The sequence below is a fragment of the Phocoena sinus genome, chromosome 8, assembly GCF_008692025.1.
Source record: "Phocoena sinus isolate mPhoSin1 chromosome 8, mPhoSin1.pri, whole genome shotgun sequence".
Lineage (NCBI taxonomy): Eukaryota > Metazoa > Chordata > Mammalia > Artiodactyla > Phocoenidae > Phocoena > Phocoena sinus.
The window spans coordinates 105,201,074-105,327,229 of NC_045770.1; the positions used below are offsets into that span (position 1 = coordinate 105,201,074).

The 126,156-nt window shown below is 53.6% G+C and overlaps 4 protein-coding genes and 1 long non-coding RNA gene across 21 annotated transcripts; 4 read left to right on the forward strand and 1 right to left on the reverse strand.

Annotated features, from left to right (window-relative positions):
• Nucleotides 1-2,290: 2,290 nt before the first annotated feature.
• Nucleotides 2,291-19,006, forward strand: ALDH3B1 (aldehyde dehydrogenase 3 family member B1). 2 transcript variants are annotated; one of them, XM_032640666.1, is made up of 11 exons: nt 2,291-2,363; nt 4,282-4,368; nt 6,257-6,419; nt 9,933-10,043; nt 10,156-10,276; nt 10,602-10,687; nt 11,179-11,260; nt 13,442-13,828; nt 14,531-14,697; nt 16,224-16,323; nt 18,307-19,006. In XM_032640666.1, exons 3-11 carry the CDS (start codon nt 6,258-6,260, stop codon nt 18,495-18,497), a joined length of 1,407 nt encoding a protein of 468 aa, XP_032496557.1. In that variant the 5' UTR covers nt 2,291-2,363; nt 4,282-4,368; nt 6,257; the 3' UTR covers nt 18,498-19,006. The 2 variants fall into 2 exon arrangements, with proteins under 2 accessions (XP_032496557.1, XP_032496558.1); XM_032640667.1 differs by having other exon boundaries at nt 14,531-14,672; nt 18,307-18,445.
• Nucleotides 19,007-20,334: 1,328 nt separating this feature from the next.
• Nucleotides 20,335-24,511, forward strand: NDUFS8 (NADH:ubiquinone oxidoreductase core subunit S8). 3 transcript variants are annotated; one of them, XM_032640669.1, is made up of 7 exons: nt 20,361-20,469; nt 21,403-21,460; nt 21,550-21,600; nt 22,175-22,264; nt 22,359-22,531; nt 24,106-24,234; nt 24,320-24,511. In XM_032640669.1, exons 2-7 carry the CDS (start codon nt 21,403-21,405, stop codon nt 24,449-24,451), a joined length of 633 nt encoding a protein of 210 aa, XP_032496560.1. In that variant the 5' UTR covers nt 20,361-20,469; the 3' UTR covers nt 24,452-24,511. The 3 variants fall into 3 exon arrangements, with proteins under 3 accessions (XP_032496559.1, XP_032496560.1, XP_032496561.1); XM_032640670.1 differs by having other exon boundaries at nt 20,459-20,870; XM_032640668.1 differs by having other exon boundaries at nt 20,335-20,469; nt 24,106-24,511.
• Nucleotides 24,512-27,121: 2,610 nt separating this feature from the next.
• Nucleotides 27,122-38,961, forward strand: TCIRG1 (T cell immune regulator 1, ATPase H+ transporting V0 subunit a3). 11 transcript variants are annotated; one of them, XM_032640705.1, is made up of 21 exons: nt 27,122-27,213; nt 28,223-28,286; nt 29,510-29,630; nt 30,017-30,095; nt 30,945-31,165; nt 31,255-31,340; nt 31,588-31,714; nt 31,796-31,878; nt 32,055-32,148; nt 32,270-32,482; nt 33,148-33,292; nt 35,825-35,964; nt 36,044-36,201; nt 36,277-36,367; nt 36,908-37,026; nt 37,105-37,318; nt 37,654-37,776; nt 37,869-37,973; nt 38,048-38,165; nt 38,566-38,743; nt 38,824-38,961. In XM_032640705.1, exons 3-21 carry the CDS (start codon nt 29,514-29,516, stop codon nt 38,900-38,902), a joined length of 2,490 nt encoding a protein of 829 aa, XP_032496596.1. In that variant the 5' UTR covers nt 27,122-27,213; nt 28,223-28,286; nt 29,510-29,513; the 3' UTR covers nt 38,903-38,961. The 11 variants fall into 11 exon arrangements, with proteins under 11 accessions (XP_032496596.1, XP_032496590.1, XP_032496598.1 ...); XM_032640708.1 differs by having other exon boundaries at nt 27,164-27,213; nt 28,223-28,327; XM_032640699.1 differs by having other exon boundaries at nt 38,048-38,743.
• Nucleotides 38,962-41,302: 2,341 nt separating this feature from the next.
• On the reverse strand, nt 41,303-102,670 carry CHKA (choline kinase alpha). Of its 4 annotated transcripts, XM_032640211.1 has the most exons (12): nt 101,842-102,659; nt 78,347-78,458; nt 67,330-67,383; nt 61,126-61,239; nt 56,627-56,760; nt 56,129-56,233; nt 55,086-55,144; nt 53,410-53,497; nt 52,906-53,014; nt 50,003-50,109; nt 48,556-48,637; nt 41,303-42,536 (listed from the first exon to the last, which is right to left on the reverse strand). In XM_032640211.1, exons 1-12 carry the CDS (start codon nt 102,564-102,566, stop codon nt 42,477-42,479), a joined length of 1,749 nt encoding a protein of 582 aa, XP_032496102.1. In that variant the 5' UTR covers nt 102,567-102,659; the 3' UTR covers nt 41,303-42,476. The 4 variants fall into 4 exon arrangements, with proteins under 4 accessions (XP_032496102.1, XP_032496103.1, XP_032496100.1 ...); XM_032640212.1 differs by lacking the exon at nt 67,330-67,383; XM_032640209.1 differs by lacking the exons at nt 41,303-42,536; nt 48,556-48,637; nt 50,003-50,109 and adding an exon at nt 50,183-52,551 and having other exon boundaries at nt 101,842-102,670.
• Nucleotides 102,671-102,726: 56 nt separating this feature from the next.
• LOC116757846 lies at nt 102,727-104,045 on the forward strand. The gene is made up of 2 exons (XR_004351100.1): nt 102,727-103,196; nt 103,420-104,045. It is a non-coding gene; the product is annotated as an uncharacterized LOC116757846 (long non-coding RNA).
• Nucleotides 104,046-126,156: the final 22,111 nt, after the last annotated feature.

A 126,156-nucleotide genomic window follows, 5' to 3' on the forward strand; every position in this document is an offset into this window, starting at 1 on the left:
GTCAGCAGGTGACGTGGTGAGGTGCTCTTGGACAGGTCTGAGGCTCTGTGAGCCAGGCTCACCAGGTGAGGGAGGGAATGAGGAATGAAGGAATGAAGGAACGATGCCTTAGCCCACGACCAGCTCGTCCTCCCCCACCTCTGCCCAGAGAGGGAGGCCAACAGCGACACTCATGAGGGTCTTTTCATCCCGTTCTCCAAACTAAAACCCAGAGGAGTTGCAGAAGGGCAGCGCCTGGCTGGGCAGATGTGTCCCCTCCAACCTCGGTGCTCCCCCCAACACCCGCCCCATCGGCTGACCCGGGACCTCGGCAGGGCCTGCCACCCGCCGCAGCTGGTTCTAAGAGTGGCTCTTAGTGGTACCCCACGCAACGTCCCCCATTTATCCCGAGCTCCCTGCGACAAGGATGTCACCCCTAGGTACCATGGAGCCCTTGGAGCTGCTTTTTTTTTTTTTTTAATTAATTAATTTGGCTGCGTCGGTTCTTGGTTGCAGCACACGGGCTCTTCTTTGTGGTGCACGGGCTTCTCTCTAGTTGTGGCGCGTGGGCTTAGTTGCCCCACAGCGTGTGGGATCTTAGTTCCCCGACTGGGGATCGAACCCTCATCCCCTGCATTGGAAGGCAGATTCTTAACCACTGGACCAGCAGGGAAGTCCTGCTCCTGGAGCTCTGAGGACCAACAAGAGGCATCCAAACCAGAAAGGGGAGAGGGCCGGTCCCTGCTCCTCCCCAAGGGGCAGTGCCCCCTTCACACTGGCAAGCTTCACTCCCAGGCCAGGTTAGGACCCCTGTGTCAGGAGGACAGGCCTCTTTGGGGACCTCCCAGGCTGAATTCATGACAAGTTTGGGGTAACCCCTGCAGGAGGTATCCCCGGTCAGGGAGGGGTCCCTCAGGATCCTGCAATACCCCTCCCACCCACCATACCTCCCCAGGTGGGTCCCTGATTTGCTGTGTGGCCTTAGATCAGTGGCTGTCCCTCTCTGGACCTGGTTCCTGGCTGACCGCTGCCAGGCTCAGCTTCAGCCCAGCCCCGCCTGACACTGGCTCTGCCTCTGCCTGGCTCAGCTCCAGACAGCAGGGCAGGGCTGTCACATGCTGAGCCACGTGACAGGCAGCGGCTGGGGGTTCCATCCCACGCAGAGGACGGGGCCCCTGCAGCCCCTTACCCCAGTCCCAAACGGCTGAAGCCTCCAGGGGCTACCAGAGCAGGTGTGGGCTGGGAGACCTCTCCTGCCCTCGCAGGTAGGCAGGGGCAGCGGGGAGGGCGGGGGCAGTGAGGAGCATCTCCCAGGTGCCCAGTCGGCCTAGAGGCCCTGGGCCAGCATCCCAGGCAAGACCTAGGGCACCAAGGTGGAAGGGCAGCAGCGGGCCCAGGGTGACAGGCATGGGGCGATAGCACAAAGGATGTTCCTGTCCCCCTACCCGTAACCTAATCGCCTGCCTGTCTGACACCAGCACCTGCCAGGGGATCATCCCCCTTTGTGCTGGCTCTGACAGGTGTGCCCGGGGTGGGGGTGGGGTGAGGCTGAGGGGCAGGGACACAGGAACCTCATGGCGACACTTATATCATGACAGCTCACTTAGAGGGCAGAGGGTGGCGCTCTTTCCAGGGAGGCAGGAGGGGACAGCAGGGGGTGGACCCAGCCCCGCTCTGGAGCAACAACTTTCTCATGTGGGTCCCAGCCTGCCACTCATGCCCTGTGCCCTCTCTCTGGACTTCCATTTCCTCATTGTAAAATGTCAGGTTGCAGGGTGACAGGTGCTGTGAGCGGGGTGCTGGATGACGTGGTGATGTTGGACACAGATGCGCCGAGGGCGGGGAAGAAGCCTGCAGCAGGCCGGCCTGGGCCCTGGGATTGGATTTCTGGACTCCAGCTGTCTTTGGATCAGACCTCTTCATTTTGCAGATGGGAAACTGAGGCTCAGAGGGGCTGGCGGTGGGGGGGCTGCGTGTGGGGAGCAGGGCTTTCCCCCCTGCTACTCCAGGCCACAGCCCGCACCCTACACCGTAATTCCTGGGTCCACTACTCTGGACTCATCCTCCATCCTTCCCATCAGGGGTCGAGATGGACCCCTCAGCTCAGAGCTCCCTGGAGACCTGCTGTGTGGCCCTGGCCTGGTGCTGGCCCTCTCTGCGCCCTGGCTCCTTCTCTGTGGTCCAGGAAAGGATCTAGAGGCCCCTGAGGGAAGTGATGGGGAAATCTCAGCCTGCAGCCTCCAGCCAGCCCAGAGTCAAAGTCAGGCACAAGGCCAGGACAGCCCCACCCCAGGGGCTGGCCCAGCCTTGGACATTTCATAACGGAAGGGCAGCTGGGTAGAGCAGGGCCAACCAGGAGGAAGGGCAGCTTCGCAGGGCCTCAGGTACGGTGTTCTGCAGAGGCAGGGGATATAGCAGCGAGCAGTCAGGGCCAGGGACCCGCTGGCAGGTTGGCTTGGGCACTCTGGGTTGCCGTCAGTCCTGGAAAGCCTGGCCTCTCACAGCCACGCACAGGGACTAGCTTTGTCTTCTCGGAGCTTCTCTGCTCGCCTGAGGAGAAAGGGGAAGGGGGAAGGGAGTTCCGTTTGCCCCAGCCTAAGAGAGCAAAGAGAGAGGCCAAGAGTCCCTGCTCTGGACCGGCTGCCCCAGGAAGTCTGGACCGGCCGCCCCAGGAAGGAATGCACCCCTGTCCCTGGGGGGGTGGTCAAGCATCCATTTGGCAACACATTTCCTGGGCAACTGCCACGCATGCCTGCTGCTGGGGTGGGCTATGCAGCGAGCGGTTCTGAGCGATCGTGTTCTTGGGAATGGACTCTGCCAGGGTCCAGGAAGGAGAGGCTTTGCCAGCGTCAGGCAGCCGGTGGCACAGCCTCTCCGTGCGGTGGGGCGGGGGTTGGCTTGGCCCACGGCCAAGGGTTGGTCCCCAGCTCCCCACACCCGCCATGGAAGGGAGGGGGCTGCTCCCCAGAGTTTGGGAGACCTTGTAAAAATCCAGGTTAAGGCTACACGGGGCAGGGAGGGGAGATCAGATTGGAGACCCTAGGGTACTGGGACCCGCAGAGCCTTTGAGGCAGCCCCGTGCCGTCCACCTTCTGACAGCCTGATGGAGGTCCCCTGGGCCCTCAGACCACCAGTTCACCTCTGTCACTCTTCCCATCCCCGCATCCCTGCCCCCACCTGGGTCTCAAGTTGATTGCCTTGCCTCCCTGGTGCCCACACTGGGCCAAGGTCTCCTCGGGTTCCCACCCCAGGGTCTCCTCCCCGAGACCCCCCAGCACAGCTGTCCTTTGCAGTCTGAATAACCATCGTTCAGAGCCGTCCTCACTGAGCACTCACGGGGCTCGGCCCTGCACCAAGCACTTCACAGCACTGTGGGGTACCTACAAGACACCATCCCCATTGCACAGATGGGAAGAGTGAGCCCCAGAGAGGCCAAGCCACCTGCCCAAGGTCTCCTAGCTAATAAACAGAGTTGCTGGGATTTGGACCCAGGTCCTCAGGCCCCCGACACGTCATACAGAGGGTGCTCTTAGAAGGCCTGTGGAATAGACAAGGAAACCGAGGCAGAAAGGATGAGAGGGTGGGCAGAGGTGGGGGCTGGGAGGTGGCTCATCCGCAGGACCAGCCAGGGCCCAGGGACGGGGCTCGGGCAGCAGCTGTTTCTTGATGATGATTTGGAGGCAGTAGACCTGAGTGCCTGCCCCTTTCGTCTCCCTCCTTGATGCCACATGACCTGGGCCTCAGCTTCCTACGGGGGTGCCATCCAAAAGCTATGCTGCACTCACATCAGGCACCCACACTGGCACAGTGCCTGGCACAGTCAGTGCTTAGTCACTATTATTATTATAGAATCCCCAGGCTCATGGCCTTGAGGGAAGGTGGCTGGCCCTGGGGCCCGGGGAACCAGGCCCATCCCTTGTCACATCAAGTGACTTAGCAACTCCCAGGGAGGTGGGCTTAGGGCCCCCAGACCACCCGATGAAGGAACCCCCTCATTTGTGTGTCCACAGTGGCTGCTCAGCTCCCTTGTGAGGTCACAGGCCCGGGGTCCCCCCAGGCCCAAGGCAGCCTTGCACATCTGCTTACCTGGGTTGAGTCCAGTTCCCTGCCCTGCAGCAGTCACCCCTTAGGGCCTCGGTCCTGACCAAACTGCAATATGGTGTGAGCTGGCCTCAGTGTTGCCAGGAGAGGCTGCTGGAATGTTCCAAGCAGACCTCCACCCCCCGCAGAGCTCCCCACCCCACACTGTGCTCTGAGATGCCCTATTCAAGCGACGTGCCTTACATTTTTGTGGGTTCGCAGGCTCTTAGGAAAGTGCAAAGAACCTTGCGGAGGTGGGAGAGGAGCGGGTGTGGTTTGCCCTCAGCATCCATCAGCAGAAGTCTGAAGGTGAGAGAGGATGGGGGGAAGGAAGAGGGATAAATATTTGTTGAGTACTTGGTAACAATAACCACAGCTGACCATTACTAAGCTCTTACCATGCACACAATGGCCGGTGCTTCATGTGGTGGAACGGTAGCATCCCCTTTTTACAGGCATGGAAACTGAGGCAGGGAAAAGATGAGTGACTTGCCCAAGGTCACACTGCTACAGAGGCAGGGTCAGGGTTTGAGCTCAGGTGAGCGCAGGTGGCGGCTTTAGGGGTCAGCAAGTCTCTTAGCTCTTGGGTCTCTGGCCAGTACGCCTTCCTCTCTGGAGGAGGGTTGGAGCTAGGGACAAGCCTGGAGTGACAGGGGCTCTGATGATGTCCCTGTTCTGCTACAGTCACCCTCTCTGGGGGATGTGGTGCCCGCCCTGTGCCCAAGACAACTGCCCCGTTTCTCCTGATCAGAGTAGGAGGCCTGTGGGGTCAGTTTGGCCCCCATCATGCCTATGGGGACAGCGTAGGGCTCCAGCAGGCTCTCAGCACAGAGTGCCCATCAGGGCAGGCCATGCTGTTGGCTGGAACAGCTCATGGAGTCCTCCAGAAAACTTAGGGCCGTGGTGGCAGTAGTCACTTAACAATAGCTGGCAACCCTGAGGGCACTGACGCCCTGTCCTGGGCTTAGAACTGGCCAGCATGGTCTCATCCTTGATAAACACCCATCAGGTGGTAGGTGGAAGGGTGACCTTAACAGATGAGGAGATTGGGGCACAAAGCCCCAAATGATAAGTTAAGTAGGCAAAGAGGGGTCCTGCTGCCCAGTCCAGTGGGAGAGGAAAGAGAGGGATGGGGAGGCGGGGCAGGGAGGTGGACAGAAGGAAACCAGGTATTTATCACAAGGTATGACACAGTGCGGTGGGGAGCAGAGGCAAGGGCCCACTGTGAGAATGTGTAAGGGAGTAATCATGGTGGGCTGCCTGAAGGAGGCATCAGCCAAGCAGAGACCAGAAGAGAAGTGAGTCAGAGAGAGAAGGAGGAAAGGGTCCCCACTCGTCCTTGGCACCAGGCCAAGGACTAAGTGCATCAGAGAGCTCCTCTGATGAACTTCAAGTAAGCAGACAGGTGCCCGGGGGAATGTCAGAGCCCCTACCCTGCCTGCCAGCCCTGGCTGATGACAGCATGGAGGCCTGACTGCCCCCTCACCCCTCACCCCTCAGCATTCCCTGCTTCTCCAACACTGTGGCCGATGGGGCTGGGATGGGCAGCAGGGCCTCTGGGAGGTGGGGTTCTTGTTTCCCAGTCTTGTTGCGGAGCTGGGGCACAGGGAGAGGAGTCCTGTCACCCAGCCCTCTGAGCCACCACCAGCCAGCCTGGCCACCCTGGGCAGGACCCCCAGGCTGGGGACAGTGGGAACAGAGCATTCGTATTGGGAATGTCCCAAAGTGGTGGTTGGTGGACTCCGCCTCTAGTTACCAAACTTCCCCTGGTTACTCCACTCAGACCTGCTGGGGTAAGGGCTACCCATCTCCAGGAGGGGCACCGGAGTAGGGTGGGGGCCATGGCTTAGGGCTAATTTCCGGGTGGCAGGAAGAAGCGTGACCCCCTGGCTCCCTGCTCACTCTTAGGGGCCATGGAGTAGCTGTCCCCAAGCCCACACCCAGTCCCGCGACTGCCTTGGGGTCCAGAATCCTCCTGCCCACTGGTTAAGAGGTGTGGTCTGTAGCTCTGTCAGTGGGTGTCCAAGTGTGCCCCTTGTGTGTGTGTTTGTGTGTATGTGTAGGTGGGGCAGCCCTGGTCCCTGGGCTTACGTGTGAGTCCCCATGGGGGTGCCCGTGGGCCCACGCGGGTGCAGGCAGGGGTGGTGGAGGGCGCCTGGAGGTGGGGCGCCCCGACCCACGCTGCCCCGCCCGGCAGGATGGACCCCTTCGCGGACACGCTGCAGCGGCTGCGGGAGGCCTTCGACTCGGGGTGCACGCGGCCAGCCGAGTTCCGGGCTGCCCAGCTGAAGGGCCTGAGCCGCTTCCTGCAAGAGAACAAGCAGCTTCTGCAGGAGGCGCTGGCGCAGGACCTGCACAAGGTGGGTTGTGGGGAGACAGGCAGGTGTGGGAGGAGGAGGGCAGGGGTGGGGAGGTTGAGACGGGGGGGTGGGGACAGCTGCATCCTCCATGAAGGGGGAACTAAAAGCCGTCAAACCCCACCTCCTTTCCTGTGCCGTAACCCGCTCTTCTGCGTTCACCCATTCATTCATTTCTTCATTCACTCCACTAATTTTTTCTTTTTTTTGGCCGTGCGGTGCAGCTTGCGGGATGTTAGTTCCCCGACCAGGGATTGAACCCGCGCCTTTGGCAGTGAGAGCGCGGAGTCCTAACCACTGGACCGCCAGGGAATTCCCCCACTCCACTACTACTTATTGAACATTTACTATGGGCCAGGTACTGTTGTAGGCTCTGGGGATACAACAAATAAAACAAAGTTCCTGGGTCCAGGGAGCTGGCCTCCTGGGGAGAGACACAACTAGACAGTAAATAAATACACAGCATGTTGGATGGTAATGAATGCCATGGAGAGACACTCCCAGTGTGAAGGGGGTGAGAGAGGGCCAGGGTCAGGGTGCGGTTTTGTATGTGGGGGTCAGGGAAGGTTTCTCTGAGACAGTGGCGTTTGAAGGAGGAGGGGGAAGGATCCACGTGGACAAGGGGGGAAACAGCAGAGGGCACAGCATGTGCAAAGGCCCTGAGGCAGGAGGTGCTTGGTGTATTTGTGCTTGAGGAGCAGCAAGGAGGCCAGAGTGGCTGAAGGGGAGTGGAAGAGGCAGAGGTATGCAAGGGATGAGGTCCAGGGAGCTGGGTCACACCGCTAGGGCCGCATGTGGAGGACTTCTGCTTCACTAGGTACCGTGGGCATCATGGCCTCTGTCCAAACCCTGGAGGCCTGGGGGCCCAGCCCCTCCCATCTCCAGCAGCAGCCACAGCAGGACCTCAAGAAATACACTTCCTTGTAGGCAGCCTTCCACCATCTCAGCCAGCAGGGCCCACCCGTGTGGCTGCCACTGCCCTAGGACAACTGTCCAGGGGCTTCTTCTCTGGACAAAATGTCCCTTGAGCTTGCCACAAAGGCCACGGTGCCCAAGCTCACCCGTGATGCCCCACTGGCCCCTCACCACCTGTAACTCTCCAAGGCTGTGACTCTTTACCAGCTGGTGAGGTGCTGTTTTGATACTTAACACCTAGGACAGGCCCATGGTGCATATTGGCTGCCGGCCAGCCCCTGTGGTCACCACTTGTCCCCAGGGGGCTGCAGCAGTCCCACACTGGCTCATGCTGAGCGCTGAGCTCATCTTCTCCCCAAACCTCCTGAGCCCATGAGCAGGACCCTGGGGTCATCCCTTTCTGCCCTCCTGCCTCCCCTGCCCTTCCGGTGGGCCTGCTGGCTCCACCCAGCTCATGAAAGAGATGCTGGCACTGGCAGGCCTGGGAGGCCCTCTGCAGCCTCCTTGGGCCCCACCTGATTTGCAGGCACCCAGCCAGGTGTCCAGAGCAGTCACAGACTTCGAGACTAGTATCTCGTGGCACCTGGGGTCATGGATCAGGGCACCTCCATTCACGGGCGCAGCAAAAGCTGGCCACAAGGACTTGTTCTGAGGACGTGGCCTCCTAGTGACGCCAACTCCCTTTCTCAGGGTCCTCAAACCTTCTATTTATCACCACGCTCCAGGACTGTAGGCAGGTGAGACCCGGGCTCCCTCGTCAGCCATTTCTGGAATCGTCTGCTACCCCATTTATGAAACCAGGGCACCGGGTCGTACTCTCCTTGGCTCTCTGACACCCAAGGGGCCTGGCTTTGCCTCCCTGTGGGGAGTGTCCATTCACTGGACCTGGTCCAGGACAGAGGGGGCTCACACCCCCTACCCTGGCATGTCGGGCTCCCTGGGGACTGACACCCCACTGAGCCTCTGCCCTGCCCACCAGCTGGCCTGGCCTGGCCGCCTCCATGAGACCTGACCCGATGGTCTGTCTGGTCCCTGTTCTCCCTATGGCTCAAATTTCACCTCCTGCCTGCAACCCTCAAGACTCCAGGAGCCCGCACCCCACAAAGGAAGCAGCAGCCCAGAAAATCCAATCTGGTCCCGGCCTCTGACCTGGTCCCTCCCTCTGGGCTCGGCCAGCCCTGTCCCCCACCCTCCCAGCAGGCAGCATCTGCCCTGCGCAAATCCTCCCATTTAACCCCCAACAGCCCTTCCAGGTAGAGGTGGTCACACCCAGTCACCCCCAGAGGAGACTCAGAGAGGGCATGTTCTTGCCTAAGGGCACAGAACCCGGGCTCAAAACAGCCTCTACTCTTCCAAACTCCTGGCATTCAGCAGGGTTCAGATTATCCCTCAAACAGGCCCAAACCTCAGTCAGGTCACAGGAGACCTCTCTGGGCAGGAGTGTGGGCTGTGGACACAGACATAGTAGAAGGCATGCCTGAAGCAGGCTCAGCCCCTGGAAGCGCTGGTGGGCGTGGCTTCTCCCCCCAAGGTCCCTGCGCCCTCCCCCTCCCCCCAAGGCTCAGCTCTGGCACTCCTGGGCCCATCGCCCTCTCCTCTGACAGGAAGCAACTTGCACCATAATGGCTGAGTCTCAGGCATCAGGACAGCCTGGCTCTTGTGTCCTAGGCCATGGGCCTCCAGCTGCCTGCAGCCCACAGGCTGGGTCCCTCCTCCCTCGTGGGGGTGGGGCAGGCATGCCAGACGGCATAGATCAGGACAAAAGCCCTATTGATTGTCTCCTTTTTCCGACTCCTGCCCTTGAAATCTGCCCTGGCCCCTGGGCTGTGGGAACTGATGGCAGAGACTCCTGTCCCCAGTGACCAGTCCCCAGTGACCCAGAGACACCTGTCCCCAGTGTCCCCTGCAGACTGACATCCACACAGCAGGCCACAGAGGGCCACACAGACAGTCCTGTTCAAACTTAAGTTAGAGCCTGTCCCTGCGCTGCTCCACAGTCCTCACCCCAGCTGCCTGGCCTCATCACCTCACCCACTCTTCTCCCTGCTAATCAGGAACATAGCAAGCCTGAACCCACCCCAGGGCCTTTGCACAGGACATACCGTCTGCCTGGAATATTCTGCCTCCAGGTATCCATGGGCTCCTTCCCTCCCTTTCCTCACTGCTCAAATGTCACCCCATCCCAGAGGCTGGCACCGACCATCTTATATAATAAAATAGAGCAAAGACACACACACACTCACACACACGCACACACACTCCAGCAGTCTCTATCCCTCTTACCCTGTTTCATCCTCCCATTGCGCTTGTCACGTCCTAATGGAGTAGTCAGCATTCTCATCACCACGTCGACCGTCCCCCTACAATGTCAGCTCCGTGGGGCAGGTTTTCTGTCTGTTTCAGTCACGGCTGCATCCCCAGCACGGAAACGGCACCCGGGCACTCTAACCATTCAGTGAACATGGAGTGAATGAATGAATGAATGAGTGAATAAGACAGACCTTGCCTGGGGAGGCTTTGCCCACCCCAGGGCTCCGGCCACCTGCGGATCCTGGGTACCCTGGCCCAAGCCCTGCCCTTGTCCCTCCCCCTCCCCTGCAGTCAGCCTTCGAGTCAGAGGTGTCTGAAATCAGCATCAGCCAGAACGAGATTAACTTGGCCCTTAGGAACCTGCGGGCCTGGATGAAGGATGAGAAAGTGCCCACGAACCTGGTGAGTGACCCTGGGCGTCAGGGCCACAGGCAGCCTCTCTGGGTGGCAGGTGGTGCTGAGGGGCTGGGGTCATGGCACCCCACCGTTCACCATCACCCTGGCCCTGACCCAGGCCACACAGCTGGACTCGGCCTTCATCCGGAAGGAGCCCTTCGGCCTGGTGCTCGTCATCGCCCCCTGGAACTACCCTCTGAACCTGAGCCTAGAGCCCCTGGTGGGCGCCCTCGCAGCAGGTGAGAGGGAACCACCACCTTCTCCCTCCAGCCCCCGCCCATCCCCCCAGCCTCACAGCCGCCCACAGAGCCAGGGAGGAGGGGGGAGCTGGCACCAGGTGGCTAAGAAGGCCTGGTTCCCATCTGGCCCACCATCCCCAGGCTGTGTGGCCTTGGGGCCGGCAGGGCACCTCTCTGAGCCATATTCTTCACCTGAAGATGGAGTGAGGCCGGCACCTGCCCTGCAGGTGTGAGGACTGAATGGAGACGGGGAGTGGCTACAACTGGCCCCCTCCTCTCCCCGCCCCGCCCCGCCCCACCCCCCTCTCCCCGCCCTGCCCCTCAGGCAACTGCGTGGTGCTGAAGCCCTCAGAGATCAGCAAGGGCACTGAGAAGGTCCTGGCCGAGGTGCTGCCCCGATACCTGGACCAGGTGAGCAGGGCCAGGTACAGACCAAGCAGCTACACTGGGGCTGAGCAGGGCTAAGCAGGCCCCGCTGGGCCGGGCAGCTCTTGGCGTGGCTCCTCAGACAGGACCTGAATTCCAGCCTCACTCCTGCCTCCTCTGGGTTGTGTGACCTTGGCCAGGTCACCGCCCCTCTCAGCCTGTTTCCCTCTGAGTGAAACAGAGGGGTGGGGCCTGTCCCCTGGGGGCCCCTGTCTGTCTCTGGTCGGCCCTGCTGGCCCAGCCCCAGCCTCAGTCCCAACCCCAAACCCGCCAGGCCCCAACCTTACACCTGGTAGGCTGGGACTGCCTGTGCCCAGTGCCCCTGGGGAGCTCCCCGCTCCCCACTGCCCCTGACCCAGCCCACCTGGAGCCCAGGCACCAGGCAAGGGGGGAGCCATCCCAGGCAGGCAGGCAGGTGCCCTCTGGGCTCTCAGGCTGGGGTCCCAGAGGGAGCCCTCCGCCCATCTGGCTTGCAGAGCTGCTTTGCCGTGGTGCTGGGCGGGCCCCAGGAGACCGGGCAGCTGCTGGAGCACAAGTTCGACTACATCTTCTTCACAGGTGAGGAGCCAGTCTGGGGGTTGTGCAGGATGGGAGAGGTGAGAAGCTTGCCCAGCCCCACCCTTAGGGGTCTTATCCCCAACTCTGAGAGAGGGACAGAAGCAGCCAGCCAGCCAGGGAGGATGCAGACTGGGGCAAGTGCTGGGTGGTGCTCTCGGCCCCAGGACGAGCTTGCTTCACTCCCCCTGAGCAGGCTGGGGAGCAGCCCCAGACCCCTGGGGACCCTTGGGAGGGATGGGCCCTATCCCGGAAACAGGCCTCTCCACCACTCACAATCTCACACGTCACAGCATCTGTCCTTGCTGGGCTCCTGCTGTGCCAGGCGCTCATTCCTGCGCCCGCGGCCCTTCTGGAGGGCTGGACAGATGAGGGTTTGGGGGCTTGGGTGACAAAAAGATGCAGTGCCCACTGCACTAGCCAGGATTGGGGCAGGCTGTATTTTGCTCCCAGAGGTCACCTGCCATCACCCTGACATGTGCCCATGTGGTCCAGACACCACCTAGCTTCAAGTGACCAGGACGGAGTTTCCAGAAGAGACGAAAGGGAGGAGGATACAGACAAGGCGAGGCCCTGGGGGAGGGAGGGGTGGACCCGCCTCCTGTGTTGCACACTCTGTCCCCATCAGAGCAGGGGACGTGCCATCTCTGCCTTTCTCCTCCCCAGACCCTGCCACGAGCCCAGGACAAGGCCTGCCAGCTGCCACCTTAACAGACAGGGAGGGCGACTGTGGGAGCAGAGGGGCCAGGGTCCTCAGCTGTTCCTACAGATTCCCCGGGGCCGGAAACACCAGGAGAAGGAAGCCGGGGTGGGGGGTGGGGGGGCGCCTGAAGCTCAGTGGACTCTGGGCCCTGGCCCCCCAGGACCGAGGGTGCAGAGGCAAGGCAGGCAGACCCCCGGAGGCCAGCTTGTACGCCAGGTCCCCGAGGCAGTCTGTGCAGAGGCTGATGGACCTCCCGAAGCTACTCCACCGTAATCTCCTGACTTCTCCAGGCCTCAGTTTCCTTATTGGTATGATAGGGGCCATCCCCAAGTCACAGGCCTATCTTAAGGACAAATGAATGAATGGAAGCCTTTGTCACAGCACGTGGCCTGGGCAGCAGCCACTCACTCACTCACTCACTCGGTGAATGTTTACTGAGAGCGCAGACGGGGCACCGCGAGGCCTTGGGATAAAGCAGGGCTAAAGCCTCCTACATTGTCACAGAGCCCGTGCAAAGGTGACCAGGGTGGAGGTGGGGAATTCAGTTGTGGGCGTAGTCAGGAAGGCGGGACAGACTAGGAGGTGTTTGAACAAAGATAGGAGGACCTAAGGGAGGAGCCGTGGTAGGGGGAGGCCCCTGGGGCCGGCTCAGCCGAAAAGGGGGCCTGGATAGGAGGGAACGAGGGCAGGGAAGCAGGAGGAAGTGAGACCAGAGAGGTGACTGGGCTCTGGGCTCCCTCGGGCCGCGGTGGCTGGCGAGAAAGGCCAGGGTTATCACATCACGACAGGAATGGCAGCGTGGGGCCCTGGGCCAGGCGTGGGCAAGAGTGTGTCGAGGCCTGGGGGCGCTGTCAGGAGTGTTTTGGGGTGGCTGAGTGGAAGAGGGGACTGTGAGACCCAGGACACCAGCCCAGAGGAGAGGTGGGGACCTAGGGGAAGGGGGGGCAGACGGGGGTTGTGGAGGGCGCCACAGCTGCCAGATTAGGTCAGGGAGGCGAGACCCAAATGAGGACCAGCTAGAGCTGGAGCCGGGCCATAGGAGTTACTTTCAGAGGAGAGTGGAGAGTGGGGAGGGACTTAGGGCGGCAGGTTAGAAAGAGTCGCCTGCAGGCCCAGCTGGGATCAGAAGCAGGGAGACGGGGGCTCCTGGCTGTCTACCTGGGCAGGTCAGGACAGGGAGCTGGGCCTGGCTTGCAGCTGTGGGCAGAGCTCCTCGGGGGGCTGGTGGGGGAGTGGGGGAGGAAGGGGAGGGGGGACGACCTGAAAAAGGTCCCAGTGCAGCAGCAACTGACAAGGAAAAGCCAGGTGAGGGTGACTCTCCCCCGCCACCCCCACCCACCCCCACCCCGCCCTCCCCTCTACTGCCTCTCCAGGGAGCCGCAGGACAGGGAGTGAGCCCCCTTGAGGGGTCCCAGCCCTGGGCTGAGGCCATCCCACCTGGCCCAAGTGACCGAGAGCCACTCTGGTTCCTTCCACCCCAGGGAGCCCCCGAGTCGGCAAGGTTGTCATGGCTGCAGCCGCCGAGCACCTGACGCCCGTCACGCTGGAGCTGGGGGGCAAGAACCCCTGCTACGTGGACGACAACTGCGACCCCCAGACCGTGGCCAACCGCGTGGCCTTCTTCCGCTATTTCAACGCCGGCCAGACCTGCGTGGCCCCCGACTATATCCTGTGCAGCCCCGAAATGCAGGCTCGACTGCTGCCCGCCCTGCAGAGTGCCATCACCCGCTTCTACGGCGAAGACCCCCAGAGCTCCCCAGACCTGGGCCGCATCATCAGTGAGAAGAATTTCCAGCGGCTCCGGTGCCTGCTGAGCTGTGGCCGCGTGGCCATCGGGGGCCAGAGTGATGAAAGCGATCGCTACATCGGTGAGTCCCGCCCTCCCTGCCACTGTGCCCGACTCCCAGCCCCCCCCAGCTAAGGCCCCCCACGCTGGGGGCCACAGCTGGGCCCCGAGTCTGGGCCCAGCCTGTAACCTCGGGCCCTGAGGCTCCCCGACCCCACTGCTAGAGCCCAGCCTGGTCCACGGCTCTGGTGCCACGATTCTGTGACACCAGTGTTCTGCGTTGCTGTGTCTGAGCCTGTGACCCCACGACTCAGCCCTCTGGCCCAGGCTCTGGATTCTCCAAGCTCAGACCCCAGAGTTCTAGGGCTCAGGTTCCAAACTTCAGCCCCAAGAGCTGCTGCTCCACGGGGCCATGACCCCAGGTCCTATGAGCCCACGATTCCTGGTTCTGAATTTCAACAGCCCGTCCCGAGCACCCGCTACGCTGTGAACAAAGCAGCCCCAGTCTCCCGGGCCGAACGGCTCAGAGGGTGACGCTGCTCCCCAGCAGGCTGGGACCCGGGACCTCAGGTCCGGTCACCCTCTGACTGTAAGACCAAGGCTGAGGGGCTCTCTGGGCCCCACGGGCCCCGGTCAGGCTGGGGAGCCCCTCAAGGTCACTTCCCGGGGGCTGTGGGGAGATCACCTTCCCCAGAACGTCCCTGAGCCTGGAGCCCTGGGTCCCTGGGCCCTGCCTGCCCGAGGCCCCACCCGTGGGGCTGAGCCATGCCCTGTGCCCGGGCAGCTCCCACGGTGCTGGTGGGCGTGCAGGAGACGGAGCCGGTGATGCAGGAGGAGATCTTCGGGCCCATCCTGCCCATCATGAACGTGAGGAGCCTGGACGAGGCCATCGAGTTCATCCGCCGTCGGGAGAAGCCCCTGGCCCTGTACGCCTTCTCCAACAGCAGCCAGGTGGGGCTGGACAGAGGTGGGAGCAGGTGGCAGCAGTGGAGGGTGGAGTGAGGTCAGCAGAGGGTGAGGTGGCACCAGGACCAGAGTGGACCAAGGGGCCTGGCAGGAGGGGCGGGCGTCCTGGTCCCTCGGGGACAGTCATAGGAGCTCTGGGACGGTGGCACTGTCTTGGCTCTGTCCCTCTCCTTTCTCCTCGGGGCAGCAGGGCCTCCCCCTGCCCTCCAATCTAGGCCACATTCTTCTGGGCCTTTAGTGGGCGGCTCCCCAGGGTCTTCTCTAGGGTCCAGTGTCCCCTCTAAGTCAGCCCCACCTCCATTCTTCTGCATCATCATGGCCTTGTGGCGGCAGTGTCCCCTTTCTCTGCCTGGCTCGTGGAAGGCACACACGACGTGGGATGGCACGACTAGGGGAGGATGAATGACCAGGACGTGCAGGCTCAAGCATGAGCCCTGGTCCCCTGCCCTTCCCTTGGATTTCTCTCAGTGGGATTTCTGAGTTGGCGGATGGGGGTCCACCCACCAGCAGGCAAGCACCAACCTAGCTGTTACCTGAGGGTCACACGTTGCAACTAACTATAGCCAAGTTTTCGTGCAACTACTGTTTAGTGTCTACTAACCATTCCCCCCCCCTTTCTTCTTCTTTTTTATAAATTTATTTATTTATTTTTGGCTGCACTGCGTCTTCGTTCCTGCGCATGGGCTTTTCTCTAGTTGAGGCGAACGGGGGCTACTCTTCGTTGCAGTGCACAGGCTTCTCATTGCCGTGGCTTCTCTTGTTGCGGAGCACGGGCTCTAGGCGCACGGGCTTCAGTAGTTGTGGCAGTGGGCTCAGTAGTTGTGGCTCGCGGGCTCTAGAGCGCAGGCTCAGTAGTTGTGGGCTTAGTTGCTCCGCAGCATGTGGGATCTTCCCAGATCAGGGCTTGAACCCGTGTCCCCTGCATTGGCAGGCAGATTCTTAACCACTGCGCCACGAGGGAAGTCCCCCACGCCCTCATTCTTCAAATACACCTACAGGCTGAAGAGGAAGGGCCTTCATTAAGTCAAGCAAGGATCAAGTTCATGTTTCCAAAACCCAAATCTCAATGTCCTCCCTGTGCTGCACACAGGCCCCCCGCTGCGTCCCTGGCCTCCCCACCTGCCCTTCACTCTGCCTGGGGGGCCCTCCTACTCATCTCTGCCCCGCCTTGAGACTCAGCAGGCACCTCACATCCCTCCCGGGAACGCCTCCCTGACTGCCCGCCCCTCACCCTGCACCCTCCACATCCCCAGGAGGATGCTGGGTTTCCCACCTCCCCATCAGGCCTGAATCTGTGTCCACAGTCACCTGTATGGGCCACAAGCAAGGGATGCTCAGGAAACACGTCTCCAGTTGGGGATGGGTGGCAGGCTGCTCCACAGCCACCCCCACCCCCAGCTCTCACGGTGGCCTCAGACCCTGCAGTGGGTCCCAGGGCCCTGAGGGGTCTGGACAGAGCCCTCGCGGCCCCGGTAGCTCTGCCACCAGCCTCATAGCTGCTTCTCTCCCAGGTGGTCAAGCAGGTACTGGCCCAAACCAGCAGCGGGGGCTTCTGTGGGAACGACGGCTTCATGCACATGACTGTCGCCAGCCTGCCCTTCGGAGGAGTGGGTACGTGCCGGCAGAGCCATGCCCTCTTACCGTCATCTCTCACCCTGCTCCCCTCTGCAGAGTCTGAGGCGGAACCTTCCATACCTGTCTCTGCATTTACATTTGTGGGTGGACCCACAGATACACAGTTTAGGGTTTTTTTAAACATCACTGTGATTGCTAGGGCTTAGCACACGCAGGGCGGCCTTGGGCCTTCTCTTTACTCCACAGTGAGGCTACATGCTGCTCCTTTAACCCCTCCTGTGTCCCCTCTGTCCCATGCTTGGCATGTCACACAGGAGACAGGGGTTCCTGCTGGTTCCCCCCTCCACCAAGCCCCAGCAGCCCCCAGTACCGCTGTGAAGTCCTGGCCTCTGAGGCTGGTCCCAGCAAGCCCGACGGCTGTGTGATGCGAGGCCACCACTTCCCCTCTCTGAGCCCACCTCCTCCTCAGGGGACGAGAGGGCCAGAGGCTTGCGGTCCCGCCACCTGCCCGCACCTGGCACTAGAGTAAATGACCAGCAGGTCCTGGCGGGCTGCCCTGGTGGGCCTGGACCCTCCCTGGGGAGCGGCTGGTGTCGCAGGAGCACGGCAGGCTGAGATCGATGCTCCTGGTGGTGGAGGTCCAGGGCTGTGCATCGCTGCCGTCCCCAGTTCTGGAACCCTCTTCCCCAGCACCCCCTCCTCAGGGAAGCGTGGGGCTCTGTCTGCGGGTGAATCTGACCCTGCTGCTCCCCTGGCAAAGCCTTCCACGGCTCCCAGGCCCTCAGACGGAGCCAGGGCTCTGACTCAGCTTCCTGAGGCCGCCCTTCCTGGTCTGGCCACGGAGTCCTGCTCCCGCCCCTGCCCCGCTTCCCTGGTTGCTGCCCCAGACACACAGAGCTCTGCCCAAGTCCTGACACACCACGGTCACCCACCTCCAAGGCTCCCTGAGTTGTCCCCGAGCCTGGGCCCCTCTTGCCCCACACATCCACTTTATCTGGTCAACTCCACATCCCTCAGGCCCCACTCACTCAAGGAAGCCCTCCCGGATTACCCCTGATCCCACCAGGCTGGGTGCCCTGGACTTCCCACTGCCGGGTCCTTGACTGCCTCCCTACCTGGACATTGCGACTCATAACAACACAGCACTTACTGTATCTATGGGTCTGAACACTTGCTCAATGCCCGCAACTCTAGGAGGTGGGTGCCACTGTCACCCCATGTCACAGAGGAGACCAAGGCGAAATGACTTGCTTACGGTGACATGGCTACTTCAGAGCTGGGATTCAACCCTGGGCAGCTGCCCCGGAATCCACTTTTTTTTTTTTTTTTTTTTTACTTTCCATCTTTCCTCTCTCTTTTTTTTCTAACTGAAAATGTTGTGGTTGAGAGTCCGCCTGCCGATGCAGGGGACACGGGTTCGTGACCCGGTCCGGGAAGATCCCACATGCCGTGGAGCGGCTGGGCCCATGAGCCATGGCCGCTGAGCCTGCGCGTCCGCAGCAGGAGAGGCCACAACAGTGAGAGGCCCGCGTACTGCAAAAAAAGAAAATGTTGTGTTAGTTTCAGGTGTACAGCAGTGATTCAGTTATATATATATACACGCTCTTCTTTTCAGATTCTTTTCCATTATAGGTTATTACAAGATATTGAATATAGTTCCCTGGGCTATATAGTAGGTCCTTGTTTATTTTATATAGAGTAGTGTGTGTCTGTTAATCCCAAATTCCCAATACATCCCCCACCCCCCCAGAATCCACTCTTGACCACTGTCTACCCATCGTGCCCCAGCACTGGGTGTCCCCAATATTTATTTGAGTGGGTGCTGGGGCCAGGCTCAGGGCTAAGCCCTTTACCCACAGCATCTCATGACTAGCCCACTTTACAGCTGGGGAAACCAAGGCTCAGGGGGTGAAGTAGCCCACTCAGGTCATACTGTGTGACTGGCAGAGCCCAGGTCTGTCTGCCGCTCCTTGGCTGGCCACTGGGGGCCTGATTGCTGTGTTCCTTGTCACTGTACAGGCGCCAGTGGGATGGGCAGCTACCATGGCAAGTTCTCCTTCGACACCTTCTCCCACCACCGCGCCTGCCTGCTGCGCCGCCCTGGGCTGGAGAAGGTCTACGCTCTCCGCTACCCGCCCCACACTCCACGCAACCTGAGGGTGCTGCTCGCAGCCATGGAGACCCGCAGCTGCGGCTGCGCCCTGCTCTGAGCCACCCTGCGCACAGGGGCTCCGAGCGTCCCTCCCAGCTCACGTCTACGAGTCCTCCGCTGCCGTGGCCACCTGAGGCTGGTGGAGACATGACCTGGGGTCCACGACGCAGGGGGAAAACATCTGCCGGGGCCACGGCCCAGACCAGTGCTTGCCCTCCTCCCGCCTGGGGCTTCTGTGGGTGTCCGCAGCTGCCCCCCAGCCAGGATGGGCCAAGGTTTGGGAGCATCGGAAACAGTGCAGTAACCTGCCCTCCCGCTCCCATGCTGGCCACCTGTGTTCCAGGAGACGAGGGAAGATGTGGGCACCTCTCAGGACAGAAGGTGCCCTTTCTGTGGAGGGTGCAGAAGGGGTCCTGGCATCCGGTCCACGACACACTGCGGGCCTGCTGTGACCTGGGTCGTCCCTGCCCTCTCTGAGCCTGGTTCCCTATCTGTTGCACAGAGGAGGTGATTAACACCTCCTGAGATCATCGTGAGGATTAAATTTTGGAGCTTAATTGCCGACTCCATGCTCCAGGCGTCCTGTCTCCTCATTTGGGAGGGGGGAGGCTGCCTCCCTCTACTCTCTCCGCACCTCTCCCTCCAGGTCAGGTTGATGAGATGCCCACAGTAGGATCTCCCTTCCCTTCACCTCGGGCCTCTTAGGAGCTCTGAACTAGCTCCTGTCCCCCAAGTGGCTGGCCCTGGGCACCTTCCCCTCATCATGTCCCACACTGGACTCCTCCCCTTTCCTCTCCTGCTCATCCTCCTGGGCCCCCATCCACTTAGCCACAAAGCCAGACTCCCCGGCCTCCTGCTAGACACTCCCTTCTCACCTCCCAAGCCCCATCTTTAAGTAATTCTTGATGATTCTATAAAATACGGCAGACTTCCCCAATCCACACACTAATCGCTGTGCCCCGGGCCATCCATCACCTGCCCTCTTTCCCCGGGGCCCAGCCCTTCTCCTCAGAGATCTTCCCAAAGCCCACTGGACCATACTAGCCCTCAGCCTGAACCCCTTCAGTGGTTCCCCCGGCTCACAAGTCTGGACCCATAACAATCCTTGGGAGGCTCTGCATAGCCCTGTACACGCTCCCCCCCAACCCCCACTGCCAACCCATCCTTGCCCTCTTCTAACGCACTGGATGTGTCCTCCTTCTCTGGTGGACCTCTGCACAGAAGCTGGGCATGCTCTCTGGCCCTTCTGGTTCTGCTCGACTCCTCCTTGTGCTCTGCTTGGATATCATCTCCTCCAGGAAGCCCTCCCTGACCACCTTCCACTCCCCCCAACACACAGGCGGCCTCAGGGGCTTTCTCAGTGTCCGCAGCCTCCGGGGTCCCTCTGCCACACAATTCACTGGGAGGAAACACGGGTTTGGGGGCTGTTGAGGGACGGGGCTCCCGGGTCATACAGATCTAGGAGTGGTTCAGGAGGCCGCACTTCTTAGATCTAAGGCTTAGGCCAAGTTACTACACAAGTCCGTGCCTCAGTTTCCCCATCTGTAAAGCGAAAATAATCGTTCCTCCCTACAGGGCTGCCGGGAGGATTAAATGAAGACGCCAGGATGAAGGTTTAGCATAGAGTAGGCATGGCTCCCGCGAGGAATCACCACAGGCTACGGTTCTCATCACCGTTATCACACACGACCCGCCGAGGCCGAGCGGCTGTCCTCCAGCCCAGGGCGCCGGGTCCGACATGAGCAGCAACCTTAAACCACGCCTCGGATGTCCCGCCTCCAAGAGCTCGGGAGTCCCGGCTCACTAGCTTCTCGCACCCAACCCGGCGGCGCTCTACACCGCTTCAAGCGCCTGCCTGCTCCCCTAGCCAATCGGAGAAAAGATTTTTCGATCCCGCCTCTTTCCGCTGCGCCACCAGCCAATCAGACCACACCATTAGAGTCCACGCCCAATGGCAGCATCCCATGATGTAGGCTCCGCCTCTCGACGGACAGGCCCCTCGGCCCTGGAAGGAGAGGCAGCGATTCAAGGTGGGTGTTCGGGGCTCAGGTGTTAAGGCCCAGCCTGGGCAGCGCGGCACCGGAGTCGAGTGTGCGGCCCCCGTTGGCTCCACCGGCTCCGCGCCCGGGCTTTATCTCGGCCCGCTCAGAACCCGCGGCCTCTGTGACCTTGAGCGTGCAGCGGGCGGGTAACCGGCACCGTCAGGGCGCATATGCACCTCCTGCGCCCGTCGGGTCAGAGGTCACGAGGAAGGTCGGGGAAGGAGCCGGGTTGGGTGCCTGGCCCTGAAGTCAGCGGTCAAAAGAAATGGTCCCGCTAGAGGTCACAGGTCACGAGAGGGGCACTTTTGGCCTCGGCTAAGTGCCAGGCTCTGCGCTAAACCCTTGGCATCTTCGAGCCTCCTCCATTCTCGTGACCTCCCATTTCACAAGTGAGAAAACCCAAGGTTACTTGGCAGGCTGGGAGACAGTTCCAGAAGGACCTTGATGCTGGGGAGAGGAATTTGATCTTGAGGGTTATTTAAGCCTTTAAAAGGTTCAGCAGGGGAGGGCTGGGGGTGTAAAGGGAGGGGTCTGGCCTGGGTTCACATCCTGGTCCCACCCCCTCAGTGTGACTTTGGGCAAGTCACTTAACACGACTGAGCTGTGGCTTCTCATCTGTGCCTCCCTCTGAGGTCATGATGTGGACAAAGTGACCGTGCGCGTGACCCCTAGCACAGTGCCTGGCACGGTGGCAGGTGGCAGTGTTAACCTGGGTCAGGTTGGAGGCCGGGAGGGGCTGCACCTGGGAACAGGAAGCCCGTCTGTGCCTCTGACAGGAATGGGGGTGAGCAGGGACAAGCTGACACAGTGGCACTGGGGTCAAGGGTCAAGGCTCCTGCAATGCTAGGGTTCCCGGGGGTGGGGGTGGGGAACCATTGCAGTCTGAGACCCACCTATGCCTCACTCTCTTCTTGCCCACAGATGCACTGCCTGACCACGCCCATGCTGCTTCGGGCCCTGGCCCAGGCCGCACGTGCAGGTAGGACCAAGGGAGCCTTTCCTGGGTGTGAGGGGCCCAGCCTCCTAGCATGAGGTCACATCTGCACAGCGTAACCCCTATCCTTGCAGGGCATCCCAGTGGCCGGAGCCTCCACAGAAGCACAGTGGCAGCCACCTACAGTGAGTCCCGGGGCGCCTCAAGCCTCAGGCTTCCTGATCATCGTCCTGCCAGAGGCAGGGGAGACGGCCTGTGTTCTGGTCCTGGCTTTGCTGGGGGCCCGCCCTCTCGGAGCCTCAGTTTCCACTCTGTATAAAGAGGATGGTGATCAAGATTGCATATGATTCTTGGGGGCCGGGTCTGTCATTGCAGGGGGTGGAGGGCCTTCCATGTGGCTATACCGTGTGATCTCAGACCTTCCCCGTGTAGGACAAGGAGGGAGCTGCCAGGTGTGAGCCCTGGGAGCTGTGCCTCTTCATCAGGACCCCAGTACCCAAGCCCCTTCCAACCCCCATCAACTCCTGGCTTGGATGGCCACACAGGCACAGGGAGAAGCTGGCGAGGACCGCCCAGGGCCTGAGGCTGGCCTCAAGGGTGCTCACTGAGGCGGGGGAGGTTTGGTGAATGAACAAACCCCTGGGGGGCCCAGCTGTTGCACCTAGAAGGAGGCCAGGCCTCGTCTCCCTGAGCTGGAGTCCTTGGGGAGGGCCTGTGTGAGGCCTGCTGCCACGGCCTCTCTGCCCGCCTCCCCTGCAGAGTATGTGAACATGCGGGAGCCCTCAATGGACATGAAGTCGGTGACCGACCGGGCAGCTCAGACCCTGCTGTGGACCGAGCTCATCCGAGGTGGGCACTGGGGGGAGGGGGGAGGCCGGCTGGTCGGGGGCACAGATGTGTTAGGGAGGAGGGCCCCCTCCCACCGTGCCTGTGCCGCCCCCAGGCCTGGGCATGACCCTGAGCTACCTGTTCCGAGAGCCAGCCACCATCAACTACCCATTTGAGAAGGGCCCACTGAGCCCGCGCTTCCGTGGCGAGCATGCGCTGCGCCGGTACCCGTCCGGGGAGGAGCGCTGCATCGCCTGCAAGCTCTGCGAGGCCGTCTGCCCAGCCCAGGTGAGCCCCTGACCCCAACTGACCGCCCCCCGACCCCTGCCGCTGGGAGAGGGAGGCCACAGCCTGCTGCAGAGAGAGTGAAGCGGGCAGCCCTGGGCCCGAACTCTGGGCCCCCTGCCGGGTGGGTGTCCCCAGAAAGTCCCTTTCCCGATCTGAGCCTCTTCCCCCTGTGAATGGGAGCCGACTCAGAGGCAGTGAGTCAGGGGAGGGAAACTTCCAGCCCTGAGCAGGCCACGTGACACATGTGGGTCCTGCCCTTGGGGGTCTGTTCAGGGGCGTGAAACCTAGGCCTCGAGCCACGAGGTGGCACCTGAGGGTTTCCACTTTTACCCGGATGCAGCAGCCGTTTCAGGAGCACTGCCTGTGTGCCTGCCACAGGACGACCCAGGGACACGTGTGCCACAGCCGAGGCCCTCACTGCCCCCGGTTGCTGCTCCTTTGAGCCCCTGGCATCTGGTTCTGTCGGAGGGTCCCACACGGACTGTTAGTGCAGAAACAGACAGACACAGCTGGGGCTCTTGGGCTGGCGGATGTGCCCGGCAGGAGCCCAGCAGGCTCAGGGGTCCTCACGGTCCACACAGCGACCCCCTTCCAGCGGCCGCTCCAGGCCACATCTCTGTGACTCCGGATGGCTGCTGTCCACGACCTGCCTCATTTCCTGGACCACTCCCAGGTCCTGCAGGCCACGGGTTGTGGCCTTGCTGTCCCCAGTCTAGCCACCGACCTGGAGCACGTAGGAGAGCCCCGAAAAAATAATAACAGTGGTGGCATCCAGACAGTGAGTGCCGGCTGTGGACCAGGCACTGAGCCAAACTCATGACTCATCTCTGCAACAGCTCTAGGAGGTAGAGATTATTATCCCCATTTTTATAGATGAGGAAATGGAGGCACAAAGAGATGAGGCTAATAGCCAAAGGTCCCACTATGAGTGGTGGGCATTACACTCCTGGGGACATCTGAGGGCCTTTGCCACATCCCTTTGAAGGTCCTCCCAGCTGTGGGAGGCCCCAGGCCACCCCTTCCCCCAGCTGGTGCAAGTGTACACCCAGGAAGTGAGAGTTAAGGACCTGTGTTTGAGTCTGGGCTCTGCCCCTCACTTACTGTGTGGCTTTGGGAAACCCCTCGACCTCTCTGAGCCTCAGTTTTCTCATCCATTAAATGGGGATAACTAGATGTAATTGGGAAGGTTGTTCAACATGCAACCGACAGTAATGGGGCATTTTTTTACCGGATGGGACACCTTGGGTCTGCAGGTGCTATGGTGAACAAGGCAGGCAACGGCCCTCTCCTTGTGGGACTCACGTTCTCAGGCAGGAGGTGCTGGCCGTTAACAAACAAGAGAATGTCAGCTAGGGCAAGCGCTCAGAGGCCGACGTCACAGCCACGCCGGGCGGTCTGTTAGGAGAGGGGTCAGGAAAGGTACACGGCGGGCCAAGAGTGGATGACAGAGGGTCCGCTCTGTAGGCCCCGGGGGGCCAGTCCCGCAGGAGTGGGAATGAGCCGTGGCGGGGGCTGGATCCTGTGCCTGGGGCCAGCGTGGCTGGCAGGTGACAGTACCCTGTGCCACCCCCCAGGCCATCACCATTGAGGCTGAGCCTCGGGCCGATGGCAGCCGCCGGACCACACGTTACGACATTGACATGACCAAGTGTATCTACTGCGGCTTCTGCCAGGAGGCCTGCCCTGTGGACGCCATCGTTGAGGTGAGCGGGCCCTGCGGCGGGGGAGGTCGGGGCGGAAGCTCCTCGGAGGGGCCTGACGTGGCTGCGCCTGCTGCCCCGCTCGCAGGGCCCCAACTTCGAGTTCTCCACGGAGACGCACGAGGAGCTGCTCTACAACAAGGAGAAGCTGCTCAACAACGGGGACAAGTGGGAGGCCGAGATCGCCGCCAACATCCAGGCCGACTACCTCTACCGGTGACCGGCCCGCCGGCTGGCCCGAGGTCCCCTTCTGCCCAATAAAAGAGCTCTGACCTCCCCACCGCCTCTGTCATCAGTCCGCCGTCCAGGCCGAGACCGTCCGCGGCCTGACCACGGCCTGTGGCTTCCTCCATTGGACCAGGTCCTCGGACAGAGTCGCCCTCCTGTGCGACTCTGTGGGACCTGCCAGGCCCTCCCCGTGGCTGGGCCCGGGCCCGCGGCAGTGTGTGGCCCACACATCTTCCTGGGCATGTTCCCCAAGGCTCCGCAGGCTGGAGGTCGGCCCAGGTCCACTGTTCCCATAATCCTGTGTGCCCAAGGGGTGGGGCTGGGGCCTGTCCTCTCCTGAGGGCCACCCACAGCTGAGACTCTAAGGACCTAGAGCCTCTCGCAAGGCCGCAGGCAGAAATACATCAAGAGCAGGAACTTGGAAAGGCCAGAGCATCCTTGCTGGGAGGCAGGGGAAGGCTGCTCTGGCAGGGGTGACAGTCACGAGGGGGTGACCCAGGCCCTGCTGCCTGTGAGCTGGCTCTGCCTCTCCAGCCACATCCGCTTTTCTCCCCAGCTTCCCCAGACCAGGCTGCTGGCATGGCTTCTGCCGCTCAGGACTTCCTGCTTTGCAGTCCCAGCCAAGTGACATGGTTCCTTCTGGGGCCACACGCAAGCCCAGTGGCAGCAGAGTAGCCAAAAACAGCCCCCTCTAACTTGGTGCTAAGAGGTGTGAGAGGATTTCAATTCATTCTCAGCAGTGAGGAAACTGGCTCAGAGGGGCGAAGTGTCTTGCTCAGGATCACACAGCACACATCTGATGAAAAAACTAATTCGGGCCTGAGAGATCTCGGAGTTCCCTTTCTCCATTATTTCCAAAAGTGCTTTTTACAAAACACTGAATTCCCAAGATGCTTCTTGGAAGCGTGTTCTAGGGACCAGTAAGTGTGGGAAACGCCCCAAGTGCCTCTCCCCTCTGGGACAGGCATTGCATGATAGCACATTCAAGGCTCTGAGAAGGCCTACAGCAAAGAAACCCAGATTACCCAGCTCATTTCCAGGAAGCCCCTTTTCTCAGATCCCCTGCTGACACCTGGACCTACTTACCAGGCCAGGATGGGCCATCTCCTGATGCAGAAGTGGCCCAGGACTTGTGTGGGCCCCACCACTGGCCAAGGTTTTGGGGTCCTTTGAACCCACAAAATGGCACAGAGGTGAGAAGTGCAGGACCAGGAAGGAAGACTTGAGCCCGGGGAGTGTCCACGAGTCCAGCACCGCTAGTCCTGCTGGCTGCTGGGGGCAGGAGCTCTCCAAAAACAAGGCCAGTTGTAAGAGGCAGGCTTGAAAATCCTAAATCGCCTCTAATTTTGCTTTTCCCACACATAACCAGCACTAGATGCTTGACATGGAGCCTCTATCTGTACGCAGGTAAATAGAATACTTTCATTTAAAGTGGATGAGTCTAGGGACTTCCCTGGCAGTCCAGTGGTTAAGACTCCACACTTCCAGTGCAGGGGCTGTGGGTTCGATCCCTGGTTGGGGAACTAAGATTGCCCATGCCATGCAGCACAGCCAAAAAAATAAAAAATAAAATGGATGAGTGTATCCAGCTCCTGACTTGATTCTCTCCCTTACTGCTGGGTCAGAGTGCAGCTCTAACGCCATTTTGTAACATGATAGAGTTCCAGTTTGCCCTGAACAGGAAGTATTGACCCGAGGCCCCCACTGGTACTCAGTTTGGTTGTGTCGAGGTTACTCCTTGAAAGTAGCCCCTCCGTGCCCCAGAAAGTGTCTCCCACTTTGCTGAAGACACTAGCCTTGGCTGTGACTCAGTTGCCAGCGCCCAGCTCTGGGGCTCCGTTTGCCCACTCTCCCCCCACCTCTCACAGGCCCTTGCCCTGTCGGGGTTCAAGAATCACCAGAGCTGAGGGGCCCCAGCGGGTGCAGGCTTGGCCTGTCCAAAGTGCAGGCAGCTGGACAGTCGTGAGCCCCAGGTTGTGGGTGCTGCGATAGGACAAACTGCACGGAGCTCAGTAGCAGCAAGGTCATGGGGACACATCCAGCCACAGGAGGAGTGACAGCCAGGGCAGAGCATTGCCCAGTGCCTGCTGGGTGCGGGTCCCAGGCCCTGGCCCTTGGTGTCCTGCTGCCATTGAGGAAAGAGGCCCAGAGAAGGGCAGCCACCCGCCCAAAGGCCCAGACCACTGGACCTGGAGTCCAAGGTGGTGGTCAGAAGTAGGAAGCTGTAAGGACCTGTGTAATTGCGTGCGGCCTCACGCAAGGGGTAGGGGGTCCTAGAGGTGGGGACACGTAGGTGTTGGGCCCCAGGCCTGAGCATATTGGGGTCTAATCTGCCCAGTGAGCCCTCTAGATGGTGGAGATCCCACCCTGTAGCCCCGGAGCTGGGCCTAGGCTGGGCATCTCCCCACATCCCGGCCACGTAGATGTGCGCGGTTGGTGCTGGTCAGTGTCTGCTCCAGCCTCCGGGCCTCCTCGCCCGTATTAGGCGGCCCACAGCTCCGAATGGTCTCCCAGCCTGGAGCGAGGAAGCGAGGCCGCCAGACAATCCCAGCCCAGGGCCTGCCTCCGACCCGCGCTCCAGCTCCCAGGACTCCGGGTGGGGGTTCGGGGCGGGCCAGGGGCGGAGCTTCCCTGGCTCCGCCCCTCCCGGCCCCGCCCGCCGCGGAAAGTGAGTTGCGTGGGCGCCGCGGCTGGGATCTCAGAGCTGGGAGTGCAGAGCTGCGCGGAGCAGCGCCGCGTGCAGCCGACCCGGGGGTAAGTGCCCCAGCCGGGGGCTGCAGAGCCCCCAGTTCTGCCTACCACCCTCGCTTCCCACTGCCCCGGGAAGCGGGGGGTGTCGTGGTGCCCCAACCCAGCTGGGTCAGTAGAGGCAGCTCAATCGTCCGGCCCGCGGGTGTCAGCCGTTGGTGGGGGCCACAGAGGCGACTAAGAGGAGAAAGAAGAGGTGAATGGGGGTGTTAACAGCCTATAACAAACAAGTAGTATTGAGCTCAGCTGTGCCGGGCCAGGTGGTGCTCAGAGCTTTCTCTGCTGCATCTTCCTGGCAGGGAGGGACCCATTCTACAGATGAGGAAACTGAGGCCCACCCAACTAGGAAGAGGCGGAGCTAGAAGAGAGCGCACGCAGACCCTCGTCTCCAGCCCAGCTTGTCGTGGCGGGCCAGGGGCTCAGAGGAGACATCTGGTGGTTTTCTGGAGGAGTTGGCCTTAAGCCTCCAGCCTCCCAAGGGAGCAGGAGGAGAGGGGCACAGAGTGACTAGAGTCTGGACCCTGAAGGATGGAGGCACCTTCATTTGTTCTTTAAATGTCTCTGGGGTGGCCCCTGGCTCAGGAAGGGGTCAGGGAGGATGACGGGGAGGGGATGAGACAGTGGAGGCCTGAAATGCCAGGGGAGGGATCTGCCCAGGTCTCTGCACCCCTGTGCTCACCATGGCTTGTCCCATCCAAGGGACGTGCCCAGCCCGCAGGGCTGCTGCCCTGCCTGGATCCCCAGACCTAGCTCCCTACAACCCCTGTTTGGCCAGCCCAGCCTTTTGGGGTACCTGGGGCAGAGAACAGCCCTCCCCTGAGCCCATACTGTGGGCTGGGACTTCCAAACCTGCAGCCCCAGGGCCTGGCTCCTGCCTGGCTCCATCACCTGCTGACCCGTCTATAAAACAGGGCTACAGTGCCCCCTCCCCCAAGGATTGCTGTTAGATTTAAATGAGGTATTGTGGGCGAGGGAGTTACATGGGGGCCCTTGTTATTTTTATCTCCCCACCTAGGTCCTGTCTCTGGCGGGGTGGCCAAGTCCCATTCACCCAAAGAGGAAGTGGAGGCCCAGAGAGGGTGAGAGACTCCCCAAAGGACACACAGCTAATCACAGCTTGGTAGGGCTCAGAGCCTTGGTCCCTGGCCCTCTTGCCCACCCTTCCCTGTTCAGGGCCTGGTGCTTCCACAGCCCGCACCTGTCTCTCCCCATTCTCTCTTGTATTCTCCCGGGGCTGGGGAAGGGGCTGCTTTTCCTTTTTTTTTTCTTTTACATTTAAGTAAACCAGACCCAGGAGAGGAAGTGACCAACTAGGCCGGCCCCAGCCCAGCCCAGACAGCAGGCAGGGTGTCAGATGTTCACCCTCTCAGCGGGGCTCTGGCCTGTTCCTGTCCCCTCCCCTCCCCCGCTCAATTTGCGAGCTAAGGAAACTGAGTCCCACAGAGGGGCAGGGGCCGGCCCTGAGCCCCAAGGGCAGTGGCCACGGAGCCCTGGCTTGTGGGCTGGGCGTCTACAGGGCCCAGGGAGGCCACCCTGGCGCTCCCCCTGCCCTGCGGGCGGCGTTTAAGCAAAGGCCCAGCCAGGCCCTTCCTGCCCTTTTCAGTTTCCACAGTTTCACTTTTGTTGGTTTCGACACCTGGAGGGCTCCTCCCTCTGCCCCTACCAGCTCGGCTGCTGCCGGGCAGCCCGGGCCTCAGGGGAAGGTCCTGCTTCCTCAGCTCCCTCTGCCTGTCCTCTCTACCCTTCCTGAGTCCCAGAGGAGGCCCCCACCCCTCAGCGCCCACAGACCCGCAGGGAGGGAAGAGGGCCCTGGCTGCCTGTGGGGATGGGGCGGACCTCAGCCCTGCTGTTCCTGTCAAGGTTGCTCCCCAGGGTGGAAAGGCCAGGGCAGTCAGGTGGCCGGCGCTGGAGGTGGCCCTTGGCCTGGGGCCCCGAGGATGTGTAGGATCTCGGGTGAGGGCGGGTCACAGAGAGGGGACAGCAGGAGCAAGGGCCAGGTGTGAGAAGAGCCAGTGTCCCCAGGAGCCACTAGGGGTGGGGGGTAGGGGTCTCAGACGGGGCAGAGCCAGCTGGGAAGGAACTTGACATTGGACTGTGGGTCCGGCTGTAAGGTCAGCTCGCCGCTTACTTCCTGTGTGACCTCAGCACCCCACTAAGCCATCCTGGGCCTCAGTCTCCCCATCTGTCAGATAGGGGTGGTAGCGGGACCTTGCAGGATCATGTGAACCCAGAATTCACACCTGGTGGGGAACTGCCTGGGACCCCACCCGCCTGAGCTCTCCCACCCCTGTCGGCCCCGCAGGACCATGGGCTCCATGTTCCGGAGTGAGGAGGTGGCGCTCGTCCAGCTCTTCCTGCCCACAGCTGCTGCCTACGCCTGCGTGAGCCAGCTTGGGGAGCTGGGCCTTGTGGAGTTCAGAGACGTGAGTGGGGCCGGGGTGGGCGTGAGGGGAGGCCTCGTTCTTGGGTGTCCCATACGGTGGACCATCTCCCCCAGACTGACCCCCGGCCCTGCTTGAATCCCGGCAACCTCTGCCATATATACTTTGCTCTCAGGCTGGCTTTACTCGTGGCTGAGACCACCCTGTGCCAGCCTGGGTTCAGCCAGGCCTCCTGGGCCCTGCCTCACCCTTCCCAGGCCACATGGGGTCTGGTGTGTCTTCAGCTGGGCATCTGGAGGGTCACAGTGTACTCAGCACCTTTCTGGGGGAGGCAGCTATGGCCTGAGGAGAGCCGGGCCTGGGCCCTGGTGGGGGGACCTCCTTGGCCCTCTGCCTGGAAAACTGGTCCCTCCGTTTGGCAACCACAGCTCAATGCCTCGGTGAGTGCCTTCCAGAGACGTTTCGTGGTAGATGTTCGTCGCTGTGAAGAGCTGGAGAAGACCTTCAGTGAGTTGGCCCTGGGCCCACACCCCAGGCACACTTCCTGGAGGAGGCGCCAGTCAAGCTTGGTCTGAAAGGAAGAGTCCGAGTTGCCCAGGCGGACGGCAGAGAAGGGAGGTCCGGGCCAGGCCCTGCAGAGCCAGGACGGGGCAGCTGGGATCTTTGGGGTGTTCTTGGGTGAGCTGAGCAGAGGGTCCAGGCCAGGCCCGGCTTGGAAGAGGCCTTGAATACCGAATGAGGGCTCGGGACTTCACCCTCTGGGCGCCAGGAGCCACCCATAGGTTCCTAAGCGGGAGAGAAGCATGGACAGAACTTTTTCTGCTGCAGATGGACTGGGATGGGCAGAGGCCAGGATCCTGGGTCAGGTGCCCCCAAGGAGCAGCTGCTTGGCCCTGGGCAAGAGGGACCCCTGCCCTGGGTTCTATTCTGGAAACGCCTCTTAGGAGGGTCCTGCAAGGTGGGAGGATAGAGCACGTCTGTTTAATGGTTAGATTGACTGATAGGTTTTAAGTCATCAGGCAGCTACCCTGTGGGCCTCCATGCAAGCTCTCATCCCCTGCAGTGCTAGGGCCACCTGCCGGAAGACCGCTATGGGACCCAGGCCAGGGGCTGGGGACGGAGAGCAGCCCAGAAGAGCCCCAGGGCGGGGGGAGGCGGAGACGACCTGCAGGGATGGAGGTTTAGCCTGAGGTTTTTCCGGGGTCTCAGACTCAGTGAATCAGTTAGCTGGTGGCCAGCAGAGTTTGGGGTGGCAGTTGGAATTCCCTAGATGTTAGCCATCCCTTGGCTAATAGTGGCCATTGGCTGGTGGTAGCTCCTGAGCCGGCTCCCTGATGCCCGTCCCTCTGCACCCAGCCTTCCTGCAGGAGGAGGTACGGCAGGCTGGGCTGACGCTGCCTCTGCCTGAGGGGGCGCTGCCGGCACCCTTGCCCCGCGACCTTCTGCGCATCCAGGAGGAGACGGATCGCCTAGCACAGGAGCTCCGGGACGTGCGGGGCAACCGGCAGGCTCTGCGGGCCCAGCTCCACCAGCTGCAGCTCCACTCGGCTGTACTGGGCCAGGGCCATGGCCCCTCGGTCAGCTCCGGCCCCGGGCAGGGCGTGGGGAGGGGCGGGGGCCCCAGGCCCCACCTGGGCCGGGACTCATGGCGCCTCTCGGCTCCTAGTTGGCAGCCAGCCACACAGATGGGCCCCTGGAAAGAACACCCCTGCTCCAGTCCTCCGGGGGGCCGCACCAGGACCTGAGGGTCAAGTAAGTGAGGGGCAGCTTCGCTCTCTTTCCGGTTGGTGCAGGGGTGAGGCAGGCCAGCTCAGACTTCTTGTCCAGGGCCCTCGTGCAGCCGCCCTCAGGCCTGGACTTCCCTTTGCCCCTGGGGGTCTCTTCTGGCCCTGCCTGGCGGGCTCCTGCCTCCTCTGTGCGGACGGGGGCAGTGTGCCTGGCCCAGGTGAGGCGGGGGGAGGCCGGAGCAGCCCCTGCCCAGCCCCGCCCGTCCCTGCAGCTTCGTAGCAGGTGCCGTGGAGCCCCACAAGGCCGCCGCCCTGGAGCGCCTGCTCTGGAGGGCCTGCCATGGCTTCCTCATCGCCAGCTTCAGGGACGCGGAGCAGCAGCTGGAGGGGCCCGTGACGGTGAGCGGGCCGGGCGCGCAGGCCGGGGTGCGTGCTGGGTGGAGCCGGGACTGCAGGGTGATGTGCGCCCCGCTCCGGCAGGGTGAGCCTGCAACGTGGGTGACCTTCCTCATCTCCTACTGGGGCGAGCAGATCGGGCAGAAGATCCGCAAGATCACTGACTGGTGAGCCCCCGTCGGGTGGGGGGCTGGCCCCCCGCTGCCCTCGTGCCCGGGCCCCTGCGTGTCACCTCCACTGAGCCCGCTCTGTCTGCCACACTGCCCTGTGGGCTCCCTTTAGACTCAGCCTCTGCAAGCCCTGGACCCTGTGCCCACCTCACCTCCCCCCTCCTCCCTGCCAGCTTCCACTGCCACGTCTTCCCATTTGTGGAGCAGGAGGAGGCCCGCCGCGCAGCCCTGCAGCAGCTGCAGCAGCAGAGCCAAGAGCTGCGGGAGGTGGGCGCCCGCGGCCGGGCTGTAGCCCTGCCTTCCCCCCGCCCCTCCCCTCCTGACACCCCGCCCCCGCCCCGCCCCTCCTCCCCCTGCCACTCCTCCTGACCCCCTGCTCTGGTCGCAGGTCCTGGGTGAGACGGAGCACTTCCTGAGCCAGGTGCTGGGCCGGGTGCAGAGACTGTTGCCGCCCTGGCAGGTGCAGATCCGCAAGATGAAGGCCGTGTACCTGGCCCTCAACCAGTGCAGCGTGAGCACCACGCACAAGTGCCTCATCGCCGAGGCCTGGTGTGCCACGCGCGACCTGCCCACCCTGCAGCAGGCGCTTCAGGGCAGCTCGGTGAGCATGGGGGGTGGTCTCCCGCCCTCCCCTACTGCCGGGCAGGGGCTGGTTTCCTCCACACAACACATCTCCCATTCCCGGTGCCATCAGCGCCGTGCCTTTGCCGGGGCTCATCCTCCTCCAGGGAGTCCACCGTGATGGCCCTGGCCCAGCAAGCCCTCTCCCTGCCCCGACTTCCCAGAGGCCCTGGGATGGGCCGTCACACCCTGGAAGCTGCACTGGGTGTTAAGTTAGAAACCGGGTTCAAATCCAGGCTCTGCAGGTACTGGCCCTGTGACCTTGGGCCAACTGGAGGGAGCCTTGGGCTCATCTGTGAAATGGGGTTGCTGACCCTGCTTCCAGGGGTCGCCGTGCTAGGTGCTCACCTGTGGCCATGGGGCTCCCTCTCCTGGGCCACCTGGATGGGAAGAAGCACACTTCTGTTTCCCGAGTGACTTTTGGGCCAATCTCTGGCCCTCCCTGAATCCCCCTGAACTGGGGCAGGTGGGGCTGGTCATGCTGTTTCACAGGGAGAGGAAGGGCTGCCCTGGGTCCCCTGGCTCCCACCCAGTGAGTCCCCACAGTGCTCTCCATCTCTAGCTGGCCGTGGCTGGAGGGTCCGAGCGTCCCTGAAGGCCCCTGCCATCAGTCTTGTCTGTCTGTCTGCCTGCCGGGTGCCCCAGAGCGAGGCGGGTGTGAGCGCCGTGGTTCACCGCATCCCCTGCCGGGACATGCCCCCCACACTCATCCGTACCAACCGCTTCACAGCCAGCTTCCAGGGCATAGTGGACGCCTATGGTGTGGGCCGCTACCAGGAGGTCAACCCCGGTGAGAGCCACCACATCCCCAGCCCCGGCCTTCGGGAGGCTCAGCTGCTGCCCTGGGTGGAAGCATGGGAGGGCTGCGTCACCACCTGGGCCTGTCCCGCCCTCCTGAGATGAGAGGCGCACTCCCGGTCATGTGCTTGGGGGTCTAGTGGAGGCACTTCACGTTTATCCCCCGCAAACACCCCCACTGCCCTGCTGTTAAGCTAACGGGAACCAGCAGAGTTGTGCAAAGGATAGCAGCTTTGCAGTAGGAATGGACCAGGTTGGAGGTCCTACTCACTTACTTTGATGAGTTTCTTAGCTTCTCTGAGCCTGTTTCCTCATCTATAAAATGGGGATGATGGTACATACCTGAGCGGTGTTGGGAAGATTAATGATCGCCAAAGGTTGCAAACCAGTGGCCCACGAGGCCAGCATCAGTCTGCAGACATGTTTTCCTTGGCCACGTTGTATGGCCACGTTGAAAGGTTTGAATTGGGTGCAGCCCCAGGTCAGGTTCTCCCAGAAGCAGACCCTGAGATGGGGTCTCTGATGCAAGTGGCCTATTAAGAGAGGTGTTCCTGGGAGAAACCAGTAAGGGACCTTAGGGGACGGGGAAGCAGGCAGGAAGGGGAGAGCTGAGTAGGGCCAGTCTCAGGTGAAGCCCAGCCTCAGCCTGAGCCTGCAGGGAGCTCTAGAGCATGAAGGACACTATGGTGTGTCCACCTCAAGGCTGATGAGCAGGGCTTTCAAACCCAGCGCCCTCAGTCGTCTGCCAGCCCTCGCGGGTGGGCAGTGAGGCCGTCAGCTCCAGGCACGTCCACCTGGGTGCTCACTGGCCTGGCGAGGCTGCTGCTCTCTAGGTGGCCCACTGGGCAGAGGGTTGCACAGAGCTGCCAAGGGAGCTGCGGCCGCCTGGGCAGAGCCTCAGCGTCTGCTGCAGGTGCCAGGGTTTAAAGTGGGAGTTTTCGCAAAAGTCTGCATTTTCTCAAGACTGGCGAAAAGTGAGAGATTTGGCGACATGGCCCACCTCCAACAGGCTGGAGCTGGGTGGTGGCAGCCCCCTCCCGTTTGCCAGTGCCCGTCCCGAGGGCAGCAGGCACTGGCTTTCCTCCCTTCCTGGCCCCCTCCTCCTTCCTGAGGCCTGTGGGACCTGGCCTGTCATCCTCCAGGTTCCTCTCCCTCCAGACACCACCCTCCCTGCAGAAGGCTGGCTGCGGTGTGGCCAGTGGCCCAGCATCCCCCGTGTCACTGGGTAGGGGCTGCAGTGCATCTCTATGTGAGCCCAAAGAATGGGTGTGAGGGTGAACCGTGATGAGGTCCCTTATGGGAGGTCAGGGAGGGGTCCTGCCTCATCCAGTGGGCAAGAGGCAGGGTTTGGGATCCCCGGGGCGGTACAGGCAGCACATGAGGATGGAATCCAGGGCCGTGTGGACTGAGACCAGGGTCACGTGGTCCTCTGGGGCCTGCTGACCCTGAAGGACCAGCATCTGGGAGCTTGGCGTGGGGCCCCCAGCCCATTTCACCTGCCCGTAGTCCCTCTGCGTTAGCGGATGCCAGTCTGGTCAGAGCAGGCCTGATCACCAGATATCCACGGTTGGTAATATGCCACCAGCTCACAAAGCAGTCGCTTTGCGGAGGTATTCGTTTCCTAGGGCTGCTGTAACAAAGCCTCACAGATGGGGCGGCTGAAATGATAGGTATTTATTGTCACTCAGTTCTGGAGGCTGGAAGTCTGAGATCAAGGTGTCGGCAGGGCTGGTTCCTTCTGAGAGCTGTGAGGGAGAATGTGTTCAGGCCTCTCTCCTTGGCTTGCAGACAGCTGTCTTCATGTTCGTATGGCATTCTCCCAGTGTATGTGTCTAAGGTCTAAATTTCCCCCTTTTTATAGGGACACCAGTTATATTTGATTAGGACCCACCCTAATGACCTCATTTTCACTGGGTTACAACTGTAAAGGTTGTATTTCCAAATAAGGTCACTGTCTAAGGTACTGGGGGTTAGGACTCTAACATATCTTTTGTTGGGGTGGGGGACACAATTCAACCCATAAGTGGGATGTGCGTTAGAATCCTAACACCTATGAGAAAATTTCCCCTAAAGGGAAGCTGAGGCCCCAGAGGTTAAGTGACCAACTCGGCCTTCTGGAACTTGCCATGTGCCAGCCAGGACTACCACTGGGCTCTCTGTGCTTCTGCTTTAAGCTCTTCTCATAAATAATAATAGCTAGAACTGCTAACGTTATATTGAGCATTTATGGTCTCCCAGGTACTGTCCATGGATAAAGTCATTTATAACAGCCCTATAAAGTGGTGGTATTTTTATCTCCATTTTGTAGATGGGGAATGGAGGTTCAGAGAGGTTAAGATACTAGCCCAAAGTTGCACAGCTAGTAAGTGCCTGGATCTTGAGTGCAGGCAGGCGGTGTGGCATCCCTGCCTGGCTACACCACCTTCATGTCTCCTGGGGCCCCGGAGCCTGGCTTGGGGAGCCTGTGCGGCATCCTGTACAGGGATGGGTGTCCTGGCTGACCGCGTGGCCCCTCTGCCCGCAGCACCCTACACCATCATCACCTTCCCCTTTCTCTTCGCCGTCATGTTCGGTGACGTGGGCCACGGGCTGCTCATGTTTCTCTTCGCCCTGGCCATGGTGCTGGCCGAGAACCGGCCAGCCGTGAAGACGGCGCGGAACGAGGTAAGGGGCGATGGGGTGGGTGGTCCGGGCACAGCAGGGGGCCCAGGCCGGCTCTCGCCACGCCTCTCTGCACCCCCAGATCTGGAGGACCTTCTTTGAGGGCCGCTACCTGCTCCTGCTCATGGGCCTGTTCTCCGTCTACACCGGCTTCATCTACAACGAGTGCTTCAGCTGCGCCACGGCTGTCTTCCCCTCAGGCTGGAGCGTGGCGGCCATGGCTAACCAGTCGGGCTGGAGGTGAGGCCCGACCGTTCCCACCCCGCAGCCCTCAGGCCCCCGGGCCCCTGACCAGCCCGCCTGCTCTTGTCACAGTGACGCCTTCCTGGCCCAGCAGCCGCTGCTCTCCCTGGACCCCAATGTCACCGGCGTCTTCCTGGGACCATACCCCTTCGGCATCGACCCGGTGAGTCCCGGCCGCCTGTCGGAGGCGGTGGTGGGCAGGAGGGCGAGTCCGGGGCTCCCCGCTCGCCCAGCCCCTCCCAAGCACCAGGCCCAGTTCCGGGTACAGGAGGCAGGAGCCCCCCTAGACCAGGGCCTGCGTGGCAGGGGGGCCTGCACTGCAGCCACTTGAAAAGCAGAGAAGCGAGTCCCAATGAGGGCAGCGTTCTGTAGTCCCCTCTGTGCCAGGCAGGCACCGTTCTGAGCCCTTGTTGAATTGACTTGATGTCTAGTGCTCATGACAGCTCCATGGGAGCACGTCAGTACCGTCCCCATTTTACGGGTGAGGAAGCTGAGGTTACACGCCCAAGGTCACCCAGCTAGGAAGAACTGGGGTTGGGGCCCAGGCTGCCCGGCCCAGTCTGTGCTCTTAACTGTTCCCCTCTGCTGTCCCTCGTCGGGCAGGTGACGGGTTGTACAGAGGCCCTGGAGGGGCAGACAGGCCGATGGGAGTGACTCGGGTGGAGAGGCCCCTTCACAACACCCATCCCTCCTGCCACCACAGGTCTGGAGCCTGGCTGTCAACCACCTGAGCTTCCTCAACTCCTTCAAGATGAAGATGTCCGTCATCCTGGGGGTCACCCACATGACCTTCGGGGTGGTCCTGGGAGTCTTCAACCACATGTGAGGACCGGGGGCCTTGGGGTGGGGGGCCAGGCAGGGCCAGGGCGACCTGGTGACCCGGCTCCCCTCCTGCCCCAGGCACTTCGGCCAGTGGCACCGGCTGCTGCTGGAGACCCTCCCCGAGCTGGTCTTCCTGCTGGGGCTGTTCGGCTACCTCGTCTTCCTGGTCGCCTACAAGTGGCTGCGAGTCACGGCCGCCAGCGCTGCCTCGGCCCCCAGCATCCTCATCCACTTCATCAACATGTTCCTCTTCTCCAGCAGCCCCACAAACCGGCCGCTTTTCTCCGGGCAGGTAGGCTGGGGCGGGGGTGGGGGGTGCGGCGGCTCACACCCCGCCCTGGGGCCCCCTGGTGGCTGGGCCTCTCAGCTGCAGGATCCTCGTCCGAGAAGTGGGATGCAGGCCTGAGGCCGTGAGACAGGGAGGTCGAGGGGCCTCCCTGGGAGCTCCCAGCAGGGGTGGTGGCTTCTATGCCCAGAGGAATTCCACACGGGGCAAAGTCTCTGCCTGGTGAGGGGCCCTGGGCTGGAGTGGGCTGCGGGCTCCCCGGGCCCCTGGGGAATCGCGTGGCCCACGCTGGCCGGTGGCTCGCAGGGGCGCCTTGACCATCGCCCCCTCCTCCCCTGCAGGAAGTGGTGCAGCCCACGCTGGTGGTCCTGGCCCTGGCCATGGTGCCCGTCCTGCTGCTTGGCACGCCCTTGTTCCTGCATCGGGAGCACCGCCGCTGCCACTCTCGGAGGAGGCAACAGCCGGTAGAGGCAGGGGAGCCTGGGGGTGGGGTCCTGTCTGGGACGTGAGCCCCATCTGGGGCTGGGGGTCTGTGATGCCGCTGCACCACCTCTAGGATAAGGACACAGCCGGGCTTCTGGACCTGCCTGACACGTCCCTGGCCAGCCAGGGCTCTGATGAGGAGAAGGCAGGATGCCCAGGGGACCAGGCGGAGGCCGAGGTGGGTATGGTGCCTTCCTGAGTAGGGGATGGCTTCTGGCCCCACTTGCCTCTCACTGCCACCTGTCCCCCCAGTTTGTCGTGTCCGAGGTGTTCATGCACCAAGCCATCCACACCATCGAGTTCTGCCTGGGCTGCATCTCCAACACGGCCTCCTACCTGCGCCTTTGGGCCCTGAGCCTGGCCCACGCCCGTGAGTCCCGGCTCCTTCCCACACCCAGCTGCTGGATGCGTGGCCCCCTCTGGTCGCTTCTTCTTTTTTTTTTTTTGCAGTATGCGGGCCTCCCACGGTTGTGGCCTCTCCCGTCACGGAGCGCAGGCTCTGGACGTGCAGGCCCAGCGGCCATGGCTCACGGGCCCAGCCGCTCCGCGGCATGTGGGATCTTCTCAGACCGGGGCACGAACCCGTGTCCCCTGCATCGGCAGGCGGACCCTCAACCACTGCGCAACCAGGGAAGCCCTGGTCGCTTCTTAGTATCCCTGTCTGTAAAGGGGGGACGTCGGAGGAGGTCCCCCGCTGGCCCACGGGGAGGGCGGGCTTCGGGACGCCGAGGTGGCTTGGTGGTCCCCACGGTTCCCTCCTCCACCTGCAGAGCTGTCACAGGTCCTGTGGGCCATGGTGATGCGAGCCGGCCTGAGCCTGGGCGGCGAGATGGGTGTGGCGGCTGTGGTCCTGGTCCCCGTCTTCGCCGCCTTCGCCGTGATGACCGTGGCCATCCTGCTGGTGATGGAGGGGCTCTCGGCCTTCCTGCACGCGCTGCGGCTGCACTGGTGAGTGGCCGCCTGGCTGGTGTGGGCAGCACGGTGGGGGGGGGGGGCGTCCCCTCACCCGCTCTCCCTTCTCACCCCAGGGTGGAGTTCCAGAACAAGTTCTACTCGGGTACTGGCTACAAGCTGAGCCCCTTCACCTTCGCCGTGGAGGGTGAATAGTGCCCACAGCCCTGCCCTTGCCTTGCTGAGCAGGGAAGAAATAAAGGGGAAGGCCCAGGGCCCGTGTCTTGGTCTTGTCTGGGAGGCAGGGGCTGGGGCTGCTGGGTGTGGAGGAGCCTGGGCTCTGGCATGGGCTGGCCCTGCCCCTGGGAGCCTTTTGGTTGGATGGACACCACGCCAGCCTCTGTGCCCGTCTCCCTTATATCTGTCTCTGCAGCTGAAGTTGGTGTGGGGTGGGGGGAGGTGGGAGCCACTGGTCTACGATCTGGGGCCTCAGGATGTCAGGATAGGACCCGTGAGCACATCTGCAACGATCCCAGACTCTTGGGGTGAAGGGGGGCAGAACTAGGCCCAGGGAGGGCTGTTTCCAGTACATTCTAGCTCAGAAAGATTGTCCTCCCAGGCTGGGCCAGGGGGAGTGAGCTCCCCATCCTTGGGGATATGCAAACTGGCTGTACGATGATGTCTGGGCTACCCTGGGTATGGAGGGTGGTGCCTGGCACCAATCGGCCAATATTCTCACGTGCCTGTGCTGGCGCTGGCCCCCGGCACTCAAGATGCTCTGCAGTAGAGAGCAGCCTGGGACACCTGAGCTGGACCCGGCACTCCACATGGGACAGTGGTGTAACACCCAAGGCCACCTTCCCGCAGACAAGGGCAGAGGCTCGTCCAGGGCACCCTGAGAATTGCCCAGGGCTCCGAAGGTCAGAAAAGGGCAGAGCCGGACTCCAGGCCCTGCCTCCCCAGAGGCCATAGTCTTCCCCCCTGCCTCCCTGGTGGGCAGTCCTGCTGCCAGGCCATCCTTCCGCTGGGAGGAGGGAGGTGGCATCCTCGGGCCTCTCTGGTCTGGGTCCCACCCCCAGCTGGGTGGCAGAGCCAGTGCTTCCCACAGGCCTCGTTTTCTCCTGCTGAGGAGCTGCCAAGTGGTTCTTCCGGCTGGAGGCCCTGGGAACAAAGGCTGCCTTGAAGGCAGAGACGTCCTGGGCGCGGCAAGCCGGGAGGCCTGGCCCCATAACCTGGCCCCGTCACCGTGGCTCTCAGTCTGGCCAGTTGCCGGGAGGAGCCTGTCCCTCCAGAGCCCAGGGCTGCCCCGCTCAGGGCCCCCAGATGCTGGGCTGGGGTATGAGGGGCTGTCTGGCTGCAGTATGACACGCCTGGCAGAGACTTGGCTCCAAGAAACGTTGAGAGCTGTGTCTGGTTAGGAACAGAGAGAGTGGTGTGCGTCTCAGGATCTGGCCCAAGCCCAGGACTCCAAGCTCTACCTTCCTGGGGAGCAGAGCTATGCAGAGACTCACAGGGTGGGGCAGGTGAGGGGAACCCTAAGCAGGGGCTCAGCACCGAGAATGTGGCATGTTTCGGGGGTGGGTGGCAGGTGTGACCCCAGGGAGACGCTAGCTGGCCCTGCCCTGGCTTTGATGCGTGGACAGCCTGGCTGGAGAGGGCTGGCTGCTGGGGAACCAGCATGTGCAAGGGCACTGGAGGGGGCACCCCTGGGGCGTGGGGGTCGCCTGCACTGGGGACAGGCCTGCTCGGGCAAGTGTACGGTCTAATCCAGGAGGATAACTGAGCGAACAGATGGGCATCCCAGGAATTCCACATACAGAGAATGCAAGTGATAGCCAGCGAGTGGATGTGAGGGAGACTGACCCCAAAGCCACCTGGCAGAGGAAAGCGCGAGAGGGCCTGGTGTCTTAGGGACGAGAGAGGCTGGGGGCAGGGGGCGGGCAAGGCCGGTCGGACCCTGTGGGCACAGGCAGGAGCTGGGAGCTGTGTTCTAAGATCTCACACACAGGGCAGCAGCATCTAGGGCTGTTGGGTTTTTTTAAAAAACTTTATTTTTGGCTGCACAGGGTCTTCGTTGCTGCACGTGGGCTTTCTCTAGTTGCGGCGAGTGGGGGCTACTCTTCTTTGCGGTGTGGGGGGTTCTCATCGCGGTGGCTTCTCTTGCTGCGGAGCACGGGCTCTAGGCACACGGGCTTTGGTAGTTGTTGCACGCGGGCTTGGTAGTTGTGGCTTACGGGTTCTAGAGTGCAGGCTCAGTAGTTGTGGCACGCAGGCTTAGTTGCTCTGCGGCATGTGGGATCTTCCCGGACCAGGGCTCGAACCTGTGTCCCCTGCACTGGCAGGCGGATTCTTAACCACTGTGCCACCAGGGAAGTCCCTAGGACTCAGTTTTATTGCTGGGATATCATAACACACTCACCTGGTTAAAACTTTCGGTGTCTAGCAGGCCGGGCAGCGGAAGTCCCCCTCCTGCCCTGACCCAGCCGCTCAGTTCCCTCCTGGACAGCCCGGTGCTCCCCCCCTCCCTCCCGCCCAAGGGCTTCGCCTCTGGAGCCGGGTGGACGCACTGGAGACCTCCCCGAGACTAGGGACGCATCCGAGGGTGACAGCAGAGGATGGGCTTTTATCTTTTTTATTGTTTGTATAGTACAGTCTTTGTGGCAGCAGGAATGTATGCACAAAAAACAAATAAGAGTGAAAAAAAAATTTATCCCAAAGGACTTTTAATACATACGGATTTCACAGCTATACTCTATCCCCGCCCCCATACTCCACATATAGGCTGTGGTTTCCCACCAGAACGAACACATGAGGTACACTGGGGAGCAGTGAGGGCAAGGTTTCCCTCCCGCACCCAGCACACCGAGGCCCCAGCACCAGGGCGACAGGAGGCTTCCCTGGGGCACGACCATGCCTGGGGGCAGGCAGCTGGCCCTGTCACAAGAGCCCAGCTCCAGGCTGAGCAGAGGTGGAGGGGAAAAGGCTGCTGAGTGTGGGACAAAGCAGCCCGCTCCCTACCAGGAAAGCGGATTGGGCAGTGGGGGGGGGGGGCGGGGTGGGCATGTGTGTCCACGTGTCCCCGTGCAGCCTGCTGGCCCTCTGTGGCCACGGCCCACTGCCTGCCCCTGAGCCGGGGTTAATAAAGCACTTTCAGTTAGAGGGCATGGCGGGGCTGCATCCAGTTAGGGTGAGATTCATCTGAGATTCACCTGCAGAGGAAAACACGGATGACAGGCAGCAGTCAGCGGGCAGCCACGGTCATCCCCGCCTCTGTGCGCCCCGCACCTCGGGGGCGGTCTGCATCTCCCAGGACCCCGGTCAGGCCACGGGGCATCGGCAGGGTCGCTGCCCACTCGCCGCCCTACACACCCGTTACCTACAGAAAGCCCGGTCAGCACTGTTCACCAGGGCGGTCATTCACATCCTTTAAAGATCAACATTAACCAGAAGGCACCTGCAGTGACACTGCTTACTCCTGCTGTCTGCCCCACCTGACTGAAGTAGAAAATGCCTTCTCTAGATTTAGGGGGTCTGAGGTGTCGCACTATTGCACTAGTGTGCTATAATTCTGCTTCCTGATCTCACGTCAGAGTCCTAGAGAAATCGTAAACAGGGTATGAAATAAATGTTCCTCAATTTTAATACAGTCTCTCGTATCATACACATCTGTGTTCGGCAGCGAGACGTCTGCGCCTTCTTGCTACAGGTACAGTAGTTGGAGCACAGAGGGAGCCTCGGGCTCGGCCGCCCCCGCGCAGTCCAGGGATGCAGCGCAGGCAGGCCTCCCCAGTCACACCCCAAGCTTCCTCTTCTGGTCGAAATAGGCATCAAACCTGGCCTGGGCATACTCCTAGGAGACAGAAGGAAGAGGGGCCTCACCAAGGGTCCCGCCCGCCCCCCGGCACAGAGCAGAGCAGCTCCGTGTGCTGCAGGCCATCCAGGAGCCGCGCTGCTCTCAGGACGGTCCTCTCCCGCCGGCAGCAGCCCCGGTCACCGCCTTCCCTTTACCCTCAACGTTCCCCACTCGATCAGCTGCGCCGGCCCGGCCCTGCCATCCCAGACAGGAGACGGGACTTCCGTCTATGTATCTGGTGTAGCATGGTTCACCGACTCATTCACCTTGCATGCTACAGACGCGGACTGACGGACACAACAGAGGCTTCTCTGTCAAAGCCCAAGGTCCCTGGGGCGTTAGCAAGGGTAGACAGACGGTAGGTGCCACCTGTTTGCTGCAGCACCATTACTAAAAGGACACCAAGAGGGAAGTGAGAAAACCTGGCCAGCTACCGGGCCCCTGGGTCCCTTCCCCTGTCTGCCCACCGGTGTGCAGAACACAGTCTCTTAAGGGCCACTCCAAATCGAAAAGTCTGCAGCGCTAACTGCCAAGATTACAGCACCACTTCAAAAAAAATTAACGTTGAGGTATAATTTATATACCACAAAACTTAACTCATTTAAAACGTGCGGTGTCCGCTAATGCACACACCTAGCTCAACGCCAACACCACAATCACCCTCAAGGTCCTCCTGGGTCTCTGTAGTCAAGCCCACCAGATCACGACAGAAAGCTTCCACGTGAGCGTAATCGTCCGCTACGTCCCCTCTGGTGTCTGGCTTGTGACTAAGACACATCCACGCTGCCGTGGGCGGCAGTGTTCGTGGCTGAGTAGTTTTCTGTGATATGGCTCCAACACAGTGTGTTCACCCAGTCATCTGCTGATGGGCATGGAGGTTGTTTCCAGTTTGGGGCTACTGAAAATAAAGCTGCTGTGAGCACTTGAATACAGAGCTTGGCGGGGAAACAGGCTTTCATTTCTCTTGGATCAATACCAAAGAGAGGGACTGCTGGGTTGTATGGTAAGTGTAGGGGTTCTTTTTTTGTTTTTTTTCTCTTTAACTTTTCATTTTATTGAAGTACAGTCGATTTAAATTTACTTATTTATTTTGGAGGCTGCTTTGGGTCTTCGCTGCTGCGCACGGGCTTTCTCTAGTTGCAGCGAGCAGGGCCTACTCTTCATTGCGGTATGCGGGCTTCTCATTGCGGTCGCTTCTCTTGTTGTGGAGCACGGGCTCTAGGTGTGCGGGCTTCAGTAGCTGTGGCACATGGGCTCAGTAGTTGTGGAGCATGGGCTTAGTTGCTCCACGGCACGTGGGATGTTCCCAGGTCAGGGATTGAACCCGTATCCCCTGCGCTGGCAGGCGGATTCTTAACCACTGCGCCACCAGGGAGGTCCCGGTAAGTGTATGTTTGACTTTATAAGAGGCTGTCCAACTGTTTTCCACGCTGGCTTCACCCTTTTACATTCCCACCAGCAGTGTGTGTATGAGGTCAGCTGCTCGTCTTGCCAACATTTGGTATCGTGAGTTTAAGTTCTAGCCGTTGTCCTGGGTGTGCAAGGCATCTCACTGGGGCTTTAACTTGCATTTCCTTTATGACGTTGTATCAAGCAGATGAAAAGATGCTTACTGGCCATTAGTTTACCTTCTGTGTAGTGTTCAAATCTTTTGTCCACTTATAAAGTAGGTTGTTTGGTTTCTTGCTGAGTTATGAGTTCTTTATATATTCTAAATACAAGTCCTTTGTCAGATATAAATTTGCCTTATCTTCTCCCAGTCCGTGGCTGGGCTTTTCATTTTCTTAATGGTGTCTTTCAAAGAACAAAAGTTTTAAATTTTGATTAAGTCCAATTTACTGTATTTTTTTTTCTTTGAGTGTTAGTGCTTTATGTGACCTAAGAAATCTTTGCCACAGTTACGAAGCTTCTCTCCCGTTTTAGCTTTTACCTTTAGGTCTGTCATCTGTTTCATTGTGTAGAGCGCAAGTTCAAGTTCATTATTTTTTTCCATATGGCTTATTCGGTTGTTCCCGCATCACTTCTGGAAAATCTAATCCTTTCCACAATGCATTACCTTGGCCTTTCTGTGGAATGTCAGTTACCTATATGTGTAGGGAGGAGTCTATTTCTGGGAACTCTAGTCTGTTCCATCTGATTTATGTCTATCTTACGACCAACACCACATGGCCTTAATTACTGTGCTTAGTAAGTCTTGAAATCAGGTAGCCTAAGTCTTCCAACGTGGTTCTAGTTAGTTTTAGTGTTTTAGTTGTTCCAGGGCCTTTGCATTTTCACATACGTTTTAGAATCAGCTTGTCAATTTCTACCAAAAGCCTGTGGGGATTTTGCTGGGGTCACGGAGACAACAGAAGATAGTTTGGGGAGAATGGAAGTCTTAAGATTAGGTCTTCTGGGGCTTCCCTGGTGGCGCAGTGGTTTACAGTCCGCCTAACGATGCAGGGGACATGGGTTCGTGCCCCGGTCCGGGAAGATCCCACATGCCGCGGAGCAGCTGGGCCCGTGAGCCGTGGCCGCTGAGCCTGCGCTCCCCAACTGGAGAGGCCACAGCAGTGACAGGCCCGCGTACAGCAAAAAAAAAAAAAAAGATTAGGTCTTCTAAATCCATAGGTGTGGTGTCTCTATTTAGGTTCTTTTAGCAAGTTTTACAGTTGTCAGTGTATACAGATCATACACATACTTGAAACATTTTATCCCTAAGTATTTCAAGTTTTTTACGCCATCGTAAACACAATTAAAAAGTTTTCATTTACAGTTGCTTCTAGCACGTCGAAATGCAAGTGGGTTTTGCATACTGACCTTGTATCCTACGACCCTGATAAACTCACTCAGTAGTTATTAAATGGCTTTCCTATTGATTCCTCTATATGTTTTCACATGCATGATCACGTCACCTATAGAAATAAAGGCAGTTCTTCTTCCTTTCTGGTACTTCTGCATTTTCTTTCTTTTCCTTGCCTTCCTTTGCTGGCTAGGCACCCCAGCAGCCCGTGAGGAGAAGTGAGCACAAACACCCTTGCCTTGCTCTATATTTGGGGCAGAGGTGGGAGGAGCATTCAGTGCTTTACCATCCATTACCACGGCAGCTGTACAAGAGCTGTGTATATGCCCTCTACCTGGTTGAGGAAGTCCTCCTCTATTACTAGTTCGCTGAGACTTTCTATCGTGAACAGGTGTTGAATTCTATCAGATGCTTTTCCTGTATTCACTAAGATGATTGTATGGTTTTTCTCCTTTATTCTGTTAATACGGTGAATTACACTAATAGGTTTTTCAAATGTTGACGTTAACCTTGCATTCCAGGGATAAATGCCACTTGGTCATAAAATATTATCCTTTTACATAAGTTGGATTTACTTTTTGCCAGTATTTTGATAATCGTTTTGGGGTAATGTTCATGAAAAGCAGTGATCTGCAGTTTTCTTGAAATGTCCTTGTCTAGTTTTGGTGTCAGGGTCATGCTAGCCTCATCGAATGAGTTGAGAAGTGATCCCTCTTCCTTTATTTTCTACAAGTCTGTAGGGCTGTTATTATTTCTTCCTTAAATATTTGATGATATTCACCAGGACCTGAAGTTTATAGGTTTTTTTTTTTTTTTAAGAGGGTGTATGTAGCCTTGAATGCGTGGCTAAGGAGGCTAGTAGCATTTATGGTTTTTTAAAAATTAATTATTTCTGGCTGCATCGGGTCTTCGCTGCTGCGCGTGGGCTTTCTCTAGTTGTGGCGAGTGGGGGCTACTCTTCATTGCGGTGCCCTTCTCATCACGGTGGCTTCTCTTGTTACAGAGCACGGGCTCTAGGCGTGCGGGCTCAGTAGTTGTGGCCCACGGGCTCTAGAGTGCAGGCTAAGTAGTTGCGGCGTACAGGCTTAGTTGCTCCGTGGCATGTGGGATCTTCCCGGACCAGGGCTCAAACCCGTGTCCACTGCATTGGCAGGCGGATTCTTAACCACTGCGCCACTAGGGAAGTCCCAAATCTATAGGTTTCTGATTATGGGTTCAACGTATTTAAATAACTATATGGCCATTTCTTACATCAGTTTTGGTCATCTGTATCTTCCAAGAAATTGGCACATTTCAGGCAGGTTGTCAAATCTGCGGGCACAGTTCATCGTCGTCTTCTACTTGAACATCTATAGAGTCTGTAGTGACGGCCTCTCTTTGTACCCGGTTTCGGTAATGTTTGCCTTCTCTTTGCTTTCTTGCTTAGTACAGCCAGAGGTTTATAAATACTTTTGTGGTATCATTAATTTTCTCTATTTTTTGTCCATTTTACATTTCAATGATTTCTGCTCTTACCTTCATTCTACTTCTATCTACTTTGGGCTTAGTTGGTTTTCCTCTTTCTAGCTTCTCAAGGTAGCAGCTTATATCACTGGCTTGAGAACTTTCTTCATATCCAAGACAACATTTAAGCTGCAAAGCCGTATGTTTCCAAATGCTGCTTTAGCTGCATCCCACAAATTCTGGTATGTTGTGTTTTTATTATAATTCCAAATATTTTCTAATTGTCCTTGTAATTTCTCATTCGATCCAGGGTTTATTTAGAAGTATACAGTTTAATTTCCAAATAACTGAGAATTCTCCAGATATTTTTGTGGTTGCTGGTTACTGATTTCCAATTAAACTGCACTGTGGTCAGAGAACTTACTCTGCAGTACATTTGAGGCCTGTTTCACAGCCCAGCCTGTGGCCTATCCTGAGGAAGACTCCACATTCTCTGACAAGGATGTCTGTCCTGCAGCTGTTTGGGCTCCACCTGTGTTCGTCAGGTTGAGCTGGCTGGGGTGATGATGTTCAGGTGTCCACCCTGCCTGTGGCAGGGTTTCCTGGGTCCACCCGCTACCTAGAGGTGTGCAATCTACTTGGTGAATAGTAGATTCCCCCTTTCCTTTCAGCTTTGTCACTTTTTGCTCCATGTCTTTTTTTTCGGTCTGTTTTGTTTTGGCTGTGCTGTGCGGCATGTGGGATCTTAGTTCTCTGACCAGGGATGGAACCTGTGCCCGCTGCAGTGGAAGCGTAGTCTTAACCACTGGACGCCAGGGAAGTCCCTGCTCTGTGTCTTTTGAAGAATTCAGGGGCACACGCACTGAGGGTCTCTCTATGTCCTGCAGATGAAGTGATGCCCTCACTAGGATGCAACGCCCTTCTCTACCTTCGGTGGTTTTCCTTCTCTGAAGTCCACTTTGTCTTACAGTAACATCTAACCATGACTCCAAATCTGCTTTAAAAATCCAAATTTCCCCTTCTTTTGCCTAAGAGCATCTGTGCATTACCAAATCTTCTGCCTAGAAGCAGAAACCATCCTCACTGAGGACTGAGGAGAACAAAATGCACCAGTCCTTTCCCACCACCTGTCCCAAAGCAAGGTGCTCGCTACACCTGTGTGCACCCCTGCCCCAGGACGCCCCCCACCATTCACTATGGAGCAAAGTAAAATGCCAAGGACAGCGCTTAGGTTAGAATAAAAAGACAGCCTGGTTTGGTACAAACTTGCTGCACAAAAGCGGGTCTAACTCAATCAGCACCAGCTTCCAACTCTTAAGTCGGGTGCTGTAGGGCCAGAGGATGGGGTGTTAACAGGTGAATAAAACAAGGCACGGTAGGTAACTCCACCACCATTCCTTCACTCAGTGTCCCTGCTGTCAGAAGGGACTGAGGTCGGGGCTGGACCTCAAGGGTCTGGATTTCTACATCCCCCATCAGAACCACAGGACCACAGAGCACTTCTCTGAAGCAGGGGAGGCAGGACCTGCGGGACCTGCTGGCCCTGGGAGTGAGGGCAACTTCCACAGGCAGACACAGCAGCAGCAAAAGTGGCTTCAATTATGCAGCCTTCCTTTCTCCCCCAGCTTCCCCGGGGGGAGCCCGCTGTCCTGGTGCTGGTCACCTGGTTCAGGTACTCGGAGGGGAACAGGTAACCCCCTGGAAGGAACAGGCATTTACTGCCGAGCATTCACGTACATGGAAGCATTTCTTTCCTGGGAGCAGAAGAGAAAAACTACCCCCAAAACATACCATGTACCCAAATTCAATGGATGAAATCTTGGCCTGTACGATGGACCAAAGTCCCCAGAAGAAATGGGACGCAAGGGCAAACCTGTAATTACAAAAGCAGGAAATGCACATGAGATGTGTGGGACCAGTTGGAGGACCGATGACATCATTTCCTGCCAGATGGACGTTCTAACTCATCTGGGTGCAAACTGTCTGCCTTGGCCGACCCAGTGGGACGATATTCCACGGCAACAGAGCAGCAGGAGCCCACAGCCGTCCTCTCCCCACCGCTGGCCAGTGACCTTGCAGGTGCGAACACCCCGACTCCCTGTCCCTGGCACACGGAACACTCGCAGGACCCACCTGGAGGCCTCAGTGGCCGCTGCTGGTGAAGCGTGGGTCACACAGGGAGAGAAACCCTCTGGCAAGCGTGTGAGCGCACAGCCTTGGCGGCCCCTACCCCACCAGCAACAGGTGGAGGAAAGCGCGGGCCTCCAGACAGCCTGCTGCCATCCCCCATGCCCCTCTCCCCTGGAAGTGAATCAGGAGGAGGGTGTGGCCAGCTCCCCACCTCTAGGCTGTGCCACGTTCCTCTTCACTGCAAATCCAAGTTCTCAAAACGATAAAGATAAAAGCTCTAATTCAGGAACGAGGGCTTCGGTGCCGCCCTCACCAGACCTGACTCTGCTTCTCTTCATCCCTGACCCACTAGATCCCCTGGTGCTACCCTTTCTGTCTGGGTCTCCTCCACCTCCGCTTTCCTATTTCCATCCGATCAAGAACCAGGGAGGGAAGCTCTCTTCTGCAGGCGGAGCCGAGGGGCCACCAGGGTGGCCTCAGCTCAATGAGAGGACTGTGGACAGTTCCGAGGACAAGAAGGAGGCGCTCTATGCTGAGGGAGGAGGGCCACAGCCACTCAAACCGTCACTGTTAACAAATAATCTCATGGAAGACCCCAAAGATTAGGAATAACTCAGGCCTCCTGACCAAAGAGATGAGTGAGTGTGAGAACACAGTGATCTAGACCTTTGCGGAATCTGGAGCTTTCTCAGCCCTGCTTTGACAGCTGTTGAGAAAACAGATTTTTAATTCTTTTCTAGGAGAACCATGTTACTTGGTGGCACCCAGCTCTCCAGGAGCACGAGTGAGAAGAGTGTGCAGGCCCTGGCGGCAGCGGCTGTGCAGGAGAGTCCACGGTGGGGATGACGGTTCGGAACGCCACCCTCGCTCCCGGACCTAGTGCACAGACCCTGCTCTCCTCACTGGCTGTGTGCTGAAATCTGGGGGATCCGAACACACTCGGCCACGTGGACAAGAACCAAACATTCTGTTTTTGACAACGTACAAGACCTCGAGATGTATGGTCATGAGGGAGCTCCTAAAATACTCCTGTTTGCAAGGAGGCATCCCAAGTACGCACTATAAAGAGGGAAGCTATCATTACAAACCGACAAAGGAAAAAAATTACCTATTGACTTCAAGCAACATTTCTTCTTCTATAACGGACTTTTCTTCATTACTGAGGTTTTCAAATTCATTTTGGAATGCAGCCAAGTAATTGGAAATGAAATGGAGCTTAAAAAAAAAGCAATGACATTAGGATCAATGATGGTTAAAAACAGGTGATGTCAATGCTGTCACGAAGTGCACACGTCAAGCGTGACTCTTCCGGACGTCAGCAAAGCCCGCCACCCTGCTCTGCCCAGGGGCGTGGTCCAGGGAGCTCACCCACCCGGCTGGGTTCACCGGGTTACAGTCAGAGAACTAATGGACTCGATGCCGTACTGTCGGCAAGACCACTACTGCTTCTGCGGAAAGTAATTTAGGTAGAGTTGTTCCTTCTAACTCACACTCCTGTCTTCCACTGACCGCAAAGCGGGGTCGGCCTACTCCACACCTCCCCAGCCCGGCTGCTGCTCCACGCGGCGCTGGCACGAGGCACCAGGGCACCCTGATGCTCGTCAGCAGATGCTGCCTCAGGGCAGGCGCCGGACCAGGCACTGTGAAGGGGCCTTCCATGCCTAAGATGCTGTGATGATTTCCACACTTATGTCCATAAACTGGCAGTGTCTGATTCTGGTTTGGAGAAGACACAGTTTACCCTAAGGTTCTACCAGGCTGCACGTTGAGTCTACATATGAATTAGGATTTATGAGAGCCCCTGTTCTTCACTATTTCATACCATATCAAAAGGCAGCAGAACACAGCCAACCTCGGCTTGTTTGCTTTTGTAAAGAAGAAAACAGCCGTCAGTCTTTCTCCCCTGTAAGAACCCTTGCTACCTGGTTACCCGGCTGGAAGGCACTCCCCACCCTTTCCCTGTGTCGCCTCTTCCATCTTCCTGCTCTAAAGTCGGCTTTCTTACACTACGCCCCCTCCTCCACCAGAAAGCATCATTCAAGATCAAGCACTGTCCTAGGCAGGGGGCCGCAGGTTCTGAAGTAAACCTGGCACAAAAAAGATGACTGCTGATACCTATTAAATTCTGTGTAACAGGCACACTCCCCACGACAACAAAATAATTTCTGCAGATGAGAAAACTGAGGCACAGAAATAGTACGTTACAACCAGCAGTGGCAGATCTGGGATTCAAATCCAGGCCCATTAGTTTTTAGAACCCATGCTTGAACCACCACCCTAGATGGTTTAATTTCTTGGAGACCCTAAACGCTGAAGGTGGCAAATGAAGATAGAAAATTTGAAGAGATTGAAACCCTAAGAAAGTGGTAATTAATGACCCTCCCTCCCCCAAAAGTTCTAGGCCCAGATGGTTTTATGGGCAAAATCTACCAAACTTTCAAACAACACCATCTTAGATAAATTTGTTTCAGAAAATAAAAAGGGACACTCAACTCATTTTGTAAGACTAGTATAATTTTTATTCCAAAAGCAGGTATGAATACTTTTTTAAATGAACATTAAAGTCCTGTTTCACATATATGCATAGATGTAAATCTCCTAAAATAAGAAATTGCCTAACTGGATCCAACAGAGCATTACAAAAGAACGTTAACTCATTCAAATAGTTTATTTCAGGAATTTCAGTATTGTTTAACATTTTAAAACACTTCAATGGATTAAAGACAGAAAAGCATGAGATTACCTCAGTAGATACAGACAGGGTATCTGATAGAGACCAACACTTGCATGTGATTTTAAAGCCTCTCAGAAAACAGGAATGGAGCTTCTTTACATTTCCATTGCTGTGCAGTGTTGGGGGTTACACAGCTCTGCCGCCTTCCACTAAAATGAAATCTGTCTTCTTACTGAAAATCTCCCCTCACTGGTTTGAGAGTTCTCATCTCTGGAGCTGCCTGCCCAGTGATTTTTAAAAGTCTAATTTCTTTTCAGCATGGCAGGAACCTGAAGCCTGCTGTGTTCTCCTCCCTGGGGTCAACAGCCCCACATTCTCCCACCCTTCCTACCCACATAGCTTGAACTTGAGGTCCAAAACCGTCCCGGTCACTCTGCTCTGGACACGCTCAAGGTCAACAGGTCTGCCTGAAAATAAGGCCAGAAGAGAGCAGCCCAGGTCTGGCCACACGGCAAGGCTGTATTTGAACGGCTGCCCTTGAGCGTGGCCACCTGCTGGAGACTCTCCCCATGCCCAACTCAGGCAAGTGCTCGAGAAACCTCTCCTGAATGAGCTACTGCAGCAACTGACTGCATCCGTCCTCACCCCCGGCCCCTGGGAAACGTTCTGACCAGGCGGGGATCCCGGGAGAAGGGATGTCGGGCGGCAGGGCCGCCCAGCGCGGGCGGAGCTGCTGCCCTGCAAGGCTGGCAAAGGTGGGCGCAGTGCCCCTCTCCCCAGCCTGCTAGCTTCTGCATCACTACATACTCATCCTCAACCCAAGGCTTCGGCAGAGGCTGAAGAATGGAACAGAGGGCTTCCTGGGGAGAGACTCCCACAGGACTGATTCTCCAGTCACTGGACTCGCATAACCCAGGACAGGAAAGGGGTCTGTGAACACTGCAACAGCTACTGAACCACGGTGCCCACAAGACTACTTCTGCCTGCACAGAGTGAAACAAACAGAGGCAAGTCAGTGATCCCCAAAAGAAGGCTAGAGAGCAGGAGGGAGGCTGGGCTTTGGGAAAACACTAGAAGGAATCACAAAGGAGGCTGTGCTCCTCTCTGACTGGACGCGGGTTACCTCTGGCACAGGGATTTAAAAAGGCTGGACTCAAATACTGAGTCTGTATCTTGACACAAAATAACATTTTAAAGCAAAAGGACCTGCTTAACCAACTCCATGGTTTTAAAAGGGCATCTTTAAAAGTGAAGCTGTAATCATCTCTGACTGGGTAAAACTGAGGTATGTGGTTTACTTCTCGTAAGTGTACTGAATACAAACGCAAGTCTCCTACCTGTTGCTTCCTGGTGGGATACTTCAGGATGTTTGCTCTGAAAAAAGGGTACTTTTCGTAATTATAATCGTACATCCATTCACAGAAATGATTCCCAATGTCGAATCCCCTGAAAAAGAGCGAGAGGCACAGAAAATGAGGCAGCAGCCCCGCTGCGAGCGCCCCCAGGACCCCGGGGTCCCGAAAGCATGAATGCTTCAGTGACGGGACAGACCAAAGCACCCTGGCCCGCTGTCTGGAGCAACCGCTCAGGAGTGCCGTCCTGCGGTCAGTGCTTTGGTGAAGCCAATGAAAGGCCAAGTTCTGGATTCTGAGGACCTGGCCCCTGCTCCCACTGACGCAGCTGAGAACAGGCTGCGCTGCCCCACGCGGCCATTGCGGCCGCTGGGACACAAAGTGCTGGCCTCCAGGGAGGAAACTTCCAACTCAGGATGGTATCGTGACCTACTTTCTCCTTCGTTCCGCACACATACAGAATACTGAAATAAAAACATTTGACTTTACCTGTAGTTGTAACTGCTGTATTCAAAGTCGATGAGCATCAGTTTCTGTTTTTCAGAATTCTCCCTGCCTTCCAGCAATAAGATATTACCTGCAAAAAGGTTTGGATGACACGACCTTTGCTCTGGGCACGTTCTGTCATCGAAGGCGCAGGTCAACCAACCCAGGGTGGTTCTGATCCTGGTAAGGGCATCCTGACCACGCAGCGAGCGGACGTGGCCGAGTCACGGGACGGGGGGACAGGGTGTCAGGAGCAGCACTGACCTGGGAGGCCTGGCCTGAGAGCCCTGCTGCCAGCACCCCAAGAGCAGCGTGGCCTGGGCTCCCCCCCATTTCCACACGGGGGCAGGAAGGGAAAGGTCTGCTCGGCACCCTGTAGCTCTGGCACCCCCAGCAGCCCCAAGGCGGGCGGGGCTGTGGCCCCCAGCTGGGAAGCTGGGCCCTGGTGTCCACACAGGCCCCACTGCTTTGCCCCCAAGGAGGAGAGCACAGACAGTGCTCCCATGACCATAGTTCTTTCCCTTAGGCTGAATTCTGGGCAGAAGGGGCTTGGCTGCCAGACTGGCCCACCAGGCACATGCTCGGAGAGGCCCACGCTCTACCCAACGTGCTGCATCTCTCACGGTGGTGCTCGCGGGTGGGCTCTGCTGAGCCAGGTTCAAGGCTTTTCGGCACACATCGTCCGTTTCCGGGAGCCACTGATAGGAGAACCGGGGCCAGACCCAGTGTCCAGCTCCCGCCCCCTCCACGCTCTCCCCGTGTTGCCGTGGCCGGCGGGGGCCTCCCTCAGCCCGTCGGCGACCTCTGGGCCGTTCACCATCACCCGCTACACACACGAGGCTGCTTGACTCGACTTGCCCAGCAATTATCAGCTAATTAGTAACAGGTATTCTGGCTCAAACTAACGTCTCACTGATGACAAGTCTTCACCAGGGACTCTTCTCCAAATTAAAAACAAGCCGTAGAGCCTGGAAAGGGCCCGAGGGTGGACCTGAGCCAGCTGCGCTGGGCAGGATGAGGACAGCAAGGCAAAGCCAGGCGCCATGGCAGTATCGGGGGGAGGTGCCCGGCCGGATGGGGCCTCTGACGAAACTGTTATGTTTGAAATAACACTGGGTAGAGTCCGGTTACAGTAAGGGGTACATGGGAGTGCAATTTTTTAAAGCAGAGAAACCCGAAGTCATTAGAAGCATGTGAGCCAATGCTGAGAGAGAAGGGGGCTCTGGCCAGTGTGGTGGGCTGCAGGTGCAGAAGGCAAGCGCCCCCAGACTGGTCGAGGAGGCCATCTTCCTCTTTGACGCCTTTCAGACTGACAAAGCCAACTGACATGTTTACCGAAAGGAGTTAAACACTGAACAAATACGTGACTTCGTGTATCCCAGCTCTAGGTTTAGTGGATATTCTCACATTATTTCTTATAGAAATGGGATGATACCCTACATGTTTTTCTAAAACTTGCTTTTTCTCCTATTGATGTAGCCTGGAGATTTTTCTGTTGGTTTGTATAAAACTCGAGCTCACTCTTAATAGTCACACAACACTTTGTGCATGGCTGTGCCATAATTCCATGTACCTAACCCTCTCTTCATGGGCACCTGGCATTTATCACACGCACTGGAGGGAATCTTCTCAGCAGACACACGAGCCCCACCTTCAGCCTAACAGGCAGCATTTCTTACCTTCCTGACAGTCATTGTGACAAAACACAACTGGAGATGGAGTGGATTCAAGTAATGATCTGGAAAAGGAAGGTTTTGCTGTTACTTCTCACCCTTTCAGCTCCCTCCCGTGGCAGGACCTCTGCACACGCTCTCCCCCCTCCGGGGGGCCCTCCTCGGAGCCCTCTGACCTCGGACCCCAGGCAGAGCCCTCTGTGTCAGTCTGTTTTGACCTCTGGTTTCCTTCACAGCTCTCATCACAACCTGACATTTTTTTATTTACTTATTTTCTCTCTCTCCTAACAAAAGAGAAGCTCCTTGCAGACTGTCTTGGTCACATCTCCTCAGAACCCATCCTGATGCTGGCTAAGCAGACACTCAAATATGTGAGTAGTTAAAGGTGGAAATGCTGACACTCAGGCGATGGATGAAGGCTAGAAGCCTGCGTGCCCCCCGCACCCTGGAGACACCCGCGTAGCCTCTACTCAGAAACCAGCGTCAAGCTTCTTACTCCATCCCCTGCTAGCTTGGGCTGATCTGTTCCCCTCATCGGCTGACACTCGCTGGCCTGCCCCCATAGTTCTTGTTTTGGTTTTTTTTTGGTGGTACGTGGGCCTCTCACTGTTGTGGCCTCTCCCGTTGCGGAGCACAGGCTCCGGACACGCAGGCTCAGCAGCCATGGCTCACGGGCCCAGCCGCTCCGCGGCATGTGGGATCTTCCCAGACCGGGGCACGAACCTGCGTCCCCTGCATCGGCAGGCAGACTCCCAACCACTGCACCACCAGGGAAGCCCCTTGTTTTTCGTTTTTGTTTCAGAAAAAACCTACCGCCCTAGTCACTGACCAGGACTAGAATTCTGGAATTTTACTTCCTCCGTGAAGCCACTCATGTAAAACTGTAATCCCAGATGACAGAATTAATCTGTTTAAACTCATCCCACAAAACTCCAAGCCTCAGGTGATGCTTCCTAACGTTCATTGAAAGCAGGTGTGGTGACTAAGAACATTTACATTTCTGGACAGACGCACTTTTACTAAGTTAGGAAATGGAAGCAAACACTCACCTCAGGTTTTCTAGTTCCAAAGGCAGGTTGTAACTGAGGAATTTGTGGAGCTGCTTAACTTTGGATTCCCCAGTAAATTTAATTCTCAGCACTTGATTCAGGTATCTTGCAAAAGAGGGGAACAAAGGATCAGTGCTCAATTCACCTAGCTTGCTTTTGGGGCTCTAGTTCAATGTAACCATGCAAAACCCGCAGGGCCCCTGACCCCAGATGGAGAGGAGGGAAAAGGGCCTGGGGTTCAGCACACTCTAGGATGTGGATTTTCTGCCCATCCAGCCTGTTCAGGAGCACTTCTGCAAACAGCCTTCTTTCCTGGTTCAGGAATTGATTTTTACACTCGAGAACAATTTATTCATGAGATAATCATCACCAGCGGACAGCCTGTGCGCTGGTGCACTGGGGAAGGCCTCTGACCCGCATGGCAAGCAAGAGCTGCTCTGGAACCCCTGGGAGCCACCGGCGGGAAGCTAGGTGAGAGCCCAGCGGCTGATCACTTACTTTTCCATTGTTCCAAAAAGCCATTTTGGTTCCTTATTGAATGGCATTTTCATACCATGAAATCTGGCCATTTTCTCAGCTATTTCTGCAGAAATATCTGGCAAACTTAATTCTTCAGTGTCTAATCGCCGGCTCTGGAATTAAAAAGGGGAGTTAGAAAATGGCATTCATCCAGGTAACCTTGAAGCGTGAGATCACACAACCCTAGAGCTAGAAGCGTCTTTGTAGGGCATCTAAGTCTCATCCAGGGCACAAAATTCCTTCAGAACGGGCACTGTGCCCTGCAGACAGCACTTCTCAAGGAGGGGCAGGCCAGCCACAAAGGTCCATTTCGCTGTGACAAAGTCCTTCTCACGCACCTATGGTCCTGCTCTCCCGTCACTCTACCCCACACTGCGGGGGGCTCCTTCCTAGGCTCAAAGCGCCGGGTCGTCAGCAGTTTATGCCGTGGCCCGCGTCCAGCTCCCCCATCGGCTCAGCCCTCCTCCCAGACACAGGGCAGGCGGTGTGGTGCTCAGAACAGCTTCCCAGCAGAAGGGGCACCAGGCGCTCGGGGCGAGGGTTTCCCACTCCTGCCCTCGGGGCAGCTCAGCACCCAGACTGGCCCAGAGCAGGCTCTCAGGGCAAAGCCGACCAGGGACAGGTGTGGCAGGGGGCTTCCTCCGTCTTCTGCTAGTGCAGCCTGCGGTCACACTCGTCCTGGCTGCGCTTTCACGGCTACCCACGGGAGCACCTCTTATCTTTTCCAAACCAACCACTTCCCTACCAAAACCCAAAGAGAGAGTTTTCTGAGAATCCGAAGCCATACAGCACAGGAGTTAAGAGTGAGTGTCCCCAAGTTAGAGAAACCCCAGCTCAAATTCTGGGTTTAACACTCATTTCAACGCTATGTGGCCAAGGGTGTACTTTGATACCTCTGTGCCTCGTTCTCTGGGTTCTGTAAAATGGGAACCAGGACATCAAGTCCCCGACAGGGAGCTCTGAACTAAAGCAGATGCTGCAGGTCAAGGCCCTGGGCCAGCACCCAGCCATGGAAGTCTCAAAAGATGGCAGGTGCCTTGTGATTGGAGCTGAGAGCTCCCTGAAAGCATCAGGCTCAATCCTCCCCTCAACCCCAGAATCTCCCAAGTTATCAAGTGGCGACAAGGACAGGGAACTCTGGGTCTAGCGGCGGGACACCAAGGACTCCTCGGGGCAGCTGGCACAGCTTTCATTCGGCTCTGTTAAAGAATGCCCGTAACTGGTTTGGCAACAGGGATAATTTAAAGCTAACGTGCTCAAACGTGAACAAATCTTGGAATCCAAGCTCTTTTCCCAGCACAAAGAAATATGAGACTGACTACCATTCTCAGAGGTCACTGCTCTCGTATGTCTGCTGGAGGACAGCCATGGGAACAGGTGAGATGGACTTCATCTCACCCCATTCAGCGGTCAAGGGTAAACCTGGAAATAACACACGCTGACAGGCTGAGGCAAATGGAGTCGCTGTTTCTGGTGGCAGAAACAGTTGAACCCTGGCAGTTTCATATGGTTCAACCTAGCATTTTAAAATAATTTTTTAAAAATCTTTACTATGTTATGTAGTAAACGTGTACACGAGTATAGAACTTTAAAACTTTAAAAGGAGAACAGGGACTTCCCTGGCGGTCCAATGGTTAAAACTTCACCTTCCAATGCAGGGGGTGTGGGTTCGATCCTGGTGGGGAGATAGGGAGCCAAAAAACCAAAACATAAAACAGAAGCAACATTGTAACAAATTTAATAAAGATAAAATAAAAAAAAAATACAAAAAAACCCAAAAAACAAAAAGAACAGGAGAACAGTAACTATTCCATAGACATAACCACCTATGTGCCCTGATCTCAAGGAGCTGTGTTTCCCCTCGAGACGTTTCCATTATTCTAAGTTGTGTTCACTGGTTCTCTACCTTTTCTAAAAAGGGAAGTTTTATCACATGTGTATTTATTTATTTTTTAAATTTATTTTTTTTGTGGTACACGGGCCTCTCACTGTGGTGGCCTCTCCCGTTGCAGAGCACAGGCTCCGGAGGCACAGGCCCAGCAGCCATGGCTCACGGGCCTAGCCGCTCCACAGCATGTGGGATCTTCCTGGACTGGGGCACGAACCCGTGTCTCCTGCATCGGCAGCTGGACTCTCAACCACTGCGCCATCAGGGAAGCCCCTTTAAAAAACTTTTTTTTTAGGTAAGAAGTGGATTTATTTAGAGAGAAACACACTCCACAGACAGAGTGTGGGCCATCGCAGAAGGTGAGAGCGGCCCACGTGTGTATTTATTAAACAATTTGTATTGTGCTTTTTACTGGGCTTTATACAAATGCTATGATACCATTTGTAGCCTTCTGCAATTTGGTTTTATCAACATTATGTTTTTTGAGATGGATCCACGTTGGCACTTATAACCATACGAAGTGTTTTGTATTTCCAAAATTCTTTCTAATACTTTGCTATCTCATTTGATTCTCATGCTAGACAGATGTTACTGTCTTTAATGGGAAACTACAAATAAAACTATAAATAAACTACAGGGATTTCCCTGGTGGTGCAGTGGTTAAGAATCCGCCTGCCAATGCAGGAGACACGGGTTGGAGCCCTGGTCCGGGAAGATCCCACATGCCGCGGAGCAACTAAGCCTGTGCGCCACAACTACAGAGCCTGCACTCTCGAGCCCGTGAGCCACAAATGCTGAGCCCGTGTGCCACAACTACTGAAGCCCATGAGCCTAGAGCCCCTGCTCCACAACAAGAAGCCACCGCAATGAGAAGCCCACGCACCGCTACGAAGAGTAGCCCCTGCTCACTGTGACTAGAGAAAGCCCGTGCACAGCAACAAAGAGACAACGCAGCCAAAAATAAATAAATAAATTTATATTAAAAACAAAAAAAAAAACCTACAGCCAGGCACCAGGGAAAAGACTGAAAGGACTCTTCCATATAGGGAGGTACATCCATTCCTTCAAACACGCCCCAGGCTGGCAGCTGGCACACACGGCACCACGTGTGATCGAGAAGAGGGCACCACGCCCCCTCCAGCCCCCGCTGGACGCAGGCCTGGCGAGCAGAGCACCCTGTCGGCCAGGTGTCCTTGTGCTCTGCACCGCCTGCACGACTGTACCGGGCGGCCCTGCACACCGAGGCCTCTCATGGCCAAGACATCACATGAGGCAAGACATGAAGGCAGCAGCCCCTAGCCCTTAGGGAGCTCACAGAGCTCAAGAAGGGGTGTCCCCCCAAAAAAAGAAGGGGTGCCCTTCCACGAGCGGAAACACAGGCCAGCAAGGCTCGGCATCTCCACCCAAACAAGCCGGTCACGAGGCCCAGAGCTGCCCCACACTCAACTTTGTAGGGAACTCTTTTTTTTTTTTTTTTTTTTTTTTTTTTTGCGTTACGCGGGCCTCTCAATGTTGTGGCCTCTCCCGTTGCGGAGCACAGGCTCCGGACGCGCAGGCTCAGCGGCCATGGCTCACGGGCCCAGCCGCTCCGCGGCATGTGGGATCTTCCCGGACCGGGGCACGAACCCGTGTCCCCTGCATCGGCAGGCGGACTCTCAACCACTGCGCCACCAGGGAAGCCCTGTAGGGAACTCTTGAGGCTTAAAGCCCTCTTCGGGGTTTGGGGCTCAGGGCACAGGGCACGGGGCACAGGGCGGGGGCTATGCACACAGAACTCTAAAGGAGGCACACTGGCGGATGCTAGGACAACACTAACAACGCCTCAGCACAGCAGGGAAGGGAAAACAGTCCTGCAAACAGAGGATCTGAGCAAGGCCTTGAAATGTGAAGGAACTTGACAGGCACATGAGGGCAGGGGAGACCCTAAAGTGAGGGGGCGGGGGCAGTGGGAGACAAGGGAAAGAACAGTGGTGGGGCCCGCAGGGCAAAGACCAGACACGTGGCACAGTGCGGGCAGGGCCACATCCTGCAGCAGGTTCTATAACCGAGGCCCGGAAGTTGTTAGGTTTCACAAACAGGCCTCCTCGGAGATTCTGGGGGTCCGGTCCCAGACCAGCACAGTAAAGCGACCGCAACAAAGCGAGTCATGTGAAGTTTTTGGTTTCCTAGCGTGTCCAAAAGTAATGTTTACACTACACTTCAGTCTATTAAGTGGCAATAACATTATGTCTCAAAAAACAATGTACATACCTTAATTACAAAATATCTTATCGCTCAGAAATGCTAACCATTGTCTGACAATGCAGGGCCACCACAGACCTTCTATTTGTAAAAACCCAGCATCTGCGAAGCTCAGTTAAACAAGGTCTGCCTGCATGGTTCTGAATGGATGAACGTATCTTTGCAGGAAAGACAGAGGTTTTGATGTAAATTCAAGAGAAATTTTGTTTTTCTTTACTTCTGTGATAACATAGGCCACATTTACTATTTCGGACCACAGTGCCTTGGGCTCCTGCACTGACGGTGACGAGACAGACTCTGTCTTCTCGCTGTGGCTCCCATCACCTGACCAGCCTTCCGCACATCTTACCGGGATAAACTGCTCCAGGCGGCCTTGGGGGAAGATGCCAAAGAGCTTTGGCCCCAGTGACCTCTCTGCAAGGATGGCAAACATAACGCTCTCCAGAACCATGGCCTCGGCGCCCTGAAACAGATGGCAACACACAGCCGGTTAGTGAGTGTGGACCACGAGCCAGGCATCGGCAGTCCTTTCACACGAGCCGTTTCGCCCACTCCCACAGCAACCCTGATGGCGCAGCATCATCATTATTATTTTTACCAATCGTTGTTTTTATTACCACTGTCCCCACTTTAAATACGAAGAAACAGGTCTGTAAACTTCAGGACCCCTGCTGGCAAACATCACACTATATTGATGAGATTTAAAATTCAAGTTGAATTTAGGTCACTGGTTCCAAAAATAGAACAGTATCAATATTTTATCGCTTCTATTTATTTTAAAACTCATATGAGTCTCACCCTTGGCATCTTATCAAAGGTCACAACAATTCCATCCATTCTGGTGACGGTTGATCTGCTTTTCGGTCGAGAGTGCCCAGGGAAAGAAAATGGTTCAAAGGGCCCTCTGCCCATGAAACTGGCCTGCGGGGTCCCCCACGAGGTGCGGGGCCCATGCCAAAGTGCACCCTAGCACAGGGCGCTCAAGGTTTCGGTTTTCTGCTCTTATCCCCAGTCTCCTCTGTCGTTTAACATTTGTCTTCTTGTCTACACCTCTTTGACGCTCCTACGTTCCGCCTTTAGTTACTCCTAATAACGAAGTGGGATCTAGAGCCATTCTGCCTTCAAAATCCACCTTTTGGTCTCAATTCAAATCCACTCCTTGGTCCTCTTCCCTTAAGCAGGAAATTACAGCTTAAGAGTTTCCATCGGTTGGGGTGAAGGGCGGGAAGGAGCCCTGTACCCAAGCGTCTTAAGGAGCTTCTACAGATGGAGCTTCTACGTCGATGTGTCGGGAGGGGCACCAGGTGTGGTCTGGAAACACTCTCAGGTGATTCTAGGTCACCCCTTGTTCAGAAAGGGGCCGTGGGGACAGGATCTCAGAGAAACTGCTCAATAAAACAGAGCTCTTTAAAATACACTCATTTTACCAAAATGATGGAGAGACTTAGCAGGACAAACTCATCAGGCAGGGACATGATTCTAAAGTTGGAGAGAAGAAAACAAAAAGCAAAAAAGAAAAGCTACTTCCAAAGGACATGGGGCCACATTAAAGTAAAAAGTAATTCAGTCACTTTTACATTTTGGGGAGAATGGGTTTGTTGGTAATCCATCCACCATCTTGTATAATCTCCACAATTATGATCTAACCATCATCACCTTGTGAGGCCCAATCTCTACTCACTAATTTGCAGTTCTGTACATATGACTGCTATGAACTGGACTGTGTCCTCCCAAAATTCAGAGGTTGAAGCCCTCACTGCCAGTGCGATGCTATTTGGAGATGGGGCCTTTGGGAGGTGATGGATTTAGGTGAAGCCACAAGGGTGGAGCCCTGACGGGGTCAGTATCCCTATAAGAGGAGTCCCCAGAGAGCCTGCCCTCTCTCCCTCTCTCTCAGTCTCTGCCTCCCTCTCCGCCACGTAAGGACACAGGTAGAAGACGGCATCTACAAGCCAGGAAGGGGCCGTCACCAGAACCTGGCCGTGTTGGCACCCTGCCCTTGGACCTCCAGCCTCCAGAACTATGAAGAATAAACCCAGGTGGCTTTTTCTGGCAGCCCGCGCAGACTAAGACAACGACAATCCAGACACAGCACTGATCTATCTAGTTAATGGATTTTAGGAGGATTCGACCAGATGGGTTTTATTTCTTAAACGCTTAGAGAATGAGAACGAATTCCTAACAGCTCTACTGAGCTGGCAAAATGTTTTCACTCACTCACCTGACCTCACAGCAAACCCAGGCAGGAGGTACGGTCAGTGCTGGCCCCATTTACCTCAACTCCGGCCTCAGAGACACCCCACGGGAAGCGAACCCTCTGCTGCCGCCCGCCCGAGCGATCGGAGGCTGGCATCGTGGACGAGGAGGTGTCGGGCTCGGCCCAGACCAGGCCACTTGCGGGCAGTGGCTCTTGGCAGCCCCTTGCCCTCTGTACGGTCTCCCACCTCAAAACTCCAACCCACTCCCCAACTGTTTCCAAAGAGTAGGATCGGGATCTCCTCTGTCCTACGGAGCCAGGATTTTGCCAGGATTAAAGTTTGGTTTTTCAACCTTTTTCTGTGTAGAGTGACTAAGCTGGAGGGCACTGGGGTTGGCATATGTAAGACACACATGTGCAGCCAATCCGAAATAGCCCTTTACGTCTGAAATGTCTAGTTCTAGACACAGATTTAACCCACAGTATGACTTCAGGAAGTGTGCGTGGTGCCCATGCAGCGCAAAGTCTGCTGGGAGCTGACTTCACACGTGGCACCATCACTGGTACTGGGGCCGAAGCCACACTGTCCAGGATCCTCCAGAGCAGGGTCCACCCGGTGCCAGGATGGTGGAGAGAAGATGGAAAGAGACTTAAAGAACTTTCCAATTCTCTTCAGCACTGCTCTGCACACTGTGGACAAGAAACACCTTTGCTCTTCTGTGATACTGCAGTTCAATATTTATTCACAGTAGGAAGAAGGGGCGGCGGTGTGTGGAGGGAAGAATTTGGAGAGGAAGGAAATGAAAGAAAATGCCAAGTCACAAGCAAGAAAGATGGGTAGGTTACGAAGGACAGCAGGTATCCTCAGGTCTCCAAACCCTCAAGGAAAGCGAGCTCAGTGAAGCACAGGCGCAAGGGCGTGACCCGGTCCGCCGCCCGCAGCACCCAGGCTCGGCCCCCACCATCCACCCACGGCTGGTCCTGCTTTCTCAGGAGAGCAGCTCCATACCTCAACTTGAAACGAATCACGATGGCTTCAGAAATACTCATTCATATATTCACCCCCCCAAATATAACTTGGACATATACTCTGTACCCGGCATGTGCTAAGCCCCAGGGAAACAATAAGAACAAGACACACGTGGCTGCTGCCCGGACAGAGCCTGTGTTCCAGGGACAGAAACGGCCGGAACCGAGCAGGGCCATCGGCAGACCGGGGCAGCGCAGAGAAGGAGCAGAGGGTATCCTGACGGAGCGTGACGGGGTGGCCACCCCCAAGCAGATACGGTGACCCTGACGGGGGCAAAGCAAGGCCTGGGAGGGGCCGATGCGCGGAGCAGAGGAACCGAGGAAGAAGAGGACCGAATCAGCCCGGAGAAGCTGCTGGGGCTGCCGCGGGGTCTGGGCCAGATACAAAGTCCTCGGCGTACAGACAGCGTTAAAGCTAACGAACTGGCCGAAGAGGCGCAGCACAGAGCCTGAGGGCGCCCAGCACCTACAGCAATGTTTCCAACCGACTGTGCCTACAGCAAGAAACCCATTTTACACGGCAACCTAACACCCCCTGATGTAGCCGGGTCAGCAGGAGGGGAACTGGGGCAGCCGGTAGTGCGGGAGGCGAAGATGCCTGCTGTCAGGACGGGCGACAGCATGTCCTGTGTCAGACGCTGTGGAGACAGCGAACAGGGGGCAGAGGAAAGTGGGCCCTGGATTTGGCAACACAGAAGTTGTCGGTGACAGAACCAAGAGTGGCTCTGGGAGCAACGGGGACAGGGTCAGACGGAGACCCGGGCAGAGCGGGCAGGAGAGGGGGAGGGGCCGGGGTGGGGGGCTGGGGGAGGGTTAGACTGACTTCTCAATTCATCTGTGTGGTTTTCCTCCTTTAAAAAGTCCAGCAATAATATCGAGATTATGACCCTCCTGAGAAGACGTAACAGCATTTCTCTGGTGGGGAGGGGAGGCCAAAGAGCAAAGAAGGTGAGACACACACAGCGCAGGCCAGGGAGATGAGCCCACCAGACTCGCTGGCCCCCTCCTGAGGCTTAGCACCACAAATGGGAATGGAGCCAGGCCTCCCGCTGGAGGAGACCGGCCATTCAAAGAGGCTCAAGGAACACAAACCACCTTCCCCATTCTGACAGCCAACTGCCCACCTTCTGACGCAGAGGATCAAAAACAAAATCACAGCACCTACTACTGTTGCCTGCTGGGCCCCGAGCAGAGATCCAGCCGGCGCAGGAGGAGGAGGAGGTGTGGCAGTGACGCGGGTCCCCGGCGGCGAGGGCACATTGGACTAACGAGAGGAAGGGACAGAAGAGTGTGCACAAGCTGCGGGATCCCGCCCTGAGTTTAGAATCCCGTAAGAACAGGCAGACATTAACACGTAGTACGGAAACTTACAGTCACGGAAAGTGCAAAGGTGAGGCACTCGGTGCTGTCGGAGCACAAATGGAGGAGCAAACCTAGATGAGAGAGCAGGAAGGGGCTCCCTGTGGAAGGAACCTGGGAGCCGAGATCCCAATTGTAAGTAGCAGTGGGGGGAGTGGTGCGGATTGAAGAGCAGAGCATTCCAGCCAAAGCAGCAGCACCTGCAAAGGCCCCGTGGCAGGAAGGAAACCACACAGCTTAGGGCCACTCGGCTGGCGAGCAGGGAAGGGGCAGGGCGCTGTGAGATGAGACCAGGAAGCTCGGCGGGGGTCAGGCTGCCGGGACCTGGCAGGATAAAGCCCACCTAACCGGGACCAGGGCAGAGAGCCACCACCGAAGGATTGTAAGCAAGAGGCTGACGCGATGGGATGAGCAGTTCAAAAGCTGGCTCTGGCAAAGACGAAGGGATGGTCTGCAGGAAATAAGAGTGGAAGCGGAAGCCCAGGGAGGAGCTGGTGGCAGCTTGGACTAGGCAGCACAGTCCAGATGGGAGAGAAAGTAGACAGATCCAAGATATGGTTCAAAGGAGAACCACCAACAGACTTGTGGATGGGACACGGGGGTGAGGGGACAAGGGTACAGAAGGTGACTCCCTGCTTCCCGGCCTGCCCAGAAAGGCCAGATTTAGATTTTGCTGTTTGGAGGGGTGGGGAGAGTATGGGTTCGGTCTTGGACCTGGTGAGACACCCCAGGAGACGGGTAGCAGCTAGTGTTAGTTCCAAGCAGGGCTGTGGGCTGGAGGAGCTGCAGACCCTTGGCCCCTAGGAGAAATGCAAGGACCAGCTTTGGATCAGGTGGCCTGGTAAGGCGGGGGGTGGAAATAGGGCCTCAGGCCTGGGGACTCTGAGTACTTAAGACAATCGCAGACTGAGCCCACAAAGGAGGCAAGGAGGGGTGCAGGAAACGAGGGGCCTTTACTTCGTGTCCCTGTGTCCTGGCCGCCTTCGCTGCTAAGAAGTCCAGATAAAACGAGAGCTGGAAACACACTTCAGATTTAGCGTCGTGGAGGGCCTAGTGACCCGACAGCTTCAACTCCCAGGAATGACGAAAGTCTACACGCAAAGGGCCCAGGAGGCTGAAGACAGAACGTCAGTCACCTCCCACTGACAGCTTCTCAGTCAGCGTCACCCCAGAGAGCACACATTCCAGATCCTCTAGACCACGGTCTCCGGAGCAGGGCCCATGCAAAACACCCACGGAACTGCGAGGAAAGAACAGCAGCGCTTTCATTCCTTTATATGCTCTCACCTCTTCTACATTTCTATTTCTTGATCACTTTATTAATTCGTATACAATTAGTAAAACCAGTGTATTTACGTGTGTTGATATTACTACACACGCACACCCACACACTCCCCCCGTTATACACAAACCTCCACACACCAGGGGAGTGTGCTCAGAAGTTGTTCACTCCCTGGAGTGTGGCGATCACGACTCCAGACGCCCCACCTCTGAGCCTCAAAGAGGGGGCAGGTGCTCTGGACCTCAAGCTCTCCTGAATATACGCATTTCTGAGTGAAATCTCATATTTAGGAAGAAGCCTTCGGGAGCCGGGCACCACGCAGAGGGAAAAACACTCCTGCCCGCCCCGGGGAAGGGCAGCCACTGAGACACCTGGGCAGCGACAGACTGCCTCCACATCAGAGTATCACGCACGCAGGTCACCCCAAGCCGCCACCTCCTAGCAGCCCAAATGCTGTTCAGATCACCCTAAAGGCACCAAGTCCACTCCCTACACCCTCAGTAGGAAATGGAACACAGACTGTTCGCTGGGTCTCACTGTGGCAGCTCCCAGTACCCCCAGAGCCCCTCCTCTGGGACACACAGCAGGACTCCAGGGCAGGAAGGGGCACTGCCAGAGCAGCGGGGCAAGGCTGCTCACCACCAGCTCACACCTCACACAAATGCAGAATGGACTGAATTACTTACTTGAAATTCATTGTCTTTCTGAGCTTGTTCGGATCCCTCCTTATTACAGGACCGCTACGAATGAGAAAAAGCAAACACTTCCAGTGAGATGGGGAACACTGAGCAGACACTAACTTTGCAACCATCAGAACAGTCACGGTTTACAAAACATGACAGATCTTTAGCGAGTGTTTCTCAGCGCAGTCTAAATGCACCACCAGTGTCCCACACTAGGACCAACACCTGAGGAAGCACTTCATTTCTTTACGAGAAAAGGGATGTGCTGTCGAGACCACACAGCTGTGAGTCTCACCACCATCCCGAGTACCTTTTCACAATTTCATTGCTGGAGGAAAGTCAGTGGAGGCTGCTCTCCCAATCAGGCCTCCTCAAGATAAGCGCTGGGCTGGCTTATCTTGTTTAGCCAGGTGGGTCTTTTGAGGCAACGCCAGCCCCAGGAGGGTGCTGTCCTGCAAGGGCAGGGGGCGCACATGGGCTCGCGGCCGCCGAGGTCAGCACAGGGTGGACAAGGGTGCCCTGTGTGGGCAGGAAGCCTGGCGCCCAGTCTGCGCGGCCGAGCCTGATCATCAGGGCACCACTAGCTCAGCGTGGAGTCTTCCTCCACCCGAGGGAGGCCTGTGCCAGTTTAATAAAGGCCCAAACTTATTTCGTATGCTAACGTATTGAGAGATACTTTCATCACTCTCCTCAATGAAATTGCAAATTATCGGTAACCAGGATTGAGTCAATAACACACCTCCACCACGAACTACCATAAGCAACTCTCTGGCCACATCCTTTCTTCATGGTAGATCTTATCTTTTAAAAGCAACCTCCCACCCCAAGTGCTTTAAAAACCTTCAAACGTGTCCTGTCAAAATTTTATACTCAAATATTGCCCCTAGAAAGATGTTGTTTGTTAAAATTAAACTAAGTCTGCTTACGTCAGACACAGAAGCCCATAAGGGAAGCTCTTTAAAAATGTTAAGGTAAAAGATTCTTGAACATCCCAGGAAAAACATACCTTTCCATTCCACAGCTTTATCAAAAATACCTGTACCAAGGGCAGAAAGTGTGGACAGGAAAAAAAATGCCACGTTAAGCACCGCCAGCTACTCTAGCATCATTCAAAACACCTGCGCGGTTTAAAGCGACAGCTCCCATCCATCATACACGGAAATGACATCCCACGGACATTTAATGTTTTGTATAAACAGTACATGTTCTAGTTTACTCGAAATAAAAGTAAACAAAGTAAATATCCACGTTCATATGAAGTTATCTGCAAAAGGTCTGCACTTAGACATACTCAATAATACCTTTAACACACAGTTAAGTACACTTTGTACAAAGTACAGAAAGTACAAATGGGGGATATATGATGTTTTCATTTGTGCAATCTGCATTTCTCTGACGAAAAGATGCTACAGGTTAAATCCCGTTACAATGAAAGCTACAAAATGAAAATACTACAGAAATACTTTTAGACTCTTGCTGATGGCTTGACGTAGGGTGTGATAAAAACCCTCGGGAGGAGTACCTAGGTACCATGAAAGCGCCACTCCTTCCTTAACTCCAAAATACCCTCCTGACCGCACCACGGGCGGCCGTAGACCTACACCTTAGCTGCTCCCTCCCAGCGGCCTACAAGTTCCTAGTGAATAGGGACTCCATCTTTTCTTTATTGTTGGTCTCCCCAGCAAACCCTGGTGCTCACTACACTTTGTGGCCTGCACAACTAAATAAACACTCCTGCGCTTGGAAGCTCAAGGAGCAACCAAGGGCGATGGGCAGACTTACATCTGTGATCCCAGTAGTGGGGGAACTGGCAACAGTGTCAGTCAGAATGTCCGATGGGGCTGAAATGTCCCCCAAATATTAAATCCTTGTGCTTTTTCTCCCCAAAGACAGTTAAGAACAAAAAAAGTTCTATAATCTGATATACTGTATATATATATATATATATATATGTACATGTATTTTTCTTTATTTTGATACTTTGTAGGAAAAGACAAACAAGGAATTTGGATATCCTACTGAAATTTGTTGTAACGGGATTTGACCTGCACAAAATTCTAGATGACTATGGTTATTCCTGTGCTGTTATTACTTGAACTGTATCTTCTTAGGGAGACACAGTTAGGGGGTTATTTAGCCAGCAGAAGTTCCCTTTCCCTTGTCTAATGGTGCTCTCAAAGCCAGCAAGTCACCTCATCCAAGTTACAAGTTGGCTTGCTTCCGAGGCCATTCCTTTTTAACATATCAGCGCTGTTAGGTAGAAATGAATTCTATTAATCATTTCCCCACCCCTGCCCACCCCATTCCACCCCCAAGGGAATGCATTACTTATCCCATCAGAGCACCACCAGGAAGGCAAGATGGACTTCTGCCACACCCAGCCCTCTGTTCTGTTTCCTCAGTACAGAATGTTCAGGTTCCCTCAGTCCTACAGGTAAGAAGGGCAAGACCAGGAAATCGCCAACCAAGCGGACTGAATATTCACGGAAAGGTGAGAGAAGCAGCCTCCTGCAGAGGTAAGCCAACAAGAGAGAGTGGCCAAGAGAGAGTCCAAGGACTGTTTTGTCCAGGACGAAAGAAGGTAAAATGTAACTTGGAATCTGTGGGATTTTATTTCAGAGGCACAAATTTATTTGAAGCAGATATTAACATATTGTACAAGTATTTAACATGACTCCAAATTCTTCACCAACTAATTTGTACATTAATAAAATTTAGCTTTCAATAAGTTATAAAATAAAGGTAAAAAATTTTAACATTTATTAGAAATTTGGACACTAGCTGGTTATTTAATATTAAATAATTATTAAAAATTTTAATGTGAACACTAATGTCATGTTTTTTTAAAATCAGCTTATATAGGTACAGACTGAAACAGTCATGGAAGAAATAGGACAATGTCTGGAATAACCCTAGAGAATGAATGAAGGTAAAGAGGAAAGAAAGCTGGTCAGAGAGAAAGATGGATACTGGGTACCTGGGGTTCATTATGCTCTTCTGGTCTACTTTTGTGTGCATCTGAAATTCTCCATAATAAAATGTTTTTAAAAATAAACGCTGAAACTTCAAGACCTAAGAAGTCAGAATGTATCCCACATGCTTAAGACAACGCCCAGCTCTGTGAATATACTAAAAACCAATGAATGGTACGCTTAAATCAATAAGTGAATCGTATGCTACGAAGATGTCATAAAAACAAAAAAGAAGACACCCAACGGTAATAAAAATATACTGCCGCTGGCTTCCTCCCATCTTCCTCATTCTTTTCTTCCGATTCTGGGCTTGGTTTTCAAGAGAATCTACAAGTATTCATTATAACCCATGTATTCATTAGCTGTGCTGTAACAAATAGGCTAAAGTGGTAACAATAATAAAGGGGGCGTGGCTGGTATTTTGTTTTAAAGTTATAGAAGAGTTCAAAAGAGGAAACAGATCTGTAATTGACCAAGCACTTGTAAATTTAAAACCTAAATTCCTAAAAGCCTGAACTCTATTAGCTAGGGCCAACGGTCCCCAACCTCTTTGGTACCAGGGACCGGTTTCGTGGAAGACGGTATTTCCACGGACGGGGGTGGGAGGGATGGTTCAGGGGTAATGTGAGCGACGGGGAGCGATGGCGGGGTGGCAGGGCCCACCTCCTGCTGTGCGGCCCGGTTCGGTTCCTGACAGTACTGGTCTGCGGCCCGGGGGTTGCGGACCCCTGAGCTTAGGCAGTAAGATGAGAGCGTAGAGGATTCTGACTTCTTACTTTACATATGCCTATACTTTAAAAAGTGTTTAAAAGTATATGTTACTTTTACAATAAATATATTTGGTACAAGGTTTCAAATGTTACTTTTCTGGCAAAATTTCATTTAGAGGCTTTTAGAGGTTTTTGTACTTTAAAAAAGACTCTGAAAAAAGTAAGTTACCTGATATTCCACAGTATAACAGGCTTATTTCTTTAAATGCGTTTAAGCCAAATAAACCCTCATCGCTTGGCCAGTTCTTAACAAAAGATTCTGCTAATGCTGAGGGAACTAGTTTTATGATTAAACTACTTTAATAAAACCACATTTGTGAGATGAAACAAAGCAGCATCTTCATTTTCCCTAGTCTGTGTATGTGTAGCTGTGTGGAGATAAAGGCTCTTTTAAAACAGGAGTAAGTTGGTTGCAGCCTTGATAAAGTGCTTTGGGATCTAGAAATGAGTGATTAAGAAAGAATAATCCAAATGTTAGCTAGACTCAACTTCTAGGGCATCTAAGATCTGGTCTAGGAAAATCATCCATCTCTCCACTAACCTGAGATTAACCTCCTGAGTTGAGTCCCGAGGGACTCCAGACTATCAGTGTTTATCCTGAGAGTAACAGGATGGGCTGCACTAGCCTGAATGTTCAGTAGCTGTGATGCTCGTCTGGCCCTGGAGTGACACGGGCTTCCTGACTATACTGCCTGTGGCTCTGAAGATTCTAAGATCCCCCCTGGTTATCTGACCACGTCGACTCTCTACGAGAGAAGAGGCTCTCAACGAGGGGGCCACACCTGTCACCATCCCTGTTAACCATCGATCGGACTGTGTGCCACCTCTCAGGTGAGCTGGGGCAGGAAAGGGTGAGAATCCTGACTCCCTAGAATGCACAGCAGTCATGTGGTTCTTCTCAAGTTTTCTTCTCAATATCACAGACCCTAACCTTCTGGCTTCCTCATCTCCATGAAAACATTCTGCATTTACTGCTTTCATGGCTTCTTACAAGCCTTTTCTGAAAATATTTTATAGAACACATTAAAATGTGAGATGACAATGCAATGATTTAAAGTATAGCTTATGTGACTACCTAGTGAACACATATGGATTACGAGAATTTAAAGAGACAAATGATTCCTAACGTTTTTCTAGAGTACGTTCGATCTGCCCAAGGACCAAATCTAAGACAATGTGACCCTGCTGAACTTCACAAAATCGGATGTCTTGATGAACATCAAGAGGAGACTAGAATGTCTAAAAGGCTCTAGGCAGACGTGAACTAGGAGAAAGACAGGTGAGTGGAAGTCCAGGTAAAGAAGGCGCCTTTCAGGACCTTCTCAAAATTGAGGTCTGATCCAGGGTAACCTGAGGCCCCAAGACTCCAAAGGCTTCTGAGTTCCTTTGGCATGAGCACCCCAAGGGTTGACTTGTAAGCAACACGTGTCCAGGAAGAGGGCCTTCGCTTCTCCAGCCTGTGTCCTTCCACATCAGATCAGCACTGCTGAGCTTCATAAAGGCACAGGGTGGGGGAGAAGGACACTAAATGATTAGGACAGAGAAGGAAGTTTCTAACTCTAACCAACATATCAATATGTACATGGCATTTCCTTAAGGCTGAAAGTGGTATGAAGGAAGAAGCAGCTAAATACTTCAAATGAACTTTCAAGTTGAGGCCCATAAATTTCTAAAATTACGAAATGTTTGTCATTTTCTACTGAGGAAACAGAAGAAAGGGTCTGATCTGCTTTGGACCAAAAAAAAAAAGAAAAACCAAAAAACAAAAAACCCAAAGTGATATATTCAACATTCTGAAATCTTAACTACTGTACCTCTTTAAGCAAGCACAGACTGTAGCTGGTGCTACTTAACATAAGCATTACAACTTTGTTTTTAAAAAACATTTCTTGAAACCAAGAACTAAAAGAAAGAAATTAAAGCTGTAGAGAATGCTCCAACTTCAGAGGACTCATACTATACCGTGAATCGTGTCTGTCACCTGGAAACCAGAGTGCTCCAGGCACGATCGCATGGACAAGCCTGCAGCAGAGAACACATGCACATACAGCTAAAGTGGTACATTACCCCCAACGCCCTTCACGCCACCCAACACAAAGACATTCCTTCCCAAGAGGGCGGGCTGCGGTCACACCAGCGTTCCAGGGACCAGAAATCTGTATTGGCTTCATGCTCTAAAGCCCAAACATTTAAGACCAGCAAGACAAAGACACTTTGCATACGTCAAAATTAGACACAGTAGTTTGTGGTTTATTTAGTTATCAAAAGAAGGCACCAAAGCAGGTACGGAAGGTGGTACCACTGTAGGTTGTAATTTGGCAACTATCTTTGGAGAGTATTAATGGAAGAAATACTAGGTTAGACCAAATGGGAACACGCAATGCTAGAAACATGTTTCACTTCTGAGAGGGAGGTTTTGACTGCCTTAGAAATAGGTATAATTACACCATGCTCAACACATACAAGGGGAGTTTTTAAAACCAGAGTAAATTAGGTCATGATGACCTAATACAATGAGAAAAAAAATCGAATGCACCGTGTTCAGTTAGCAGGGACATGTGCTCAGCCTCTCGGGACGGAGCGGGGCTCTGCGTGGGGAGCGGCAGCCATGCCGTCTCAGCTCCAGACGGAAGTGCTGCAAGCAGACAGCTTCTCAGTAGCCAGGAGTTTACTGCCAACTATCTGTAGGCTGCTCTGTAATTTATCGTGACTGAATTTTTAATTAAACTGGGGTTAAGAGAAAACAGGGAAGAAGACGTTTTGTTTTCTGGATTCAGAAAAGACCGTGTCCCAAACGGTACTCTTTTGAGTCACTGATACATATCTGCGTTGTGCCTTGATGCCTTTCATTTAATTATGGTTAGTACTTCAACAAACACTAATATTAGCCTTCTACTACTCAAAGAACAAAAACAAAATTTTCCCAGACAGCACTCGAGAGATCGCTGGTGTATTATAAACGTTCATGCCTGTGAGACCGTTCAAAACGGCGAGGCCAAATCTCCATTCATGCAGAGAAGGGACTGGCTCAACACAGTCACTGATCTGACAGAGGCAGGGACAAAGCCCCCTCTGAGACTTCCGCCAACTGGCACAGGTTACATTGAAAGAACAATACGTACTGACATTTGTGTCTTCCACAATTCATGATAAATAAGCAAACTGGTTATTTGTAATCAGCCAAACTTGCTTCTGGGAAAAGGCTGCTACTGGACGATGCAGAGCTCATGTTCCTTCCCAGTACCAGAAAGGAAAAAAATCAAGTTACATTGACAGCTAATTTTATTGTTTCAAGCTCTCTTCTAGCAATTATATCTCTTTCCACAATGGCAAAGGATAAACCAGTACTTCTCAAAACTTCTACCGAGCTATCCTACCTGCCTTAGTCACGGGTAATTTTATAGTTGAATTCGGTTTCCATCGTCTATGCAACTAATGAGAATAACCTCCTTGTCATTAAAGTTAAGGCTGGCCTATGTGAAATAGACACTGAATTCTACTGACATTCACTGTTTTAAGATCACACCAATATTTATTTTTATGTTTAATAGTCTCCTGCAAATAATATCGTGTGGTGTGGCAGTTTTTCGAAGCTGTGCGTGTCTTACCTTGTTTTATTCTCAAAAGGACCCATTTTCCCCCTTGTCCAACACAGGACTTTCCATACGCCCTAAAATTAACACAAATCCTAAACAAAACATCCAGGGTACAGCTGGGAAGTCTGCTTATGTCTCATCTTATACAGAAATGAATGGAGGGGGGTGGCAGAGATAGCTGTTTGTGGGACAGAACTGTGGGCCTTAAACCCAACCAGGAGGTTTTACCTTGGCCTTCTGCTACTTAACCCTTAGTGAACTGCACCAGATAGCAGTCATTTCAGGGCTGCTATGGAAATAAAGGAAGTCAGACATCTCGCAACACCAAGATGAAGAAAAACAAGAAAGTCGAGAAGCATCTCGTTATTTTAAACCAAGATACTTGTAAATGTAAATCAAAAAAATACTGCTACATAATATTTGATTCTCACAGAGGTAAAAAATTCCAAAGCTGGAATGAGGAGGAGAAAGGGAAAGAAGGGACATACTAAACTAAACCAGTCTATCATGTAATTAAGCAGAACAGCTAAACATTCTGAGAAAATACATATGTGCAGTCATCAATTAACATGTTTCAGGGAAGGAGCTCATTCTAATCCACCTTGAAGGATGGGACAACTGCATGTATATGGCCAATGTAGGAAATACCAAGTTGTATTTGTACAAACGCACATGCATGTATAGGGATGTGTGTGTGTGCTCTCCTCTAAGTAGAGGCAAAAATAAGGAAAGCATAACATTTGATTTGCATGATATTTCTGTCTTCAATCCATGCATTTATGAAAGTAATGTGACTTATTATTTGGGTTCCATAGTTGCTCAGCCACATCTCTTAATTAATGCAAATCCTGGCAAGTTACTATCAGTTTTGGCCATTTCTGGTGAAATCCCTGGCACCATACCGTGAGAGCTCAGCTTGTAAAGCGCACGGCACTGCCATCGGCCTCGAGTCTTACTAACTGCTTAGTCTCGGCCCCTTACTTTCCTTCTCACTTAAACTGAAGTTCCTGTTCGGAGTTCCTGAATTTCTTCCCCTCCTCATGTTGCCAAAGTATTCATTCAAATGGCCAGCAGTTTAAAATGGCCATTAATGTCCGAAACTCTAACTGACAGCGAGTGCCCCTGCCAAACCCCAAAGAACTTGGGAACCAAAAATACTTGAGGCTGTAGGTTTCATGGTTTTACTAAGTTCAAACTTCAACAAGAAAGTGTACTTGAGGGCTTCCCTGGTGGCGCAGTGGTTGAGAGTCCGCCTGCCGATGCAGGGGACACGGGTTCGTGCCCCGGTCCGGGAGGATCCCACATGCCGCGGAGCAGCTGGACCCGTGAGCCACGGCCGCTGAGTCTGCGCGTCCGGAGCCTGTGCTCCGCAACGGGAGAGGCCACAACAGTGAGAGGCCCGCGTACCGCAAAAAAAAAAAAAAAAAAAGTGTACTTGAACTAGGGACTCAATCAACTGAGTAATTATATTGAAAACATTGAGTCCCACCTATAAAGCAAAGGAACAGCTTTTTTCTAAGAAAAATGAGTTTGTCGCCAGAGTCAGTTGTGAGACTGTCAGACGTTTGCTCATTATCCATCGCATGAGCTACTTGCTTCCCTTTCTACCGATGTGCTTTCAAGCACAGCTTCTACTCTTCATCAGCAGATGCAGTTTCAGGAATGGAAACTAACAGCCTAGTAAAAATAGAATTGAGAAGCTAAATCTAGAGTGCTGACCCCTCCTCCCCCATTAACTGCATGTAAGACATACTCTGATCCATTCGTTTGGTAAAAGTTAATTCCACTTTAAGTGGCTTCAATTCTTCTCTATTTTTCTACTGAGTTACCTAATAAGTCTTTTTCCCCTTAAAAATAAATAGGGACATCGAATTCTGTTCAAGTTCTATTTCCAGACATTTCTATTGCACTTAAGTACTGTCAGGTAATAATTCTAAACTGCTAAAGTTTCAAAAAGGACAAAATATTAACTACTGATGGTGAATCTTTATTAGGGGAAAAGAAAACTGCAAGGTCACGGCCTGCGTTGCAGCCGGCTGTTACTAAGTTAGCTGTCCTTAACAGGGCACACGTGCCAGCCAACGCAGCAGCCACCAGCTCCATGTAACCACTGCAATTTAAATTAAGTAAAATTACGTAAAATTTGAAACTCCATTCCTTGGCTGCACTTGCCACTTTTCAGGCATATGAGGGCCGCAAGTGGCTGGTGACCGGCGTCCTGGACAGCATGCATCAGAGCATCCCCTCACCTCCACAGGTCTCTGCTGCTCTCAGGGCACAGGGCCTGCCCCCGGCCTAGGAGCGCACCGTGCACACTGAAAACGCTCCTATTTAAGTTGAAATAGACACAAAGGCTCCATAAATCAGACTTAAATAGTCTCATATCGCATGCAATTCCAGCAGCTAGTTATTAAAGTATTTTTAAAGGGTTGCTTAAATGAAAGCACACGAAACGAATGGGCAGAAATGGGACTTAATTGTTACAGAAAGTCCTCAGAGAAAAAAATGGCTGAAGGTTGATTTCACTAAAAGTCCCAAAAGGACATTAATTGGGTATAGTTCAAGAACTGCTCTGAAACTGCAACTTGATTAAATAAAAAACTGGACTGCATGGTAAGCACAGACCCTGTTCTGCTTGTACACTGTCAGTCAGGGGGCAGGGTCGGCCGTGAGTCAGCACGTGAACCTAATGCCAAAGTGGCCTCGGGTTTCCTCAGACACACTAGCTTGTTCCTAACCTCAGACCCTAACCACTCTCACAGCTGGACAGGGTTAAGGGAAAATTACCCAATGAAAAGGTTCAGTCACATCATGACAATGTTTTTAAATGAGTTAATATCCAGAGCGCCAATTTTAACTTTAATATTTCTAAACATATAATCAAATCATCAAGGATATGGACATGACCTGCTTTTTCAACTGAGCTGAAAGAGACTAGTCTTTTAAAAAAAAAAAACTGAGTCAGAAAACTATTCTCCATTTCATGAAGATCAAAATGGGCCCTTCCAAGGAAGATTTAAATGGGTATCAAAATTCTACCACAGAAACATACACATATTATATGTGTGGTCAGTAAAATGATAAATTCATGGTATAGCTTTTTTTTTAAATCCAGACATTTGGGATATCCTATAACTGGTTAAGACAATTCAACAAATAAGGTACTTTAACTGAAAGATTCAATTATTTAAGTAATATAAAAATTTAGAAAGATTACGAATCTAACAAATTCAAAGTTTTAAAGAAATCTCAAAGGGAGGTAGTTAATGAATCCGGCTTCACTGAGCTCATACTTTTCCACTGGGACTATCCTGTAAACCCTTTCTGATGATCTTTCCCCACATTCGAATTTTACAACCTAAGTCTGAGCTGAAAATTTCAGTGTGTGGAAAATCCAAGCATTATCCAAAACTATTAAAGATTTAACCAACATTGTACTTCCTCTGGATATAAAGCTGGATGTATCTGTACTAGTTTACTAACAAATAGTTAAGTAAAGACAGAATTTACTTAGAATAGAAACAAAAAACCAAGTTGTGCAGCCCAATTAAAGCAAAAGCAATATATTTAAATAGCTCTTACACCACCACTAACATATTTTAAGTCTCTTCCCAGGTAATCAGGGAAGAGGATGAGAACTGTGACCAGGCCCCTCCCATCCCCAAGCAGCCGAGGAACTCACCATCTTTAGAATTGCACCGTACAGCCGCAGGAGCACCTTCCGAGGCTCGTCACCAACGGTGGCCAGAGTGTCGGGTAAGGAGCACTGGAACAGCATGTTACTGAGGCCACCTCTGTCAGAAACAAGAGGACCGTAAGGATCTGTATTTTGAAAGCAAGCTAAATCGCGTGTGGGTGAGAAGTCAGGATCCATCCCACAAGAACTGTCCTCACCTAAGTCTTCATTTAATCTCTCAGGAGACTAGCAACATAAATGATTAACTCCGCAGTTCTCAGATCAATTCCACGAGTCACATTAAAAACAGGCAAATTCCGGATCTGTTCTTCTAGGACAGCAATGGGGGGAGTTTTTATAATTGCATGTGGCATCTGCCTCAGAGAGTGACAAGGAGCGAGGAGACCCTCTTCAGCCCTGGGAATGCGGGGGAATCCCAGATGCCTCCCTTCCAGCCCACATTCACGTATGAGCCAAAATTCCCATCATATACCCATCACTGCCAGGTTAAACTCTTGGGGCAATACTTAAACCATCTCCTACAGGACTTCCCACTTGAAGTGGAAAGATCCACCCCTTCTCAACCAGGTTTGCCTAACAGCCTTTTCAAAAAATTTGCAACATTAACAATTACTGGCGCTCTGAGAGCTCTAATAATTAACAATTACTGGAGCTCTCAGAGCTCTCAATACCCTAAACCTTCTACTGTGACTACCAAAGACAAGCAACAAGTTACAGGGGACATTTAAACAGGAAAGCATAGCCTTGGGGACAAATCACCTGCCTGGGTTGGAAATGATTAGGTGCAGAGGGTGGTTAGTTAATGCAGGGATTGGAGTTAAATGAACACAAAATACTGTACAATTAGGAATTCGAGACCAGAGGCACCTCATCTGTAGTAGACTTCAGAGTCCCCCAGTCCTATTCATAGACAGTCAGTGAACTGCAGGGAACTATTACATAAGCAAAGCACCACGCTGGAAGCTCGGGTAACACAACAATGAAACAGGCTCTGGTCCCTGCCCTTGAGCAACTTCCGCTCCAATGAAGAAGGCACACATAAAACTGTAAGACAGAATTCAAAATCATGGGACAATGTCTGAACCAGATGCTTCAGCAAACCCTGAGTCTACACCTGCCTGTCAGGTGCACCAATATCACACGGCAGTATAGGCGCAACTTGTGGAGAAAACGTTATCAGCAAGGTGGACCACAGCTTCCTAGAACGACATCCCCCAGTCACAGAAGCCAGCAGCCTCTTTCCCTGTTCTACCCACTGACAGTCTTAGTGAAGCTACGTTCCCCAAAGTGAGGCTAAATACGAACCTACACTGCATCATCACACGCCCAGTCAGACAGGGATCCCGAGCACACAGTGACAAGCACCGTCAAAAAAGGGTCCGAGAGACAGAGTTCATTTTGTGTGAGGAAGAAAGATAACAGGGAGAACGTTTTATCTGGAGGTTGTTAACGCTGCTGCATTAACGGTGCCACAAAAATGCTCAGAGTTCCACCCCTGCGGCAGACACGCCCACCCTCCTGGGTTAGAGAACCTGGGCTGTGCTCAGGCAGCAACGTGACTCTCGTCAGGACTCTACTTACCAGCTGCCTCTACAGCTGGCCGGGCCTGTGCGACCAAGTCCTGGCAGATAAAATGTCAAGGAAGTGTCCATGTGGCTTTTGGGGAATCAACATCAGACATGCTCATGCGCTTGCCCCCTCTTCCCCATCCATCCTGCTGTGTGGACCGAGGAGACAGTGGTGGGTCAGGGCTAAGCTACTGCCTCTGGGCTCCAAATTCCCACTCCAGTTCTGCTGTGATGCTGGGCTGGGACTCTGCCGACGACAAACCTCCTTTATCAGCTGCTCCCATTCATCAGGTTCTGGCGGCAGACGTGTCTGCCGGCCGCTCCTGCCCGCGTGCTGCGGCAGCAACCCGCCCGTTCCCATCCTCACTTCTTTGGGCGACCCCAGCACCAGCCTCAGGGTCCCCAGCAATAGCCAAGCAGTGCCCTCTCCTTGGAGGTCGGGATCCCAACTCTGTGGGCTCCTCCTCTCAACTTCCAGGTTCTGATCACCCCAACCTCTTCCCTTGTCCCCCAGCCCCAGGAGCCTGCTTCCTGCACACTTAGTATTCCTTATTTTAATCAATTCTGTTCCCTTTTTGCTTTTTTGGTTCTCCACCGCCTGTTCACCCAATTCCCTATATTAAATCCTCTATGGCTGCTGAAATACCTCGTAGTGTTTCCATTTTCTTGCTAGGATCCTAACTAGCACATGTGGCCAGAGCTTCAGCAGCTTCTTAGATCACGAGATTAACGGCCACATCCTAGCAATAGCAGAGCAGAGCAGTTAGCTGAAAGGAGTCTGCATCTCCACCAAGCCGTGAAGCCGCCACACCTGCTCAGCCTGGCTTCTCCTGGACCTCTTTAATGCACAACGGAAATCAATTTCTATGTTATTTAACCACTGTGACTCTGGGGTCCTCTGTTATAAGCAGCTAAACCTAGTAGTAACTGATAGTGTCACCACATCCACTTACTCCTGTTCTTCCAGTCTGGAAACTCCTCACTCTTCTCTGCCATCTAAAAACTACCTACTGGGCTTCCCTGGTGGCACAGTGGTTAAGAATCCGCCTGCCAATGCAGGTGACACGGGTTCGAGCCCTGGTCCAGGAAGATCTCACATGCCGCGGAGCAACTAAGGCTGTGCACCACAACTACTGAGCCTGCGCTCTAGAGCCCATGTGCCACAACTACTGAAGCCATGTGCGCCTAGAGCCCATGTTCCGCAATGAGAAGCCCACGCACCGCAACGAAGAGTAGCCCCCGCTCGTCGCAACTAGAGAAAGCCCGCGCGCAGCAACAAAGACCCGACACAGCCAAAAATAAATGAATAAAATAAGTTTATAAAAAAATAAAAACTACCTACTGTTTAAAACCAAGTTCCAAGGGCTTCCCTGGTGGCACAGTGGTTGAGAGTCCACCTGCCGATGCAGGGGACACGGGTTCGTGCCCCGGTCCGGGAAGATCCCACATGCCGCGGAACGGCTAGGTCCGTGAGCCATGGCCGCTGAGCCTGCGCGTCAGGAGCCTGTGCTCCGCAACGGGAGAGGCCACAACAGTGAGAGGCCCGCGTACCGCAAAAACACAAAACAAACAAAAAAGAACCAACCAAGTTCCAAGTCCAACCTCCTCAACAATCTTTTGCTGTCTTCCCTGCTAGCTCCTGAAGACAGGGGTCACGTCTAACTTCAATTCTCAAGGCCCAGTGGCCCCAGATGGTGGATGCTCAATAGAGATTTTCTGAAAATGACAATGACCCACAGCACTCTTCCAGAGCCTCCCTTCTCCAAATTCCTCCCTGTTACATTTGGTAACTGACCATCTTATATCGTTCTCTAATAGGCTGGCGGTCAGCCTTGGCTCTCTAATTTAGACTGTAAGCTCCCCAAGGGACAGTCCCCTCTTCCTGGGGGAGGGCATCATGTAAAAGAAAAGCCACAGGCTTCAGAGCCAGGGAGCCGATTCAAACCCTAGTTCTGCACTTACTAGCTGTGTAATCTTGGGCACGCTGCTAAACCTCTGTGACCCTCAAAACTGCACTCCTCTGTAAAGGAGCAGCACTTAAATCTAGTCACTGTAAGACCTCAAGGTCACGGAGCCCTGGGGCCGCAACTTCCTGAGCATGCAACAAGGGTGGGGTCATTCCATCCTCCCGACAACCTACAGGGCAGTGCCAGTACTGCCTCCATCACACAGAGGAGGAAACAAAGCAAGAAAGTGGCAGAGCCACAATGGAAGACGGCATCTGGCTCCAGAATCCTTGCTTTTAACCCTCATGCTGAGAGACGGGACACAAGCAGGAGGGCACCACATGCCATGCCAGACACACGGTGGTGCTGCGGGCACCGCCATCCATCACAGGAGCCCGACGTCAGGACGGGTCTGTACTAACTTGCCTAAGACAAATGTCTCTGTTCCTGTGGCTGCTGTCACTCACGACCACAAACTTCGTGGCTTTAAACAACACACAAGGCTTCCCTGGTGGCGCAGTGGTTAAGAGTCCGCCTGCCAATGTGGGGGACGCGGGTTCGAGCCCTGGTCCGGGAAGATCCCACATGCCGCAGAGCAACTAGGCCCATGCGCCACAACTACTGAGCCTGAGCTCTAGAGCCCACGAGCCACAACTACTGAGCCTGCGTGCCACAACTACTGAAGTTCGTGCGCCTAAAGCCCGTGCTCTGCAACAAGAGAAGCCATGGCAACGAGAAGCCCGCGCACCGCAAGGAAGAGCAGCCCCCGCTCGCCACAACTAGAGAAAGCCCGTGAGCAGCAATGAAGACCCAACACAGCCAAAAATAAATAAATAGATAAATTTTAAAAAAGCAAACAAACACACACATTTATTATCTTACAGTTCTGGAGATCAGATGCCTCTGTACAGGTCTCACAGGGCTAAACTCAAGCTGTCAGCAGGGCTAGACTTCAAAAGGACATACCTCATTCCAGGAAACACACAAAATAACTAAAACAGATTCGGAGTGAGCTAATGAATTCAAAGAGGGGTTACCGGCAGTGATGAGGAATTACGGTTTAACGGGCACAGAGGTTCAGTTTAGCAAGATGAAAACATTCTTGCGATCAACAGTGGAGATGGTTGAACAACGTGACCGACTTAATGCCACTAAACTATACACTTAAATATGGTTAAAATGGTAAATTTTATGCCATGCATATTTTACCACAATTTTTTTTTTTAATTTATTTATTTATTTGTGGCTGTGTTGGGTCTTCGTTGCTGTGCGTGGGCTTTCTCTAGTTGTGTCGAGTGGGGGCCACTCTTCGTCGTGGTGCGTGGGCCTCTCATTGCAGTGGCTTCTGTGGAGCATGGGCTCTAGGCATGTGGGCTTCAGCAGTTGTGGCTCGCAGGCTCTAGAGCACAGGCTCAGTAGTTGCGGCGCATGGGCTTAGTTGCTCCATGGCATGTGGGATCTTCCCAGACCAGGGCTCGAACCCGTGTCCCCTGCGTTGGCAGGCGGATTCTTAACCACTGCGCTACCAGGGAAGTCCTTACCACAATTTTTAAAAAAGGAATGACGTCCTGACACATGCTACAACATGGATGAACCTTAAAAACATGCTCAGTGAAAGAAGCCAGAACAAAAGACCAGATATTAAATGATTCCATTCATATGAAATGTCCGGAACGAGGAAATCTGCAGAGTGGGTGCCTAGGGTCAGGGCAGAAGGGGGCTAAAGGGGACAGGGTTTCCTCTCGAGGTATGAAATTGTTCTATTGACTGTGGTGATGGCTGCACACACCTGTGGATATATTAAAAACCCTATGCTGGAACTTACCTGGCAATCCACTGGTTAAGACTCTGAGCTTCCAATGCAGGGGATGCGGGTTCAATCCCTGGTGGGGGACCTAAGATCCCACATGCTGCATGGCCAAAAAAAAAAAAAAAACCCATATACTAAAAACCACTGAATCCTACAATTTAAGCAGGTGAACTATGTGATATGTGAACTATATCTCAATGGTTTAGAAAGGAAGAAAAAAATCTCATTTTTCTTCACCAGTGAAACTTGTATGTGCTTCTACAGAAACAACGTTTCACAGATGTAAATAAAAGTCATTTTAAATAATATTTTTCAACAGCTTATTTAAAGAAAAGCAATCATGGCATCTGGGAACCTCTGCCAGGAATAAGGACCTACTTTCCCAGGAGGCAAGCTAGCTGTCCACCCCAGCTCAGGAAGACACGGGAAGCAGGCAGGCGCAGAGACAGAAGGGCAGCCTTCTCCTTTCCCCTCCACTCAGGCCCACGCCCCAAGTGCATGGCTTGTCACGAGGGCCTGCCACAGCCAGGCACAGCCAGCACGGGCTTCTGGCTACCAAGCAACAGGACAGGCATGACATCAGTTAAAAGCCCTACTTTTCCTTCCTGTCACATACTCTCGAAAGCTCGGTCCACGGCAAGAGCAAACAGATAAACTACTGTTCTGAGCTGTGTAACTCGATTCAGTTTATCCCGAGTCCCAAAGAAGGAAAGCAGGTCGGCTTGGCCACCAACAAGCCCACAACCTGGAAATCCTTCATCTCTTGTATTATCTGTAGCCGCTCACCCAATAGGCCTTAGTGGAAAGAAGTAAAACATGGATGATTTTTAAGCGACAATCAAAATAAATGAAACAATGTCATTGTCACAGATGACCCAAACTGTCAGAAAACACCTAGAAAAATGTCAGACACTAATGAGCTAAATAATATGACTAGGAAGAAGATACGATGGGAAGATACGCCACAGAATGACAGCAGAAATACAACAGCCAATTTACCATGGGATTTGTCAAGAATATCCTTCCAAGTAAAACCCCAGGAACGCTCAAGGATTCCAAAGAAGTCTGAAAGTTCAACCTTTTTACCATGTGGCAGAAGATCTTTATAATAAACATACATGTCATAATTAAATTTAGGAGACACAGAGATACTCACATAAGCAAAATATCAAATAAGATGAGAATAACGTTATTTATTTCATATTCAACATATGTAAGCAAGCCATGGCAGGTAGGACACTGAAAAGAGAAGTCATTGCTGGCGGGAATTTTAACCAGTGCCCTAGGGATCCAGCTGAGTGTGCGTCCCTAATCCTCACCCACAGGTCCCTCAAACAGTACCAAGGGAATAACGAGCAGAATACAGAGCTGCTTTTACAGACTGCTGATGAGATGCGAAAATCATAATTTCAATTTCTGTTGATATACAGATTATCAAGAATTGACTTACAATTGAGAATAATTTGACTCATCAAATGACAACACACATAGAACATAAAGGATATTTGAAAAGAAACCATGCAAAAACAAAGAACCAACTGCAAACTGAAGAACCAAAAGGCTAACTGGTTTATATGCTGAAGAAAATGGATTTGTGAAAACAGAGCCACAAAGCAGTTCTTGGTAGTGCTGTGCTGCTCTTGGCACATTCAAGATCACCTACACACCACAAGTGACGAAGAACCTGGGTGACCTGGCGTATTTTTTCAAACTCAATTAAGTTTATCAGTTGTTGAAGAACTAAAGTAGGCTGCCTTAACATGTATTAAATTGTTTGACTTTCAGATTTTAAAAGCCAGGTTCCAAAAAGTTGTGTGTACATGAATCTGAAAGACTCCCCCAAAAATAAAAAAGACAAGTACTTTCCCAAATTCTATTATTCAAATATAACCACTTTGAACACTGTAGTATATATTTTTTCTTGTCATTTTCCTAAGCTCCTTTTCCCAATTTCTTTCTTTTTATTAAAATTGGGATCATGGGGCTTCCCTGGTGGCACAATGGTTGAGAGTCCACCTGCCGATGCAGGGGACACGGGTTCGTGCCCCGGTCCGGGAAGATCCCACATGCCGCGGAGCGGCTGGGCCCATAAGCCATGGCCGCTGAGCCTGCGCGTCCGGAGCCTGTGCTCCGCGGCGGGAGAGGCCACAACAGTGAGAGGCCCGTGTACCGCAAAAAAAAAAAAAAAAAAAAAAAAAAAAAAAGGGATCATGGTGAATATACTGCTCTACAAAGTTCATTTTCCACTTATATTATGAGCATTTTCCCTCAATTCAGCATTAAAAACATCATTTTTAATTGTGCATGGAATTTCACCTTAAAGATACAGCATGGTTTAACCAACTGCCTAATGCTAAAGACAGAGTTTTCCCATTATTTTTTACTTCTACACACAACTCTACAAATGTATACCTATATGTCGATCTTTATGCACAACATTGCATAAATCTTGAGGAGATCCTTTAAAGCTGGGTTTTCTGGACCAAAGGGCACTACCATTTTAAAATTTCTTGATGCCTACTGCCAAAGTGTCCTAAAACAGAGCCACACCGGTTCACTCCTCACCTGTCAGTGGTGTCAGAACTCCTGTCTCATATCTCGTTTGACCTGTTTTTTAATCAATTAAAACTTGATATTATCAAAAATATATTTTTTTAAAACATTAAACTGCTAGTGAAGATAATGAAATTTTTTAATGCTTCAAGATACACATAAAGTTAACAAATGGCATGAAATATTTTAAAGTTAAAAAATTATTGCAAAGGGAATATTTGTAAGTACATCAATAAGGGAAAAATAGTTAAGGAAAATGAACTATGAAACATACTGAAAGTTAGCAACTTTATTTAAATGGATTTCTTGATGTACACCTTAGTGATTCTATGCTAAGTAACTTCCCCCCAAACTGATAAATGTCAATTCTTTACCCACCTCAAATGAAGCGATACAATTAACTGCACTAATCATTAAGAGGAGAAAAGAAAACTGGAAGATGTAAAACAGCAGATAATCTAAAATTTTAGTTGATCCAGAAACGGGCCAAAGAAACTGTCACAGTTGGCATCATATTGATTGTGATTTTATTTATTTATTTATATTTTTAAAAAAGAGATTTCCCTTTTTATTTTTTAATTAATTAATCAATTTATGGCTGTGTTGGGTCTTCGTTGCTGTGCGCAGGCTTCTCACTGCAGTGGCCTCTCCTGTTGCGGAGCACAGGCTCTAGGCACGCGGGCTTCAGGAGCTGTGGCTCGAAGGTTCTAGAGCTCAGGCTCAGTAGTTGTGGTGCACGGGCTTAGTTGCTCCGTGGCATGTGGGATCCTCCCGGACCGGGGCTCGAACCCGTGTCCCCTGCATTGGCAGGTGGATTCCCAACCACTGCGCCACCAGGGAAGCCCGATTGCAATTAATTTTAAAAGAACCCTGAAAAATTCCACAAAGTCATTTCAAAACAAAAACCACTCCACGAAACTAAGGTCTGGCATTTGATGCTACTTCCTCTCAAAGTTCCTCGCAGCAGGAAATATCATCACGCCTTCCTGGTGTGAAAGGTCTTCTTAAAATAGAAGCCTAGATGACAACTGGTTACCTGCGGTCAAACATGAACCAAAGGCTCCATGACTCACAGGATTATTAACCCCCCATAAGTGAACCACCCTACTACAAGTACACCTGTCACAAAAAATGCTCTAATGTTTCAGCACTTAGACCAAATACACAGGTTATAAAAGACTTCAAAATTCTGTTCTAAAGATCAGAATCTTATTTCAGAATGAAACAGAATTTTAACACCAATGCAAAATGGTGGTTACCTCTGGGCAAAAGAAGGGAACCCGAAGCCAAATGTTCAGATTTGATAAAGCTATTTTATTATTTTCAAAATTTTATTCTTTACTACTTTATAAATGTTTGTAATTTTTAATAAAGAGAGGTTGTTTCACATAAAACTTTATGGCATCTAATACACAATCACCAGCATATACTATAATGAACTCTTCTCAAAAATCAGTTGGTAATTTAGTATATGTATAAAACCAAGATCACTGGAAGCAAGGGGAAAAAAGGCGCTGGTAAGGGCTTCCCTGGTGGCGCAGTGGTTGAGAGTCCGCCTGCCGATGCAGGGGACACGGGTTCGTGCCCTGGTCTGGGAAGATCCCATGTGCCGCGGAGCGGCTGGGCCCGTAAGCCATGGCCGCTGAGCCTGCGCTCCGCAACGGGAGGGGCCACAATAGTGCAAGGCCCGTGTACCGCAAAAAAAAAAAAAAAAAGGCGCTGGTAAGAAGATCACAATGGGTCAAAGCAACAATAATCTTGTCCAATTTCCTCTCAAACTCAATAGGGATATTTGTTGGGGTCTGTGGAGATCCTCTGACAGAGGGCTCAAAAGATCAGTGACATCTTCAAAAAGTTAAATGTTGAGTTACAAAATGACCCAGCAATTTCACTCCTAGACAGATACCCAAGAGAAATGAAAACATATGTCCTCACAAACACTGAACACAAATGTTTATAATAGCCAAAAAAGGGGAAGAATCCAAATGTCCATCAATTAATGAATGAATAAACTGCAGTATATCAAGCAATGAAATATTATTCAGCCATAAAAAGGAATGAAGTACCAATACATGCTACACACAGATAAACCTAGAAAACATGATGCTAAGTGAGAGAAACTGGTCACAAAAGGCCATGCATGTTGTATGAGTCCATCTATATGAAATGTCCAGAAGAGACAGATCCATAAAAAGTAAGTAGATCAAAAAAAAAAAAAAAAAAAAGTAAGTAGATCAGTGGTTGCCAGGAGCTAGGGAGAGCGGAGAACAGGAAGAGAACACTAATGGTACAGGGCTTCATTCTGAGGTGATGAAAGTGTTCTGAAAAAACAGCAGTGATCGCCGTATAACTCTGTAAAAATACTAAAAAACACTGAACTGTACCATTTAAAAGGGTGAATTCTATATTACATGAATTACATCTCAATAATGCTGTTTTTTTCCTTTCTAAACCAGTGATAACTTGCCTTAGTTTATTAAATCGACCATTCATTGATTTATTTGAACCTATGAATGACCGTCCTCTTAATATTAAGCTCTGTGTGTATGATCCACGGCAATCACCATTTGATTAAAATGTGCTCCCAAGTAGTGAACACTTCCAATGAAACTGCTAGACCCTAGGAGAAATCAAGCCCTCAAAAAGATGCCTCTGATTTTAGGATCTGGAAAAAGAAGCAGCATTACTAAGGACTTTGGAATGAGAGAAGTTACCGAGTTTCAGGAAACCTCTGTGGTTACACTGGGTTTCCAGCTTCCCACACCTACCTATAACTCTATTTGGAGGTGGCACCTGTCCCCCACCAGCACAACCAAAGGTGCTTCCCTCTGGTCCTGGCCATACACTTCTTTTTCTCCTCCCCACATATCCTTCTGTGGCCTACTCCCGCAGCCCCCCAGTTTGAGGCCTGTCAGGGAGGGCTCACACACACACACAGCCCACCGCCTTCTCCTCCACTCTCCCACTACCTGGTTTCCACAGCCCAGGCACCTTCCACCATCCAGGCCATTGTCAAAACCATCAAGAGAAAAGATTCCAGAATAAAGCCTGGGGAGGGAAGGTTTGCCAACGCTGGCCTCTCGTGCCCTTTGCCCTCCTCCTGCCGACTGGCTCACTTCAGTGCTGTTCATAATCTCTGGACTTTTCAAAGTTTTAAAATTATGCTTCAGTAGTTGTGAACATCTCTGAACCAGGTGGCTTCCACAGTACTCTTTAGTGCAGCATCCTGAATTCCACCCCTGCGCTGGCAGGCCAAACGCAACGCAGGAAAACTAAGAGAGGAAGACTCGGAAGAGATGAAATTTCCAGTAGCCTATGTGCAGGGGAGAGCAGTAAAAGGCCACAACCGTAACTTCAGGCATTAATTATCTGCCATCGTATGTACACCCCCTACAGAATCCTACTCACCCTTATTCACAGTCCAAAACGGACAAAGGGTGACTCACAAACCAGGTCTGTTCGCAGTTCTCATCAGTAAAACAGGGTCCCTGAAAAGGTCAGACACCTGTGGGGACCCCTGCCTTCTCCACATGACTCGTCTATATGAATGTCACTTGGCCCTGGACTGTGACAGGATGCCTGCCTGCAGAGGTTTCTAACCCATGGGAGCACTGACTGGACCTCAGGGGAGATATGCCACTTGACTTTATTACTTACCTAAAATACAGGACTCGTCAACACGCTCAAGGTCATTTGAAGTCCTTGCCAGACATCATACTCTCAGGATACTTTTGCACATACCTTGCAAGCAATAGGTACTATTGTAGAGAACTGCTTATCATAAAAAATCTGGGCAAAAATAGAGACAGGTGTATGTTATCTCTGCCTAAACTGAAGTGCACACCTGAGTGACTAGCTGAAATAACCATCATACTGTGTTAGAACTAGACAGGAGTCACCACTTATTAACACTTTAACTCCTGGCAAGCTACTCAGCCTCTCTGAGCCCCTGGGGTTAAGAATTCCTCTCCCTTGGGGCTTCCCTGGTGGTGCAGTGGTTGAGAATCTGCCTGCCAATGCAGGGGACACGGGTTCAAGCCCTGGTCTGGGAAGATCCCACATGCCGCGGAGCAACTAGGCCCGTGAGCCACAACTACTGAGCCTGCGCATCTGGAGCCTGTGCCATGCGACAAGAGAGGCCACGACAGTGAAAGGCCCACGCACCACGATGAAGAGTGGCCCCCGCTCGCCGCCAACTAGAGAAAACCCTCGCACAGAAACGAAGACCCAACACAGCCAAAAATAAATAAATAAATAAAAATAAATTAAAGTAACTTTCATCTTAAAAAAAAAAAAAAATTCCTCTCCCTGAGGCTCACTGCCCGGATTAACGTAGTACCTGGCAAGAGTGAGCACTTAATGAATGGAATCTTTTATTACCATGATTAACTTAACAAAGCAGAAGTTTTGGCATTCAAACTGTCCTGAAAAGATCAAAATGTTATTTCAATTAAAATATAACACTATATGGCTATTCAAAAGAATAAGGTAGCTCAATAAATACCAATACAAAACAGTCTCCAAGACACAGTGCTGCTTTTAGTGCAAAAAAAGTGATCTACTGTTAAGTATTAAAGAGGGAGGGGAAGCTACACATTCTCAGCCCCTCGCACAGGGCCTAGCACATTGCAGCTCTCAGTGTTTGCTGAAGAAACGAATACACCCACATATACTAATGTATGCATGACATCTCTCTGGAAGTGCTTGCTTCTAGGGAGAGGCGCCGGGGTCAGAGGTGGGAGAAAGACACCCTTTCGTAATGTTTGAATCTTAAAGCCAGTACACTGATTATCTACTCAAAGATTTTTTTTCTTTAACAAAATGAGCGAAAATAACCCTTGTTTTTTTCCAACTGTCCTCTGTAATCCCTTCACAAATAAAAGGAATGAATGCTCAAGGAGGGAGCTATCCCACTCAACTGATTTCCTGGTTAATCATCAGGTCGGTATGAAGTACCATCCTAACCACAAGATAATTAGAGGCTAACAAATAAAACACTCTTGCGGAAAATCTAAAACCTCTTTGTACCTCCCTCCATTCCTGCCTTAAATATAGGGTGGCAAATGTGATGTACCTGTTCATGTTTCGAGCCCCTCACTGGCCTGGGGCCCTTATTCTGAACATGAAATATCACTACAGAGTGCTAGGGAGGTTAAGACACACACAGAGGAACTCAGATGTGAATGGCTTCCAAGGCAGGCCAGGGAACGTTCTTAATGCTTAGAGTAATATTGCTTTTTCTTATTTTCACACTTTCTCTTTAAAAAAATTAAGGAAAATGTTTAGTAACTTGGGCTCCAGTTAACCGAAACTTTCCTGCTAATTTCTTTACTCTAGTCACATAACAGATAATACCCTGTGTACGTTTCAGGATTTTTAGGCCCAGGCCTCATTTTCAGCCCTGAACTGCCTGACTGAGCCCTTTAAGAAGCCAAAATGTTTTTCACTGATATCAATCTATAATAGTAATGATCAATTTGTTTCTTGGTGACTTTTCCAACCTTCAACTTTAGAGGCAGTTCTAGGTTTAGGCAAGTTGATTCTCTCCTCCCCCAACTCATCTTTTTCTACGTTAGCCCCACTGTTCCAGAACCTGAAGCGTAATCCTTTCCAACAGAAGTCGACTGTGTTAGACAGTGAAGCATCTTGGGGAAATTTACATGTTACCTAAACACAGGACAAACCCCAAAACCCTGGTAAGGCAGAAAATCAATCAAGATCCTCTTAACTTGCTAACAGGTCACTACAATTCAAACAGGTTACTCTCACATTTGGGATAAAGTACAGTTAATTTCCAGACTTAACGGCAGTGGAGATTTTCAAAGAGGGAGAAGAAAATGAACATTTCCCCACCACGAGGCAAATGAGGAAACACTCCTGACTTAAAGGTCTATCAGCCCTGACTTAAAGGTCTATCAGCTCACCATTTATGGCACAGCTGTACTTTACCCAGGAGGTCAGAGGTGGCAAGAGGGCTCCCTACTCAAATACAGAGAGGACTCAACCGTAACGCAGGGAAGCAAAGGAAGGTGGCTGGGCCACAGCAACTGTAAAAACTATCCTTCCAGCTCCCCACCTTCTAAGGCTCAGTCCTCAGGGTGGGACCACGGCATGGCCCTTCCCTCATCACTCCCTCTCCAGCCACGAAGCCGCAGGGCAAGATGGCATTTTGGTTCCTGGCCGCTTCACAAATCCTCCCAGACTGTTCATCCACCTTGTGAAAAACACCAAATGCTACTGGCAGGTGTTGGCTATAAAAACTATCATTCAAGTTTGCTTGCTCTGAAAAGTTCTCATAGATTGAAAATATACTCCATGTGTAGAAAGGTGGTCAAATCCAAGTCAACGATAAGGCCGAACAGTCCAGTAGATGTGGTCCATTCGTGCTGTGCTGTGTGTCACTTTAACACGGCAGCAGGAAGCTGGTCTACACGGGGCAGGTCCTGGGCACTTGGGAATGTCACACCCTGTGCTTCAAGTACTCAGTGTGTGACAGGAAGTAGTTGGTAATTTTAACTACAAGTGATAAAGTGAATGCAGGGGGGAGAGCCTCTGCACTATTGTGTGCACTCTCTTTGCCCCACAGAAACAATTTTTTAAGTTTTGGAGTAAAATCACTTCACTAGATAGTGGTCTACTGTATAACATAGTTTTTATTTTAGCAACATGTATTTAATACAAGTGGCTTTACAAATGGCTTGTATCCTTTATTTGTAGACTTATCAGGTCTTAACGAGGTGATTTCTGTTTTATTCTACAGCATTCTACATGGGGAAAATGCATGCTGTAGTGATACAACAAGTTGGTGAAGTGCCCAAGGTCTTGAAATATGCCATTCCTCACGTCAAACATCTAGATTACTTCTTTCCCAATATTTAAGTTGAGGTGCAGCACACATAACATACAATTTGCCCTCTTAGACATCGGTAAGTGTACAGTTCAGTGGCATGAAGTACATTCACATTCCTGTGCAACCATCACCATCTTCTACCTCCAGGACTGCTCATCCCATAAAGCTGACACTCCGTGCCCTTTAAACACTAACTCCCCGTTCCCCATCCTCCAGCCCCGGGCACCCACCAGGATACTGTGTCCCTATGAATCTGACTTCTCTAGGGACCTCACAGCAGTAACATCATACAATATTTGTCTTTTTTGACTGGCTTATTTCACTTAGCAGAAAGTCCTCCAGGTTCAGCCATGTTGTAACATGTCAGAATCTCCTTTTTATCAAAGCTGAATAACATCTGATTGCAGGTATATGCCACACTCTGCTCGTCCATTCATCCATCAAAAACATCTATGTATTTTTAACCATTTGGAAAAGGAGTCCATCTAGGTGAGTCAGCTCAGACAACGAGAAACCTGAGACACTGCCTGCTCCAGAGAAGCCTTTAACACAAAGGTTTTCACCTGCTAAACCGAGATGGGAAATTTCTCGTCTGCACCTAACCAACTGTACTTTGCTGAAAACCAAAAAAGCCACTGAAACCTCTGCAAACTGTCCACAAGTAACATGGCGCAAAGCCCAGCACACACAGGACTTAGTCTCCCTAAGGTTCAGGGCCTGCAAGGAAAATAGAAGACAGCGTAATATCAAAATAGCTACTGAATTTAGAGCACAAACAAGAAAAAAGGAGACCTTTGCAAAATTTCTTCTAACCATCTAAAATTCAACTTGAAACGACCACAGCTCAGGGGGAAAAAAGCACTTCAGTAAAATGACAGCATAATACACAGTAATCAGGAACAGGTGTCAACTCCCAGCTCTCTCAACACCAAGTCTACAGGCACAGTTACGAGAACAGGCTTTGTCCCAGGTGGGCTGCTGGCTCTGCAGACAGCTGCATGGTCTTGGGCAAATTACTCTGTAAGATGGTGTAAGAGTATCTAGTAGGGGTCTGTGAAGATTACAGGAGATAATGTCAGTTGTTTATTATCAATCTTTAAGAGTGTGTGGGGGCTTCCCTGGTGGCGCAGTGGTTGAGAGTCCGCCTGCCAACGCAGGGGACGCGGGTTTGTGCCCCGGTCCGGGAAGATCCCACATGCTGTGGAGTGGCTGGGCCCATGAGCCATGGCCGCTGAGCCTGCACATCCAGAGCCTGTGCTCCGCAACGGGAGAGGCCACAGCAGTGAGAGGCCCGTGTACAGCAAAAAAAAAAAAAAAAAAAAAAGAGTGTGTGGGACAGCTTCCCTGGTGGCACAGTGGTTAAGAATCCGCCTGCCAATGCAGGGGGCACGGGTTCGAGCCCTGGTCCCGGAGGATCCCACATGCCACGGAGCAACTAAGCCCGTGAGCCACAACTACTGAGCCCGTGTGCCACAACTACTGAAGCCCGCATGCTGCAACTGCTGAAGCCCATGCGCCTAGAGCCCATGCTCTGCAACAAGAGAAGCCACCGCAATGAGAAGCCCAAGAACCACATGAAGAATAGCCCCCGCTCGCCGCAACTAGAGAAAGCCTGGGCACAGCAACAAAGACCCAACACAGCCAAAAATAAATAAAATAAATAAATTTATTTTAAAAAAAAAAGAGTGTGCAGGGCAGAGAAAAGCTCGGTCTTCAGTCCTCTGCTCCAGGCTACTCAACCTCAGCACTGTCCACATTCAGGGCATGGAGAGGAAGTGCTGTCCTGAGCACTGTAGGATGTCGAGCAGTATCCCTGCCCTCTACCCACTAGATGCCAGTAATACCACCACCACCACCACCACGAAATCGTGACAATCAAAAATGTGTCCGGGGGCTTCCCTGGTGGCGCAGTGGTTGAGAGTCCGCCTGCCGATGCAGGGGACGCGGGTTCGTGCCCCGGTCCGGGAGGATCCCATGTGCCGTGGAGCGGCTGGGCCCGTGAGCCATGGCTGCTGAGCCTGCGCGTCTGGAGCCTGTGCTCTGCAACGGGAGAGGGCACAACAGTGAGAGGCCCGCGTACCGCAAAAAAAAAAATGGGCGGAAGATCCAAGCAACCACCTGAGCAAGGAAGATACACAGATGGCAAGTAAGCATAGGAAAAGATGCTCAACAGCATTTGCCATTAGAGAATCACAAATTAAAACAAGATACTACTACACACCTACTAGAATGGCCAAAACCCAGAATACTGACAACACCAAATGCTGGAGGATGTGGAACAAAAGGAACTCATTCATTGCTGGTGGCGATGCAAAATGGTGCAGCCCCTTTGGAAGATGGTTTGGCAGTTTCTTACCAAACTAAACACACTCTTACCATATAATCCAGCACCTGGGCGTGTTGGTATTTACCCAAATGAACTGAATACATGTCCAGAGAAAAACCTGCACACAGATGTTCATAACAGCTGTATTCCTGTCAAAACTTGGAAGCAATCAAGACATCCTTCAGGGACTTCTCTGGCGGTCCAGTGGTTAAGATTTCACCTTCCAATGCAGGGGGTACATGTTTGATCCCTTGTCGGGGAGCTAAGATGCCACATGCCTTGGGGCCAAAAAACCAAAACATAGAACAGAAGCAATATTGTAACAAATTCAGTAAAGACTTAAAAAAAAAAAGATATCCTTCAGCAGGCAAATGGATAAACCGTGGTACACCCATACAATGGAATATGATTCAGCACTAAAACAAAATATACTATCAAGCCATGAAAAGACACGGAGCAAACTTAAATGCATATTATTAAATGAAAGAAGACAATCTGAAAAGGCTATACTGTATGATTCCAACCATATGACATTCTAGAAAAGGCAAAACTATGGAGACACTAAAAAGATCAGGGTTTGAGGGGAGGGAGGGATAAATCGGCAGAGGACAGAGGACTTTTTGGGCCACAAGGCTATTCTGTAGGATCCTACAATGGTGGATATAGTACACATCATTATACATTTGTCCAAACCTGTACAAGGTACACCGCCAAGAGTGAACCCTAATGTAAACTGTGGACTTTGGGTGATAATGATGTGTCAGTGTAGGTTCGTGGACTGTGACAAATGTACCACTGCAGGAGAAGAATGAGGTCAACAGTGAGAGGCTGTGGGGGGAGGGGGGTATAATGGGAACTCTGTACTTTCTGCCCAATTTGGTTGTGAATCTAAAACTGCTCTAAAAAAAGTTAAGTTTATTAATTTTTTTTAAAAAAGAAGTAAGGCCCCTTGAGGGACCAAATTTTCAGTGTGTAGTAAAAACAAAGTGTAAATGAAACTTTATCTTGAAAAATGAAACAGTATTATTTATGTCTTTACATGTAACATAATTTAGATTATCAAAGTAACTATGTACATATAAAGGAAATCAAGTAGGGAGTTTTGGCATAATTTTTCCAAAACCCTTTAAGATAGCACCATAAAGCACAATTCACTCCTTCTTTGACTTTTACTGTATACTTTTGCAAACACAGCTGAGGACTTTGCCAGTCTTTTCAAGGCCCTCTCTGTCTTTTGATACTTAAATGATCTGATTTTGAAGGGCCCATGGTACCATCTATCCTATCATTTCTCAACTCGTAGTGGGTCTGTGGGGAGATGTGTGTAAAACTTTAATAGTCCACAAACATTTCTTTCATCAAACTTCATGATATCTTGCATCTTTTGCAAGATTTACAATTTCATTTCACAACTCACTGTGACTGTTCTATCCACCAGCAATGAGCGTGATAATAACAAACACTGATTTGACGGGCAGAGACAGAAGCTAGTGTTCAGCTGTGATGTCCGGGCATGGACAAAATTTCCAAGTGGTCAGTACATTAATGACAATTTTCATGTTACGGTAATTTTTATCTTTCCCTATACCACTCATAGCTGGAGGGACTCAGGCAACCAGTAGTCTGATTACAAAGAGCCCTATCATCACATTAGGAGGACAGCAAAGAAGCCAATCTAAGCTAAAATCCAGGTGCTAAAGTCAGGCACTCTTCTACTACTGGAGATACAAAGATGAACACGACATGCCCTCTAGGAATTCAATCTAACAGACTTGAATGAATGAACACACACAATGTGGTAAGTGCTGTGACATAAAGGTGTGTATGCATGAAGTGCTATGGAAGAAACCTAAACGAGGAAGAAACTAATTCTCTCTGGCTCTCTAAGTTAGGCCTCGAAGGAGGTATTTTAAAAGCAGACACCAGGGGGTTTCCCTGGTGGCGCAGTGGTTAAGAATCCGCCTGCTGGTGTAAGGGACACAGGTTGGAGCCCTGGTCCAGGAAGATCCCACATGCCGCGGAGCAACTAAGCCCGCGCGCCTAGAGCCGGTGCTCCGCAGCAAGAGAAGCCACCGCAATGAGAAGCCCACACACCGCAACAAAGAGTAGCCCCTGGTCACCGCAACTAAAAGAAAGCCCATGTGCAGCAACAAGGACCCAACGCAGCCAAAAATTAAATAAATAAATAAATTTATTTAAAAAAAAAAAAAAAAAAAGGCAGACACCAGGCTGCCAGGCAGAGTGTAGGAGCAAAGAAAGGTCTGGAGACTGAAAACACAAAGCTCATTCAAGAAGTGCAAGAACAAGTGTAACTAGCTCACTGTTAGTTGCTGCTGGTTAGGGGAAAGGAATGATTTTAAAACAGGAACAAAAAAAGAACCACCCTGGAAAATTAAGGCTGGGCCCCAAGTATAAGCCATGCAAACAAGTTTGGATTTTATTCTCCAGCTACAGGACGCCACAGCAAACTTTTAAACAAAGGAGTCAGGATATTTGAGAAATCCCTGGCAATGGGATATAGAATGGAGGGGAGGTGGCCACCCAAAGCACACGGATATCCACAGGTGCCTCCTGTTACAGGGTCTAAGCAAGGACAGCGGGCCTGGGGCAGACCGGAGGTGTGGGCACAAGAGCAGTTCACTAGGGTTTAGTTGCCACCAAGTGCTGAGGAGGGCTTTCTGAGCCAATGCAAAGGGTGAGAAATAACCCTGAGGCACCAGCCAGCTGCTGTTAATAACTCAAAGAAAAGAAGCAGGAGAAACATATTCCAGGGTGGGGAGGGGCAGAAGGGTCAAGCGTGGGACGGACGGGATGGGCTGTGCTGAGGCGGGCACCCAGCAAAGAGCCGGGGCTGGAGAGACGGATCAGGAACACGTGACAGCCAGAACCTGTTCATGGACTGGCTATGGAGGGCCACTGAATTTCAACCAAGTGTATATCTTTCCCCACTTGAACTACCTCTTTTGCCTTTTTTTTAAAGCTAGGCATCACCCACTTTCCCATATCCTAAATCACCTCTTTTCTCCTTGTTAAACTCATTCCATAACTACATTTTATTCCAGAAAACAGGACTGAGGCAGTGTATCACACCATACAACATTATTTTAAAAGGTCCACCAAACCAAAAGGAAAGCTGTGTCTTCCAAGACCACTGATTCCTGGAGAAAACAAACAAAACATCCTTGATGAAATAAAAATTCATATTTTAAGGCAAGACAAGAAAAATTTAAACATAAAATTTTTCTCTGCCCATTTGGCCTCCTCCCTCCCCTCTGGCAGGCATCGCACATCTGCATTATGTGTTAAGCAGACCTCCCCAAGGACAGAAATACCTGCTCAACCATAAAGACCAAGTTTTCTTCTTCCGGAGCCAACCATGTAACTCCTTTCCCAATCCTGTTAGGGGTCACAATGACCCACCACTCACTCACCTTGCACTTGAAGACATCTTTGGTGAACTTCACATACAATGCCAGTATATTATTTCCCTTAAAGACAGCAGCTGGCCCAGAACAGACTGGTCAGACGACCTGGGGTGATACTGGGCCAAACCTAATGGAAGTTCTTAGCTTAAATACTTACTTACGATCTTATTAATGTCACTAGCTATATTACCAGTATTCTGCCTATTTTACAAGATTACTGTTTCTTGCATTACCAAGGGTGTGACTAAGCCTCCAATAAAATTAATGATGATTAGCCAACTTGAAATGATTGACCAAACTTATAGTTCTATAAGACCAACGATTATAATAGTATAGCTCTAGATATGGGAAGAAGCAACAAGAAGGAACCTTTGGGGTTTCCCTGGTGGCGCAGCGGTTAAGAAGCCACCCGCCAATGCAGGGGACACAGGTTTGAGCCCTGGTCCGGGAAGATCCCACATGCCGCGGAGCAAGTAAGCCCAGGCGCCACAACTACTGAGCCTGCGCTCTAGAGCCCGCGAGCCACAACTACCGAGTCCGTGTGCCACAACTACTGAAGCCTGCGTGCCTAGAACCCGTGCTCTGCAATAAGAGAAGCCACAGCAACGAGAAGCCCGCGAACCGCAACGAAGAGTAGCCCCTGCTTGCCACAACTAGAGAAAGCCTGTGCACAGCAATAAAGACCCAATGCAGCCAAAAATAAATAATTAAAAAAAATTTTTTTTTAAAAAAAGAAGGAAACTTTTCCTGGAGCATAACAGACTACTAAGATAGGTGGTCCAGAGGCTTTTCGCTACTGTTAACAGGGCCTAGTCCACTAACAGCACACTGAGTGGCCTATCAACAAAATCCTCCCCTGACCTGGGAATGAGCATTCTTAACGCAGTGGGACAGACTGGTCACGAAATGCCTGCCAAACCTTGGCTGAAATTACAACCAAAAGGGCAGGGACTGCAGAATAAAGAATCCTGCCCACTATCCAGTTCAACAAGAATCCAATCATTGGCCACTGTAGTCGCTGACTTACAGTATACACCCTGAAAGGAATTCAGGGCAAAGATCAGGATGAAGTGCTCTGTGCCCTCAGAAAAATGACAGAACGGACCCTCAGAGAGCGACTATAGTCTCTGCAGACATTTTTGCACCTCCCCACACTTAGAAAGGCACTAAGAGCATTAACTAAGAAGTCATTCCTCATGACTAGCAGCCACCTTCTGCTGAGATGTGAGCTCGACTGCACGCACCCCCTGTGCAACAATCACATATATTCGGGCCCCCCGTTACCTCTTCAGAGCAGTTCTCAGAGCTCTCTGAGAGGCTGTCTCCGGGTTATAATCCTCAGTCTGATGTGAACAAAATTTTCCATTTCCTTCTTAGATCGGCTGCCGATTAGTTTTTTCATCGGCATCCTCAAAGCTTTTAGAATGTCAGGTTTGAGCAAAAACACAAAGGTTTATCTAATGAGTGACACTCCCCGGAAAAGCACCTCAAAAACATCTTACAGCTGGATCCAGGGAATCCGAAACGTTTTCATAGGCAACAGGCAAGAGCACTGGAGTAGGAGGTGGGTTCAAGAGACCTGGCAGCTCACTGTGATGTCAGCACAGAGCCACTGACCTCAGGCAAGTCACTGCCCCTCTACGTTTTCCACTTTACAGCTGGACGACCTGAAGATCACATGGCCTCGGATGATCTTCTCACTGAGAATTTTCAGGCCTAACTAAGTGTGATAGTTTGGGAGACAGTTTCATTTCAGGAAAAAAAAAAAGGTTTCATTAAGCAATTCTTTGGTTTTCTTTTCTCTTTCTACCTTTATGATTCTCACTGCTCCTAGGCATATCTGTAAGAGAGGCCACAGGCACAAAAAGAAAGTGAAGCTCAGTTAACTTTGCTGCAATTGCGGCTCTGGCGAAGCACTGGGCAGAGAAAAGGAATCAAATGACTACAACTGGATTTGGGGCTTAACGGTGGCAGCCAGCCAGCCAGCCAGTTTCTAGATACTGCGCTCAACCTGGTCAACCAGTTACAAGAAAATTAGCAGAAAAAGAAAACATTTTTTTTTTTTTTGCGGTACGTGGGCCTCTCACTGCTGTGGCCTCTCCCGTTGCGGAGCACAGGCTCCGGACGCGCAGGCTCAGCGGCCATGGCTCACGGGCCCAGCCGCTCCGCGGCACGTGGGATCTTCCCGGACCAGGGCACGAACCCGCGTCCCCTGCATCGGCAGGCGGACTCTCAACCACCCCGCCACCAAGGAAGCCCAAGAAAACACATTTTTAAAGGTCTCAATAGAAGTAAGCCCACTAAATGTTAAGTGATCATCTCAGGGGAGCAGGATGGACAAAAACCAAGTTTATCTTTTGCTGTTAAGTCTGAATACATACACGCTTACTTTTTTTGTAATTTAAACTTATGATTAGTTTTTTTAAGCTTAAAAGAGGGGGGGAAATTCTTTCTACCTCACTCTTAGTTATTTTTTGAGCCACACATCCTAACTTTGGCTGGTCACACACCTTCATGTCTGAGCGGTTAGCGGGGAACTAACAAACGTCACCCCTTCACGGGTAAAAAATGTCTCTTTCAGTGGGCAAAACCTAATCATGGACTTGAAAGCTAAAAGTAAGTCACCAAGTGATTTTTTTAAGCCAGCCAAAACATCCCTCCTTCATTCAAGGCCCTAAACCCAAAGGGACTTGCTAGACACAGTTTAAGCTTCTGGACAAAATGTACTTTGTGATTGAACAGTACCGTTCTCCTTAGAAGAGACCTATTTTGCCACGAAAACGGCATGTTTTCAACAGCCTGCCTTCTGGAGGGTCTTCGGGGGCCCGTTTCACGGGATTTGGCCTGGATTTCACAAAGGCTCCTGAAAGGTGGCTTCGCGGGTCGCAGAGCCCCCCGGCCCCGCCCCCGACCTCAGACTCCGCCCCCGGCCAGCGTCACCCGACCGCGTCCGCGAAGCCCTCCCTCCCTCACGCCCGCCCCGGCGCGCCGCCGACACCGACCTGATGACACTGATGTGGAACTGGTCCTCGCGAAGGCCCCGCCAGGCGCCGGACAGGAACTCCTTGCACCACAGATAGGCCCTGCGCCGCGTCCTGGGCTCGGGCTGATCGTCGGCCGGCGGCGGCGGGGGCAGCGGCAGCGGCAGCGGCGGCGGCGGCGGCGGCGGGGGCAGCGCGAGCTGCGGCTGTCGCCCGCCCAGCTGCTTGGGTTCGAGGTCACTGGCGGCGTCGCGCTGCTGCCCCACGCCGGGCGCCGGGGTCGCGCTGCCGCTGCCGCAGCTCAGCAACAGCCCGAGCGGCGAGGGCTCCGCCTCGCTCCCGTTGCAGAACTTGGTCTTCATGCCGGGCAGGCGGCCGAGGAGGCGCGGTCGGCCGCAACACGAGAGCGCGAGGCTCAGGATCCGGCTAGACGCCCCTCTCACGGAGACCGGGCGCGGAGGCCGCTCGCCCGCTCGCTGACTGGCAGGCCGGGGGCGGCGGCGGTTGGGGGGCCGGCGGGCGGTCGCGGGGCGGCGGCGGCGGCGGCGGCGGCGTGGAGGCGGCAAGCGGCGGGCGACGGCGGCGCTCGGCTGATTCTGCTGGCCGTGGCGCTCGCTCCTGTACTGCCGCCGCACGAGGAGCGCTGTTCGCGTCACAGCCCGCCCTCGCGCTCGCCGCTGATTGGCCGCCGTCCGTCGGCCTGGCGCATCACAACCACCTCCCCCCTCGCCCCGCCGCCTCCCCATTGGCTGCGGCAGCACACGGCCTCCCCCCGCCGTCTCGTTTCCTGCGGCCTCGGGAGGCGGGGCCTCGAGGGGGCGGAGCGTCGAGCCGGTGCGGGGGTCGCGAGAATGGAGAAAGCTAGCGAGGTGGGGGCGGGTGGGCTCCCCGAGTGGGGGCGGGGGCTACGCGGCCCTTGAACCTCGGGGGAGCCAGAACTTGGCTTTGGTGGCTGAAACTTTGTTTGACCCCTCGAATCCTGCAGGACATCAGAGGCCGGGGCCAGGCAGCGGGCAGTTAAGAAGCCGGTCCCTGGAGGCTGGCTTCTCTTTCCGCATGACCTTGAGGCGAGGCACCTCCTTCTGCAGCTCCGTGCCTGTGTTTTTATAACACTTCCCAGCGCCGGCTCAGCTCCCTGCGAGGCGCGGCCACGCCCCGTCCAAGCTGGAGCCTGAGAAATTATTGTCCACGGGTCACAAACCGAGGCCCGAAAGGGGGAAGAAGCGACTGGCTCAAGGCCGCAGAGCTGGCCGCGGAGCCCTCTGAAGCCTCCTGCAGCCTCAGTTTCCCTGTCCGTGGTGCTGAGGATGCCAGGGCCTAGAGGGTCGGGGCGGGCGGAGCGGCATCCCCGCAGCCGCCCTGAGTACTGGCCAAAGGTGAGTGCCTCGGGGCTGCTGGCTTTGTGGCTGCCGCCCCGCCCGCCCCCACGCTGGAGGCAGCCCCGTGACTGTGACTAACGCACCTTTGCCCGCGGAGGGGAGGCAAGGGCCCCTGCTCGCATTTACCACATTTACTGCCCCATGTCCCTCACTCCTCTCACCCCGCCGCCCCAATCCTTTCCGAAAGCATTTGGAGTATAGATAAATTTTTAAATTACAGATCCTGTTTTTACCGGGCATGAGTTGGGACAAGAGGGTTCCCTGGCTGCTTAGGAAATTCAGCGCCTGGCATGCAGGAAATGGCTTCTACGTGGGGATTTCACAGTCTTCGGGAAGAAAACATCTCTCTTTAGCAGTGTGCACTTGGCTGAACTTGCTCCAAGAAAAATGCGCTCATTGAACAAAAGGATTATGATGAAAGGGGGCTTTTGTCACGGCAGCTGTGGAGGTGGGCCTGGACATTGAACTGGAGGGAGCTGGGAGCCATCCAGCATGGAGGAGGGGGCAGAGTAGGAGTCCCATTGGATGTTGGAAAAGCTGAGAAATCAAGGTCTCCAGTCAGGCCATTTAGATAAGGGAGACAAGGACTTTGTCTAAAAATACCAGCCCTCAAATGGTGGGGCTGTGTCTACGGTCTGCCCAGGTGACGGGCCTTTATCCCACTGTCCCGTGACAGCAGCCTGGTAATCCCAGAGGAACGCCAGAAACCTGGCCAGGAGGAAGGGGCACAGGAAGTAGGGGTTGAGCCTCTGTCATTTCAAGCCTGGTTTAGGCTACTAGAACCCACAGACCCCTTTATGGGATTGCAGTTCCCTGTGGGAATAAAAAATTGCCTAATTAAAAGTGTTGGAAAGTTATATCTGTTACTGCTTCCATTTAATGGATATGAAGACTGAGTCCTGCGGAGGCTGAAGAACTCAGGTGAGGCCCCTTGGCTAAGGTGAGGAGCCAGGCAGGTGACCTGGCTCCTTTGTGTGAAGAGCACCGTGTCCATATGGACAAAACTTCCCTCCCCTACAGTCAAACTAAAGTCCTGGACTTAGCTCTCAATGGCCCATCCTTGGCCTGGCCAGTCAGGGCCCACCCTTAGCACCGGCATGATCAATTCCATGCAACACCTCCGAAGCAGAAACTGAGGAGCTTGGCATATAGTAATGCTAAAATATTAGGTTTTACATTAGGGGTGTTTGAGCTAGTTGAGAAGGCATCTCTACCAGGCAGTCAGGAGGCTCAGGCTGCTTACCTCTGCAAGGGGCATAATAATATCAACTTTCCAGAGTCATCTGTGATGGTGTATACAGCACACGGTAGGTGCTCAGGAAAAGTGCCAGGCATATCACCAGCCGAAGGAGAAATCCAGAAAGGCAAATATGCCCATGACCCTTGAGGCAGCAACCCCATTCTCAAGACTGCCGCCCAAGAAAAGAAGTCATCGACAGCAAAAAGCCCTGTGCATAAAACTGGCCATCACCGTGTTCTCTCACTGAAGAAAGCTGGAAATAACCTAAATGTTTGTCTAGTGCCCTGGACTGGGCTAGAAAGGATGTTGGTGTATCAGACAGTAGTGAAGTTGATAAGCAGGGTTCATTTTCCACACATTTCTCAAGTGCCTTCAGTGTGCCAGCCAGAGGACTTGGCAGTACTGGGCAGTGAGGAAACCAGCTATGCCTGGCCCCTGCTCCAATCTGGACTAGCAGTACTGCCCACCCCACGCCACCCTCTCCCTCTCCCTCTCCCCTCACCCTTGTTAGTTGCTCTATTGTGTATTGTCTGTGTCCCCACCGGACTGCAACCTCCAGGAGAGCAGGGACCTAAGTGTCTTGTTCTCCATCACAGTGCCCAGCAGGCCCTGAGGTTTGTAGGCCCTCGGAAGTATTTGCTGAACCAATGAAGTCCTGGCTCAGCACTTCCTAACTGTATGACTCTGGGTTGAGCCTCAGTTTCCTCAGCTGTAACACGGGGGTTGTAATCCGCAGGGCACAGGGTCGTTGTGAGGGAGAGCGAGAGGACGTACCGGAAGTGTGCGGTGAGCAGGACCCCCCGCCCCGTATTGTTGTTACGTGCAACGTGCTGCATGGCGTGGCTTCTCGGCCAGCAGCTGGCATTCGGCGATGAATAATGCACACACTTGAAGCAACTCAGCCTCGGAAGACAATGTCATATGAGAAAAGAATGCAAACTGGAATGTACGTTCTGATGACCAAAATGTGATCATTTGTGCACAGCTGGACGAAGCTTGGAGAGAAATTTGCTATGGCAGCCACTGGTGCTGGAGAGAGTGTGTTCCAAGTGTAAAATCTTTTCTTCTAGGACATCGGAAAAAATTGTCCAAAAGCTCCTTGATGCTGAATTCTGAGAGCAGACACACGGTGTGGGTGATGTGCCTTGGACAGATTAGGGGCGGGAGGTTAGGGGGTCCCTGTCCAGTCTCTGACATTCCTGCAGACTGGTTCCTCTGGTCTGGCCTGAGGAACGTGGCAGAGGAGTCACCAGGGCCACTGGGCAGACCCGGGGCCTCCCCCAAGGAACAAAGGGATCCACTCAGGGGCCCCAGCCCTGCCACCAGCTCCAGCTGCAAGGCCTGCAAGGCTTCGTGCGTCTACCTCCTCTCAAAAGAGAGGGGCCGCTTGTCAAGCACTTGGTAGGAGCGGGCCCTGTGCAAGCACCTTACTTGTATCCAGCATCTTGGAACTTTCACTGCCAGCAGTGTGGTGAGTGTAATTAGCACTTCGTCTCTCAGGTGAGAATGGTTTACCAGGAGGTAAAACCATTTGTCCAAGGCAGGCAGCTAGTAAGGACAGGACCCAGGACCCACCCAGGACTCTGCTCTCTGAATGTAGGAGAACCCCATCCTTCTGCCCCAAAAACACCTTTGACCCAGAAAGTCCAAGGCACTTGGCACAGTGGGAGTTCCCTAGAGGGCTGGAGGACAGCCCTGTGTCTGTGGACAGGTGGGACTTTTCCATTCTTTGAGGCTCCTAGCACTTTCAAAAATGAAGAAATGCGGGCATAACTTTTTTTTATTGCTCCTCACAAATACATTTTTTCCAAATGGAAGGTTTGTGGCAACCCTGCATAGAGCAAGTCCATTGGTAGCATTTTTCCAACGGCATTTGTTCACTTCCTGTCTGTGTCCCGTTTTGGTAATGTTGGCAGTATTTCAGACTTTTATTATATTTGCCCCTGTGATCTGTGATCAGTGATCTTTGATGTTTTTGTGGACAAAAAATATTGCCCGCTATTTCAGTAAGGACAGCTGTGCTCACCACCCCCTCCCAAGCTACACTCAAGACCCGGCACCCCAACTTCAGCTCTGAGCCTTAAAATATTAATGTGAGCTCAGAGAGATCAATGGACTGAAATCCTACCTGCTCAAGGTTGGGTTACAAAGCAGAAACACAGATGTAGAGAACAAACGTATGGACACCAAGCGGGGGTGGGGGAGGTGAATTGGGAGATTGGGATTGACATATATATACTTATATGTATAAAATAGATAACTAATAAGAACCTGCTGTATAAAAAAAATAAGAAAAAAAAAAAAAAGATTGGGTTACAGCCCTGCCAGCAGTGTGACATGGAACTGGGCCCCTTCACTCAGTGCCTGGGTTTGGCCCCAGTCCAGGATGCTCTGTCAGCTAGAGACTTGGCAGGCCAGCAGCTTCCAGAGGTCTCAGCCTTTCTCAGAGGCATCCTTCTACCATACACCTAGCCTCAATGCTTCAAGGCCACAGGTAGGACCTAGGGCCCAGAGAGTTTAATGAAAGCAGGTGACTTGTATGCCCATGCGTCCAGTGGATGGGACAGGCCCTCGCCCCATACCCCATATGCAGGTATCCTGAGTATATAGCATTAGACGTAAAAACCTGTCTTTGGAACTTTTGCCTCCATCAGCTGTGTGACCTAGGACAAGTTACCTACCCCTCTGTGCCAGATGGAGATAATTGTTCCTACCCTACAAGTTTGTCGGGGGGAGTCACGGAAGCCAGCAGGGAAAGGGCTGGGCTCAAAGTCAAGGACACACAAAGGGTAGCTGTGCCCTTCTACTGATTGTTCTCTAGATTCCCAGAGACTGGCAGAGAGCAGCCATCATCTGTTGTTAGTAAGAGTGGCCCTGCAGCAACTCATCCCAAGTACCATGAGGGAAGCAAAGCCTGCAGGAACTCTGGCGATGCAGGGCCTCCCAGAAGTCTACCAGGGCCTGGGGACTTTTCCATTCTTTGAGGCTCCTAGCACTTTCAAAAATGAAGAAATGCGGGCATAACTTGTTTTATTGCTCTTCACAAATACATTTTTTCCAAATGGAGGGTTTGTGGCAACCCTGCACGGAGCAAGTCTATTGGTAGCATTTTTCCAACAGCATTTGTTCACTTCATGTCTGTGTCACGTTTTGGTCATCTTGGCAGTATTTCAAACTTTTATTATTATTATTTTTATATTTGCCACTGTGATCGGTGATCTTTGATGTTTTTGTGGACAAAAAATGTTGCCCGCTATTTCAGTAAAAAACAAATGTTGTGGCCATCAAGCCATCAACCACTACCGCCGTCCCCTTGCATCGCACTGTGAGGGGAATTCAGGATGGAGAATAATAGGCTACTGGCCTTAGATAGCTGAGATGCCTGTCAAAGGAATGATTTCAACAAGCCCAGTCTCTTGCATCTTCCCGCACAGAGAAAAGCACTAAAATCATTAACTTGAGATGTCTGGTTTTTGTGATTAGCAGTAATCTTTTGATGTTTGACTATAAGTTTTTTTTTTTTTCCCAACAAAAAAATCCTATATATCCTGGCTCCTTCCTCACCTCTTTGGAATGTTTCCTCAGAGCTCTCTGAGAGGCTGTTTCCCAGACTGTAGTCCTCAGGAAGGTCCCCAAATGAAACATAACTCAGCTCTTAGGTTGTGTATTTTTTCAGTTGACCTTATACTGCAAAAAGATTACCGCTCAGAGAAGGCTCAGATGATGGTTAGCATTTTCTAGCAATAAAGTATTTTTAAAAGTATGTGGATGAAGAATGTCACCTGCCATATTAGTGAACAAAGGATGTTGTGGCTGTCAAACCATCAGCCATTGCAGCTGCACCCAACGGTGCACTCTGAGGGGATTCAGGATGGGAAAGAATAGGATGCTGGCCCTAGGTGCATATCAAAGAAATTACTTCAGTGAGCCCAGACTCTTACATCTTCCCATACACAAAAAAGCGCCAAATTCATTAACTTGAGATGTCTGATTTTCTTTAATTAACAGTAGTCCTTTAATGTTCTGACTACCTGGTTTTTGTTGCAGAAATCCCTATATATCCTGGTTCCTCCCTTACTTCTTCGGAGCGATTCCTCCAAGCTGTCGGAATGTCCTCCCAATAAAACGTAATTCTCAACTTTTAAGCTGTGCGCTTTTTTTCAGTTGACAGGGTGTACACTGTTTTTTTAGACATAATGCTACCACACACTTAATAGACTACAGTAAACTGTAAACATAACTTTTATATGCACTAGGAAACCAAAAAATTCATGTGACTCGCTTTATTGCGATATTCGCTTTATTGAGGTGGTCTGGAACCCAACCTGCAATATTTCCAAGGCATGCTGGTACCTCAACCTAATTATCAAAACTGGGGCATATTTGAAACACTGAATTTGAACGAATCAATGCTTTTAACACATATGCAAAGGGTCCTATACAAGATAATTTTACTGTTCACAAGCTAATAGCAGAATTAATCAAAAATAATTATGGTTTTGGGGGAGCACTGAAGTGGTACGGTGTGAAGAACGTTTTCAAGCCTGACCGTGTCTCTCTGATTATCCTTATTTAGAAATGACACCAGAAATCTAAATCTGAGGCCCTAGGGCACAGGAGGCCCTCCTGGGGCCCCAGTGGTAGACCCTGATAACGACTGTCCATCACTGTCCTGCAGTGACCCCTGGGGCACCCCTGAGTGCATTTCCTGTGTCCCCACAGCAGAGCCTTCCCAAGTCACCTTCCAATTTTGGTGAAAACCTGTCCCGTGGTTTTGTGCCCCACATGCCTTACTTTTATTTTATTTATTTATTTATTTTTGGTTGCACTGGGTCTCCGTTGCTGTGCGCGGGCTTTCTCTAGTTGTGGCGAGCGGGAGCTACTCTTCGTTGCGGTGCACAGGCTTCTCATTGTGGTGGCTTCTCTTGTTGCGGAGCACGGGCTCTAGGCATGCGAACTTCAGTAGTTGTGGCTCGTGGGCTCAGTAGTTGTGGCTCACGGGCTCTAGAGCGCAGGCTCAGTAGTTGTGGCACACAGGCTTAGTTGGTCTGTGGCATGTGGGATCTTCCTGGACCAGGGCTCGAACCTGTGTCCCCTGCATTGGCAAGCGGATTCTTAACCACTGTGCCACCAGGGTAGTCCCTGCTTTACTTTTTTATAACACAATAAATGCAGTTTTTAAAAGATCCCTGTTATGATGGAAGTCACACTGTGGGGACCAGACTCCTGGGCTAGCAGTCGGGAAACCTTGGTTCAGGAACTGCACCCCACTGGGCTACTTTCTCCTTAGTCAGCCCTGGGCCCTGCAGGCTGGACTTGTGTCAGGTGGCCTTGGGATGACTCTCCTCTCTGTGGAGAAAAACGAGCAGGACCCAAGGGCCCCTTGAGCAGATGTGTAAGCTGAGGCCCAGGGGCACAGGAAGGAGGCAGTGGTTCTGCTTACCCAGGATGCCATGGCCGGCGCTGGGCCATCCCCACCCCGCATTCTCCAAGCTCAGGATCTGGCCCCTTCCTCCTGGGAGGAGATACCCTCGCCTGGATGCCCCGAGCTCTATCCCCAACACCCTCCTTAGTGACCAGCTTGGAAGCAAGGGAGCTGGCAGCCCCCAACTCCCACCCTGGCCTGAAGAAGCCTCCCAGAGGTGGGGCCCCCCTGGCAACCCTCTGTGTGACCTTGGCCAGTACCAGAGCTTCTCAGGAGGCCGTCTAACAGGGCAGAGGGAGGGTTGGTGTCAGGGAGAGGGACACGCGAATGAAGAAGGGGGAAGATGGTTTTGGAATCCACCGGGTTCTGGGAAGCAGTGGGCGTACCCACCACTCCCAGTCCAGCTGCCAGGCCAAATTCCAAGGCCAGGGGTTGCTCCTGGGGAAAGGAATCCGGCCGGTTGGGATTCCTGCGCCCCTCTGCTGTCGGTGAGAGGGCGCTGCGCCGAGGGTCAGGTGGGGGGCGTCTGGGGGCGCCCCAGACGTGCCTCTGCGGCAGGGTCTCGGGGGCGTCCCAGCTGGGCCGCTGGGCCTCCCTGCTCTACAAGCCCCCTTCCCGCGCTTGGGACCCGGTGGGAGCTGCTCCGGTGTTCGGTTAGGAGAGCTAAAGCCTTTTCCGGTTTCCTCCGACAGGCTTGATGAAGCCGCTTTTGCAATTAGAGCTTTTATTAACACGATAACAGCAAGGCACCGCCCGAAGCTGTGGCGCCAGCCTGGCCGGGGGAGGGTGCGGGGGAGGGCTCTTGGGCCGAGAGCAGCTCGGGACTTGGGACAGAACAAAGGTTCCGGTTCCCCGAAGGCACGAGTGATCCTGGTAGCAGCGATGGGTCAGCAGATCCTCCCAGGAAGCCAGGCCTCCAGACTGAGGCCAAGGACCCGCACAGCTCTCCCCCAAAGCCCCACACCACTGGCCCTCCTGCCGTGAGACTCCTCACCCTCTCTTGGGCTGGCCGCTGTGTCTACCGACCCCTCGGTCCATCTTCCTCTTTCAGTGGCTGAGCCGTGAATGAATGGGCTGGGATTCCCAAGGTAGTGGGAACAATTTGAGTCGCTACCTCATATGGTTGTTAGAGGATTAAATGAGTGAATAGTTACAAAGAGCTTCCAGCTGAGCCTGACCCACAGCTGGAGGGTGAAAAGAGAAAGAACACTGTGCTCTTGGTCTCTTGTCCACCCGTCCCCCCGCACTGACCCATACACACGGCCCTGCACTGTCTCACCGCCAGAAACAACCCAGTCCTGAAATGCATTTCCAGCCTCCTAGTTTGCATCCACCAGCTCCTATCATCTGAGCTTAGGGCGCTCCACTGGGACCTTTCCTGGCTACCATTTCTGACCCTTTTTAACCCTCTGTTCAAGCTGTAATTACCACTTTCTCCCCTCCAGCCTTCCCTTCTCCCCACCCCCAGTGTAGATTCCACGCCCTCGTAAACACGCCTGCCCCTCATGGCAGAGACTCCATGAGTACTTCCTCTACACAGGTGCCCTTCTTCCTGGGAACACGGGACGACCACATATCCCCATCCCCCACCCCCTTGCAATGGGCTAGGACCACGTGACTCCTTGTGTGGGTCACTTCTCCCTCCTGCGAGAGCCTCTTTGCCCTCCTGCTTCCCTGATTCCAAGGGAAGAAGCCAAGGCAGCGGCACTCGTTGCAAAGTACCTGGTTCCCTGAACCCACCATTCCCACCACATGAATGAACTAAGACACACACAGAGGTCAAACGTGTCCCTTCAGGGCCAAGGAGGTTAAATATTTGATATGCCTTCCTCACACCTTCTTTCCCACTCTCAGACCTAGGGAGCTGAGAGTGAAAACAACAGCATGGAAAGAAGGAGGGAAACTGGATCCCAGAGTGACCATGTGGAGGAGAGACGCCTGACCAAGAACAAAACAGGATTTTATGTGAGCTGGAAGCAAAGCTTTGTGCTATTTAGCCAGGGTGGTTTGAGGGCTCTTTGTTTTAGCAGCTGGCCTATCCTAACACATCACTCTCTTCCTCTCTTACATCCACCTGGCAAACCCCCACCTTAGGCAAACCCAACTGGCTCCTCTCCACCTGCCCTTCTCAACTGCCCCTGAAAAGGCTGAATATTCCAGAGGAACATCCTGTGACTGGTTCAACCGTTTTTCCTTTCAATTCATGACCGTGTGCCCAGTGGGGTCCTCACACTGTCCTATCCTAGGAAGTTGGTCTTTCTCATCTTAGACACTTTCACGTGCACGGTTCAGTAGCGTTAAGTAAGTTCATGTTGTTGTGCAAACAGTTTCTGGAACTCTTTTCATCCTGCAGAACCGAAACTCTGTAACCATTAAACAACTCCCTGTTCCTTCCCCCATCTGGCGCCTGGAAAGCACCACTCTACTGTCTGTCTCAATGAATTTGTCTATTCTAGGGACCTCTTATAAGTGGAACTATGCGATATGTGTCCTTTCATGTCTGGCCTATTTCATTCAGTACAGTGTCTCTGAGGTTCATCCATGTTACAGCACATGTCAGAATTTTATCCTTTTTAGACCGAAAAATATTCTGTTGTATGGATAGACCATGTGTTGTTGCTGTTTAATGTTTATTCATTTTGGCTGCACCAGGCCTTCGTTGTGGCATGCGGGCTCTTAGTTGCAGCGTGCATGCGGGATCTAGTTACCTGCCAGGGATCGAGCCCAGGCCCCCTGCATTGGGAGTGTGGAGTCCTACCCACCGGACCACCAGGGAAGTCCCTGTTAGACCACTTTTTTTTTTTTTTTTTTTTTAATTTTTTTTTTTAATTAATTAATTTATTTATGGCTGTGTTGGGTCTTCGTTTCTGTGTGAGGGCTTTCTCTAGTTGTGGCAAGCGGGGTCCACTCTTCATCGCCGTGCGTGGGCCTCTCACTATCGTTGCCTCTCTTCTCTGTGGAGCACAGGCTCCAGACGCGCAGGCTCAGTAATTGTGGCTCACGGGCCCAGTTGCTCCGCGGCATGCGGGATCTTCCCAGACCAGGGCTCGAACCCGTGTCCCCTGCATTCGCAGGCAGATTCTCAACCACTGCGCCACCAGGGAGGCCCTAGACCACGTTTTAAAAATTCATTCATCTGTTGATGGACACTGGTTGTTATCACCTTTTAGCTATTGTGAATAATGCTCCAGGAGCGCTAGTGCCCACATATCTGTCCAAGTCCCTACTTTCAATTCTTTGGGGGACGTTCTGCAAAGTGGAACTAGTGGATCAAATGGTAATTCTCCATTTAGTTTTTTGAGGAACCACATACTGTTTTCTAATTTTTGAATTTTATTCTATTTATTTTTTTAAACAGCAGGTTCTTATTAGTCATCCATTTTATATGTATGAGTGTATACATGTCAATCCCAATCTCCCAATTCATCACACCACCACCACCACCCCGCCACTTTCCCCCCTTGGTGTCCATACGTTTGTCCTCTACATCTGTGTCTCTATTTCTGCCCTGCACACCAGTTCATCTGCACCATTTTTCTGGGTCCACACACTGTTTTCCTCAGCAGCTGTACCATGTCACATTCCCTCTATGCACAAGGGTTCTGCTTTCTCCACTTCTTCACCAACACTTATTCTTTTCTGTTTTGTTTCCTTTTTTACAATAGGCATCCTAATGGGCGTGAAGTCGTATCTCCTGGTAGTTTTTTTGGGGCCACGCTGTGCAGTTTGTGGGATCTTAATTCCCTGGACAGGGATTGAACCCGCGCCCTCGGCAGTGAAAGCCCGGAGTCCTAACCACTGGACAACCAGGGAATTCCCTCTCCTGGTAGTTTTGATCTGCATCTCCCTAATGATTAGTGATGTTAAGCATCTTTTCATGAACTCATTGGCCATTTCATACCTGTTAAAGCTTTTCGCAGAAAAGTGTAACAAGCATACCACAGTACCCAGTCTTTCCCTCCATTACCTTCTCCCAAATATCATCTTAGACACTGCTTGTGATGAGATTCTCCCCGCTATTATTGGTCACCTCCAGCTTGGGGTAGAGTCCCCAGAGCCCTTCGCTCATACCTCTCAGGGTCAGGAGGCTTGGGGGGGCAGTTTGCCTTCGTTCTACTTCCTTCAGTCTCTCCCGCCTTTTCTTCTTCCAGGGATCTCAAGCCACATGTCCAGGACTGAGCTCTGATCCCCACATTCTGAAAGCCCCTGCTGGACTCAGAAACCACCAACTGCCTGGATCCCTCTGAGGCAGCGTCATCAGCTTGGGTACCATTCTTTCTGCCCCTGGGAATCCCTGGTAACCACACCTCTGTCTTTTTTTTTTTTTTTTTTTTAGCTGCATTGGGTCTTCATTGCTGCGCCGGTGCTTTCTCTAGTTGCAGTGAACGGGGGCTACTCTTCGTTGCGGCGTGCGGACTTCTTATTGCAGTGGCTTCTCTTGTTGCAGAGCACAGGCTCTAGGCGCTGCAGGCTTCAGTAGTTGCAACACGCATGCTCAGTAGTTGCACTGCGTGGGCTCTAGAGCACAGGCTCAGTAGCTGTGGCGCACGGGCTTAGTTGCTCTGCGGCATATGGGGTCTTCCCAGACCAGGGCTCGAACCCGTGTCCCCTGCATTGGCAGGCGGATTCTTAACCACTGTGCCACCAGGGAAGTCGCCAACCTCTGTCTTAGGGAGAGGCAGGCGGGAGCTTTTGCCCCGAATTGATGCTCTACCCCAACCTCCTGCTCTTCTTTCTCCAGGTGGTACCTGGTTCCTCCCTGGGCTCCTTCTCTGTTTGAAGGGGGTGCAGCCACCCCGCCCTTCTCCCCATCCTCACCCCCTCTCCCCTCCCCGTTGCTTCCTTTCCCCAAAGAGGGAAATTCCAGTCCTATAAAAGACAAAGCTCCTTTTTATTTAAAATGGATTTTTTTCTTTCTTTTTTTTTTTTTTGCGGTACGCGGGCCTCTCAGTGCTGTGGCCTCTCCCCTTGCGGAGCACAGGCTCCGGACGCGCAGGCTCAGCGGCCATGGCTCACGGGCCCAGCTGCTCCGCGGCATGTGGGATCTTCCAGGATCGGGGCACGAACCCGTGTCCCCTGCATCGGCAGGCGGACTCTCAACCACTGCGCCACCAGGGAAGCCCGGATTTTTTTCTTGATCAAAAAAATTAATACAAGTTTATTGCAGAAAATTTGGGAAATCCTAAAAAGAAAAATGTTTAAATCCTACAAGCAGAGATCGCTGTGGCCACTGGGGCTTTGCCGCATTTCCTCCCAATGTCTCTGGGTCTATGGCTTTTGGATAATTTTGTATCCTGCCTCTTTTTTTCCTTAAAATTATACTGTTCATCAACAAAAGTAGAGACATTAAAGAACGGATAGAGGGATGGACAGATGGCTAGAGATATGATCAGGCAATTATGGGAAAATGTGAATTGTGGCATCCAGGTGGAGCAAATATGGGACTCACTGAACAATTCTTTCAAATTGTCTGTAGGTGTGAAATTGTTCGTAGCAAAGTGTTGAGAAACAATCGGATTGCGAGCATGCATGTATCTTAGGAAGCGGTAATGACACTCCTGGATATATACCTGATAGAAATGAGTGCTTATGTCCACACCAGATGTGCATGAACGATGCCCAGCAAATAGTCCCGAACAGGAAACAACCCAAATGTCCAACACAAGTAGAATGTATAAACAGATTGTGGTATATTCACACAATTGAATAGCACACACAACACTGTGAAGGAATCTCATGGACATAACATGGGGTGCGACGAGACAGATGAAAGAGTACCCACTGTTTGATCCCATTTATAGGAGGTTCTAGAACAGTGTATGATAGAACAGAATCCATGATAGACATCAGGATCGTGGTTTCCTTTCGGGAAGTATTGTTTGGGAGGGGACACTTCTGGGGGCTGGAAATGTCCTAGGTTTTGAGCTGGGTGGTAGTTACACAGGTGTGTATCTTGTCCAAAAACGATTGAGTGGTATCTTAAAATTTGTGGACTGTACGTAAATCGTGGACTGTACGTAAATCATACTCTTCAGCGGAAACGTTTATCATAAGCGTTTTCCCTGTTCTTTGAAGACACCAGCTTCAGTGGCTACACATTTTCCCATCCATGGATGTGTCCCTGTCCACTCTCACCCGCCACACACCTCCCCCCAGAGCAGATGTGAGAGCCGCAGCCCCGCAGCCACCAGACGCCCCAGGTGGGTCTGCTGGTTTCAGACCACAAACACTGATCAGGTCAACTTAAGAAGTAAAAGAATTTTGGGCGAGGCTGTCAAGAGCCCACAGCCTGGGTTCTGCTCTAGGAGCTGCTGTGGCCGCCACTGACACCATGGATGCCTGACGCCACCAGGGAGAGTGTCACGGAGGGACGCTGCAGCCATGGCCGCCAGGAAGATTCCCTGTGGTCCCTGATTCTCTATGGAAGAATGACAGGTCAAGACCCTCACAGTGGGGGATTCCATCCTGCAGAAGGCACAGCGGAGGTGGGGCCGTTAAACAAAGCAGCCCACGGGCCCCTACCCGAATAAATGTCATCTCACCTAACAGCAGCTGGTGTTTGCTGAGTGCTTCCTGGGTACCAGTTTCTACACAGGTTAGAATCCTCACATTAGCCCAATGGGATGGGTGATGGTGAGGCAGGCGTGGGGAAATGTGGCCATAGGCCCAGGACCACATGGTGGGTCCCAGAGTCCCCTGCAGCGGGATTCTGGGTTAGATTCGGACAGTCTCAGGCATTCTCCAGATCTGAAAGGCTGGAGGGAGACAGATGTGACACTTGGCCAGTGGCTTCTGGGGTCTTCCTGGGGCTCATCCCCCTTGTGGTACAATTCTTGCCCTTCCCGATTTCCAAACGCCAGGGTCGGGGGTACTGCCCACCCTTTACTGCCCCAGCTCTTCCAGTGGTTTTGCAGCCCCTCAGGGCCTGAGTTCAATCCCTCTCTGCTTGAAATCTTCTTTTCCTGGCTGAATCTTACCTGAGACAGCACCTGGTAAGGAAGGCGTTAAAGGAAGTAGTTGGGTGAAACTACCACAATACTGTAAATCAACTATACCTCAATTAAGAAGAAAGAAAAAAGGAAGTAGTTGGTGGCACTGGCTTTAGAACAGAAAAACCGGGGTTCAAAAACCAGCTCTGTCACTTCTGTGGGTCTGTGGTCTTCCTCACGGAGAACACGCAGTGGTGAGGTCTGCCTTACGGCTTGTAGGAAAAATCAAGATGACATATGGAAAATGCAAGCCCAGTGTCAACATTTAGGTGACAGCTGACGATTAGCTGTTACTATTCCCATTTGGCAGATGAAAAAAGTGAGGCTCAAAGAGGTGATGTCATTTGTCCCAAATGACACAGCCATGGAGTGGCAGGGTGTGGATTCAAACCCAGGAGCGAGACCTCCAGAGCCTCCCTTTCTGCCTCTGTGTGTGCCCTGGGCCCTAAACACTGGGCAAGCCCGGTATGGTCAGTGCCCCACGGAAGGTACAGCAGCATGATGGGAAGGAGCAGCTGACAGGCGGCCTCCGTTCTCTCCTGGGGCCGCTGAGTGGGGCCCGGCAGCACGGCGCAGACCTGTGTACTTCACCAGGCAGGGGAAGGAGTTGGCTGTTGGCAGAAGCTTGGAAGCAGGTATTAAAGGAAGTAGTGGGGGACTTTGGCTTCAGAACAGAAAAACCAGGGGTCAAACCCCAGCTCTTTCCACCTTGTGGGTCTATGGTTTTGGGGCCCGATGCCCGGCCCTGGTCACCCAACAATTCAGTGACCTGACCTCCAGCCTCTAATCCCATCACCAGGCCCAGCTTCCTCAGTGCAGTAGCAGTGTGTCAAAGGGCTGCAGGAGGTATCTGGGTCTCGGGCTGAGGTACCTGGGGTTGCAAAGCTAGCCTGATGCAACCTGCCCCCTTGGCGGTCTCTCCCTGTGGTAGCAAGAAGATGGGTGGCAGCTCCAGGCTCACGTCCTACTGATGAAGAACCCCAGTGGAGAGAGGGTGCCCCTTGCCGCAGGGTCCCCGCCAAAGCCCCATAGCTGCATTTCATTGCCCTAACTTGGTCATATGTCCATCCCTGGACTGGTCACAGTGCCCAGGGACATGCCCTCTGACTGGCCAGCCCTGGAGTCAGGCTGGGGTGTGTGGTCCACCCTGAGTCACATGAACTAAGAACGTTTCCTAAGAAGGGGAACAGCCTCCAGGAGGGACACGTAGCAAATGACCTGACAAGGGAACCGGGGGCCCACACCTGTCCTGTCCCAACCCTGCTGACAGTGGCCGCCCTGGCTTCTTTACGCCCTCGGCAGCGGGGCTGGTGGACTTTGGAGGTAGGCGGCTGGGATGTGCTGGAGGAGCTGACCCTCAGGGCAGGTCCAGGAAGCCTCAGAGGAAAGAATGTTCTCTTGGGGGAGGGGAGTGTTTGGTCCTCTCCCCCCACACAAACACTGAGTGCCCGGGCCAGCCTTCATTGCGGGGCCCTCCATCTCGGGGGGCCTCCTCCAACAGCCAAGACCAGATGGAGAGCTGATCAATTGCTAGGCACCGTGCTAAGCGCATTAAGCCAGTCATCTCCTTCAATCCTCGCCCAAGCTCCATGAGCACCCATTTCACAGATGAGGAAACTGAGGCTCAGAAGGACGACGCTTGCAGCAGACACATCGCTGAGCCCAGGCTCAGACCCAGGTCCATCTGACTCCACCGGGCGCCCCTCTTTCTTTGCTTCTGAAACATCATCCATGTGTCGTTAAAGCAGTGCTGCCACAGCTGTGGAACAAGTAGTATCTGGTCAAGGGCTGTGTCTGAGGCCTCAGCTCTCGGCCCAGGGAGGGGGTGTTGTGAGGGAGTGCAGTGAGAGGGCGGGCGGAGCCTTTACTCCTGGGGCAGCTGAGCCCCTTCCCCTTCCCCGGCTCTCCGGCCCAGCCGCTCCCTCAAAGGACACTTCCTCCGAAAAGCCTTCCCTGCTGTGTTCCCCACCCTCCCCTGTGTACCTTGTCCCCTAGGCTGCTTTCATCAGAGCCCCAACCACATCATGTGTGTGAGTGTGTCTGTCTGTCTGTCTATCAGACTGTGGACGAGGAGTCCCCCGGGAGAAAGCAAGGACAGGGGATTCCCCGGTGCCCAGGTTGCGCTTAGCAAACACCTCACGAGTGAATGAACGAGGGCGGGAGGGAGTGAACTGATTTACAGAGTGAGGGGCCTGGCGGGCAGTCCGTGGGTGGCCGAAGCTGGGTTCTCTGCAGCTCCTGATGCCGGAGTCCAAGGTCAGCCCACGGTAACAGGCCCTTCTCAACCCAGCTGACACCGAGGCCTTTGGAAGCCACGTGGCCAATGCTCGCTGCCACCCTGGCTGCAGTCTGCGTATCTAACCCAGTGCCTGGAATTCACCTGGCCCCGGGGTCACCCACACCCTTCTCAGTGCAGGGCAGCCCGGCCTGTCTCTTCTTTGACCCAGGTGCGGATGCCAGCCCCGCTGCCCTACTGGTCCTCACTGTGCCCACTGTCCAGTGCAGGCAGGCTGGCAGGCGGGGCGGGACTGTCCCCAGGGCCCTTGGTCTCCCTCTGGGCATACCCTGCAACTTCAGCCCCTCGTATTCCTTCCCTCAGGGGCGGGCAGCCGAGATGCCCTGTCCTCTTGCACCTCCAGCTTTGCTTCCTTGTCAGGAAGTGCCTGCCATCCCCACAGAGAGGGCACTCGGCCCGGAGGAGAGAGATTTAGGCCCTCGTGCCTGCTCTGCCCCTGCCCAGGGCAGATCCTGGCCCTCAGGGGCCTGTTTCCCTCTCTGTGCTTCCTGGGTGTCCAGAGGCAGATCTAGAAGGCTCCTTGAAGCCGAATGAGGCTGGGTTTGTGAGTTCAGGGCTCGTGCGGCCCAGCCCTCAGGGCTGTGTGGGAAGGCCCGGGAAGCAGCTGTTTCTGTGCCCAGAAGCGAGCTGGGCGGGCGGGGAATGCCACAGAGGACCACGGGTTCCCTGCCGGTCCCCACTCTCCCCCGGCATGACGGCTGGGGCAGCAGCAAGAGAGCCTGCTGACCCCGCCCGCTTCCCCCTTGGCCGGCAGCCCTCCCCGCCCCAGATCCGGGCCATGTCCCCGGGCCCTCCACAGAACCCGGGCTCTGCTCCCCGTTTCCTTCTCTCTGGGAGTCACTGTGTGGAGTGAAGGGTCCTGGGGCCCAGATCTGCTCTGACCCCTTTGTCAGCGTGGCCCCTGCGCTTCCAGCCTCACCGGGAGGGAGGAGGGGAGGCCGGCCCAGGGGCTCCCACGGCTGGTGGCAGCCTGACCCCTGCCAGCCAACCTATGAGGACGGGTAGTAGAAATCGCTCAAGGGGTTCTTTCTCCAGGGAGGAAGCCCTTTCCCTTCAGCCTGGGTCCAGTTCACCCAGGCCTCCTTGGGGTTGATACCTGTCGGGCCACAAGGACCCTATAGGGCACCAGGGATCAGGCTGAGAAGACAGGAAATCAGGGTTAGAGAGGATTTGGAAGGTGACATCTGCACAGAGACCCGAGAGGTGAGAAGGAGCTCTCAGGTTGGGGTGAGGGTGGGCAGGAGGGGTCCAGGCAAAGGGAAAAGCAAGCAAAGACCACCTAACCCAAGTGAGCCCCAGGGCCACTGATAGACCCACCCCACCCCCACACTTTGTGTCCCAGCCCACCAGGGCATCCCAGGGGTCCTCATGCCCCCAGCTCAGCCCAACGTCATGGCGCCCTGTGGGCTCTCGTGAAACTGTCGCACTCAGAACCTCGGGTTCCTCCTCCCAGGAGTGGCAATAAGGGGCCCCACCAGCTGCCTTCACACATCTTTCCAGAGATCCAAGACAGACCCTGGGAGACCTCGCCTCGTGCTCCCCAAGGCGAGGGCTGACTTGTATCTGGGCGGGTAGGACGGACAGGCTGTGGGTCCAGCGCTGGCTGGGGATCTCACTACCTGGCTCCCTGCTGCAGCTCCAGGGCTGGTGGGAGTTGAACATTAACCCCCTTGGCAAGTGGCCCCAGCTAAACAAACACACGTTATCACATGTCAACAGGAGTTGTCTCGCTGGCCAGGCTGGCCCGCTGAGTCAGAACACAGTGGAGCCCTGCCTGGACACTACCTGCCACGGCCAGGGTGGGGGGCTGAGGCTGCCCGCACTGCCCTGGGTTCAGGTCCCAGCCTCCCCTGCCTCCGGCTCGCTGTGTGATCCCAGGCAAGGCAGTGTCCCGCCTGGGGGTCAGTTTTCCTCTCTACAGTGGCCTCCTGGGATGCGGGGCCACAGTTGGGGCTGGGGTCCAGAGGGGGCCTGGGGAGGTCCAGGCTGAGCCTGGCTCTGACTGGGTGAAGCCAGAGAAAAAGCACAGCTTTTGGAATTAGATTCCAGGAAACGAAAGCAGCTATCAGTTACCCATCAGCATGCATCTTTCTGCTGTTTGATTTAATCTTCCGCAAGGTGGACACGACTCTTGTCTTCATTTAACAGAACAGGAAACAAAGGTTACGAAATTAGGAAGTGGTGGAGACAGAATTTGCCCCGAGGGCGCCTGACCAGAGCCCTTGCCACTCACCCCAGAGGGGCCCTGTCTCCTTCCCCCGACCCCCGGTCTCCTCAGGGCTGCGGGCTAGGCCCACCTATTTCCTTTAAACCTCCTAGATTGGCCACACTGAACTTCTCACCATCCTTCTCATCTGTCCTTCCTTGTCTCCAGGACTTCGCACGTGTCGGCTGCCTCTCTGCTCTTTGAGTTTATGAACTCCTATTCATCCCTCAGGGCCCTTCTTAATCTCGCGTCCTGCTTGAAGCCTGCCTTGATTCCCCAGCAGAAGTGGGGACACCCTCCTCTGTACTCCATCAGTGCTTCTCACACACATCTAGTCAAGCACTTCTCACGCTTGTTTGCTGTTTGTGTATCTGCTGTGTGTGAGGGAAAGGGCTGGGTCCAAATCACTCCTGTGGCCCCTGTGCTTTTTTTATAAATTTATTTATTAAAAAATTTTTTTTGGCTGCGTTGGGTCTTCATTGCTGCACGTGGGCTTTCTCCAGTTGCGGCGAGCAGGGGCTACTCTTCGTTGTGGTGTGCAGGCTTCTCATTGTGGTGGCTTCTCTTGTTGCAGAGCACGGGCTCTAGGCGCTCGGGTTTCAGTAGTTGTGGCGTGTGGGCTCTAGAGCGCAGGCTCAGTAGTTGTGGCGTATGGGCTCAGTTGCTCCGCGGCATGTGGGATCCTCCTGGACCAGGGCTCGAACCCGTGTCGCCTGCATGGGCAGGCGGATCCTTAATGACTGCGCCACCAGGGAAGTCCCCCCCGCTGTGCTTTCGGAGTGAGCATCCAGCATCTCTTCAGTGCTCAAGCAGGGAAGGTCATCAAGGGAGCTGATGAACCAGAGAGACCCTGTGTAAGCAGGAGATAAACAGGGATGGAGCAGCATCCCCTGGTGAGCAGAGGAGGCACCGGCCAGAGGAAGAAAGAAGCAGAATCACTTGGAGCCATGTTAATGGTGGAGACCATCTCCGGCAGCCGGCGTCTTGAGGTTGGGACGGAGGAAGTTATGGTTTAGGCCCTTTGAGTAGGTGTCAGCTGGCGAGCGCAGAGGTCAGAGGCCCATGGGGGCGGGGGTGCCACGCACAGGCTGCTGAGGTGGCACTCGTTGATGCCAGCTGACACCAACTGCTGGCTGGGGTACCAGGCCCCACATGAAGGCCCAACCAGTGGTCTCACTTAATCCTCAACCACCCCAGAGTTAAGTGCCAGTATTACCCCATCGTGCAGGGGAGAACGCTGAGACGAGAGGGGGCAGTGTTTTGCCCACGCTCACATAGCTAGGAAAGGGCGGAAAGACCAAAGGTGCTGCAAACCTGGGTGGGGAGCCTGGGGGAGGGGGTGCGGGGGCAAGGCCAGGTATCAACCACTAGCCGTGAGCCCAGACGGAGCCATTTCCAGGGCCAGCTCTGGTCCACTTGGACGCTGGCAAGGCTCAGTCTTTCACTCACCCTCTTACCCGAAGAAGAAAAATGTGCTTTAACTGGCAAGAGCAGGAAATAAATGTCGTTCTGTTTGGTTTCTAGGAGAGTGACGTTACGAAGGGCCTCCTCCACCTGCCAGAATCAGGAGGGAAGGTAACAGCCTCGGGCTTTATCCCGGGCACCTCTGCCAGTGCCACGTGCAGCTCGCGGCCCCAAGGAGGGGCTGCGGAGAAACCTCAGAGCCTGACCTGCCGGGAGCCAGACACGGGGTAACCCGCTTCACGGGTGTGCTTCCGACATGGAAATCAGCTTTCTGTCCTAGAATGGAACCCTGCTTCCCGGGCCTGTGCTTACAGCTTCTGAAGTCTGTCCTGTGAGAGGACAGTTGTCCGGAGGGTACCATAGGCGTATTTTAGGGGATAACACAAGAAACCTCCTGGTCAGATTCAGTCCCTCCTTCACATCTGGACCTTTGTGTGAAGCCACCGTCACCACCGCAGAGTTGCCAGGCTGGAGGATACCTTGGAATTCTTCTTTCGCTGTCTTGAGGTATCCTCGTGTTTGACTCACTTTTTCAGATAAAGACAAGTCCGCACCCCTCGGGGGCCCAGCAAACACGCGTGGCACCTCGCCCACCCTTGACACATGGGGGTGGCTCACCCAGCATATCTGCACGATAACCTCTGGACAAGGTTCTCCTGGCTGCACGTCACTGCGTGGAAACGAGGGTAAGACGCAGTGGCTGCTATCTGTCACTCACTCCTAAGAAGCAGATGGAGACTTCCAGAATTAACCTGGGGAAGGCAGGGCCTCGAGACGAAGGCTGGAGCGACCCTTGGCTCTGTGACCCTCACCAGCCAGTGCTCTCCAGGCCGACTCCGCCAGGAGTGGGGCCCTGGGGCCAGAGCTGCCACTTGCTGCCGCTAGCCGCGTGGCCTCAGGCAGGCTGACTCACTCTCTCCCTGAAACATACTGCTACCCGCAGCCCCAGACCGGGCCCCCGCCGCCTGAAGCGGGTGTCTCCCCGTGTTTGTCCGCCACAGGCTCAGTCTCTGTCTGGCTTCGGGGGTGGTCGCTTGCTTGCCAGGGCTCACGGTGAAGGCTGATCTGCTCTCATCTTGGTTGACCTCGGTTCTGTTGGCCCTCCTGCTGCCTCAGGACCACAACACTGTCCCCCAAATCCCATTGAAAATGAAGCTCTTCCAGTTTCGAGAGCCTTCCCTCTGACCTCAGCCTCCTGTCCTCCCGGTGTGCTTGTCCAGCTACCGCTTGGCTGTTCTGACCACAGGGGCACCGCCAGGCCTTGGGCAAGTCCGCTTCCCCTGGTCAGGGGCCTACTCTGGTTGCGGACTCCTCCTCCCTGAATGCACTCCAGGCCTCTTCGTTCAAGCCCTCTCCTGCCCGCCTGCACCTTATAGCCTCCAGCCCCGTTGCCTTCTGTGGCCCCCACCTGGCTGAGAGCCTCACACCTGTGCGGAGAAGTGCTGCCACCAGCCTTTGCTCCCATGGGTGCCTAGAACACTGACTGGTACTGAGACTTCTGTGATGCACCACACTGGGTTCCTATAGTCAGCTTGCGCACCCTTTCTGGATTTCAAATCTCCTGCACACTCAAGTTTTGGGCCCGTCATCTCCTCCCGGTCAGGTGACCTCACCTCCTACTTTAGACAAAATAGAAACCTTCATGCTGGAACTGGCTCCCCCCCTTCACCTACCACCTCTTTTCTTCCTGTTGCCAAGGAAAACAGACCTATCAACCTAAGACCACCCCTCCTTCCCCGGACTCTGAGTAACCCCTCCCCTCCCCCACCCTGTGGAAGCTTTCCACGGTCAGACCCTCTCGTCCTTTGTTAATCCTTAACCCCACCTCCCTTCCAGTTTCATCATTTCCACCTTCGGTCAAACCTCCTCTCCGCCTGCTCTCTCCTCCACCTGCCTGGCTCCTCCTGGAAGGGCCTCCCCAGGCGCCCCCAGGGCACGAGGACCAAAGAGCGATAGCACCTGCCTGACCTTGTGTCCAGAGGGCCCTGCGGCTGCCTGTCTTCTTTGCCCAGGTTATCTCACCTTCTCCCAGGGCTTTAATTACCCCCCACGCTGAAGACACACACATCTTGCCTCCCCACCCCTAGCAGCACCTAACATAATCACTGCTTGACAAATAGCAAAGAAATGCAACTTTGCCCCAGCCACTCTGGACACTGCCTGCTCAGGCTGTCAGACTGAGGAGAGGGCCACCTGCCGACTCGCTGGCAGCCCTCCTGTGGGCCTGGGCACCCAGCAGTTCTCTGCTTCCCCTTAGCAGAGAAGGCCCGACAGGGTGGGGGACGCCCGAAAGGCAGAAGTCAGGCCGCTGCAACTCGGCAGGAACACTCATGAATCTGACGAGGAGAAAACAGGATCTGGTAAAAAGGACTTTACCAAGTTATTTCTGTGAGGCTGTAGGCCGTCTACTGTCCTCCAGGTTAGCAGCTTTTCAACTGCTTCCAGGAACGTAGGCTTAACCCTCTGGGAGAGTGGAAGTGGCAGAAGTGCAGGAGGAAGGGTGGAGGGAGCTCGAGTGGGAGACCCCTCTGCCCAACCCTGCCCGTCCAATGTACCCTGCCCCTTCCTGAAGAGTCAAAGTCCACTCTTCTTCTGGGCCTGTCACTAGCAAACACAAAACACTGCCCAAGCTCTATGACATCAGGGAGGGAGGAGGCTGGAGACCTTCTCATCCTCCCTTGCAGGAGAGGTCGCACCGACCGTAGCCCTGGGGTCTGAAGTGCCCCTGAGGTCAGCAGCTTGCTTGCGCCCCGCTGAGTGCCGCTGGGTTCTACAGTGAACATCACGGGCACGTGTTAACAACAGTCGGCACTGGAGAAAAGGAACTCACACGAGGGCTCTGGGCGGCGCACGAGCTGCCACTGGTTATGGAGAAGGCACAACTCATCTCAGGGTAGACAGCAAACCCGAGCCTTGAAAGGGGCTGTGGATTTAACAGGTGTGCCACCTCTTAGCCTTTTTTTTTTTTTTTTTGGCGGTACGCGGGCCTCTCCCTGCTGTGGCCTCTCCCGTTGCGGGGCACAGGCTCCGGACGCGCTGGCTCAGCGGCCATGGCTCACGGGCCCAGCCGCTCCGTGGCACGTGGGATCATCTCGGACTGGGGCACGAACCCGCGTCCCCTGCATCGGCAGGCGGACTCCCAACCGCTGCGCCACCAGGGAAGCCCTATTAGCCTTTTCTCATACCGGGAACCCAAGTTCGCGTGGCTATTCCAATTCATCGGGAAGTCTTCCCAGCCTGGTCTGCACCACTCACCCAGACCGCCCTCGCCGCGAGTGGACGCAGCTCACCCTGAAGCTTAACTGGCAACAGGACCAGGTGTCCATGCTGACCTACA

Bases quoted from the DNA above. Each gene is read 5' to 3' on its own strand.
- TCIRG1 (XM_032640697.1), top strand. From the start codon at position 29,033: ATGGGGCGGACCTCAGCCCTGCTGTTCCTGTCAAG. The intron at 31,715-31,795 runs GTGAGCGGGCCG...CCGCTCCGGCAG, and splicing joins AGCTGGAGGGGCCCGTGACG to GGTGAGCCTGCAACGTGGGT. The intron at 32,149-32,269 runs GTGGGCGCCCGC...CTCTGGTCGCAG, and splicing joins AGAGCCAAGAGCTGCGGGAG to GTCCTGGGTGAGACGGAGCA.
- ALDH3B1 (XM_032640666.1), top strand. From the start codon at position 6,258: ATGGACCCCTTCGCGGACACGCTGCAGCGGCTGCGGGAGGCCTTCGAC. The intron at 10,044-10,155 runs GTGAGTGACCCT...GCCCTGACCCAG, and splicing joins AGAAAGTGCCCACGAACCTG to GCCACACAGCTGGACTCGGC. The intron at 14,698-16,223 runs GTGGGGCTGGAC...CTTCTCTCCCAG, and splicing joins CCTTCTCCAACAGCAGCCAG to GTGGTCAAGCAGGTACTGGC.
- CHKA (XM_032640209.1), bottom strand. From the start codon at position 102,566: ATGGGGAGGCGGCGGGGCGAGGGGGGAGGTGGTTGTGATGCGCCAGGC. The intron at 55,145-56,128 runs GTGAGTGTTTGC...TTCCTTTTCCAG, and splicing joins TTGGAACTAGAAAACCTGAG to ATCATTACTTGAATCCACTC. The intron at 53,015-53,409 runs GTAAAGTCAAAT...GCTCTTTTTCAG, and splicing joins TACAGCAGTTACAACTACAG to GGGATTCGACATTGGGAATC.
- NDUFS8 (XM_032640668.1), top strand. From the start codon at position 21,403: ATGCACTGCCTGACCACGCCCATGCTGCTTCGGGCCCTGGCCCAGGCC. The intron at 21,461-21,549 runs GTAGGACCAAGG...CTATCCTTGCAG, and splicing joins GGCCCAGGCCGCACGTGCAG to GGCATCCCAGTGGCCGGAGC. The intron at 22,532-24,105 runs GTGAGCCCCTGA...GCCACCCCCCAG, and splicing joins AGGCCGTCTGCCCAGCCCAG to GCCATCACCATTGAGGCTGA.